This window comes from Oryx dammah, unplaced genomic scaffold (assembly GCF_014754425.2).
Source record: "Oryx dammah isolate SB20612 unplaced genomic scaffold, SCBI_Odam_1.1 HiC_scaffold_16, whole genome shotgun sequence".
NCBI lineage: Eukaryota > Metazoa > Chordata > Mammalia > Artiodactyla > Bovidae > Oryx > Oryx dammah.
In genome coordinates this window covers 11240303-11384157 of record NW_024070200.1, presented here as the reverse complement: position 1 = coordinate 11384157, position 143855 = coordinate 11240303, and the positions used below count along the sequence as shown (strand labels likewise).

General features: G+C 47.6%; 2 protein-coding genes across 2 annotated transcripts in view; one reads left to right on the top strand and one right to left on the bottom strand.

The window, feature by feature from the left end:
• UNC79 (unc-79 homolog, NALCN channel complex subunit) overlaps nt 1-36862 on the top strand; it is a 220807-nt gene extending 183945 nt beyond the window's left edge. Inside the window, exons 42-50 of the mRNA XM_040256595.1 lie at nt 963-1067; nt 9208-9285; nt 14582-14671; nt 17144-17319; nt 18495-18681; nt 20409-20606; nt 22439-22516; nt 33979-34020; nt 35660-36862. Coding sequence (XP_040112529.1) covers nt 963-1067; nt 9208-9285; nt 14582-14671; nt 17144-17319; nt 18495-18681; nt 20409-20606; nt 22439-22516; nt 33979-34020; nt 35660-35860 — 1155 coding nt within the window. The 3' untranslated portion in view covers nt 35861-36862. The remainder of the gene's footprint in view (nt 1-962; nt 1068-9207; nt 9286-14581; nt 14672-17143; nt 17320-18494; nt 18682-20408; nt 20607-22438; nt 22517-33978; nt 34021-35659) is intronic.
• Nucleotides 36863-49482: 12620 nt separating this feature from the next.
• On the bottom strand, nt 49483-115526 carry PRIMA1 (proline rich membrane anchor 1). Its single transcript, XM_040256594.1, has 4 exons — nt 115413-115526; nt 107833-107968; nt 66161-66290; nt 49483-52656 (listed from the first exon to the last, which is right to left on the bottom strand). The coding sequence occupies exons 1-4, from the start codon at nt 115503-115505 to the stop codon at nt 52554-52556; spliced, it is 462 nt and encodes a 153-aa protein (XP_040112528.1). The 5' UTR covers nt 115506-115526; the 3' UTR covers nt 49483-52553.
• Nucleotides 115527-143855: the final 28329 nt, after the last annotated feature.

Sequence of the window (143855 nt, the reverse complement as noted above, 5' to 3'; positions counted from 1 at the left end):
GATGATTTCATTTGTGTTCAATCTGTACTAATCCATCTGTTAGCTTATGTGTTATGTACTTTTCCATATGTGTGCTATATTTGACAATTTCTAAAGGCTTACAAAATTGAAAATATTATATCATTCCATTATTGAGGACAGATCAATGAATTTTGGTGTGTTCATACAATAAAATATCATTAAGCTATTTAGTTAAAAGAATGAGAATTATGTGTATCAATAGGGACTAATTTCAAAAATGTAATGTGGTAGAAAAATTGTAAGTTTCAGAAAGATGCACACTGTAGGAAATTTAAAAACATGCAAAAATAATATTAAACATTACAATGGTGGCATACATATGTGGTAAAGGTGTTAAAATATACAAGAAATAATAAGCACCAAATACAAAATAGTGGCTGTTTCAAGGAGGGAGAAAGAAAAGAGAGACCATTTCCTTCTCCAGTGTAGGTAGTAGCTTCAACTATTTCTGTGATGCTTATGATGAAAAATGTTAAAAGATGGATAATACGTACAAGATATATTCCATCTATTTTTCTGTATGCTTGAAATGGTCCACTTAAAAAGTAAGTTTCTTTAGAGAGGATATGAGACCTTTTCAACAGTGTTAAATGCTTCTAAATTATTTTCTATTGAAAAAATTCTTCTAGATTTTTTAGTTTCTACATTCTTGGACATATCCTCTATGAGTAAGAATCAAATCCTATAGTTTCAGTACTTAAGAGATAGCCAATCTTTTTTCTTATCCATTAAATTATGTGTTCTCAGTGCTTCACTAAACTCATTACAAACACAAAACTGCCTTTTTTCATTTTGAGTTTATTTCTTCAGGACAGTTTATTATGCATTTTTAAGCAGTGTTTTTTATTTCTGATCTGTGAATCTTTTGGAAGCTCTTTTGACATAGGTCTCTTCTAATTGAATTTTCAGAAGTCACTTACCTTCCTTTTTGTTTTATTTAGGAGCGGGATAAATTCTACTTGTCTCGTAGTGTTGTTCTAGAACTCCTGCAGGCCCTGAAGCTCAAATCTCCTTTACCAGATACAAACCTCCTTCTGCTTGTCCAGGTAGGCTTATGCCTCATTTATAATGCTTTGCATGAAATTCATTCAATGTTTAGAAAATTTAAGGAAGGTATGGGGCATATGCATAAATTAAATGTCTCTACCCAGAAATGAGAAATATCTTCTATGAGCCATGATCTATCTGTTACTGTGCACTTGGCACTTCCACTGGCTAACAAAAGACCCCAAAAAAGGGTATTTATTTTGTTCCTACTGTGGAACTAGTTCTGTGAGAGACATAAGAAGAAGAATGAAACAATAATCTGTCCTCGAGAAATTTATAGTTCAGAAGGTTGGAGGGATAGACCATTAATGGCTACTAGAGTTGAGGTGGGTCTAATGAAGCCAAAAATGGGAGAAGAGGCTAAGATCTGATTGCAGTGTAATATGAGTATGGGTGGGTCCCCAAATCTCTGTGAAGCAGAAGGGAAAGTGAGGGTGGGCCCAGCAAGATGTGGGCAAATAGCAGGACAGACTGAGTACAACCAGGGAGGGAGGTGGGTGTGAAGAACCAACACCCACAGGAACACTGAGGCAGGTTGTGGGGGGAGCTTGAACACATACCAGGCAGGCTTGAGAGAACTTGCAAAGATGAATGCTTTTGGTTGAGGGGCTCCAGCTCTCATCCTTGGCATCCTTAGCTCAGCGTCTTAGGTAAGACTATGATTAGTGCCATGAGTGAGAAAGAGAGGTAGGTAGTTAAAGTTCTAGGGGAAGTTGAGAGCAGGAGGCATCCTGTCTTGCTTTGTGTGAAATTAAGGAAGACTTCATGAAGAAAGCGGCATTTGGCAGTTGAACTGGGTCACAAAGGACTGGTAGATGCAGACAAAACTTTTTGCCTGGGGTTGGAGTTCAAAACCAGAGGCTGACTGTCTTCAAGCAATAAAGAGAGGCTTCAGCAGAAAGATGGTATAGATTTAGGAATAAGCACATAAGGATGGGATTGAGAAAAAGGCTGGCCAGGCCAGGGGTGCCAGTCCATGATCTGCCCCAGGTAACCTGAGGCCCTGTCTCTTACCCCAAAGGTTCAGGCTAGTTAAGGTCTTTATCATGAGCTACAGCTGGGGTCAGGGTCACATTCAGACTGCCTTTGTGCAAAGTCCCCAGGAACTGGGTCAGAGCTGTTTCAGTTCTCGCTGCTGGGCATTGTCACCAGCCCCTGAGTCTGAACCTACAAGGTTGAAGTTAAATGACTGAAGGAAAATGGAGCTTGATATCAAGGAACTGGACAGATTTCCCTGAATCTTAGGTACCTTGGGTGCAATTTAGAAAGATGAGAGAAAAGGGAATATTAATGGAGCACCTATTATGTGCTAGACAATATGCTGGGCCTTTATATACCCCCCTCACTTAATCCTTACAACGATGTGAGGAATTGGTTTTGTATCACAGATGAGGAGACTGAGGCTCAGAGATCACACAAGATCACCCAGCTGGCATAAATAGCGTAAACATCTGACCACAGGTTCTATTCAGCAATTAATAATCTAGTAGTCACATATGGATGTGAGAGTTGGACCATAAAGAAGGCTGAGCACTGAAGAATTAATGCTTTCAAATTGTGGTGCTGGAGAAGACTCTTGAGAGTCCCTTGGACAGCAAGGAGATCAAACCAGTCAATCCTAGAGGAAGTCAACCCTGAATATTCATTGGAAGGTGTGATGCTGAAGCTGAAGCACCAGTAACTTTGGCCACCTGATGCTAATTGCTGACTCATTGGAAAAGACCTTGATACTGGGAAAGATTGAAGCCAGGAGAAAAAGGAGACAGAGGATGAGATGGTTGGATGGCATCACCAACACAATGGACATGAGTTTGAGCAAACTCTGGGAGATAGTGAAGGACAGGGAAGCCTGGCCTCCTGCAGTCCATGGGGTCACAAAGAGTTCAACATGAGTTAGCAACTGAACAACAATGACAACAGGGTCTAACCAGAATAGAGCCCAGCCTAGTTAGGCTCTGTCCATCCCCTGCCTGGATTACCATAATGGCACTTAGCTTTTTTGCACTGTCTTCATTTCTCTCTATGTCAATCCAGTCTTCTAACCCATGGCTGCCTAGAGGAATTTTGCTAAAGCTCTGCTTTTCATCAGATCACTCTGTGCATTGAAAACCTCCAGTGACCCTGAAGTACCTGAATCATCAAGGTCTTCCGTCATCTGGCCATATTTGATTATTCAGCATTGTTTCCCATTACAGATGCTTATTGACCATCTGTCTTGGGCTAGGTTCTGGGGATATAGAGATAGAAAGGCATAGGCACTATCCAGGTGACATGCTAATCAATACACCGAAAGTCTGTACTGTGTACGAACTACTGCAGAGGAGGGAGTGGCCAGCTCAGAGTGGGAGGTGGAGGAAGGCTCACTAAGCCGTTATGAGCCCTGATCTGGCCCAGGGGCTGGAAAAACAGAGATGAATAAGTCATGGCCTCTTCTGGGAGTTTCCTGTCTGATAGGTGAAGTTGACATCTAAATGAAAACTCTCAACGTAGTGCAATGGGTACAGTAGCAGTTGTGTGTACTGAGTAAGGAAGTGGTGTAGGAAAGGGACTGTGTGTTTTTGAAGGATGTGCAGAAGTTTGGGGGTTTACCTGGGAGAAGAGGAGGAACACCCTTGGCATTAATCATTTAATATCCACTAACTGGTCCCTGCCCCCCACACACCCCCCACCTCATTCTGCTAATCCTTGGGACAAAAAATGAGTTTTTCTCAAAGGTTCGAAATGTAATAAAAATGTGGGTGTTCTTTGAGTGAAGAAGGGTCTTTAAAGAGCTTTCCCAGGCACTATGATGCTTTCAGAGAAGAGTGATGGTTGGAAACTGACAGCCGTGGATGCTGGTATGACATAGTCGGAGTGAAATGGCTCCATTGTACCAAGATGTTGGACAGCCCAAGAGGAGACAGAAGCTGCGCTCAACCAGGAAATGTGTGTTTCCCCAAGGAGAGACAAGCCTGAGTCTCTTCCAGTGGGTTGCCATTGGCAAGTCCTGCCTACTCTCTCATCAACAGCAACACCACTTTTGAGTACAAGCAACTTGGATGCAGACTGACCATAAAGGTTAATAGGATCAATACTGGTTTGGAGGAGAGGGCAGGTGAACCAGGCTTAGTGAAATAGCCCATGAGAGATTTAGGGCCAGCAGGGTGACAGTGTCTGGAAGTTACTTGCTTCTGATCGCGTTGAGGTTGGGCACCTGCCCCCTTAAAGCAGCCTCGGTTCCCAGGCCCTGGCGGTGAGATCCTGTGGGCGGCAGAGGCTGCTCTCCTGAGCACTCTCAGTGCGAAGCAGCGCAGATCTGTGTGGCTGATCTCGGGTGCTAGCACCTCACTCTGTGACTGCAGCTGGGACTGGGCTTTTCTGTGAAGTACGTTAGCTGGCCATAATAACCACTTGTCACAGATAGCAAAAGCAGACTGGCAGTTTAAATTGCTCAGTGCTTAAGGAAACCATGAAAACAGTGATTATTGCATCACAGCTAGGTGAGTAAATAACAAAAAACAAATTATCTTTAGGATGAAAGAAGGCAAGAAAAGTAAATTCTGTGTATTTTGGATTCTCTCATGCCATTTCAAATGTGTACATTTTCCTCTTTAAAAACAAATATATATTTGTCATTGAGTAATTACGTTAAATTTCAAAAATCAAATTGTAAAATTATTTAGATCAGAGAGATATCTAGGGAGATGTGTTGATATCACACCATGAGAAACAGCCTTGTGAATAATATCTCAGCCTTCTCCACCAAAAAGTATTAAACACCATGTCATTTTGAAGTAACGTATCCTTGTTATATAAACTCTCAGAATGAAAACCATTTTAATTACTGAGAGAATCAAAAGTGAGACATATCTTAAGCAAGAAAAAACAGAAATAGTTCCCTTTCTCCCCTGTGATTCCTGGCTAAATCATGGAGAAAATGCCTCCATGGAGCCACTCATGGAATGAGGGAGAAGCATCTTTTGTCTCTCTACAGGAAATGGTGCACCTTTCTGTAGGGTTTCCCTGTTCCTTTTTCTCTTGCCCTTGACAAATGTCCAAGTAGACAGCAGAGGTGACAGCCTGTTCTCTGGTGCTGCTGCTGCTGCTGCTAAGTTGCGTCAGTCGTGTCCGACTCTGTGCGACCCCATAGATGGCAGCCCACCAGGCTCCCCCGTCCCTGGGATTCTCCAGGCAAGAACACTGGAGTGGGTTGCCATTTCTTTCTCCAGTGCATGAAAGTGAAAAGTGAAAGTGAAGTCACTCAGTCGTGTCCGACTCTTTGCGACCCCATGGACTGCAGCCCCCCAGGCTCCTCCGTCCATGGGACTTTCCAGGCAAGAGTACCTGGAAAGTGGGTTGCCATTGTTCTCTGGTAGCTTCTCTTAAACCAGAGACTTTAGCATGGAGTCAGAGAGAAGCTTTCCCCTTTTCTGATCGGCAATGTCAGTTCCTGGCACCTGGAAGATCAGATTTACAGTACGGACAGAAAATGTGTCTGGGGCAGACAGTCTTTTCCTTCTTGGAAATCATGACCAGCATCTCAGGGCACTGGAGGTGACTTTGCTTAACTGAAAATGCAACTTGGAAAAAGAGAAGAAAGTAACAGTTGGAAGGAAAAAGTCCTCTGGTGGGGAGGGGGAAGGGGAGGAATACATTAGAAGTTTAGGATTGACATGTACACACTGCTAAATTTAAAATAGATAACCAACAAGGACCTACTGTATAACACAGGAAACTCCACTCAATATCCTGTTTAGTAACCTAAACAGGAAAAGAATTGGAAAAAGAATAGATAGAAAGTCACCTTGCTGTACACCTGAAACTAACATAAGATTGTTAATCCACTGTACTTCAATATAAATTTTTTATAAAAAGAATGATAAAGTCTTAAAGGTAAAGAAAAAGTCCACTGGTGATCCATCATGAGTGGCCTGTGTCCCATTAGTGAGAAGATTCAATTGGTCAAACCTTGAATTTATCGTTCATTCTTTAACCCTACAGGGAACCTCTGGGATAGTCCCTCTATTACTCCTCTGATTAATAATTTAGTAGATAGATAGGTTCACAGAGAGGGGGCTGTTTATAATTCTTTTCATGGGTAAACCATACTTTTGTTATTTACCAAACACTCCGGCAGTAAGAGTGTCCCTTTAAAGGATGGTGGAACACTTGCCCAAGGGATGCAAGGTTATTCAAGTTCTAAACATTTCAAGGCAGAGACAGGTACCAATCTCGTTTTCGATTTCTAGAACTTCTTCCTAGAAGCCTGACACCTTGGGAAATCTCCCAGCCTGCTATATTATGTGTGCCCAGCCATCACTTCCATTATTTGTTTTTTTTTGTTTGTTTGTTTGTTTTAAATTTGTTTATTTTTTATTTTGCTTTATAATTCTGTATTGGTTTTGCCATACATTGACATGAATAACTTGCATATAAAATCGTGCATATTCAGTCGCTTCAGTTGTGTCCGAGTTTTTGCAGCCCCACAGGCCGTAGCCCACCAGGCTCCTCTGTCCATGGGATTTTCTCAGCAAGAATACTGGATTCTTTACCACTGGGCCACCTGCAATGCAGGAGACATAGGAGATGCAGGTTGGATCTCTGGGTTGGGAAGATCCCCCCTGGAGGAGGAAATGGCAACCCACTCCACTATTCTTGCCAGGAAAATCCCATGGACTATGGTCCAAAGGGTCACAGAGTTGGATCCCTGGATTGGGAAGATCCCCTGCAGAAGGGAATGGCTACCCATTCCAATAGAATTGCCTGGAGAATTCCATGGACAGAGGAGCCTGGCAGGCTACAGTCCATGGGGGTCACACGACTGAGCAACTGTCACTTTCACTTAAATATTCAAGTGGATATTTTAAAAGAATTTATAAAAAAATCATGGAAACAGGAAAGAATTCTCCAAACAATCTTCTATGGTTGAACATCAGGGCAATGCTCTCCTTTTACACTTTGTACACATGCCCTGTCTTGTTTTAATTCAGATCTGTTGATGTTTTTGCTTTCACTTAGAACATTCTTTCTTCTGATGGTGTGCCATAGAAATTTTACATGGAATAGGATGTTATTATTGTTCTCAAGATGGATCTGAGTTTTCATAATAGAGTAACTCATTGAAAGCCACCATAAAATCTATATAAGCTCAAATTGAAAAGAATTTCCTCAGTTTTTATGTGTCAAGAGTAGATATTCTGCTGAAGTGCATGGAACACTCCCACAATGTGGGGCATACCTGCATATTCAAGCTGTGAGAAATCATGTGGGTGAAAGGTTTTCTTTTAAAGATAGCTTAGTTTATGGGCTGGAGGACAAAGAAACAGCAGAGGTATGGCTGTTGTTTTTAATTCCCAGTTACTACTTATGTGGGGTTATTAGTATTAGTTGAGTTAGTAATAATCTGATCACTCTCTGGGGTGAGAGGTGGTGATTTTAGTAATTACACTTAATGGGTATTGTGGGGTTTTTTTGTATTCTTTTGTATTCATTCAGGAGTGCGTTTTTCAATGGCATATTTGTCTTTAGGATAGAATTCTTCCTTCTATAGCCATCATCCTTTTCCCCTCTGATTTAAGTTACATCTTTATATTTTGAACCACTCTCTAAAATCATAATGGGGTTTTTCAGTTGGCAGCTATATAAAATGAAGACGGAAAGTTTATTAAGATTTTAGTTGTACATCTTATATAAAATTACACTGGATGAAAAGGCATTGATAAAAAATAATAGATGACTTTCAAGGCTTATATACTTTTATGCCTTTTAATACCCCAGACTCTCTGAGACACCTCTGTAATTTTAGAATTCTTTTTTTTATTAATCCTGACTTCTACAATTAGCTATTAGCTCTCGCAGATCAGATATTTGAATTTGGCCTCAAATATTTTAAAATTAATTTTTACTGGAGTCTAGCTGCTTTACCATGTCATATTAGTTTCTACTGTATATCAAAATGAGTCAGACATATGTACACATATATCCCCTCCCTTTTGGACTTCCTTTCCATTCAGGTCACCACAGTGCATTAAGTAGAATTCACTGTGCTATACGTAGATTCTCAATAATTATCTGTTTTATACATAATATGAATAGTGTATATGTGTCAATCCCAGTCTCCAAATTCCTCCCACCACCTCTTTTCTCAACAGAGGATGAGATGTTTGAATGGCATCACTGACTCAATGGACTTGAGTTTTAACAAACTCTGGGAGATGGTGAAGGACAGGGAAACCTGCTGTGCTGCAGTCCATGAGGTTGCAGAGTTGGACACAACTGAGCAGCTGAACAACAACAAAACCGTTAATAAATAGCTGGGCATTGCATTCACTGGGGAAACACTTGTAAAAATCTGTAATGAAGTATATTAAATTGTAATTTGGCAAATCCATCCTCGCCATGAACTTGAGTCATCCCTGATTAACCATTTCATTTCACAAACTCTATTTTTAAAAAATTAATTTATTGATTGCTGAACCCCTCCGAGGTGTCAGTCAGGAAGCATTAGCTGGAGGTGAAGTGCATCCAGTCTTTGGTCTCAAAGAGCTTGTAACCGGTTGAAAAATAGACGTGTAGATCATTGCAACCTGAGGTGATGACTGTGGCAATGGGAATGTGTGAAAGTTTTATGTGGGGGACGGAGCAGAAGTCAGGGGTCCTTATCAGCACAGAGGGCAGGTGTGAAGGAAGTGGGACGAGAAAGACCGGATACTGAGGGGTCTCGGAGGGCAATAAACAGGTATAATATTCACTCTGAGGTTGATTGTTTTTCTGTTTTATGATATGTAATATGACATAATGATAGAAGTCCGGAAAATCCACGAAAGTTCAAAACCTGTCAAAAGGTGCCAAAGAATAAATAACATGGCCTCAGGGTAAATCTGACTATGTTGATATCTTTCCTTCCTTCCTTGACTGAATGTGTACCATGTCAGTGTTACACAACTGTCTGGGTAAAATGAGAATCTCTGTGTTAATCCCAGTACTATGATTCTGAATTTTTGGTAGGAGTGAACTTTCATGACTAGCAAGTCCCATATATCCAGAGCAAATTGTCACTAAAGTAAAAACTAGTGAATCTAAGCCAAGTTAATAAAATTACAAATTACTATTACTGTCCAAGTGCTCTTAAAAATAATTATCCTTTCAATTTCTTATTAGTTTATTTGTGCAGATGCTGGAACCAAACTAGCTGAGTCCACAATCCTGAGCAAGCAGATGATCGCCTCTGTACCTGGAGTAAGTCCTGAATGAATTAATTATCTACATTTTCTATTTCTTCTCATTTCCTAATTTGGCAAAGAGGCATTTTTGGCCTGTGTCCTGGTTCACTTTTGATGGAACAAACGCTGTAAAAATTGAAAACATATTAGCATCTTGTTTAAAAGAGTACTGGTGAAAATTTAAATTAATCTCTGCCCCTGGAAACTTTTAATTCTAAGAAACAGGAATAAAATTGAAGCATCCAGTTAAGGAAAGAAATTATCAGACATACAAAATAGATTTCATTAAAGTTCAGTTTTTCCCAAGTCAATTTTCTTATACTCGCTCCTGTTAGCCAATTTGATTTAACTACTGCCGGAAAGAAATAAGCATTGTAATACTTTGTTTTCCTTTATAATATTTCCTCTGAAAATTTAAAAAACTTCTGTTATCATTAACTAGTGAACTATTTGGTGAAATATGTTAAGATTCTCATATATGGGACTGGATATCAGAAACCACAATAACTTATTAAAGCAAGGTTACTTCAACAAACTGAGAAACTACAGAGATTTAAATTGTTAGTGGAAAAAAGTCATTTAAATTTTCAACAAAAAAATTTTAATAAGATAAAGGGTCACATAATCTTCTGCCCTAAAATAAGAACTCCATTGTTTTGGGAAAATTTCCCATGTTTTGATCTACTTCAGTATCATAATTGTTGGATATTTATATATTGGATTGGCTGAAAAGTTCATTTGAGTTTTTCCATAAGATGTTATGGAAAAACCTGAATAAACTTTTTGGCCAACCCAATACTTTCTAGTTCTTTGCTAGTATAGAATTACATAGTATATAACATAGTATATAGCATATATACAAAGATCATCTTCACATTTATTTTGAGTGATATTCTTGGATAAATTCCTTCATCAGTGAGCAGGAATATCTTCATAGTACATGTTCACAAGAGGTTTTTATTAATTTATATTTGTAGGTATACTAGTTTTGCCCATAAAACACTAAACATTACTTCAATTCTTTTTTGATGTGGAGAAATATTATGAGAGGGGAAAAATAACAGTCATTCAACTCAGAGATAATTTTATTGCTAACATTAATTCTTTCTTCTTTTTCTGCATATACTTGTTTAAATATGGTTGAAACCATAGTTGAGATATAGACGCAGCTTTAGCTTCATATGTCTTAAGCATTTTCCCTAAAGTGATACCATCTCATACAAATGCACCATATAACAATAGTTGATAATATGGGTTTTGATTTGCAACAGAGTTTGAGAACTGACATTTACTAGCTGTGTGATCAAGAAAACTATTTAATCCATGATTCTTTGATTTATGTTATCTGTAGAATGGGCTTTCACAGGGCCTAAGATCTAGGTTGAGGATTGAATGAGATAATGCATGGAAAGCACATTGACAAGGTGACAAACATAACTAAGTGCTGTGTGAACATTAACTATTGAAAATAATATTAATGGAGGTGGGGGGACAGGACTGTCATGTTTAAGGGCACAAACTTATAATGAGCAGTAAATAAATCCTGGAGATATAATGCAAGTACAGTGAATATAGACTATAATATTGTATTATAATAATCAAACTTGCTAAAAAACTAAAAATTATTCCTACCAAATGGAAAAGATAATTAAGTAATGTGATACAGTGCTAATTATCACTACAAGGGCAATCATATTACTGTATGTAAGTGAATCAAATTGACATATTGTACACCTTAAATTTATACATAGTTATATGTCAAATATTTTTCAATAAAAAATAAAACACACGTAAAAGTTTAAAAAGCACTATTAATACGCACTACATATTATTGGATATTTTAGTTATTTTCAATATTCTACATTATAACTAATGTGTAATAAATATCTTTGTGCTTAAATCTTTGCTCATATTTTCGACTATTTTTTATAATAGATTTCTGGTAGTAGAATTAATAGACCTTGGGTTTTTTTTAAGGGTTCTTGATAATAGTTGGGGCAATGCAAGATGCTTGCATTAAGCAGAGATAAAATCCCAGTTCTTAGCGACTTAGCTCAAAAGAGTTTATTGTTTGCTCGTGTGAAGTTTAAAAGGGTGTCCTGGTTAGTAAGGGGAGGAGGACTTTCACGTGAATGCACAGAGGTCGGGTTTCTTCCGTCAGGTGCAGCCCCCTGTAATCAGCTGGTGGTTGGGGAAAGGGGAGAGCTTATAGTGCATGGAAGGTTTTCATGGATCAGGCCTAAAAGTGGTACACATTTTTCCTACTCATGTTTCATTGGCTAGAACTCAGTCACATGGCCACACCTGACTGCAAAGGAGGACGGGAAATGTGGTCTAGTGCATCCTAGGGAAGAAAAAAATGGTTCTGTGGGTAGCTGGCCAGTCTCTGCCCAGTAGTCACTGGTTTCCTTATTTACCTGTCTAAACTTCAATATTTGCTACCTATGTGGTAGCTAAAAAATAATATCCCTAATATAGAAAGATTTATTGAAATCAACAAGTAAAACTCAAATATTCCAAAGCAATAAAATAGCAAGTTATAGATCTACATATGGAACCCTTTCCAGTGACCAATAAGCCACTCACAGTAAATCGTTTCCCATGACTAGCAATCAGTGAACTGTAAATTAATGTAAAATATAAAATATTTAAAATATAAAAATTAAAACCATCTGGCATATCAACAAATTTTTCCTAACAATGAAACTCACTGATGATGAAGTAAAACAAGCATTCTTATAAGATCCTGGTGGTAGTCAGTCTTGCTGAAGAACACTGTGACAATCTATTTCTAGGTACATGTTTGAGAAAATAAATAGAGAATTATCTATAAGCACATAAACCAGCATTTAAAATAGCAAAAATATAGAAACAAAATTAATGTGCAACATTAGGATATTATTTAAATAAAATAAGGTACATCTTCCCTGTTTGCTCAGTAGTAAAGAATCTGCCTGCAATTCAGGAGACATGGGTTTGAATCCCTGGATTGGGAAGATCCCCTGGAGAAGGAAATAACAACCCACCTCAATATTCTTGCCTGGGAAATCCCGCAGAGGAGTCTGGAGGGCTGCAGTCCATGGGATTGCCAAAAAGTTGGACATGACTTAACAACTAAACAAAGTAACAGCCCATCTATAAGATGGACTATTATGTTGACCAAATCAAATTTAAGAATATTTCATTGGAAAACATTTATGATGGATTTAATTTAAAAGCAGATTAGGAAAAATAATCTCAATCTTATAAAAACTTTATATGTTTGTATGTTATATGCACTAAAAATACTTGGAAGGAATTATAGCAGTGGCAAAATTCAGAGGTAGAGAGCAGGAATTAGGATTATGGCGACTTTTCTTAATTTATATTTTCCAAGTTTTCTGCATTGAACACGTGTTATCTTTATAATTCAAGAAATGTAACTATTATGGCCATTTTTATTTTTCTTAATTTATATTTTCCAAGATTTCTGTATTGAACGCATGTTATCTTTATAATTCAAGAAATGTAACTTTAAAATCAGATACAAGTTTTGAGGAAAAATTGGATACGAATCATTTCAATTCATGTTTTTGAGATTAGAGTATGTTTTCAACTCATTTATCATCATCTTTCCCATTGAAATAAACGTAGGTCTTCTGAAACAAGCTGAGCTTGTCTCTATGTTTTTTATTTTTAAAATAATGTGTAAGATTATACCTATGTTTGCAAAGTAAAAAATTTATGTGGTTTATTTTATAACTGGTTCACTGAAGTTATCTTGGCTAGAAAGTGTATTGTAAGACTTTTATTAGATGTAGTTACTCTAGAGCAAAAATAACTGGCAATAGTAAATTCTTTCCTCTCACATTTTTGAAATTCAAAGGTAAAAGACAAATATCGAATAATGCTCCAAGTAATTATTTTCTGTGACATTTGCCTAGTTGAAATGGTATAAAATATTGCCTATGAAAGAAACAAATCCCTTTCAGGAAATTCAGGAGCAGAATATATGCTCTTATTTGCATGACATGTGAAAGGTCAGAGAAAATGGAATAAATCGAGGGGAGAAGTCCTTTCTTGCACTTAGGGATTAATATTGCCAAAGCAGGAGCACAATAACCTTTTATAACTCCTTCACTTGATTTAAATTAAAAGAAGAAAACCTTAGAATATATGAAATGCTTGGAAAACACTCTGGCAGAGCTGCCAATGACCTTATTTTACTGTTTGTTATCCTGTCAGAGGAACTGACAGGCGTAACATTCTAGAAGAGATAGAAGGTGATACAGTTCAGTGCTGTGCAGATTTACATGAATATGGGAAAATGAGAGCCACTGGGTGAGCTAGTTTAGTATATAATGTTTCAGATTTTCCTAAAGAGACTAAGAAAGGCCTTAGCATGGTATTCAGATGGCTTCAAAGAGGGCCTGCTTTTGATCCACATTATATCCAGTCTTATATATGGGTTCTCTGGTACAGCTTTGATGTAGCAGTCTGGCTGTCCATTTTCCTTTTCTGTGCGTGTAATCCTAAATTCACTGCCTTGCCCTGAGAGAGCAGGTTTATTCCATTTAATAACCTGAAACACAAGTATGTGCCCTGAGAGCAGGTTTATTCCGTTTAATAACCTGAAACAGTGGTTTTTTTTTTTTTTTCTTTAAGATTTCTCAAACATGCTGCTAGTAGTGGGGAAGATGACTAGTTTGTTTCTTTCTCTAATTTTCCCTAGGAAGAATTTAACAATAATACATTCATCTACTTAATAGTGTACCTACTATATATAAGAAGTTGTAAGTGCTTGAACATAAGAATTTTTGAGTCTTTCAGCAGACACAATATTTGTTTGTGCCCTTTTTTGCTTTTGACAGAGAAAGATATCCAAGATTATGGTGGTAGAATTTAGTGGTACATATTTTACATGTATCTGAGATTCCCTAGAGTGATTAGGTGTTACTGCTGTTTTATGGTGACTCGTGTCGTAGAGACTGATATTAGTGGCTTCACACAGGCCGTCTTTATATATCAGCCAGTTAACAAACAAGCAAACAAAAATCAGTTAAGTCACTCAGTGGGAAAAAAAAGCACATAAACCCTGTCTCCCATAGGCTACCCCTACTTCTTTGCTCTCCACCACAAATCTTTTAATTGTTGTCCAAAGTGGGGGCAGCCAGAGACTATGGCTGAGAGTAACAGAGTGAGTCAGAGATCCAGAAAGTGAAACAACTCATTAGTAGACAGCGGGAAATCAGAGTCAGGCAATCACTGCGGTCAGGACTACAGAGCTGGTGTGACTCGGGGCACGCGCCCAGCGGTGTCCTTGTGTGTTTCAGTGTGGGACGGCGGCCATGGAGTGCGTGCGGCAGTACATCAGCGACGTGCTGGACTTCATGGCAGACATGCACACGCTGACCAAGCTGAAGGTAGGAGGGCTGCATCCCCTCATCTCTCAGGGGAGCGAGAGGGGGAGGCATTCGTAGGGAACTGAAGCAGCCAGATGGAAATTTATCCTTACCTGGAGAGGTAGCAATGGCAGTGTTGAATGAGCCCATGTCCTGGGACTCTGAAGAACCAGGTTTGCCTCTGCAAAGAGGAGATGGAGAAAGGAAAGGAGATTTCCACAGTGGTGTCAGTTCTGTGCATACCTTTATTTTTGCCCCATTTATTCAATTCTTACCAGGCCCCATATTGTAAAATGTTCCCATTTTATGAATGTAGACACTGAGGCCTGGAGTGGTGCAGTCTTTTGCTCAAGGTCACACTTCTGATAACTGATGGAAACAGGGGTGACCTGAGACTGTGGGGACCTCCTCCAATCCAGCCTCTTTTCACTGAACCACCCAGTGTCGTTTAATTACCTTGAGCTTTAGTTTCCTCATTCGCAAAAGAAGTCCAATGAACCCACCTAAATAAACCTAGCTTTGTTGACCACTACACGATTTGGTGTGAAATAATGCATGTGTTCTTGCCTGGAGAATCCCAGGGACAGAGGAGCCTGGAGGGCTGCTGTCTATGGGGTCGCACAGAGTCGGACACGACTAAAGCGACTTAGCAGCAGCAGCAGGAGCAGCAGCAGCAGCAACGCATGCAAAGAGACTTCTGTAAACTTTAGTTTGTAGGAAATGTGTACACATTATACAAACATAAGCTGTTTATGGTTTTTATCTGTATCAAAGCTATCTCCTTCCAGAAAATAATTAAAGACAAAGCAACATTTAATTTGCATGGGGACAAAATCCTAGTGAGGTTGTTGAGGTTATTGATTGCTTTGCAGGGTGGAATGAATTGCTGATGCCAGTCAACGTCCTTGCTGTGAGTCAACTAGGCAGCTAAAAGACTGGTAGTCTGAGAGATTTGAGGAAGACCAAGGAAAAAGAGCAGAAGAAGATCCAAACATGGGCCAATGAGCAGCCAGGTTGCAGTCTAGCACTAAGTGTGGCTTTTTGAGAAATAGGAGCTTGTTGTCCCAGAAGTTTATCAGCTAAAACTACAGTCCTTTCAGCACCCAGCTCAGTTTCCAGACTGCTCAGATAATCCAAATGTTTCTTGGGTGTAGGGATAGGTGGAGACTGAAATAAAAATTTAAATTGACGATTTCTCATGATATCCAAATCCAGTCATTTCTGAGTAAGCGTCCCTAATGTTTGGTCATGCACGGGTTACTGATTGCTAAACCTGGCTGCTCACACTGAGACAGTTTTGATATCTAAAGAGGAAATATTATCTAAACAGCTTTATAGCCACCTTGAAAATACAGAGAAAAATATTAAGAAGGACCCAGGATGACCAAATGGTTGGGGACTTCTGACCTAATCCAACTCTCTGAAATTATATATTAGGGAAACAGATCAGAAAAGTCAAGTGGCAAGTGGCTTATCTAAAGTCATGTGAGTTTAGGACAGAACTGGGTCTAGAACTTACATCTCATCTCCCAGTTCAGTGCTCTTTCCACTAAGCCACACTGAGCAGTGAAATTTTTCTGAATTAATTAATTCACCAATATGTCTTGAGTAACATGCCTGACATCATTCTAGACATTTAAGAATGTGATAATGAGCCAAAACAGACAACAGTGGCTGCTCTCATTTAATTTATAGTCTGACAGGGATGGCCAGTTTTAATGAGAATTTCATACAAACTAAAGTGAAATTGTGACTTTCACAATTGCTATGAAAAAGGGGTAGACAATGGCATGAGAGCTTCTAATATGGTGAAATGGCCTAGCCAGGGAAGTTAGAAGGGCTCATAGAGGAGGTCAGGTTTCCTAAATGGCTCAGTAGCAAAGAATCCGCCCGCCAATACAAGAGATGCAGGAGACGTGAGTTCAGTCCCTGGGTTGGGAAGATCCCCTGGAGGAGGAAATGGCTGTCCACTCCAGTATCCTTCCCTGGAGAATCCCATGGACAGAGGAGCCTGGCAGGATATAGAGTCCATGGGATCGCAAAGAGTCAGACATGACTGAGCGAGTGAGCACGCACGCATACAGAGGAGGTCAAGGAAGGCTTCCTTGAGGAGGTGACATCAGAGTTAAAATCTGAGTAATGAATAAGGTTAACTAGGTAAAGAGAGGCACAAACAATATTTCAGGCAGAGAAAACAGCATGAGTGAAGGCCGTTGATGGCGGGGGGAGCATGGAGAGCCAGTGAAGCTGGACCACAAGGATGAAGGGATAAGGTGCAGAGGTCTGTAGTGTCTAGACTATCTCAGGTTATTTAGGCCATGATAAGAATTTTTTCCCTCTTCGTCACGAAACCCCTAAAGAAGTTCAAATCAGTCGTAGCTTGGGAGTGGTGATAGAAGGTATGGATACGACAACCTGATCTTTTGTAAAGAGTGTCCTGAAATGTCCCCGGGTACTTTGCCAAAGTCACAAAAACACCACTTGGTTTTGTAGAGCCACATGAAGACATGTTCCCAGCCTCTGCATGAAGATACCTTCGGTGGACATCTCAAAGTTGGGCTGGCTCAGATTGCAGCCATGGAAATCTCCCGGGGCAACCACAGAGACAACAAAGCTGTGATCCGCTATCTGCCTTGGCTCTATCATCCCCCTTCTGCAATGCAGCAAGGGTAAGACCCTTATTATTCTGGCAACGAGGCAGGAAACACTCCTGAGCTTCCTGGGGCTCAGTAAGAGCTGCTGAATGCACTGAAGATCTAGAGGATAAATATGATTGGTTAGAAAGATGGGATTTGAAACCAATTTCCATACTTATTTGATGACCCAACAGCATTTTTTGAACACAAGTACTTCATGACATATGGGCTTCCCGGGTGGCTCAGGGATGAAGAATCTGCCTGCCAGTGCAGGAGACACAGGAAACTCAGGTTAGATCCCTGGATCAAGAAGATCACCTAGAGAAAAGAAATGGCAGCCTGCTCCAGTATTCTTGCCTGGGAAATTCCACAGACAGGGGAGCCTGGAGGACTACAAGTCCACTGGGTTGTACTGAGCACATTGACATGCTGCCAATAAAACTTGTGCTTGTACAAAAGCCTCAGTCCTTTTGATGGGTGTTGAAAACTTGGAGCTTAGAACTACCACTTCAACTCATAATTTCCACTAGTTAAGTACATTGATAAGTATTTATTTTAGTGCTTACATTGCCTCTGCCTTCAATGAGCTTAGATTGTAGCTGGAACAGAATCTACAGCAGAGATGAAATAGAGTGCAAGGAAGTGTGAGCACCCAACCCTGCCCGAAGGGAGGCCGAGAAGAGAGAGGTGCCCATGGACTAGTTCATTTGAGAACTCAGAGCAGGCTTGGCCTGCCATCTTGCATGAGCAGCTTCTGGGCTAGAGGAGAGGTTTGAAGGTGGGATGGAGGGAGGGGGAGGGGGATGGAGGGGGAGGAGGCTGGAGGAGGGGGAGAACAGGAAAATGGGTGGCTGTGTGTTTTAGCTCCTCTTCTATTCCTCCCCTTCTGGTGGATATATCAAGAACTCTCTAATGAGAAGAAAGGAAAGAATTTAGAAAGAGAAACTAATCAGAAAGGCAGCCAGATTTTTAATATTTAATCCTGTGTCACTGAAGGCTGCTCTTTGCTTGAGAAGCTGAGCTCCAGGATTAGAGTGGGAAACAAGAAAAAAACATTTATCACTTTATTGGCACTTTGTTGCTTTGGTGTTTTATTTTATGTAATTGCCTATAAGGCCACACTTTTACACCCCTCCATCCGTGTTTGTTGAGCAGCCAATGAAACAGAAAGCCCAAAACAACTCTAACACTTCCTTCCTCCCTAATAGACCGAAAGAATTCATCGAGTGTGTCTCCCACATCCGGCTCTTGTCCTGGCTGCTTCTGGGTGCCCTTACCCATAATGCGGTGTGTCCCAATGCCTCCTCTCCCTGCCTACCCATACCTCTGGATGCAGGTTCCCATATTGCAGACCATCTTATTGTTATCCTGATTGGATTTCCAGAGCAATCAAAGGTAAGTGATTTCTGCAAGATTAAAGCCATACGCATCAAGATTGCTAATGGAAACCCTTATCGGCCAATTACATTTCTTCTGAGAAGGAAATGCACCTTATCATTTGCCCTCCTGTGGATGCTCAGAAAGCAACTTTGTGCTAATGCCTTATTTAAAGTTGTTTAAATTCCCAGACTATCTTCTCTTCCCCCTAAGTTGTTTTTCGGTTTACTTTTATGAAGATAAGTTATAGAGGCAAGCAAGAGTTAGCTTCCTAGGCATTGCTGTCTCAAAATAATGAAGAGAAATAAAAGGCTCGAAATATAATAAAACTTCCGTGATCAGTTTTTATAAACAAATATGAAGTGGAGGGAAATTTATTCTCTAATTTTTTATGCACTGTCTTTTCAACTCAAATCTCTAGAGATATATGAAGATACAAAATGAAAATAAGGCCAGTTGGGAACTCACTAAATTATATATGGGAATCACTTATACAGAGGAACTTATAAATTGTAGAGACGGGTGGTGTGCTTAAGGGAATAAAGTAAATCCAAGGCTTAGCATCAATCATGAGCCTGTACAAGCAAACCAGACAACTAGTACTGCTCAGCTGTGAGGAGCCTAAGTCCCCTCACAGAGCCTAGGCCAGTTCTAGGAGCTCATGGTGGTTTTGGGAACAGCTGGGATTTAGGCTAGCTAGGGCAAGCTTCACCAGCAATAGATTTTTTTTTTAAAATTCTGCAATAAAATAGAGCACCCATCCAAATTACCTGAATGATGTTTACAAAAGGAAGTAGGTAGTCGGTTCCTAATATTTCAACCCCATCTGTGTTTGATTCCTAATGATGGTACTTTGTAATTCTGTGACACTGAAAAGTTACTTACCTTGTCTGAGCTCCAGGTTTTCAGCTGTAAAATAGATGAGGTGGTGTGAGAATTATGAAGGTAAACTGTGAATCTTTAGCACAGTGTTTGGGATGTTGCAGTTGCTCACTCAGTCAGTACTTACTACTAGTTAGGAATCCTGTCTCTACTGCTGCTGCTCCTGCTGCCATTACCGGTGGTGTAATTCTTACGCGATGGATAGTGCATCATTACATATTACCTCATTTACTCCAAGCTACAGCTCTCTGAGGGGGGTACCATTACCTCCATTTCACAAAGGGGCAGACATCCTAAAATGGTGGAATGATTGTTCTTGCTAATCTAGTTTAGGGATAGGAATGTCACTTTCATTAAAGGGCAAGGGGGTGGGAGTGGGGGTTTCCCTGGTGGCCCAGTGGTAAAGAATCTGCCTGCAATGCAGGAGATACAAGTTTGATCCCTGGTTCAGAAAGATCCCCTGGAGAAGGAAATGGCAACCCAGTCCAGTATTCTTGCCTGGAGAAGACACAGGAGCCTGGTGGGGCCATGGGGTCGTGAGAGTTGGACACAACTGAGTGACTAAACCACCACCACCACCACCACCAAGGAGGTGGGCAGATTTATTCTGCAAACCAAGGTGCCTTCTGTCTGAAAAGATATTTGGTCTCTAAGTGCCCTCCCACTGACTGAGTGAAGAGCAGACTATTTGAAGGTGATGAATCATGAGTTTGTATCTTGGAGACAGCTCCGCCAGCCTTGGATTGCTCGAATCGCATGTACTTTGGCTGTGCCCTTTCAAAGGCCAAAGTCACGTGGGGAGAGCTCCGTGGAGTGCCACAGCCCACTAGAGCGTAACGGTTCCCTGTTTGCTTCCTCTGCAGACCTCCGTGCTGCACATGTGCTCTCTTTTCCACGCATTTATCTTTGCTCAGCTCTGGACCGTATATTGTGAACAAAGTGCCGTAGCTACGAATGTCCAAAGTCAGAATGAATTCAGCTTCACAGCGATCCTGACAGCGCTAGAATTCTGGAGTAGGGTGACCCCCAGCATCCTTCAGCTGATGGCCCATAACAAAGTGGTGAGTTCACAGATGGGTTTCCCCTCTTGGATAGAATCTCAAAACGTGTAAGCCACTCTTAGTCCTCACAATATGTGCTTTTTAAAGACCTCAGTTGTAATAATATGTAAATGGATTGGTGAATTTCTATGTGAAAAACAGAATATTCTACATGCATAATAATTTTGATGAAAAACAAAGCAAACAAGTAAATTCAGTTAAAACAGTGTTTGTTTTCTCTGCCTAGTGGCAAAGGAAACGTGTGTGAAACTTCTACCTTTACAAGGTGTCTTGTTCTATAAAGTCAGAGAGTTAGGAAGGGGTTTTATATTATTTTTGGACTCTAAGGCAGTTTGGGGAAACTGGTCAATTAAGAGCAGACTGACTGTATGGGTTAATTCCACTTAGGGCAAAAAATCTGAAGAGAGTTTCACCTTTTTGAGTTGCCCTCCAAGGACCTAGGCTCCTTAGTCTTCAAACCCAGTTGCATTTTAATGCAGATGGTTTACCTTGTTGGAAAAGATCTGTGGTATGGCTAGCATGGGTCCATATCTTTGAACAAGCTTGGCTTAGTCCAGTAGAGTTAAGATTGGAGGGTATATGGGAGGAATTTCCAAAGGAGTCCTCTAGTTCAGTGTGCTGCTTCGGAGGAGGATTCTCAGCTGGGAAGGCAACATCCAGTGTCTTGGTTATGGGGCGCTTCATCAGCAGAATTCTTACCTGTGAAGGGCAAAGGGCCTGGAAGAACATCATAATGATGATCCCACTGTGCCCAGAAACCCAACAGTTCACTGTCCACAAAGGCATTCTGGAATGGTTTTTGATTGATTGAATAATTAGTCTCAGAAACATTATCTTTTAGTTATCATTGGAAAGGGGAATATCTTTTACTTTCAGTGAAGCACTTTCTTTAGAGAAGCAGATATCATTAAGCAGTTGTGTATGGAGGGAGGTGTTTTAATTCAGCTTAAAGGAAATTTATGTGAAAACCTTAGGGTGTGCAAACAGTTCTGACTACCACATAGATAATTACGTTTATTAGATGGCAGAGTTTGGGACTGAAGAAGCACGTGGAGGTCAAGTTTTCTGTTTTGTGATTTTATAGACAATGAAACTGAGACCTTAAATTTAAACTAGAGATTCAGGGTTTCCTTCTATTGTCACTAGGTTTTTTTTGGTATCGTTAATACCTCTCCTCTAAATCTCTTTTAATATTCAAATGCAGGAAATGGATGTGTTACAGGTGAATCTTGTATAAATCATGTTACAAATGAATTTGAATTAATTTTAAAGTCCAAAAATTTGGTTAAACCATATAAGCCAGTCTGGTAGAATCTCCCCTGGAGTGTTTAAAATCTAGCCATAGGGTTCTCTAATGAGGGATAATCATTTCTATTGTATTTTTGAACTGTTGTAAATATGGCTACCTTGTTCCGTGGAGAACAAAGCCTCAAACACAGATGGTGCAATAAATCAAACAACCTCTCCAAGTGGCAAAACTGTGGTGAAAGCATCAAGATGGAGAAAAGGACTTATGCCCAAGAGTTCTGCAGTTGGAAATGAAGGAAGCAGAAGCTGTTTATCCTCTGGTGTGAATCGCAGCGTGGTACAGATTAGTGAGGTCAATACCTGAATTCTGTTGGCAGCCTGAGTTAGATGAGCAAGGCATGACAATTGCAAAACCTCTGCAGCTTATAAAATCCAGATTCTGGCTGAAGTTTTAGAGATGAATAAATACCATTCCTTGTGATCCTCTCTGGTTGTTGCACAGAAAGTCCTCATGGGCACAGGGCATGGGTTTTTCTGTGGCTGCAGACAGGGAGTGGAATTGATTTTCATATTTGTTGTTTCAGATGGTAGAAATGGTGTGTCTCCATGTGATTAGTTTAATGGAGGCATTGCAAGAATGCAATTCGACAATTTTTGTCAAGGTAGGAAATTCTTCTGATTTTTATAGACCTTTACTTGCTTCTAAAACTGAGATTAAAAATCGCTGTTCTTGTAAGCTGTCCAGTTTGTGATAATTTATTATAGAGCCCTAGGAAACTAAGACCCTAACTCTGCTTCATTGAACTTCCCTTTTCAAACAAGATGCATGAGCAGCGCATTTTTAGGGAAAACTTGACTGTTACCAGAAAACTGCAAGGCAGCTGGTTCAAATGGAATAGATAGGGCTTATCTAGCTTAACAATAGCAAATGTCAACATTATAAGAGAAACTATATGACTGACACTTGAGTGATCATACCTGATTTTAGTTTTTACAGCTTTATTAAAGTATAATTTATAGACTGAACAGTATACACATTTAAAACGTACAATTTATTATCTTTGTATCACATATGTGATGCCCATGAAACCGTCACCAAGTATACAAGGTAATGAATGTAGTCCTCACTCTCTAACGTTTTCTCTTACACATTTATTAGTCTCTGTTCCGCCACTTCCTATACCCCTGCCTCCTCATCCCCAGGCACCTTCTAATCTGCTTTCTGTCATAATAGCTTAGTTTCATATTCTAGAATTTCATATAAATAGATTTATACGGTAGTTAAGCTTCTTTCTCCTTCTTTCATGCAGAATAATTATATTGTGATTAATCCATGTTACATGTATCAGTAGATTATTTATTTTACGTCTGAGTAGTATCCATTATATGGATATAACACATTTCATTTATCCATTTATCAGTTAATGGACATCTGAGCTGTTTCCTAAAGTTTGAGGCTATTAAAAATAAAGCTTGCTCATGTACGTAAGTCTTTGTGTAGCCATAGGCTTTCGTGTGTGTTGGATAAATACTGAGGAGTTGAATTTCTGGGCCATATGATATGTGTATAACTTTTAAAGAAATTGGCAGACTGTTTTTCCAAAGTGATTGTACCCTGTTACATTCACACCAGCAGTATGTATCCAGTGCCTGTACATCTTCATCAACACTTAATGTAGTTAATCTTTAATTTTAGTCATTCTGAGAACTGTGTAGTGGTGCCTGATCATGGTTTTAAATTGCATTTTCCTATTGGCAAATTATCCTTGACATCTTTTTGTGTTCTTATTTGCTATCCATACATCTGCATGGTAAAATATCTTTTAAAATTATTTGCCCATTTAAAAAAAATCAAGTTGTTATTTTTTCTCCTTATTATTGTTCGGATATAAGTCCTTTATCAGATATGTCATTTGGAATGATATTTTTCTGTGTTTGTCTTTTCATTGTCTTCACAGTGACTTTTGAAGAGCAGAAGGTCCTAATTTTGATGAAGTACCATTTATCAAATTTTTCTTTTATTAATTATGCTTTTGGTGGTGTATTTAAGAAAACCTTTGCCTAATCAAAGATAGAGTTTTGTTTGTGTTTTCTCCTAGGTATTATATATGTTTTCTTCTAGGTGTAAGTTTATATTTATGATCCATTTTGAGTTAACTTTTGTATGTGTGTGGTTTGGATTGAGGTACTTTTTATGTGTGTAGATATCCAGTTATTTCAAGATTGTTAAAAATTCTATCCATTGAATTACATTTGCACTTTTGTCAAAAATCAATTGACCATTTATATGTATGGTTCTATTTCCAAATACTCAGTTCAGTTCTATTGATCTGTTTGTCCTCCTTTGACCACACTGTCTAGGTTACTATAGCTTTCTAATGTGCCTTGAAATCATGTAGTGTTAGTCCTCTAAATTTCTACATCTATTTCAAAGTTGTTTTGCCTATTCTAGGTCTGTTGCATTTCTAGATACATTTTAAAATCACTTGTCAATTATTACACAAAGCCTCCTGGGAATGTGGGTTGCATTGAATGTATAGATCACTTGAAGGAGAATTGAGATATTAGCAAATTGAGTTTTCCAGTCTATGAACACAGTATATCACTCTATTTATGTAGGCATTGACTTTTCTCAGCAATATTTTATAATTTTACATATATGGATCTAGAGTATTTTGTTGAATTTATCCCTAAGTGTATTATCCCTAGTAGTTCAGATAGTAAAGCATCTGCCTGCCATGCAGGACACCTGGGTTCAATCCTTGGGTTGGGAAGATCCCCTGGAGAAGGAAATGGCAACCCACTCCAGTGTTCTTGCCTGGAGAATCCCATGCACAGAAGAGCCTGGTGAGCTACAATGCACAGGGTCACGAAGAGTCAGACACAAGTGTGTAATAGTTTTATAGTCTTATAAATAATGTTTTTTGCATTTAAATTTTTATTTTATTGTTACTATTTAGAAATATAACTGATTTATACCTTATATCCTGCAACCTATTAAACTTATCTATTAGTTCTGATAAACTCATTTATTAGTTTTCTTGCAGATTTCATCAGATTTTCTATTTAGACAATTATGTCATGTGCAAATAGAAGCAGTTTTTTTTTATTCTTTTGGATTTTTGTAGTTTTAATTTCTTTTTCTTTTCCTTCTGCCCTGGCTAAATCCTCTAGTAAAAGTTGCAATAGAAGCCATGATAGTTGAAAACCTTGTCTTGTTCCTAATCTTAGGAAGAAAGCATTCATTAAATATAAATGTTAGCTGTTAGTTCTTCATAGATACCTTTGTCAGATTGAACAAGTGTCTCTTCTCTTCCTAGCCTGCTCAGAACTTTTATCAGGAATAGATGTAGGCTTTGTCAAATGCTTTCTCTATGTTTATTGAGATGGTCGTTAAATTTTTCTTTTTTGACTGTTTCAGGGATTGAGGTTTTGAATGTTAAACCAACCTTATATTCCTGGGACAAACCATTTGGTCTTGATGTATTGTTCTCTTATATATTGCTGGATTCTATTTGCTAACTCCTTAAAATAATTTTTTGCATCAGTATTTATGAGGGATCAGTTCCCGGAGTTCACTCAGACTCACGTCCATTGAGTCTGTGATGCCATCCAGCCATCTCATCCTGGGTCGTCCCCTTCTCCTCCTGCCCCCAGTCTCTCCCAGCATCAGAGTCTTTTCCAATGAGTCAACTCTTCGCATGAGGTGGCCAAAGTACTGGAGCTTCAGCTTTAGCATCATTCCTTCCAAAGAAATCCCAGGGTTGATCTCCTTCAGAATGGACTGGTTGGATCTCCTTGCAGTCCAAGGGACTCTCAAGAGTCTTCTCCAACACCACAGTTCAAAAGCATCAATTCTTCGGTGCTCAGCCTTCTTCACAGTCCAACTCTCACATCCATACATGACCACAGGAAAAACCATAGCCTTGACTAGATGGACCTTAGTTGGCAAAGTAATGTCTCTGCTTTTGAATATACTATCTAGGTTGGTCATAACTTTTCTTCCAAGGAGTAAGCGTCTTTTAATTTCATGGCTGCAGTCACCATCTGCAGTGATTTTGGAGCGCCCCCCAAAAAATTTATGAGGGATACTAGACTGTAATTTTCTTTCCTTGTAATAACTATATTTTGGTTTTGGTATCAGAGTAATGATGGCCTTATAGCATAAATTGGAAAGTATTCCTTTTCTGTTTTCTGGAAAAGTTTGTATAGGTTTGGTATTATTTTTTTCCCTTAAGTATTTGGCCATATTCACCAATGGAACTGCTTGGGCTTGGAACTGTCTTTACAGGAGGGTGTTAAACTTCAATTTCTTTAACACATATAGGGCTGTTTAAGTTATCTGCTTATTTGTGAGTGATCTTTGACATTATGTACCTATCAAAGAATTTGTCCATTTCATCACAGTAGTTGATGTTATTGGCATGAACTTATTCAGAGTATTCTCTTATTATACTTTTAATATTTGTAGGATCTTTTGTTATGCCACCTCTTTCATTTCTTGGTAATGGTGATTTGTGATCTCACTTTTTTTTTTTTTTTCTAGTTAGTCTGAATAAAGGTTCATCAATTTTAGTGAGCTTTTGATTTAAAACAGTGACAACAGTAATCAGCTTTTGGTTAGTTTTCACTGATATTCTCTATAATTTTTGTTTCATGGATTTCTGTTTTTATCAATTTCTTTCTTCTATTAGCTTTAAATTTCACTTACCCTTCTTTTTCTTATCTCTTAAGGTAGTAGTGGAATTCACTGATTTGAGATTTTTATTCTTTAATAGCAAGAGATTGCTGCTATGAATTTCCATCTAGGTTGGTTCAACGACATCCTACAATTTGGTAGTTGTGCTCTCATTTTTGTTCAGTTCCAAATACTTTCTATCTTCCCTTTTGCTTTCTTTTTGGATCCATTGCTTATTTAGAAGTATATAATTTAGTTTTTAAATAATTAACGCTTTTCTAGAGATTTTCTGTTCTGGAGTTTTTTAGTTTAATCACACTGTGGTCAGGGAACATAGCTTGTATAATTTGACTCATTTTAAGCTCTTTGAGGCTTGTTTTGTGGCCCAGGATGTTGTCTATCTCGGTAGGTGCTTTGTGTTCACTAGAAAAGAATGTCTTCTGCTGCTGTTGAACAGTTTCTTTGCCAGTTGGTTCAAGCTTCTTGAGAGTGCTGTTCATTGATTTGTTCCTGTCCTTTGCTCTTTTTCTATCTGCTTAGTCTATCGATTATTGAGAAAGGGGTATTGAAATATCTCCCTAATTTATGTTTTCAAATCTACCAGTTTCTGTTTCCCATATTACACAGCTATTATTAGGTGCATAAATGTTTAAGATTGTTTTATTTTAGTCAGTTGAATTTATGAAATAGTTGCCTTTATCTTAGTAATATCTTTGGTAATAATAGAGGCCAGTTTTCTTTTGATGAGTGTTAGGATAGTATACTTTTTTCTATCCTTTAATCTATTTGTGTCTTTATAGTTAAAGTATGTTTCTTATAGGCAGCATAGGGTGTTGCACTTTTAAAAAATCCAATCTGACAATCTCTTTTAATTAGGTCTTTTTAAACCATCTTTACTTAATGTGTTCTGTGATATTATTTGGCTTAAAATATCTTGTTATTTGTTTTCTATATTTCCCATGTGTTCTTTGTCCTTTATTCCCTCTTATTCTACCTTCTTTTTGACTGATTTTTTAGCGATTAAATTTTGGATGTAATTTCCTCTTTTTGGTCTAGTTTCTTAAGGGGAAAGTGAGGTCACTGATTTGAGTACCTTTTTCTATCCGGTGGTCAGTGTCTAGTGCTGTAAGTCTCCTAAGTACTGCTTTAGCTGCTTTCCTCTGAATTTTTATATATTCTCCTCTTCATTCAGTTCAAAATAATTTCTAATTTCCCTTTTGACATCTTTGATCCATGGGTTATTTAAGTGTGTTTTTCAGTTATCTTATTACTTATCTGTCTTAGTTGCTGTTGTTTGAGTGGTTGACTTAGAGTTAATAGTCTACATTTTTAACAACCCAATCTACCTTCAAATAATAATATACCACTTCATATATATAATGAGAATGTACAACAGTACAGTTCCATTTTCAGTCTTTGTGCTGTTATTGTCACCCATTGTACTCCTACATATGTTATAAAGCAAACCACAATTGTTTGTTGTTTGAAACAGTTACCTCTTAAAGCAATTTAAAATTTGTTTTATATTTATTTATATCTGCGATAATTGTCATATTTGTACTTTTCAGTTTTATTTATTCCTTTCTATAGAATTAAACTTCCATCTTCCTTCTGCCCAAATGACTTTCTTTACTACTTGTGTAGTTCTGCTGAAGCTTAATTCGTCCAACTTTTCTATATCTGAGTAAGTCTTTACTTTGCCTTCATTTTTGAAAGTATTTTCACTGGCTCTTGAGTTTAGGTTAAAGTTTTTTTTCCTAGTATTTTAAAGATGCTATTCATCTACTGTCTTCTTGCTTCCATTATTTCTGAAAAGAAATCTTTGTCATTCTTATATATTTTTTTCTATATATAATATGTCTTTTTTCTTGGGCTGCTTTTAAGATTTTTTTTTCCCTTTACCATTGTTGCTAAGCAACTTGAAGATGATATGCCTCGGTGTAGATTTCTTCATGTTTCTTGAGCTTGCGTTTGTTCAGTTTGAAAAAGTATCAGCTATTGTGTCTGTAAGATTTTCTTCTAAACCTCTATTCAACATGCTCAAGTATTTCCTCTACCTTCTTGACTGTATTGAATATAGTTATGATAACTGTTTTAATGTCTTTATTTGCCAGTTCTGTTATCTGTGTCACTTGGGGGTCTTTTCCAGTTGCCTGAGTTTTCTTCTCATTGTGGGACCCATTTCCCTGCTTCTTAGTATGTCTGGTAATTTCTTATTAGATTCTTGACATTTCAAATTTGACTTTTGGGGTGCTATTTTTTATTTCTATAAGTATTTTTTTAAATTCCTATAAGTATTCTTGAGTATATTCTATGATATAGTTAAATTACTTGGAAAGAGTTCTATCCCTTTGAGACTTGATGTTAAGCTTTGTTTAGTGGGATTGGGGCAGCAGTTTGTATAGCGTTACCATTTATTCACTGTTCAGGTAATATCCTTTTGAGTACTTGGTGTTCTAATGATTTGTAAAAACAGAAATCTAATGATTTCCACTTGCAAATGGAAATCATTCCACTCTAACTAGTGGAAACACAAACTATTGCTATGTGATTACAGGCATTTTTCCCTCTAATCTTTTTAGGTTATTTTTTCTTCAGCCTTGAATAGTTTTCTCACATGTGTATACTGGTCAGTATTCAGCTGAAGACTCAAGGGAAACCCTTCACAGATCTTCAGAGAATTAGTTTGTGTGCTCTCTCTTTGTCTTTCTCTCTCTCTCTCTCTCTGAACAACTCTCTCCTTTCCACCGCTCTGTCTTACGAACTTTAGCTCCCTTGGCCTTCCTAGTCTCCGAGCTCCATTTTCTCACCTCAGGAAGACTGCCAGACTGCCTAGGGTCCTCCTCCTTGTGCTACTGCCTGAAAATACTTTCTAGGCAGTGAGTTAGGATAATTGCAGGGCTCTCCTTGTTTGTCTACTCTCCCTCAGTGATCACTATCCTGCATTGTTGACAATTAATGTCTGAAAACCATTGTTTCATATCCTTCACCTGGAATTTTAATTTTGTTTTAGGTGGGAGTGTAAATCTGGTCTTTGTTACTCCATCTTGGCTGAAAGCGGAAGTTACATGACTAATTTTATTTTGAGGACTGGAACAAGCATGGAATGAAATGAATATAATCCAATTTATAATTCTATAATCCAGAATTAGAAATCTTCAATGAATCCCATAGCATAAACTAAGATAAGAGGAAGACTATTACTTTTATTTTGGTGAAAAACAACCTGTTTTTTTAAAACGTCCTTTGGTTTTCCGGATATTGTTTCTGGAGAACAACAACAACAACAACAACAACAAAACCCAACCGATTTTATTATAACATTACAGAGCCCAGAATAAATTATATCTAATTCTAACTGACAGCTTTGTAGGAGCCACTAGCAAAAGGGTACTGAAATGAATCTTATTCAATAAAGTCAATTAGCATTCCTGAAATAGGATGACTGCTGTGTTGTATAATGTTGTCCTTCACAATGAACTTTAACCTGATGCTTTCAGTCAGGCGATTCATAAATAACAGATCTGAAGGCACTGTGCAAGTATGTTTAGAATCTTATGGTCACATGTTACATCAATGGGGAAATAAGAGAGACACTTCTAAAATCAGCCTCAGTGTCCCCCTTGACTCCCTCATACACACTCTTAGCCCCAGGGGCAGCCCTGAGAAAGACATCCACCCAGCAGCAGAGAACTCAGTGTACCCTGGTCCTTAGTCCCTCGGGATTCTTAGCAAGAGAGGTTAGTTCAGGTATTCCCCACATATCAAGAGGCATGCGAGCTTGCTTCCATATTAAATGGGTCAAAAGACAATAAAAGTCTATAGGCATTAGGGCCCTCAGGGCTTGTTTTTGCCCTGCAGATATTAGGGAGGAGGCGATTAGACTTATTTATTCCTGTTTAGGATGTCGACGTGAGCCAGTCCTCTTATATGCCAGAGAGCACAGCCTTATCTGGCAACAACCTTCGTAATCCCACAATTTTATTATGAGGATTGAGGGCAGGGGAGACAAGCGAGTGTGTTATTTTCTGAAAGTTTGATCACAGCTATCAGAAGTCCAATCATAACTTCTGAGACACACCATACTTCATTTCTAAACACAGTAGTTACAGTATAGACAGAGACTTAAATGGCTGCAATATAAACACTGTGTTTAGGAATAAACATCAGTGAAGTCAAATTAGCAAGTTGTATGTATCTATAGAAGGTTGAAGGCTTCCCTGTGGCTCAGATGGTAAATAATCTGCCTGCAATGCGGGGGACCCAGGTTCAATCCCTGGATCAGGAAGATCCCTGGAGAAGGGAATGGCAACCCACTCCAGTATTCTTGCCTGGAGAATCCCTTGGACAGAGAAGCCTGGCAGTCCATGGTGTTGTGAAGAGTTGGACATGACTGGGTGAGTGACACTCTGCTTTCATAGAAGGTTGAAAGCAGAAAAACAGCCAGATTCAGCCTTAGGTAAAGAAGCACAGAGGGGAAACATGATTTATCACTCCGCCAAGTGTATTTTTTAATGATTTGATGAATTAGATGAGACTAGCAACTATAGCCACGACTAGTGAACAGAGAGGGCATTTAAGTGCTATCCCCCATCCCAGCAGGCTCTCCTCTTGGTTCTCTTGTTTTCTTCATTGCCTTGCTGTTCTCTACTTGGCCCAGGCTAACTTTTAACTTCGTCCTCAATACAAAGAGCAAACTAGTCCTCAGACCCTCACAGGTTGTCCCTGCGGACAGCATCCTTCTCCATCCCAGAAGCCACACAGGTCTTACCTGGACCATGGGGGCTGCCTTCACACTGGGCCCTGGGCTCCATTCTCCATGTCTTTCCTCTGGTTTCTAGACTGGTCTCTAGACTGCTGCCACAGTGAGCTTGTTAGAGCACAGTTCTTCTCGTGGTGAACGAGGCTTTCTTCATCAGAAATTGTATTGAGTTTGAAATAAGATCCAAACCTCCTTATGTGGCATCCTAGATCATCTGTGGGTGGATGTTGAGAGGCCCCATCTTGCTCTTCTAAACGTCTTTTTCATGGCTATCTCCTAAGAACTTCACTCTTCAGCGTCTCGTGAACCCCACTGCCTCCTCACCGCTTGGCGTTCTCCTGCCTCTGGGCTTTGCTTCCCTCGTATCAGTTTGCTAGGCTGCTGGGTACTACAGATTGGATGAGTTAAGTAACAGAAATATACTGTCTCATGGTTCTGGAGACAAGAAGTTGTGAGATCAAGGTGATGCCAAGGCTAATTCCTTCTGAGGCTGTGAGGGAGCATCTGTCCCGGCCTCTCCCCTGGCTCGTGGGAATTCGCTAGCCATCTTTCCTTGGCTTGTAGATCTCTGCTTCATCTTCACATGGCATTCTCCCTGTGTCCTTGTCCAGATTTCCCCCTTTCTATAAGAATCCTAGTCATAATCAGAAAAGGAGAAATATTGTATGACGTTCCTTATATGTGGAATCTTAAAAGAAACTATGCAAATGAACTTACATCCAAACCAAAAAGAGACTCACAGATTTAGAGAATGAACTTATGGTTGCTCAGGGAATGGGTGGGACAGAGGGATAGTTAGGGTGTTTGGGATGGACACGTACACACTGCTATATTTTAAATGGATAACCAACAAGTATCTATGGTAGAGCACAGGGAACTCTGCTCAGTGTTATGTGGCAGCCTCGATGGGAGGGGAGTTTGGGGGAGAATGAATGAATCTATGTATGGGTGAGTCCCTTTGCTGTTCACCTGAAACTATCACAACATTGTTAATCGGCTATGCCCGATACAAAATAAAAAGTTTAAAAAAAATGAGATGCATAAAAAAGAATACTAGTCATATTGAATTAGTATTCACCCCTACTCCAGAATGACCTCATTTTAACTCACAGCATCTTCAATGACCCCGTTTCCAAATAAGGTCACATTGGAGGCTGTACGGGCTAAGACTACAACAGCTTCACAAGAGGACACAATTCAGTCCACATCAAATCTGCTCTATTGGAGGAGGGTCAGAAGAAGCATGGAGTGGAATGATATGATGCATTTGAGCTCATTTCAAGATCTGAGCAGTGCTGAAATAAACTAGTATTTCCAAATTTATTAGATCATTGCCTTCTTTCCCCACTGAACTAGAGTTCTGTGGAACACGCTTTGGGAAACATTATGTCCTGTCTCTGACTTCAGGATTTATGAAGCCACCAATGTTGACTTGTGTTCAGAAGAGCTGAAGTATGGTGAGAGACCAAAGCAGAGGAGAGTTGCTACTGGAGGCACTCGGGCGGGGCACCTGTGACCTAGGAAGGGCCTCAGGGCAAATCAGAGACAGCGGAGGGTTTGAGAGTCTCACTCTCGGCCAGAGCAGGGGCCTACTGCTCGCCTGCCAAAGAACCCACACTGTTGAAACCCCTGCCCCAGCTCATCCTTGCTGTGTTTCACAAGTCACAGCCAGGCAACCTCAGGGCTTGTCTTTTTCTATCACTAAAGCATTTTAACTGCTTCTCAGTGATATTTTTTATTTTTGGAATATAATTGCTTTACAATGCTGTGTTAGTTTCTGCTGTACAATAAAGTGAATCAGCTATAAGTATCCATATATCCCCTCCCTCTTGAGCCTACTTCCCATCCCCTGCACTTCTAGGTCATCACAGAGCACCGAGCTGAGCTTTCTATGCTATACAGCAGCTTAACACTAGCCATCTATTTTACACATGGTAGTGTATGGAAGGATTTCCCTGGTGGCACAGTAGTAAGAAATCCACCTGCCAAGCAGAGGACCCACGGTTCCATCCCTGGGTCGGGAAGATCCCCTGGAGAAGGAAACGGCAACCCAATCCAGTATTCTTGCCTAGGCAATCCCATGGACAGAGGAGCCTGGCAGAGGAGTCCATGGTGTCACAAACAGTCAGACATGACTTAGCAACTGGGCACGAGTAAATGAAAACAGAAATGTAGATCCATGGAACCAGATAGAAAGCCCAGAGGGAAACCCACGCACCTATGGTCACCTTATCTTTGACAAACGAGGCAGGAATACACAATGGTGTGAAGTAAGCCAGTGATATTTTCTTAACAACCACAGGCAGACAGCATCACCGTGCTACTTGTAGACACAGTTCTAAAGATCCCATGGAGGAAATGCTATTTCAAGAAAGTGAGGATTTAATTAAATAAATATACATTTAATTTCCCATGCTTGGTAGCTTTCAAGAGACAATCAGTCATTTGCTCTAAAGTGTGTGGTTCAGGCACTCATGGGGTGCTTATTAACCTCCAAATGCCACCAGCTCAGCGGGATTTGGCCTCAGAGACAGTTGTCTGATAGCAGTAACTCTGCAGCTGGGGCCCACATCCTTTTGTCATGTTAAAGGGATTCTGTGTGCTCGCTCTTCCTCTCAGTAAGCACGGCTTATGTGGGAGAATGCAGAACAGTCATAACGGACCTTCTGTGTCTCTCCATACAGCTCATACCTATGTGGTTGCCAATGATTCAGTCAAATATCAAGGTAAGTCACCCCTGGGTGGCCTGGAAGCTAGCTCACTTCCCTCCAAAGAGGCTCATTACATTCGTAGGGCTCCACCATGCTCCACTCACTACCTGTTTGTGGTCCCTGGGGGCCAGTAATGCTGGAGACCCTGTGGACCAGGTAAGGGCCATGTGGCCGAGGTGATGATGAGAGCCGATAGCCTACTGCTCATTGCTGATGAAGGGAGAGGGGGCGGATCCCAGAGCTGGATGAGGCTCTGTTACTGACTAGATAGAATACAGCTGAGAAGCGACTCTGCCTTCAGAGGATACCCTTGGGATCTGGTCCCAGGCATGTCCAGTGCTATCTCCTGGCCGCCAAGTTTGACTTATGTGATGGGAAGAATTATATTAAGAAAAGATAGCACTGAGTGAATGATAGAATTGAACAAGAGGAGACTTGCTCACACCTCTGCTATTTTACATAAGAGGAAACATAGGATCAGAAAGAAAAGTAATTTGGACAGGGCTGCCAGCCAGGAAGCAGAAGACTGAATGTATTTCTCACTGTCAGGCCTCACCTTGAGTGACTCATTGTCACTGTGGGGCCAGACATACTCCGTGGCTGGGAATGTAGTTACTGGGGCCTAGCATTAAGATGGTGGCACTAACCACCCACCCCATCCAAAACTGGGTCCTGTCTAACAGGCACTAGGAGTGTCACAGGAGAAGATGGAAGTCTTTTTGCTGGATCTTCTCTCAGAGTTGGGATGGGATGCTCATGGAAGCAAAGGAAATGACTTCAGGGGGCCCAGACCCCAAGGGAGAAACATAGCTGCCAGCAGTAACCACAGGCTTTGAGTCCTGGTTCATGGCATTGCTGCTGTTGGTGGCCACCGGTAAGCCCAGTGGCTTTGCCGAAACCTCATTGGAACACTAGCTTCTATTGTGAAAACTGCTTAGACTTCCACCCCGAGGCATTCTGCACTGCCCTCCTCCCTGCATGGTGGTCATCTATGGCAATTTGACGTGGCACGGAGTGCTGAGAGGAGGCCAACAGAACTTGATGAAAGGCTAGGAAAGAGAAGAAAAGCTTACAACCCAGCTCCTTCCAGTGCACAAACTTGAGAACAGAAAGACTATAATTGTGATTAAAATGTCCCAAGCACTTACTGTGTACCAAGTTCTGTTCTGATCCCTGTTAACTCATTTATCCTTACAAAAACCCCATCAGGTGAGTGTTACGACCCCTACTTTGTCCATGAGCAAATCCAAACACAGATCCTAAACTTCATTCCCCAAGTTGTTTACAGAGGAGGAGCCAGGATTTGAATCCAGGGAGCCTGGGAGCAAAGCCTGAATGACAGGTGCTCATATGAACAGCTCCTGGGGTCACGTCTAAGTGTCAGCCTGTATGCTGAGGTTGCAGTGCATGAGTCTAGATGGGAAAGGCATCATTTGGGTAGATTTGGGCCAGGTGGGTTCTAAGGACATGGTACCAGCCCACATCCCTTGCCCTGAGCACTGCCACGGTTGAGGGCCGGCCTTCTTCAGGCCAGTCAGTCCCCATGCCACGTATAAGTTCCACCTGCAGAAGTCCAGGCCAGCACTCCCTGGGCGGACAGGGAACCTTAGGAGGGAAGAAACTAAACTGCCCGTTCTTGCCCCTTTCTTGGCAGCACCTATCCGCCGGACTCCAGCTTCGCCTCCAGGCCATTCAGAACAACGTGAACCACCACAGCCTCAGGACGCTGCCGGGCTCCGCCCAGAGCAGCGCCGGCCTGGCCGCCCTGCGGAAGTGGCTGCAGTGCACCCAGTTCAAAATGGCGCAGGTGGAGATCCAGTCCTCAGAAGCGGCCTCTCAGTTTTATCCTCTATGAGCGGACTCCACGGCTCCCAGTGTCAACACTCTGGTTTAGCAATAATGGGTTTCAAAACAAAACAATTCGATCCAAGCAGGTTGGGGAACATATTGGTACTGTACATTCTCTTTCTAGTTTAGTAAAAAGACGTGCAAAGGCCGGAGAGGGCCACAGTGACGCTTTCTTGCTACACATTTCTGATGACTCCTTGGGCTATCTGATTAAGTGTTTCCTTACATTATTTTTTAAAAAACCAAATCATTTTTCTTTAACTAACTTCTATTTTTTTTAAGAAAAAAAAAATAGACTGGTGGGTACTCACAGAAAAGTTGTATAAGTCCCCCTGTTGCTATTTTTGATGATAGAGAATAAATAGGGTTTTTGAAACCTTTGTAGTGTTTTTTCTTAAAATCCACTCTTGGCAATGCAATAAAAAAAAAAAAAAAAAAGAAAAAAAAAACCCGTCACCATAAGCCAGTGACACTTGACTGAAGCTTTTTTGTCATTATCCTGGGAAAAGTGGCAGCTTGCAAGGACCATTACAAAGTGCACTTAGAAATTAGGTGGTTAAACTGTGCCAATTGTTTTCTTTGTTTTCTAATGTCATTTTCCAGGACTGTCCAGTACATTTTGATTATTTTTAAAACTAGGTTTTTCAGCTCATTCGTTCTAGGCTGTACTTTCTTGTATGCTTTATGATGACCACTTTAGTTTTGTGAATAATAAATTTTATTCTTTTGTTAATACTTGTATACAATTCGATTTAAAACTGTAGACTGCATACTGGACCATACAACTCCCCACGCTGGCACAGAACACTGCACCTGGAGCTACATTTCATAAAACAGAATTTTAATAGTGTAAGAGCACCAAGATTTATTAGCACTTATACTTAGCATCTGACTGTGCATTCACAAATGATATTTCTCTTCTCTATCCCTGTAATGCACTGACTAAAAGAAGACTTAATATACATTTAAGCTGTATATTGACATGCTATTAAATGCATTTTTTATTATCTTTGTGAGCCTGGGGTTTTTTAAAATCAGTTTATAGAGCTAGGGTTTAGTTCCTGACAACCATTTCTTCTAAACTTTTAAAATGTATAACTTCTCTCAACAGTAAGTACAATTTTAAGAGGAGAAGACTTTCTTTAACATCATTTGGTGAGAGGAATACCCAATTTATTTGAAGTCCCTTCTCTTGGAGGAACTTTGAGGGCTTGAAACTTTTTTTTTACATTGGTTATGAAGAAGTTTCTCTTTTCTTCTGGGAAGTCTGATGTCTTAATGCTTCTTAGTGGGAAACAAGTCCTCAAATATTTAAGTATTTTGCAGGAGTTCTGGAAAGATAGGGTGTTAGATCTCCATTCTTATGAAAACTTATGGGGAACAAACTTATGGGGAACTTATTCCCTAGAATAAGTGTATAGAAATGATTATTCTTCATATTTTGCTAATGAACTCTTGGAAAAGGCCTTTTCGAGTCAGAATTCTCCTCTGTCCCAGTCGTGCTTGGTTATGCTTCTGTGCACAGTATGTCTTGTATTATGAAAAGTCGTGCATGTACTTATCCTATGTGTGAACTGTGACAGCTTTGAGAATGTGTCCTGTCTATATCCCTAGGGTTTGGCATGTAGTAAGTATTTAATTAATGTCTAGTGAATTGAATGGATTTGATTAAGCAGCAGGTCTTTCTTGAGCTACCCAGTGGGCTCAGCAAGGGCTAAATTGTGATTTTCTAATTTTTATGCAAGGATTCCTAGAGGGGGTTACAGAAACAGGCCAGAGCAGGAGGCCCTGGCTGCTTTCCCTGGGGTTTAACTGACTTCCTATCTGGGCTCAGCTGTAGACCCAGCTCTTTAGGAGTCCTGAGCCCATGCTGCCACAGGCAGCCAGGATCTTGGTGGCCCAGTCCTCCCAGAGTCATCCATGGCTACTTCTCCAACTCCATTTCCTTGAATGAACTGCCTTGATTTCCCTTATATTTGCACCCCGCTAGAGGGCTGGGGATGACTGCTTAACTCAGCCCTCTTAACTGGGTCCCTTCTAATGCTTCCTGCTCTCCAGACCTATTTCCTTCACACCAGTTACAACCTGGTGACTTGGTCCCACTTTGGCAGGTCTCCTTCCTGGCCCCTCAGAACTGTGTGACTCACCCGAATACAGTCTCTGCTGGGTCCCTGCTGCTTCTCCAGCTGATAGAGACCAGCAAGTTTCTCTCGCTTACACTCCTTCCTTCCCACTTCATTACCTAGAATCCCCATCTTTTTTTGTTATGTCATTGTGTTGATCTCTCCAGCAAGTGGGGCTCAGGTACTTGGAAGAAAAAAGCCAGGAAAACAAAGGACAGATGGAAGTTTAGCAGGATTGGGTCCTTGCAAGGAGAAGGAGAAGCCGTTCACCTAGGTCAGGAGTCAGACAACCACAGCTCATACCTGTTGTTGTAAAAAATCTAATGAAACACAACCACACCAGCCATTTGCGTATTATCTATGGCTGTGTTTGTGCTAGTACAACAGCAGAACTGAAGGATCGTGACAGAGACTCTATGGTCCTGAAAGCCCAAAATATTTACCGTCTGACCCCTTTACAGAAAGTCCCCTGATCCCTGGCCTAGGTGAAGGCCACTGAGGAGCACTGAGTTGAACCCTTGCATGGGCGTATTTTCCCTAAAGCCTCAGGGTTTTTGAAATTGTATTATTAGTGTTTCCTCATCTGTGAAATGTGGACAATGATACATTCTACCTCATGGGGTTGTTGAGATGATGAAATAAAAGGATGCAAGGAGAAAGCTTAGAGCAATGCCTGGCACATGGTAAGCACTCAATGAAAAGTTATGTGTTATTGTTTTCTATTCTCATGTTAAAGCCTGGAGAAGTAAGCCTACTTGTCCAAGGTCTTACCACTAGTAAGAGGCAGAACTAGAACTTGACCCCAGGTTGCCAGAACTCAAGGATTGTGCTCTCAACATCTGCCCATATTGAGTCCTGCGACCCCACACTCCAGCCCAGGGTGACGCCTCTGACAGCAGCAGAGACGTCAGAGAGCCTCCAATCCCAATTTGGTCAGTGCTGAATATTGGCTTGGAGAAGGGACGGAAGTCGATTGTTTCCCTTCCCTCACTGAATCCTACTCATTCCAAAGTGTGAGCAGCACACTCTGAGATTCCCAAGGGTGGAATGGGCCAATATCTGCAAATGCATAGATTCTATGATTGTTTGCCGTGGGCATGCCTCTTACTAGTTGGGTGACCTTGGATGAGTTACTAAGCCCCTCTGGACCTCTGTTTTGCTTTATTTGTAAAATGGAGCCGTCTACCATGGAAAATGCAAATGATTAGAGGACTGAGGTGGTGGTTGGGAGATTGTACCAAACTCTACGGACCTCCAAGAAGACCTGTGCCACCTTATGAAGACCATACGAGGGGACAGCTCACAGCTGTAGGCTCATCTGGGTTTTCCTTCAGCCAGTCCTTCAGAATCTAGACCTACAAGACCCACAGGAGCTGAAATGCGCTCATTAACCAAGGATGTCCAGTCTTCATTGTATGCCATCTTTACAACCATGTCGTTTTGCCTGCAATGGGATATTTTCAACAACTCTCTTCCCCAAGCGTCTCATCTGAGGCCAAGGGATTGCAGCATCTTCTTCATTTCCAAGCAACAACAGGCCAATCAGATTGGATTGACTTGGAGATGTGTTATGCACCAGACTCTCGTGAGCTTGGACTCAAGGGCTTCTGGCATTAATTGGACAATGTAGATCATTTAATATACCTCTTTAATAGAATTAATGTGCAAATATGTTTTTGGGGCATATTGGGTGTTTTAACAGTAATGATCTTAAGGAGCATGAAGGGAGCAATTGGAACACAGTGAAATAGAACCAAACTATGTTTTTATGAGACTTGAACCTTTTGGGAGAAAAAGGGTTACTAGAAAGAGGCTGGTCAGTCAGTTCCTTTCACTGATAGCAGTGAGCCTCTTGTGAAGGGAATTCCAGAGAAACCACAAAAGTTACCATTTATTGAGCATCAGCCAGGTCCTAAGCACTTCACATACATTATTTTTACTCCTCTTAGCCCTTTCCTTCCCATGAGATAGGTGTTGTTATTATTCCCAGTTTGCAGGTAAGGCAATGGAGGCCCAGAACTTAAATAAGTCACCCAAGTCATACTACATACATACTACATAATCAAGTCATGCTGCAGACGCACTGCATACATCAAGTCATGCTACTGCAGCTGGCAGTAGTCACATAAGGACCAAAATGCCAGCTGACTTCAAGTCAGAACTTCATTCAGTAAATGTTTTCTCTTTCCGCCTCCCCACCTCCCACCCTTTTTATGGTTCTGGGCTCTTTTGGCTAAAATGTGCCTAGAGCATGGGGAATACAAATCTGAGGGCTTTTTCTGAGGCAGCTCAGTCTTGTTAGTGTCTCTGTTTATTATTAATCATATATAATAAATTTCTATCAAGCCCGTGTCACTTCATCTGACAAGGCATTTTCTCCTTCACTTTGGGAATTCATTTGAAAGAATTGAAGCTCACAAATTAAGTCACAGTTTCCCACTTAACAGAATAGTTTTATGACAAAGAATAAAATTTTATGAATTACAGATTATCATGATTAGATTAGGGGTCTGTTAAGCGTTTACTCAGCCCTATGGAGACGTGCCCCTGATTCAAATAATCATAGGGACCCTCTGTGAGGGCTTACTACATGTTAGACCATTTAGATACAGTAATTCTCATTTAGTCTCCTCAACAATGGCATAAGGCAGGCACTTCTATTATTACGTATTACAGACGAGGAAACTGAGGTCTGGAAAGACAATATTTGTGGGAGTCACTCAGTAAAAGGGAGAGCAAAATTTGAAGCCAGATATACTTGCCTCCAAAAATGTGGCTCTTTCTACTACATAATCCTGGTAGGTAAATGATAGGTAGATCCTTTGCTATTCACCAAGTTAACCTAGAACTATATAGACCAGAATTCACCAGCCTGCTGGTTAAACTTGGCCCACAGCATATTTTCTTCGATGAGCTTGAACTTGCATTTCTCCTTTTGGTTTGAATACTTCTAATAGAGCATGCAGGCTCTGCTTTTGTACTTTTCCCACTCTGGACCTCTGCCTCCCAAGCAGGAAGACCCCACAGCCTCTCAGCCAAAACCCTGTAGCCTCTGGCTGGGGGCCTCACTCATTCATCTGCTCCACCCTGCAGGCCTGTGAGTTGCCTAGACTCTCATTTCATGGGGGTGGGATTGCCACAGTGTCACTCAGCAAGGCAGTGGCCAAGCAGGACTTGAGGCTATGCTTTCAGCCCCTCAGGGGCCCACCTCTCCCTAGCCTCAGTGCCCCCACCTACATGACTATGGCCTGCCACCCTGCCTCTACACACCCCCACCTGTCAGTTCGACCTCATTTCAGGTCAGGGCTGGTCTCTCCAAGGTGAGCCCCCTGGCAGCAGCTCATCTCTGAAGGGTGCGCGGGACATTGGCGGAAGGCATGGATTTGGTGGAACAAAGAACTGGCTTTTTAATCATGCAGTCCAGACAGGCCCCCGCCTGCCGGCCAGTGGAGAGGGAGCCTCCTGGGGCTGCCTGGCAGACGCCCTGATTTCCACTCCTTCAAGTGGCCACTTGGAAAAGAAAGGAACCAGCAAGTAATCAGGCATGAAGGAGAGAAACCCTCCAGGTGAGGACAATCCCGCTGCTCAGGTGGGGGTGCGGTAGGGATGATGGCTGGGGGAGGGCTCCAAAAGAGGCAGATCGGGCCAAGTTCAGACTGCAGGCTGTGTGCCCAGGGCCTTCAGCTCAGAGAGCTCACTGCCGTGGGGTTAAGGGCTGGGGGGCGGATGGTGGGGAACACAGGCTCTGCAGCCAGGTCAGTCAGGGATGTTCCCGACCACTGGCTCTCTGACCACCAGTGAGTCATTCCATCTCACTAAGACTCCATTTCATCAGCTCAAAATGCAGATGGTAATGATGTCTGTTAAGTACTTAGTACAGAGAGGGAATCATAGAACAGGAAGAAGTGCTAAGCTTAAAGGCCAGGATCCTAGGAATGCCAGGCTCTGGGCTAAGCAGCTGACACTCAGGCAGCCATTTCTTCCAATTTCAATGTTGTGTGACAGCTGGTGTTTTGCTGAAATGAAATCACAGCTTGCAATGGGCATTTGGCTCCCTTCTTTGGGATGTGTCATTCCTACGGTGCTCGGTTGCATGTGTGACTCAAGGCTTCCCCACGTTTCTCTGAATGAGCAACTGGGAAATCCTCGCCCAGATGGTGCATTGCCTCATCATTTGGACTTCGCATGGTGCGAACACATCCTTGTGTTTGTCAGGGGGATAATATTTTGAAAATAATAAATGGATATGTCTTTTGTTCTTCTCCAGGAAACCATGTTCCCCAGCCTAGCTCTGGGGCTGGCACGGGGTGGGAGGAGGTTCAGACCACACAGCTTGAGGGAACGAAGAGTCTGCCTCTTCTGGACCCTAGTGGACTGTTGGCCGAAGGCAAAGGGAGACAGATGTAACACAGGGCTGAGAGGCCAGGTGGGCTTGTCTGCAGCCTCCCTCTTTGGGGTGAGAATGGTGCACCCAGACAGAAATGTACCCGGGAGCCCATGGAGAAGAGCCTCCAGGAGAAGAGCCTGCAGCCCTGGGGTGGGGGTGGGGTACTGTGAATAGAAGCCTGCACCCCACCTCCAGCAGCCTCTCTCAGCTTGCCTGGGAGTGCAGATTCCAGAGTTCCAGTGGCTAGGCTGAGAGTGCAGAAAGATGGGCAGAGCTGCGGTTGGGAGAAGGAACCTGCCGCAGTGTGGACAGTGGCCACCCTCAGAGATCGGAAGGGCCCAGGCATGGCCCTGCAGTCACCTCTCCTGGAAGCAGCCTGGGCCAGCCACAAGACCTGCCAGGACCCCGAAGATACCACATGGTCTGAACCTGACTCTTCCTGTACCAGAGACCACAGACCCCCACTCAGAGCCCACCTGGGTGCCTACTGGAGGGGACCAGGCCTGAGGAGACAGTTCTCAGTCTGAGTACGTACACCAAAGAGACAGAGTCATCCAAAAGAGACCAGTTAGACTGGAGGAGGCCCAAATACCAACAGTTTGCAAATTCAGGTTTTCCTATTCCCTCAACCGCTCCCCTCCATATTCAATGAGGTGGGGTCTCTGAACAGTTATGTGGAATAAAATTCTATATTCTCTTCTTGATGCTACGTGTACAGTGTTAAATGTGTAACCCATAATTAAATAATCAGTTAATTCTACAAATATTTCTGGTGCCAATCACCTCGGGAGTCTGGAGACTTGGCAATGACTAAGACCCTAAAGGGCTTCCCTGGTGGCTCAGCTGGTAAAGAATCTGTCTGCAATGCGGAAGACCTGGGTTCAATCCCTGGGTTGGGAGGATCCCCTGGAGAAGGGAAAGGCTACCCACTCCAGTATTCTGGCCTGGAAAATTCCATGGACTGTATAGTCCATGGGGTCGCAAGGAGTCAAACATGACTGAGTGACTTTGATTTCCACTTTTCCACTTTAACTTTTAAGACCCAAAAGTAGAGTAGGCCCCTGTCCTCATACACCTTACTTTGTATGGGAGAGGAAAGACAGGAGATGCATACACTTATCAACAAGTGTCCTTAGCTGGTGAGAAAAGTGAAAGTGAGAATCGCTCAGTCGTGTTCAACTCTGCACCATATTGAAAATAAACTAAGGCGACATTTAGAGAGGACTAGGGGTGGTTGAAGAGAGCCACAGCTGATAATCGGAGAGGGAGTGACTGCAAAGACCTCAAATGGCGAGGGGCTGGCATATGTGAGTGGCTCAGAGAGGACAGGGTGACCAAGGGGACGGAGGGCCTGGGAGAAAGGGTGACAGGGGTGTGGGTACAGGAGAAGCAGAGGCTTTGTGAGCCAGTGTAAGGGGTGTGGCTTTTAAGTGTGGAAAATGTCAAGGGCAGGATTTTAACTCATGTATGATCTGATGTATGTTTTGTGCTCCCTTTTGGCTTTTGTGGGAAGGGTCCTGGGGGTGGCAGTGTAGAAGCAGAGCACCCCGGCAGGGGTTTTCTTTGTGGTCCAGGCGGGAAGTGATGGTGGCTTGGATGGGGGCGGTGGGGAGACAGATTAGGGAGACAGTTGCTGCTGCTGCTAAGTCGTTCAGTCGTGTCCGACTCTGTGCGACCCCAGAGATGGCAGGCTTCCCCATCCCTGGGATTCTCCAGGCAAGAATACTGGAGTGGGTTGCCATTTCCTTCCTCAATGCATGAAAGTGAAAAGTGAAAGTGAAGTCGCTCAGTCATTTCCGACTCTTAGCGACCCCATGGACTGCAGCCTACAAGGCTCCTCCCTCCATGGGATTTCCCAGGCGAGAGTACTGGAGTGGGGTGCCATTGCCTTCTCCGAGGCAGACAGATAGGCAGACAGATTTAAGTGTTTTGGAGATCAAGTTGATAGGACTTGCTGGCTTGTTGTGTGCGTGCATGCGTGCTAAGTCACTTCAGTCATGTTTGACTCTTTGCAACCCTATGGACAGGGGCCCTCCAGGCTCCTCTGTCTGTGGGATTCTCCAGGCAAGAATACTGGAGTGGGCTGCCATTCCTCCTCCAGGGCGTCTTCCCGGCCCAGGGATCTAACCCGTGTCTCTTACATCTCCTGCACTGGCAGGTGGGTTCTTTACCATTAGCGGCACCTGGGAAGCCCTGCGGCTTATGGGCCACGGGCAGATGTTTATCCCTGGGAACATGTCCCATTTGAAAGGCAAGGAGGAATAAAGGCTGATTGTCAGGGTTTGGGCAGAGAAACAGCGGTGGTGGAAGAGGCCAGGTGTGGAGGTGAGGACGAGGGGGTGGAAAGAGGTCACGGGCGAGAGTCAGAAATCCTTCTGGGCCTGACAAGATGCGCCAGGACAGCAGGTGTGCAGGCGGGTGCGCTCAGGTCTGGGGATGATGGGGGCATGGTACGCATTTGAGGGGAGGTGAAGGCGGGACGGGATGAGCTCCCTGAGAGGGTGTGCCAGACAGACGAGAGGGATTCCGCAGAGAGGCCCGGCTGGGGGGAGGCAAGCCAGCCATGGCGCCTGGCCAGCTTCTTTTCTCATCACCCTCGACAACTAAAATGGTGCTGTTTGCCATCGCTGGGCGGTGAACATGACTGTGGGCCTGAAATCTCATGCACTCATTCCAGGGACCCACACATGCTCATTATACTTATTTTTAGTTTGACATAAAAATGAAATAGAAGATTAAGTTCTCACAGAGAATACATGAACCCCTGATAATATATCCCACTTGAAAGGCTGAGGGCAAAGCTCCAGGCAAAAAGTCAGTGGCGAGAAGCCAGCCCCCTGGAATTCCACGGGACAGGGGCCCCCTACTCGTCAGCCCTTCTCCTTGAGGACAGGTTCAGAGCGGCCTCACTGGAGATCGTCCGTGTGGTGGGCTCTGTTGTCACCATCCTCTGGACCCCTTGTCTTCCTGGGTAGATACTGGGCTGGGCTTGCGTCAAGGGGGCGGTGCCCTGTACTCTGACATCGCCCGAACTGCCTGCCCACCATCAGAGTGCCTCTTTCTTTGCAGGGAAGGGAGTGGGGGGTTGCCCGACTCCCTTTTAATAATTGGGTTATTTTCATGTATTGGTGAGTCTGAAAAGGAGGACATTTTTGAAAAAACTAAGGGTTGTCGGGAGGGGACAGGAAGAGCAGCAAACCAAATTTTGTGCTTGCTTCTGATTTCTAGTGGTGGAGACAGCAAGTCACTTTGCTCTGGGAGGGTTTCCTGGCGGCCCCTCTTAGCTGGCAGGAAGTGCACTACCTTTGAGAAGGGTGGCCTGTGCTTGCCTTGGCCAAAAGCAAAGGAGCACGCTTGCCCTCAGCAAGCTCCGAAGAGAAGAGGGATTAAGCCTGGACCCCCTCCCTTTTGGGGTTCACCGTTCTCTGTTGGCCCCAGATGGCCCTGGCTGTGGTTAGCCAATAGGAAACGACCCCCTACCCCCTGAGGAATCCTCCTGGAAGAAATAAGGGTGTGGCATGAGTGCAGGAGCACTGGGCTGAGGTCAAAGGTCAAAGGCTTCTGTCAAGGGAATGACTGAATGAGCACCTTGCAGCCTCGTCAGTGGTGAGCATGCCCACCAGAGGGCTATAGGATGAGAGCCCACTGCAAGCTCTCGGGGGCAGAGTTCTGCTTCCTGTCCCGGAGCAGCCATCCCAGGAAGACCCTCTTGATGCCTCCCAGTCATCCACGGAGAGCCATCAGGCGTGAGGTCCACAGTCAGGCACTTGAGCTCCAAGGGCACCTCGGGCCACAGCTGCCCACAGTGAGCGCTGGCACGGCCCTGGCGGGGAGGAGCAGGCTACATGCTTCGGGCCACGGGGAGGCGGGAGGCCCTGGGTTGCCATTCGCGTTGTTCTGGGAAGCCCTGCAGGCCCCTCTGTTTTCCAGGAGCCCTCGCTACTCCCGGGGGTGCCTAGTAAGGATGGCTCGCCTTTGGCAGAGGGGCTTCCCAAGTCTGTGGCCCGCATGACTGAGGCGAGACCTCCTTGAAGGGTGAGAGAGGCGGGACCAACTGTGTATCAGGCCCATCTCTGGGTCCTTCTCTGGGGTTGAGGGCATCCTTAGAGCCCAGGTGCCAGTATTAAATGGCAGAAAGTGGAGCGGAACTAAAGAGCTTCTTGATGAGGGTAAATGAGGAGAGTGAAAAAACTGGCTTAAAACTCAACATTCAGAGAATGAAGATCATGGCATCCGGTCCCACCACTTCAAGCAGATAGAAGGGAAAAGAGTGGAAGCAGTGACAGGTTTTCTTTGCTTGGGCTCCAACATCACTGTGGTGGTGACTGTAGCCATGAAATTAAGACACTTGCTCCTTGGGAGGAAAGTTAGGACAGACCTAGTGAAAGTGAAGGTGTTAATCACTCAGTTGTGTCCGACTCTGTACAACCCGCCAGGCTCCTCTGTCCATGAGTTCTCCAGGCAAGAACACTGGAGTGAATAGTCATTTCCTTCTCCAAGGGATCTCCTCAACCCAGGGATGGAACCTGAGTGTTCAGTATTGCAGGCAGATTCTTTACCGCAAATGTAGACCACATATTAAAAGCAAAGACATCACTTTGCTGACAAAGGTCCGTACAGTCAAAGCTATGGTTTTTCCAGTAGTCATGTATGGATGTGAGAGATGGACCATAAAGAAGACTTAGCACCGAAGTATTGACGCTTTTTGGGTTGTGGTGTTGGAGAAGACTCTTGAGAGTCCCTTGGACAGCAAGGAGATCCAAACAGTCAACCCTGGAAGAAATCAGCCCTGAATATTCATTCGAAGGACTGATGCTGAAGCTGAAGCTCCAATATTTTGGCCACCTGATATGAAGAGCTGACTTATTTTAAAAGACCCTGATGCTGGGAAAGATTGAAGGCAAAAGGAGAAGGGGGCAGCAGAGGATGAGATGGTTAGACAGCATCACCCACTCAATGGACATGGGAGTCTGAGCAAACTTGGAGACAGTGAAGGACAGGAAGCCTGGCGTGCTGCAGTCCATGGGGTTGCAAAGAGTCAAACACGTCTTAGTGTCTGAACAACAACAGCAACAAACTGGGGGCAAGGGATAGGGGAACTCGAAGGCATTTAGGGCCTGGGTGGGGATGGGGGGGCAGGGGAGAGTGGAGGAGGAAAGTGAGTGTCTGGTGGGGCTGGTCACTAGTCGGGCGGAGTGGGTGTGTGCGCCCCAAGATGAGGCCTTAGAGAGGCCACCACCTGGAATTAAGCGCCACTGCTTGCTCCCACTCACCGAACCACCTTCTGAGATGCCGCACTCGGTGTGTCTCAGTGCGGTGTTGCCGAGAAGGAAGAACAGCCACCCTGCCTCGGTCAGGGGCAGTCATTCCAGCATGCCTCCGGGGGGCTCCCCAGGGGACCTGTGGATCTCACTGTGTCTCACACCGGGGTGGCAGCAGCAGGACCCGAGCAGGAGGTGGGAGGCTCATGGGTGGGCATCAAGCCGGCAGGTGGGCAGAGCATACGCTGCTGTTTGCCGTATTGGTCTCTGGAGCTGGAATCTTGGCAAAAAGCCCCAGAGATACAAGTGGAGATGGGACGAGGCAGGGGACCCTGTCTCTCTGTGCTGATGGCTCCCCAGCCCCAGTCCTCGGCCCCTCCCCGCCCCCTCTCCCAGGCCGGCCCTGCTTCCTGCTGCCACTCCCACGCCCCACTCCCCGCCCGGGCACCTGCAGGAGTCGGCAGCGCCTCGCACACAGGCCTGGTGTCGCCTGCCTCCTGCCTGGTTGGCCTCGGGGTTTCCTACCATGAGTTTAACCAGTCTGGAGCGCAGGACCACCGGGATGAGGCCCGAAGTGTTCCACTGAATCTCCACCGGGGGACCCGAGTGGGCCGCCAGTGGATAGAAGAGCTCTTGCTGTGGCCCAGATGGCAGCTTATTAATGACAGCAGTGATGGCCACTGTCCACTGCTGGCCCACTGTATGCCAGGACCTGTGTTGAGTTTCAACAAATGACAGCTTGTGGAATTCCAGGGGGTACCACTGAGATGACAACCTCCTGGCTCTCAGTGGGGACCTCTGTGGATTCCCCCCTCTGCCCTGATCCCAGGTGCCTGAGACATGAGCCCTTTCCTCCTGAGACCCTGTGCTGAGCCGACATCCCCCCGAGCTGTCAGGTTGGAGACCACTCTGACCCCCCAACTCTGGGCACACAGAGAGCCCTCCCGATTGCCTCCGTGGAGCTGACTCTGAAGCCGCGGGGACACACGTAGAGGTGATGGGGCCCTGCGGCGCCCCACCTGTGGGGAGATAGTCTGGGCTGGGGTCCCCTCAGTCATGTCCGGTGCTGTGTGCTGAAGACACTCACGTCTGCATGCAAACCCCGGCCCCACCCACTGTCTGTGTCTGCGTGACCTTGGCTGTCTCCAAACTGTTGCCTCAATCCTCAGATAAAGCTGATGAGGCTGCAGGACAGCTGCTTTCTCTCTCCATCTCGCCCTGCCAATCAGAGAGGAACCCCTTCCCTCCAAAAGTCTGGGGAAACAGGACAGCTCCTGCAGGGTTGGGACCCGTCTGCTTAGGGGTGCAGGGCCAGCCACCACAGTGCTCTGAGCAGCTGGGTGAGGGGGCGCTGCAGACCAACATGGGGGCCAAGGTCTGGACTGGAGAAGGACATAGCAGGGGCCCAGCCACTGTCCACAGCTCTAGCCATCTCCCCTCCAGCGTGGCCCATGGGATCTTGCCCCCCATTACTCCCACGAGAACTTGTCAAATGAGAGTGACTGGTTCGTCCAATCTGCCTGGCACTTTTCCAGTTTCAGCACCGAAGGTTCGACATTTTAGGAAAACCTCCCAGTCCCAGGCAAACTAGGATGGTAGACCAGCTTCCTCTCGATTGAGTCAAGGATCAAGGTGGCTGGATCGGGGGTGAGGGAAAAGCTGAGTACCTAGGAATCCCCATAAATGCCAACCTTGGGGAATTACGAGGAAACCATATAGAAACCAGGCAGGCAAGGGATCACGACCAGCCAGGCGTCCCAGGGCCTCAAGGGAGGACCACACCTGTGTGCTGTCTGCTTGCTCCTTCCCACTTTGCCCAGGGCCAAGCCCCTACCACAAATGACAACAGACAGCCATCTTCATAAGTATATTTTTATTGAAAATAAAAAGGCATGGTGCTTTCTTCCTCGTAAGCAGCATGTAGCCCACCCCCCATGCTGCCTGTCCTGCTTCCTGCACATCTCAGCACAGAGTCGACATCAGAGGCTCGGTGGTGGACAGGAGGGCACTGATGTGTGTATTGGTCCTTTGGGACAGAACTGGGAACAGGAGCCATCTTCCCATGCACTCTTAGCAACCGTGAGGAAGGCAGATCTCAGGGTATTTACATTCATGCATTAGATATCGCACACTACCTGGGCTGTTGAAATCATACTTTGTACAGATTCAGAGAGTATAGTAATTATATATGTATATAGATAGATATCTCTTTAAATATATATAACTGTATATAATATATATGTCTATTTTTACAGCTATTAGTCTTTCTTCCAAAACTTGCTTTAGAAGCATCTAAGCAACACCTGAAACCTCTGGAAGATCCTATATGCCATTCTAAAGCTGGGCTTGACAGGAGACGGTCGAAAAATATCTATTTGAGAAAATGCAGAAAAGGAATGTGACTTTCGCTCTCGAAAGTTCAGACTAGCCTGAGGATTGGTCTGTGTTGAGGGGCTGAAGATACATTCCTGAAATTTAAGTTTAAGCTCAAATAGCAGGCTGGGTGGTTTTAGGGATCTTCTGTTGCTTAAGCTGAAAATCCATGGGGGCTTTCTCCCTGCACCCGTGAGGGCTGTCTTCCAAATGGCCGGTTCTGGGTTTGTTCGCAAGTGAATTTTCTTTTTAAACTGGGGCCTTTTCTTAGTAAAGAAGAAAAGACTGGGTGAGAGGAGATTTGACAAACTCAATTTGGGGGAATTTATGTGCAAATGTTAGCTTTGCACGGAGCCCGGGCTGTGTGTCCCCAGGGAAGCGTATACTGGCTCCAGAGTGAAGGACTGATGGTTTTCTGGGGATCCTGATGGGGAGCCTGGCTGGGGCTGGAGGATTAAGTTAATTGCAAAATCTGAGCCACTCAGGTTTAAGCTCAGGTTGGGGAAGGTGGGATCAGTGGGCTTTTGCAAAAGCTGGGGGTGTGCCCAGCCTCCCTCGATGTCCCCCCTGGACTGACTGCCCAGGACTCCACGACCGCTTAGCCAGGATTCTTCCCTCTGGCCAAAGATGCTCTCCCATCACTTCTGGACCCAGGAAAGTGTGTGCATCAGGCTGGGATCCTGCCTGGGTGTCTGCTCAGGGAACAGGCAGGGGACTCAGGGGAGCTGCAGGAAGTGAGGAAAGTACGCTGGGGTGGGGTCTGTCCTGCTGAGGGCCCACAGCCTCTGGCCTGCTTATCACTCAGCTCTGCATCTTTGGCAAGTGGAGGGCACGAACCAGAGTACCGTCAAGTACCCACTGAGGGGGGCAGGGAGTGGCCCTGTGCTAAGGCGCACAGGGGGCGCACACGGAGAGCAAAAGCCAGTCCAGAACCAAACCCAGTCCTCACACGGGGAACACTGAAAAGAAGGGAAGACCGTTTCTGGGAGGCTCTGCCCTGTGCCTGTCCTCAGCCTGCACCCACTGACCTGGCGACAGGGCCTGGGCCAAGGCCACGCGCATTCACCTTCTCCCCTGCTCTCGGCACACAGACACCGCTGTGGGCACCAGGGCTCCCGGACGATGGATGTTTCAATGTTCAGCCCAAACGGGGACTGGTTTTCAGACTGTCTCCCCTCGATGTGAAAGTCTCACCTGTGGCCCAAACACCCTCCAGAGAACAACTGACATTTGTGGTCTGGGAGGCAGACAGGGTCCCCGGCTCGGACCCTACATAGCCAGAGAGTGGAGCCACTGGCTGTGACGGGTTCCTCTCAGCAGGTGCGTGGAGGGTGAGGGAACCAAGGGGCCAGGAGTGTTCTTGCAACCCTCTGGGAGTGCAAAAGCACAGGGCTGCTGTTTCCGGGGGCCCAGTGACGTGTCCACAGGGTGACTGGCCGCCGGCGAAACAGGCTGGCAGGTGGGGGTCACTCGGCCAGTAGACGGGGGTCGCCAGGCCTGGAGGGTCCCTCTCCTCCCATCTCCTTTCCTTCCCTTCATCCACCAACCACTCCAGAGGGCTCAGCACTTTCAGAACACAAGGGACTTTGAAGCACACTGGCTCCCTCGGGATGACGCAGGCCTGGGGGTTCTCAGGGGAGGGTCTGAGCACCAGGCCTCAGGGAGCGTCGGGGGCCCAGCGCCAGGCCGGGGGGCCCAGGCAGGCGTGCCAGTGGTGGGTTTGGCACGGGGGTGGCCTCCGCCAGGGGAAGGCAGGGCCTGGCTCACAGGGAAGCGTCGGTTCCTCTGAGGGTCAGGTGTGGGAGTGAGTCTGAGGATGGGGGTAGTGGCTCTGGGGCCATCCTTCCGGGGCTCCGGGCCTGGGGTTCAGGGTGTTGTTTTACCCTGGATGGTCAGACCCCACCCGGGGGTGTGACAGGCTTCTCGGCTCAGTCTGGACTCTGCAGGCGGGGTGCACAGCCCCCCGTGGCGGGGAGTCAGGAGCCAGCGGCCTGTGATGGAGGTGGGAGGGAGAAGGTAGGCCCTGAAGACTGAGATGGTGATGGGGCGGTAGGAAGATGGGTGGGAGCACCTTTGAACGGGGACGTCTCGTGGCTGTGCCCATGGCTTCTGTCAGGAACGGTGTGGTCAGGGAAGAAGCAGGGGGGCTTCCTGGTGGGGAGGGGAGGTTTCCTTTAGGCGACAGGGGCGGGGGTGCCTCTTCGCCCCAGCAGACGGGCTCCCGGCCTTCTCGGGGTGTGTGCTTTGGGCACCCGCCGGGGGACAGTCCGCGGATCAGACACAAGATGAGGAAGAGACACGGGGCCTTGGATGGCGGTGCTACCCCAGAGGCTGCCTGCCGGTGAGCCTGGCTCAGCCTGGTGTCCGCGGCGTCCGTGCTGTGGGCTGACCAAGGGGCGAGGCTGGGCAAAGGAGGCTTTCTCCTTTCGGAGGCTTGAAGCCTGCAAGGCGATGAAGTCCTGGACAAGCCCAGTGTCAGCTCGTGTCCACCTGCTTTCTCGCGTCCACCAGTGCCACCAAGGCGTCCCTCTGGCCAGCAGTCCAGGGCCTACAGACTCACACAACGGCGCTGTTTGCGTCCACCCCTTTGCTGCTCTGCGAGGAAGTCATAGGGTACTCAGCAACGCCAGTGCCGTTCTCCTCTTTTCTCAGGGGTTTCCTGGGGGCAGGTGGAGGAGTGGGGAAGGCAAAGGAAGGGGAGGCAGGGACATCCATTAGTTATCAGCGGCTGGTGGGGGCGTATCTTACCCTCCCAGTGACCCCACCAGGCTCTGGTCCAGGTTAGCATCCTTGGGGTGCTAGTCCTTGTGGTCTTATGTTATAAGGTAACCATATGCTGTGTCAGTCATATGGGCATAGTGAATAACAAAGCAGGTAAAATAGGTGTGACTTGGAACTGTTCTGGACAAACCACGATGTGTGCTCAGCTTGGTATGAACTCAGGTCAGCCTTCGGTTGATCTCTTTGATATGAGCAAATCGACATGAAGATGAGTGTTTGGGGTGCAGAGGGTTAAAAGAGGTGAGGTGCTTGTGGTTGGGCTTTGTAGTCTTATCTCTGGGTAGTCACAGGCAAGAGGAAAATGTGGTGGTGGTAGGGCTGTTGCTGGTCATGGCGGTGGAGGTGGGGATGGTGATGATGGGGGGCGGCACCGATGGTAAAGGCCGTGGTGATGGTGAGCGGAGACGGTGGAGGTGGTCATGGAGGCGGTGGGGCTGACGCTGACGGTAATGCCGGTGGTGGAGCGGACAGTGGTGCTGACAGTGCCGGGAATGGTGGTGGATGGCAGTGATCGTAATGGTGATGGTGAATGTCCAGACTAAATCAGTGCACACCCGTGGTTCTCAAACACTTTCTGTTGTACCACTGGAAGCTCATTTCAAAGGCCCTTTAATCCCAGGAGCCATTCCTCCTAGGCACGCCGGGCATGGGGAAGGCTGGGAGGGAAGCTTTGAGAAGGCTTGTGCTCACTTGCTGAGACTGAATTCGCAGCATTGCCTTCCGGCCTGGCTCGGATTCCACCTCCTCTCTTTTGGGGTTCTGAAGGGCTTTAGCTCCTGGCCCCAGGCCTGAGTGCCCACAGCCTCCTGATGGGTCCACACCTTACATGCTGTGTAGCCCGACCCCGTGGCACAATCTTGCTGTCTCTTGGGTGGACCTGAGGCCCAAGAGGTAGCAGCTCGGTCACCTCGTGTATCCCCCAAAACGCTGAGGCTGAGCCTGAACTGGCCTTCATTGTGTGTTGACTAAACTGAATGTTTACGGTCATCATTGAAAGCCTAGGGATTGATTGCTTCTGCCTTCTCAAATGTCCCTAGCGCCTCCCCAAACCCAGCGGGAGGACTGGTAGGCAGTGACAGTTTGATGCCTGTGGGATCAGGCTGTTGGCGATTAGTTTAGGGGAGGGAGGGTCTGTGCGGTGGTTATCAGTAGTTTCAGGGGAATGGGACAATCAGGCCTGTTCAGAGGCGACACGATGAGCAGCCACAGGTTGTCTTGTCCCCTCTCACAATGGTCCCCTGAAGAAGCCAGGCCTGAAGTTGCGAGATTCATTTCATGGGGAAGCTGAGGCTTTGGGAGAGCTGTGACTTGCCCGATGACCCCCCACCAGTTTGTGGTGAGGCTTGGAGCACGACTCACTCCTACCATGTCTTGACCCAGACATCTTTCTACTGAATCACCATTCTGCTGCTACTGACGATAAAGCGGGCCTTCCCTACTCTCCATCCCCAAATGGGTCCTGTGGTCCAATCACCTTGGGAAGGCCCTCCACCACCCTCCTCTTGGAGATTCCCCAAAGTTCTCAAGACCCCGCTCCCAGAAGCCTGTGTCATCTTGCTTTAATCCAGCACATGCTGCGTTCCAGGGTCTTCAAAACCCCATTTCTATAGATGCTCACAGACACTTTCTGGAACTCAGAAAAGGCTCCGACGAGTTGCCTTGTTTGTGATGGGCTCCTGGAAATGAGACTCTGAGTCTCCCTCTCCCAGGGGCCTTTCTCCCTCTATTTCTCTTACTCTTCCTCCCTCCCAACCACCCCTTTCCAGGGGCCTCAAGCAGTTCTGACCTTGCTGTGTGGGCTTGATTTCTGACTCAGTGAGGTCTACCTGACTTGGAAAATTGGGGGTGGGGGGTGCATTTTCTTACAGTGAGATCCTGTGTGGCCCCCAACATGAGGCCCTGCGGGGACTTAACTGACATTCCTAAATTTATCATCAATATAGAAGGATTTCGTCAGAATCAGAATTCCAGAAAATAAAGACAAAAATCTCTGGGCCCAAAGATTTTTCTGCTTTTCTCCCTAATAAATATTCAGTCTTGGGCTAGGCTCTGAGAAGTCAACTGAAACAGGTAAGGACAGGGGTGATGAGGCTTAAGGGCCTTTGAGGGTAGATAACGCCAAGATGAAGGAATCCTAGAACTTACAGGGAGATGGGTAGAGCCCGGCGGGTACGGAGTTCCAGCCCTTTTTAGGGAGAGGGTAGGAAATGAGCAGGATTCCTTCTGCCAGGAGGAGAGGAGACATTTCTAAAGCCAGGCTGTTGGCTGTGAGACCCCCATTCCTGGGGCTTGGGTGGAGAGGATGGTGGCTGGAGGGGCACTGGGGTCAGGACCAGGAGAGAATCCCAGGGGGATTCTCAATGCCTTCTCAATGGCTCAGCCAGCTTCTCAGGTGGGAAAGGGGGTCTCAGTGGGGGCTCCATCCAGCAAAGAGGGCAACTTTTGGCTAGCGCAGCACCTCTCAGGAGCAGTCCAAGAGCCTGGGCGTGGCGAGGGGAGAATGAGCTTTCCCAAGGGCTCTCCTGAGAAGTGCACTTGGTCTGCTCCCCGCCCCCATGGAGCTGAGCTGTCAGCCACTCTGCTCCCTGGGCCGCTGCCCCAGCCCGTTCCTGAAGCCCTTCTGCGATTCACTGGGGCCTGGTGGACACTGGAATTTTACCTACAGCAGGACAATGCTCTGCCTTGAACACCCACCCTCATCCCCATCCTCTCTCTCAGCACAGCACTTTAGGGTGATGCTGCGGAAGGGCTGGGAAGCAGATGTCTGGCTCACTAAACCCAGCTCTCCCACTTTCTGGCTGTGTAACCTTGGACAAGTCACTTAACCTCACCATGCCTCAGTTTCCTGGTCTATAAAATGGGCACAACAACGGAGTCCATTTCATAGTCCTATGGGGAGGATTAAAAAATAGGTTAATGCATGTCAAGCCCTTCAAGGAGCATTTGGCATACAGGAAGTGCTCCATAAGTGCCTGTTAGTTCTCAGGACGATGCAGTGGGAAAGGGGTCAGTGCAGAGCTGATCCTGTTGCCAGGGGTCTCCAGTCTGCAGTGACTTCCTACCTAATGTGCGCCCCGTGGGGCTCCTGAGTGATAGGAGGGCTGGTGGGACCCAGCCCGGCCCCCTGTGAGCCACCTGGGGGTTCCCGCTAAACCAGAGAAAGGCCCCTCTGCCTGGGGGCGGGAAAAGCTGGGCACACATGGCTGCCTACATGGCCTGGTTCCTAAAACCAAGAAAAAGGAAAGTGAGATTTTCCTTGGCTCCATGTCTGATTCCCAAATGTCGCCGTGCGGCTGGGGGGCGCTTCCACCTCGAGAAAACTCCCACCCTGGGCTCCCCATGTTCTCTGCTTGGAGGGCGGCCCTGGCGGCTCACCGCCAGCAGAATGCCTGGGCAGGGAGAGCCAGGACCCCCTTGCAGTTCCTGCTGATAGCGCTGTGATGGGTTCCCCCCTCAGCCTCCCGCTCTGTGGGGGTTGGGGGGAGCTGGAGGCAAAGAACAGCTCTGAGAGCCTGAGAGTGGAGGCTGCTGGCTCTGTTCTTAGTGACGTGAGGTTAAAGGTCTCAGACTCCCTCTTCCAAAGGTACTTATCCTCCCCACGGCCTACCCCCAACACACACACCCACCACATCACAGCACACACACATCCATGCCCATATGCACACTCGATAACACACATCCCCACACACATGCACATATACACCCATACATGCCTATCCACACACGCATACATTCGCACTGTACACACACACACATCTGTGCACGCTCACATACACAGAGTTCCACCAGGAGACACCTCTGTACACCGAAGACTTCTCCAAAGCTGGGTCAAGAAGCCAAAAAAAAAAAAATAGCCTTTCTGGGCCTCTGAGGGTGTCCCCTGACGATGAGAAGCAGCACCCCATTTCTCACCCCGAATCCCCTACCATCACCAGGGAAGGTGAGCCAGGCATGTGGCTGATGAACAGCCTCGCTCAGTCCAGCCCCCTGTGTTCACTGCCCCTATCCCCACCCCCTGCCCAGGGCTTCCGTGTTCAGCCATGTCTGCTGAGCCAGCTGAAAGATGGTGCTGCAGACATTCTGGGACTCGGGTCCCAAGGCCTCTGGATCTTATTCTGAGTGCCGTGGGAGCCATTGAGGACTCCTTGTATGAGGAATTGCTATCCCCTTACCCTGTCCCATGACCTTGACCCAGTGTATCTGGAGAGCTGAGTTCCAAGAGAATGGAGTTTCTTGGGGATAGAAAGGTCTAAGCAGCAGGGACTTGTCTGAGTCTCCCATCTGCCAGCCCTGGGCTCCACGGCCCCACTGGGTCCCAGGCACACAGAGCAGCTGGCCCCTAAGCCTGCCTCCTACTGTCAGGAGGGGATTTCATCACCTACCACAGCACACAGGCCCCTTAGAGAGGGGTGTTAGTTGCTCAATTGTGTCCGACTCTTGCGACCCCATGGACTATAGCCTGCCAGGGTCCTCTGTCCGTGGGAGTCTCCAGGCAAGAATATTGAAGTGGGTTGCCATTTCCTTCTCCAGGGAATTTTCCAGACCCAGGGACAGAACCTGGATCTCCTGCATTGCAGGTGGATTCTTTACCATGAGTCAGTTTTAAAGGTGGAATTTCTCAAATCTACACAAACAAGCTTCCATTCATGACACGGAAAGTCATGGAAGAGTTACTACCTGCCAGGCACATGCCAGGCGCTGTAGGGGAGACAACATAGGTGAGACAGGATGACAGCTTCCCTCTCTAATGTGTGTGTGTGTGCACACAGTCACTCACACACTTGTGCACAAGCAAATGTGCAAACACCAACAGTTTTTAACTGACCTAGAGCAGAAAGCAGAAATGCAAATCAAGGGAGAGCTACAACTCAAAGAACCTGGCAAGAAAGAAAGGCCCACCCCAGCCCAGGGCATCATGACTGAGGAGGTGTGTTTGAGCTGGGTCTTGAGTGAGCAGTAAGGACTCAGCTGGAAGCCAGGAGGGCAGCTCCCTGAGTCCTCAAAGAATGTGAGAGGAAGGCTGGAAATCTCTGTGACCTGAGCTACAGCTTCCTCCTATGACCACGGAGGCGTATTCGGGCTCATACAACACAGGGATCTCTCTTGCCCTCCTCCACAGTCTCCCAGCTGCCCGGGGAACCACGACTTCTCAACTTGCCACACACTCAGTAAGAGCTAACCCTCTGCTGGGGCACCCCAAAGCTCCCAAAATAATGTAAATCCTAAAAAGAACACTAACTTCACTGACTGATTTGCTACTGAGTCTATGATTCAGGAAAGACTTTGGAAAAATCTTCTATGATGGAGTCAAGCCAAAGAAACGAAGAACTGGAGTGGGAGATGGAGAGGGAGAGAGCTGAGTGTGGCAGGTTCCCAGAGGAGAGGCTTGGAAAGCTGCTGAAGACAACGAGAGCCCAATGGCTGCACGCCAAGCCCAGAGAGCTACCGTTTACCTGGAGAGGAGGACGGAATCTCTAAGACAGACACGGAACTGACAAATTGATCACCTGATGTATCTGAACGTATTGGGAGAAGGCACTGCTAACTCCAGAGAAGGAAACTGATCATAGTACACTACATGACTCAGCCGTGAACAATATTTATACACTGTCATACGGAGGGGACCTTGGGTAGTCATTGATCCCCTCATTGGAGGTACCTCGAGGCAGCAGTTGGGAAGAGGGCATGTGTTTTGTAATGTACATTTCAGAGTAGTGTTAGGTTTCTAAATCTTGTACCTTCTATAGTGAAAAATCAGTGGATAATGTTTAAAATCAACAGAAAATGTAGAGTATCCATATCACTTAGAACATGGAGGGAAATACCAGAAGAAACAACTCACACTCAAAAGTGGTTGCCTTTGGGACTTCCCTGGTGGTGCAGTGGTTAAGAATTCACCTTGCAATGCAGGGGACATGGATATAATTCCTGATCAGGAAACTAAGACCCCACCTGCCACGGAGCAGTTAAGCCTGGGCCGCACCAGGAGAGACCATGCGCCACAACTGAGCCCTGACACCGCCAAATAAAAAGTAAATTAATATTTTTTAAAAAGTGGTTGCCTCTTACAGATGAGATTTAGGGGAGAAAGAGGGACAATCAGGGGGCTGCTGGTTTTCTGAATAGGCTGAGGCTCATTTTACTTTTTTAATTACTTGCATGTATTGCTTTAGTAAAATAAAAATTGAATTAAAAAGTGATAGTGAGCATTCAGAGCCCTAACCATACTTTCCAACCATAAAGCCCCCTCAAGGGGCAAGCCTGACACTCCCGACACTTGGGATGGAGGAAGCAACCTCGCTTTCCCCCCCTTCTCTTCCTCCCCCTCATTACCCTGAGGTTCATTTTTTTCCCTCTTCATAGCATTCATAGTCTTTTAGAACAGTTCATTTATTAATCTGCTGGTGTGTATGTATGTTTGATCTGCTTCCCCCAGTTGGAGGAGGTAAACAGACACCCAGTCTTGTTTATCACTACATCCCCAACGCCTAGTCTAGGCCCCAGCACACAGTAGGTGCTGAATAAATATGTGTGAGCAGTCTGTGGCAGTCAGTGGGTCCTAAGGCCCGTCAAGAAGACCTGGGTGTTCAAAAGTGCCTGTTCTACTGGAAGCAACTTGACCACAAAAAGCTGACACGCGTGCCCGGGAACGCTCGGGCACGCGCACACACTGCCGCTTGCTCCCAGGAGCTGCAGGCTTGCTCGTTCGTTGTCTGCAATTAGCGGCCTGCAGGGTCTGCCCAACTGTCCACAGCCTTTTATTGGTCTTTCAGCCAATACCCTGTAAATTAGAAGGAAATGGCTGTCAAGTGACTTAATGGCTAATCGATGGCAGTGGGTGCAGGACCCACGCTGTGCGCGGCCAAAGGAGGTGGGGATGACTCCAGGGAGGGGCCTGGGAGGGGCCTGGGAGGGGTGGGGCCATGTCTCCGCCACACAGGTCTCTTCTCCGGATGAAGGGTGGAGGCCACAAACCCACCTAGGACAGCGGCCACAGTTCTGGGAGTCCTCATGCCTGTGGGGTGCTCCCTGGCCCTCCTACCTGGGCAGTGGACACCGTGCACCTTGGAGCTTGTCCTTGTCTCACCGTGCACAAGGTTCCTCCTCCCTGCTCAGACACGACAAGGTTCCTCTTCCCTCCAGACACGACTCTCCCATTGTAATAATATTACTTTGCCAACAAAGATCCGTCTCATCAAGGCTATGGTTTTTCCAGTAGTCATGTATGGATGTGACAGTTGGACTATAAAGAAAGCTGAGCGCCAAAGAATTGATGCTTTTGAACTGTGGTGTTGGAGAAGACTCTTGAGAGTCCCTTGGACTGCAAGGAGATCCAGCCAGTCCATTCTGAAGGAGATCAGTCCTGGGTGTTCACTGGAAGGACTGATGTTGAAGCTGAAACTCCAATACTTTGGCCACCTGATGCGAAGAGCTGACTCATTTGAAAAGACCCTGATGCTGGGAAAGATTGAAGGCGGGAGGAGAAGGGCACGACAGAGGATGAGATGGTTGGATGGCATCACCGACTCAATGGGCATGAGTTTGAGTAAACTCTGGGAGTTGGTGATGGACAGGGAGGCCTGGCGTGCTGCAGTCCATGGGGTCGCGAAGGGTCGGACATGACTGAGTGACTGAACTGAACTGTTGGGGCGGTGGGTGGGGTGGGTATGATTAACACACAGGTATCCTTGGAGAAGTGTGGGCAGTGAGGCCAGGGGCTGTGCTGGAAGTGCCCACTACCAGAGTGCCCAGCTAAGCACAGCCCTAGCACCTGGCCCAGTATTTACACGTCTGGCAGCAGAAGGACCTGGTGGCATCAGTCCCCCAACATCCCAGGGCTGGGAAACAAAAGCTTAGGGAGCTGGGTAGAGACTAGGAGGGCTCCCCCACATTACAGATGAGGGCAGTGATACCCACTGAACTGGGCTGGGGCTGGGAACGGAATGCAGGGCTCTGGATACCCAGTCCTGGGTTCTTTAAACAGCTCCAGGCCATCCTGCGGTCTGATGACAGGTACATGCCAGGCCCTGGGTGGGGAGGAGGCCTGGATGGAGCACGACATCCAGAACACCCAAGAGCTCTGGGGCCTGACCATCCTGTGCCTGCGGATAAAGAAGTTGTTCACATCAATGCCAGGGCAATGAGCCACTGAAATGCAAACTGTGTGGGCCTCCCATGGTGGGGAAATCTCCAGAATTGGGGTTGACAGGGGACTTGGGGGCCACTGCATGTGTTACTCCCACTGGTTTACACATGGGATGCCCATCCTCGTCCAAAAAAACTTCTCAGCGGCCCTGGTCTGGGTGAGGTCCCCTTCCTCTGGGCTCCCCCAACCTGGATACCCCCTGAGCACCTTATCACCCAGCAGAGCTGGGACACTGGGAATGTTTGTTGAGTCACAAGATGAAATTTGATCCACTGAGTGTGTGTGTGTGTGTGTGCTAAGTCACTTCAGTCGTGTCTGACTCTGCGACCCCATGGACTGTAGCCCGCCAGGCTCCTCTGCTCATGGGATTCTCCAGGCAAGAATACTGGAGTGGGTGGCCATTTCCTCCTCCAGGAGATCTTCCCGACCTAGGGGTCAAACTGGTGTCTCTTATGTCTCCTGCACTGGCGGGTGGGTTCTTTCCCTACTAGCGCCACCTGGGAAGCGGGGTCTGTATGTAGAAAGTGCTGACCAGCCCCCACCTTGCTGCTATCAAGGTCAATGACTAGTGAGGGCATGGAGGGCGTGCTCTGTCTGCATCTGCTCCCCAGTGTCCTCCCCTCCCCAAGGCCACACCCCACGCGCCACGCCAAGCTGGCACCTGCAGAATCACCTCCTTTCCCTCCCAATTGATTCTAGAACCATCCTTTCAGCAATCTGGCTCCATAAGGCTGTGTTGCGGCCATTCACAAAGATCTCTAGGAAGTCCTCCGCTAGGACTCCAGGCTGTGAGAGGGTTTTTTTTTTTTTTTTTTTTAAGAAAGCAGGGTTTATCACTGAATTTCCCTTCTAATGGTTTCACAGCGACATGCAATGCTTTTGTTTCCTGAGAGAAAAGGCATGTTTCAGATGAATTATTAACCAAAGAGAATTGACTGTGAGGAAGAAATACTCCATTTACTCTGGAGAGAAATGCACACAGACAGCTGCTTGGCCAGGCTGTCTCATACAGAGGTCAGCGGCGGGAGCAGGGAGGGGGCGTTTGCTGTCCTGCCTGGGTGTAACTTCTGCTGCCTCCTCGTTCCGCAGCCCACAAGGGGCTGATCCATTCCCCAGGTCAAGCTACCTTCCAGGAGGGTCCTGGGAGAACCAGACTCTATTGTTGCCTCCACTGGCCGCGAGTAGCACCCACTCCTGACACCGATGATCCGTCTTAGGACGCCAGGGACGCCCTCTCTGGACCGTGAGGATCTGGACCGGCAGAGGCCTGGGTCTTGCCCCAGAAGAGGGTGCAGATTTTGGCGCCAAGACAGAAAAGGACTCCGCTCCATTTACTACCTGGGCCGGGGTGCTGACACCTTTGCAGGTGTCCTGGGCTGCCCTGTTTCAGCCAATGTGAGCCACCTCAGGATATCTGGGAGCTGGAGAAAGGTTGGGGAGTTTTCTCCCCGCACTTGTTTTTTAGGGCTGCATCTCCAGCAGTTCCAACCACAGGTCCTGCTGATTTTAGCCCCTCTTTTGAGTCTCCAGGCCCTGTAGATTTCCCTGGTACTGCGTCCCTCCTCTGTCCTGGGGGTGCTAACAGCTCGCACCTCTGTTATTCGTGAAATACTTCAGAAATTCTATTGTGTACTCAGGACTTGCCCAAGCCCCTGGAGGGAGCTCCGCCCATTACGTTGGGTGGAGCCCCGCCCACACGGTAGGGGAAGCCCCGCCCACACCCCGGAAGGCGTCCGGTCCACGCCTTGGAAGCGACCCACTGAGCCGTCTGAAGTGAGTTACCTGTTTTTCCAGGCGGCTGACAAGCTTGGGAACCAAGACCCAGAGCCGGTGGAAGGAGACAAGGGAGGCTCCTCTGGTGCTCTGACGGGAGGTGGGGTGGTGCCTCCCCTCGCCTTCCCAGGAGTCCCCCCGCTCCGCGGAAACAAATCCCGCAGGACAGACACGGCGGACAAAGCACAGAGCGGAGCCGTGCAAGTGAGCTGCTTCTCCTGTTGGGTTCGCCCAGCCCTCCTGCTGTTGGAGCAGGTAGCCCGTTTCTTCAGGAGAGTTTTGGAGCAGAAAGGAGGCAGAAGCATATCTTTTGGAAGAGCCTCCGTTTATTAAGAAGATGATGCATTTTGAAACCATAATTCGAAAAGATGCATGCCTCATCTTTTTAATAAGTTTGTGCTCAGTGGCTTAAGTCGTGTCTGACACTTCTCAAGCCCATGGACTGTAGCCCGCCAGGCTCCTCTGTCCATAGGATTTTCCAGGCAAGAGTACTGGAGTGTGTTGCCATTTCCTTCTCCAGGGGATCTTCCTGACCCAGGGATGGAACCCGCATCTCTTGCATTGGCCGGTGGATTCTTTACCACTGAGCCACCAGGGAAACCCACCAGGGGGTGGGTTGGAGTGATAAACTGGAAGACAGGGATCGACATATACACACTTCTATAGATAAAATATTAATCAATAACTAATAAGGACCTACAGAGCTTCGCAGGTGGCGATAGTGGTAAAGAACCCACATGCCAACGCAGGAGATGTAAGAGACGTGGGTTTGATCCCTGGGTCAGGAAGATCCCCTGGAGGAGGGCATGGCAACCCATTCCAGTATTCTTGCCTGGAGAATTCCATGGACAGAGGAGCCTGGCAGGCCATAACCCATAGGGTGGCAAAGAGTTGGATACAAGTAAAGCAATTTAGCATGCAGGGACCTACTGTATAGCACAGGGACCTCTACTCAGTACTCTGTAATGGTCTATATAGGAAAGAAAAGAATCTTAAAAAAAAGAAAAAAAGGATGATGCAGCCTGTCTCTGAGAGGCGGTCCTTGAGGGGACTAGTGCCCCCACTCTCTGGCAGTGCTCCAGGTGGATCTTGAACACTTTCCCTAAAACCTTCAATGGCTCCCTGTGTCTGCTGAATCATGGGCCAGCAGCTACACCTGGTGGGACAACCACATCCCCGTCGGGCTTGGGGCTTCCTCTAGCCTCCCTCTACCGTCATCTCCAACCGCCCCCCCCCGCAACACGCCCCATCTCCCCATCCCCACCCCCATCACGAGGGCTTCCTGATGCTTGGTGCTTTTGAATGCCTGCCCCGCTCTGCTCCTTAAAACCCTCCTCCAGCTGCAGCGGGCTCTCAGCTGAAATGACTTTTCATCCACATCAGGGTCCACAGGAGTCCTGTCTCCTGCCTGGTGCCGGCTGTTGGCCTGATGAGGCCTTTCGCCCTGGGTGCCTGACCATATGCAGGTTTTAAGACTTTCAACTTGATGTTTACTCTTTCTGCTTTTGAATTATTAAAGTGAAATCACATAGAACAACTGATTAAATGGGTAAAGTTTAAATAACTTTGGTCTTATGATTGCTCAATAGAGATCCTCTAACTTTGGGCCTTAGGGAATTAAAAAAAAAACTTTCTTAAAAACATATTAACAAATCCTCTGGTGTTTTGCAAGCAACATTATTGTTCCTCTTTTGATTATATTGTCCCCTAACGTCCCCCAAATCCTGGTGTGCTGCAGTCCATGGGGTCACAAAGAGTCAGACACACTGAGCCACTGAACTGACTGACTGAATGTCCCCCAAGGCCAGGGAGGCCATTTTTTGGGAGGAGGCTAAGAACTGGAAATCTAGGGGTGGGGCCAGAGCTACTGTGTTGTAACACCTCTGCCTCAGGCCTCAACAATAACAATGTTGAGCTTCAGACCCCAACTCAACAAGGTGCCTGATAACCTTGTTTGAAAGGCAAAGTGAGATGGTGTTGTTCAGTCACTCAGTCATGTCCAACTCTTTGCGACCCCATGGACTACAGCACACCAGGCTTCCCTGTCCTTTGCCATCTCCCAGAGTTTGCTCAAACCCATGTCCATTGCATCAGTAATGCCATCCAATCATCTTATCCTCTGTCATCCCCTTCTCCTCCTGCCTTCAGTCTTTCCCAGCATCAGGGTCTTTTCAAATGAGTCAGTTCTTCTCATCAGGTGGCCAAAGTATTGGAGCTTCAGCTTCAGCATCAGTCCTTCCAATGAATATTCAGGATTGATTTTCTTTAGGATTGACTGGTTTGATCCCCCTGATGTCCAAGGGACTCTCAAGAGTCTTCTCCAACACCACAGTTCAAAAGCATCAAAGCGAGATGGTAGTTAAGAGAAATAACAGCAAGTGTTACTGAAAGATAATATGCTATTTGGTTCATTCATGACCCTTTGGGAGCACTCCTATTTATCCTTCAAAACCCAGCCTTGTTGTTGTTCAGTCACTAACTGTCTCTGACTTTGGGACCCCACGAACTGCAGCATGCCAGGCTTCCCTGTTCTTTAGTATCTCCTGGAGTTTGCTCAAACTCGTGTCCATTGAGTCAGTGATGGTATCTAACCATCTCCTCCTCTACCGCCCCCTTCTCCTCCTGCCCTCAATCTTTCCCAGCATCCGAGTCTTTTTCCGGTCAGTCAGCTCTTTGCATCAGCTGGCCAAAGCATTCACAGAAGACCTTCTCCAAGGCATCTCTATTTCTCCTCCCAAGAGAACCTCGCTCCTCTCTCTCATCCTTTTTCCATCTTCCACTATGGAAACAGTGAAAGCTGGTGCAGCTCTTGGTGAGCACACACTTATACCAGGCACTGCTGACCATGTAGCACTGCCACATATTGTGCAGACCATTCACAGAGGGCATCTCACCACTCCCTGGGGGCAAGATTCTTTACCCCCATTTTACTGGTAGGGAAACTGAGGGCCAGAAAGCACACAGCTTGAACTGGAGTCTGAATTTTGATCAGATTCTAAAACCCATTTCCAGCTCCAAACCAGCATGGTGCCCCCTCCAGGGGATTTGTCACCCACCCTGCAAGAATTATTTCCATCCTCCCAGGCCTGGAGTGAGGCCCTGGCAGCGGGGCCTGCCACTTACAGGTAGAGGAGCTTTATCCTGCCTCCAGCCTGACATATAATCGGTGCTCATCAAATGCTCGTAGAACCCTCTAAAATGATGGGGGGTGGGGGATAATATCTGAGATCAACTTTAATATACTTCAGCAAAAAAAAAGATACAAGAAACAGTAAGTATTAGCCAGATCTTGATAACTGTTGAATTGGGGTGAAGGTAGGTGGGTGTTCTTTGTACATTCTTTCTGCTTCTTAAATGCTTAACAATTTTTATTATTAAAAAAACAAAAATGAGTGGAGGTGGGTGGAGGAGCCCTGAGCCCAGTTCAAGTCCCCTCTGGCTCCAGAGCTGGGTGAACACTCACCTCTTGATGGCTTTGTAGCAAATGATGACAAGCACAGTGAGAAACACCAGGGAGGCACAGCATACGGCAATGACGATCACCAGCCCCGACCACCAGCTCTCCTCCGTGGGACACGAGGTAGTGTTGGGAGCTGAAAGAGACAGGAGCAGCCTGAGTGTCCCCTGGATGTGTGGGTCCAAGCCGGTGTCAGAGGTGAACCGTTGTAGGTGACACCAAGGCTGGCCTCGCCACCATCCATCACCCAGATGAAGCCTCTCCAACCTGTCCTGCCATCCCCACCCCCACCCAGGGGCAGGTGATGTCATGGTTGGCCCCCAGCCAGGTGACGTGCTCTGAGCTGGGGTTAAGCACTGCACCCTGGGCCATCCATCCTTCCTGGGCATGAGCTAACTGACAGCAGGGTCGGGTTTAATTTCCCATGAAAAATAACAGAACATCTTCTCTCAGTGTGGGTATTAAATCTGCTTCCTCTGAAGGTGGGAGTGAGGAGTCGGGCTCACAGAGCACACGGGGTGGGGGGCAGGGGTAGGGAGGAGAGAAATGGAGGCCTGTCAACATCAGTTTCTTAAGCTATTTTTTATTTGCAAGAGACAAGTTTTCTCTCTTCTTGGGTTTCATCCCTGTGGTGGGTACCGGTAGCAGTCTCAGCCTGCACAGTGGCCACAATTTGAAAAAGTCATTGACAGAGCATATGACAGGGGTTGCTGCAGGACCACCCTTGTCATTACTCAGTCCGTGGGGTCCTTGGGGAGAACTCGTCCTTCCCTTTGGCACAGGCTGGGTGAGGGGACCCACATACAGACAAAGCTTGCAACAAAGTCAGTTTGCTCTGCTCTGAGAAAAGCAGAGACATCATACAGCTTTACCCCAGAGGTTTTGGAGGACCTATACCCAACTGCAAAGAATTGCTTGGAATTGCAAAAGGAACAGAAGTGAGGGAAAGAGAAAAGGGGAGAGGGAGAGGGTGGAGGGACAAATAGACAGATATATAGACACTACTAGTTCAGGACGGTTCTTCAAGACGTGTGAATATGTGTAACAGAATCAAAACTATGCCCTAGACTTAATAATAGGCACCATGAAGACTGCAACAGTATATGGGGAATCAGTGAATGATTTCCCAAAGGATACCATGGGTGGCTTCATTATTATATTATTATTGATGATATTTGTTGTTGTTTGACTCATCAAGGTGTAATTTACATATAGTGGAATGCACCCATCTGAAGGGTACCATCTGATCAGTGTTGACAAATGCATACACCAGTGTAAACCACACCTCTGTCATGACACACAATATCACTATCACCCCAGAAAGCTTCCTTGTGCCTTCTAGTCTGTCCGGACCCCAGAAGCAACCACTATTCTGCTTTCTAAAATCACAGATTAGATTTGCTTGTTCTTGAAACTCACATAAATGGAATCATGCAGTGCCTGGGTTTTTTCTTTTTTTGCTTCCTTTATTTAGCGGTGTTTTTGTGATTCACCCACAATGTTGGATATTTAAATAGTTCCTTTCTTTTACAGCTGAACAGTATTCCATGATATGTATATACCAGTTTGTTTATCCTGTTTAACCGTTGATGAATACCTAAGCTGTTTGCAAGTTTTTACTTTTGTAAACAAAGCTGCTGTAAATATTCACAAATAGGGTATAGACATGCTTTCTTGGTATAGACATGTTCATATTTCTCTTGGTTAAATAACTAGAAGTGGGGTCACTGGGCCCTATGGTGTGTGTGTGATTAACTTTGTAAGGAATTGCTGTGTTATTTTCCCCAAGCCCTTGTACTCTTGTTCAGAACAAGGAAAGTTGCAGAGAAAGGAGTGATCTTGTGGCTTTGTTGCAGCTGGATTAGGAGATCTGGGAAGCCTTTATGTGCTTCTCAGGGACCAGGTGCTAAAGCCCCATGAACAGAAGCCAAGGTCACCAGAGGTGGAGCTGAGAGCCTCACTGAGACCAAGCAGATACAGAAATGTTTCCTAAGAAATGACTGGGACGAGGATGTCACTGAGCCACGTGACTCTGTCAGCCTGGGTAAAAACAGGCCTTTAGAAACCCTAACACTGAAAAGATAGAAAGGGACTTCCCTGGTGGTCCAGTGATTAAGAATCAGCCCTGCAATGCAGGGGATGTGGGTTCGATCCCTGGTTGGGGAGCTAAGATCCTGCATTGACGCGGGGCAACCAAGCCCGCCAGCTGCAACTAGAGAAGACTATGCGCCACACTGAAGAGCCCGCACGCTTCAACTAAGACCCAACGCTGCCAGGAAAAAGAACACAGAATTCAAAGGACAACCTGTAGAATGAGGGGGAGGTCATCCAAAAGCAGTCTCATTTTCCCCGTGATGAACTTCTTCAGTGCTTTTGCTATGAAATATCAAACACAATCCTTTCCCAAAATCGTTCATCGTGGGGTATCCCTGGCTTGGCTGAGTTTCCCCAGGGCACTGGGCACAGATCTTGCCCACAGCACTGGTCATTCCTGGAGAATCAAGAGAGCAGCCAGATACACAGGGTTCCAACCCCAAACGGTCTGCATTTTCACTGCAAAGGGAAGCAATTTTGGGTTTTGTCACTTCTACCTTGGGCTGTAACACCTCTGAGGCAATCTCCAGGGCCAGGCCTGCAGCCCGTGGGGATGCTCACATCAGTGGCCCATAGTTTACCCAACATTGCCAAGGCTGGGACATTTGTCTACCAGAGAGTGGGCTCAGTGGGGACAGCACCCCTCCCCAGGCAAAACTTGGAAATCTTTGATGGCGGAGGTGGGAGGGGCTGTTTTTGATCACCCAGCAGCTATAGATACATGGTAGGACTGTCTCTCCAAAAGCCCACCAGGGCTCCTGTTGAGAAATTCCATCCGCTGGAAACAGAAGGACAAGTTAATTCTAAACTTCAATTGGATTAGATGCTAAATTTCAGAGCGCCTCTCTTGATGTTCTTTTCTTTGCATTTGCTATTAATGAGGCGAGAATCTCCTTCTTGCTGACTGTTTTCAAACACAATTGATGCTGAAAGCAGGAAGGTTTGTTCCAGAGGTCCTTCTGCAGAGAGTTCCTTGCTAATATCCAGCAGTGTGAATATTACTCACCGCTTGCATGTGAGGAAACCACCCCAGGCAAAAATACTACCAGATATGAAAAGAGGGAGGTGTTCTGTGAAACAGTGCAAGACATAAATCTTGGATTTTGCCAGGAAAACAGCTATTGTGTTCAAAGAATGCATCCTTATTTATTCCTGCTTGACTCATTCTTTTTATATTAGAGAAGATCAGGGGATGCTGGAGTCAGAGGAAGGCTGCATGTGTGTGTGCTAAGTCGCTTCAGTCATGTCTGACTCTATGCGACTCTATGGACTGTAGCCCGCCAGGCTCCTCTGTCCATGGGATTCTCCAGGCAAGAATACTGGAATGGGTTGCCATGCCCTCCTCCAGGGGATCTTCGTGACCCAGGGATGGAACCCCTATCTCTTAACGTCTCTTGCATTGGCAGGTGGCTTCTTTACCACTGTTGCCACCTAAGAAGCCCCAGAGGGAGGCTAGGAGGTGTCACTTCAGAAAAGAAAATACTGAGTGAGGTGCAGGATCAAACAGCTTTTGCAGGGCCCAGGATGAAGAGACTGGATCTTTAGGCTGCAGACCAGGTCCACCCCTGCCTGAACTTCTCTCCCACTGGGCGTGGCCTCTCCTGCTTTCCATTCTGTCCAGATAAGACTCTTCACCCTGTGGGCAGACTGATGGTTCATATTCAAGAAGATAGAATCATGAAGGTTTTCATTCATTAATTCATTTGTTCATCCACCAAACATTTACTAATAAGCACCTTCTGTGCCTGGTAGCGTGCTGGGAGCTGGGAGTACAAGGATGAATTAGATGTCAACTGTGCCCCTTCCGGGTCTAATGCCAGTTGCCCAAAATCTGATCACCTCGCTCAAGGAGCCAGCAGTCTCCGAGAGGAGAAGAGACACAGAAGTGCTAACGTGCAAGGTCAAGGTCATTTGTGGCCAAGGAGAGGAAGCCACTCGGCGCCAGGGTTCAAGGGAGAGGGGTGATGCCTTGTGAGAGGCAAGTGGTCAGACGGAGGAGGATGAGGCCACCAGAGTGTGAATTCCCAGATACGAGGTTGCCAGAGCGTGGCCTCCTCTGTCACCCGCCACGCTCTCAGCCAAGATTCTGCAAACAAGACAGAAAGGCAGGAGCTGTCATGATATCTCAGGGGTCACGACACCCTCTCTCCTGGAACTCAATGAGGCTTTGTCTGCTGCATTCATTAAACACTCCTGATGCCTGTAAAGATAATGAGGCTGGCATCCAGAGAGCGATTTAGAACGACGGGGGCTGAGTTTCGCTTTATCAATGGAGTTGCTGTCTTTTCAGTCAAGAAATTGCATCATTAAAAGCTCATATTTGGGACTTCTGCTTCTGGCCAAGATGGGGTAATGAGGGTCAGACTTGGCACCATTATACTCACTCTGGGAAACATCTCAAAAATATACCAAAAATATAAAAATGGTTTTCAAAATAGTGGACCTCAAGGTAACAAAAGGCAGATCCTTGAGAGACAAGAAACAAAGGAGGTGAGAGTCCCCTGGTGGCCTTGTGAGTAGGGTCCCAAGCTGTCACTGCCATGGCCTGGGTTCAATCCCTGGTTGGGGAACTGAGATCCTGCAAGCCAAGTGGCACAGCCAAAAAACCTCTCCCCAAAACCCCAAAATCCAAAGGAGGTGAGCTCTATGGCTTCTCTAGCTTACTGCTGGGAGACAGGTCCCAAATATCAGTCCAGGAAGGGTGAGACCCGCCCCGCCCCGCCCCCGCCAGGTCCAGCCCACTCGGAACATCAGGGAAGTTTGGCTCGGAGGGAGCAAGACAGGTGAAAGTTCCCCAAGGGGACTTCCGGAAGAGCAGATGGAACCAACACAAGGAATTCCACCCACAAATAGATAATTACATGCTGAGGCGAGTGCTGGAAAGAAAGGGAGAAGAGGCCAAGATGCCCCCACAAGCGTCTGCAAAAGAGGCAGCTGGGATGGGGTCGCTTCAGATGTCCCCGTCTGATCAGGCATCACGGGCGCTGAGCAGACCAAGGCGGTTCCTGTCGGGGCGGGTGGGCCTGCCTGCAGTCTCGTGTCACGGGGGAACCGCATGAGGTCCCCTGCTCTCAGGGACAAGCGCCTCCCCTGCATTCCTCACCGGGTGTTTGTGGCTATCAAATGGGATGATGGAGACAGTGTTCTGGAGGGAACCAGGAGGAGCAGCAGCATTAGCTGAGCACCAACTCCGAGGCTGCTGGGCGGCCCCCTCTGCAGTGGGGACACAGCCAGGCAAACTCAGCACATGTTTGCCTTCGACTTGGGATGGGCCGCTTCCATATGGTCCTCAGAGAGCCGGTTGTGCATTGGAGATACCTGATTGGCAGGAAAGAACTGAATGGGGCACGAATGAATCAAAGGAAAAGCAAGTTGCGGGGAAACAACCTTAGTCCTCCAAGACATTTTTCTAGGATTTCTAGAAGGGAGTGAGAGCTGTGTTCTTTGTTTTAACCTGATGTTTCCATTGTGAGGTTGTGGTGGTTGTTCAGTTTCTCAGTCGTGTCCGACTCTTTGCAACCCCATGGACTGCAGCACACTAGGCTTCCTTGTCCTTTAACATCTCCTGGAGTTTGCTCAAGCTCATGTCCATTGAGTTGGCGATGAAACCATTGGGAGGTGGAGGCTGTGGTTTATCCATGTCTCGGCCTCTGGACCCACATGTGACCACCTGCAGAGGCCAGCCCCCTGCTCACCTGGCCCCCCATTTCTTGAGCGCAGCCTGAGTGCCAGGCCCTGCTGGTGACACCACAGGCATGCAGGGCATCCTTAAACATCTCTAACTTTCACAGTTTGGCGATTCATGGCCAGGCTGCCCAAGGGGCTTCCCGACTGATGCCCAGGAGCTGACCTTGGTCACGGCCAGGGGAGGAGATGCGACCTGCACAGAGAGCTGAGACTCAGCTTCCAGCCCACCAGGCAGATCACAGCCACTGAGCGCGGCTTGTCTAGGGTTCCCTGAGCTGCAGAGATTGGTCTCCTTTGAGGGGCTAAGGTCTGTGAACCTGCTTTTCAAACCACAGTGGACACACTCAGTCTTCGCCATGGAAACTGAGGTCAGCCTCACGACATAGCCAGGAACTCGCCAGCCTCAGGTCTCAGGGGCTGGGCTGGGCTGGGCTTTGGGAGTAGATGCCAAGGGGGCCACACAGCCTTGATCCAAGGGACAGTCTTGGCCCTCAGGGTGAGTGGGCTCCCTCTTGGTTCCACGCTCTCCTGCCCACCCGGAAGCCCTTGAGGACCCGTTCCATCACGTCTAGGAATCGTGCACATGCTGCAAGTTGATGGGATGTCTGAAGAGCATCTAAGAGGATGTGTTCTCTCGCTCTGCCTTGGTCTGCTCACCTAAACCCCTGTTGGTTTTATCTGGTTCACGAAGACAGCAAGGGGTCCAGGAACTTTGCTAATATGCTTGTGTGGTGGCAAAACCTGGTCCTCAGACCGTTCAGACAAAGGACGACACGAGGCTGGGGGTGGGGGGCAGACCTGGGCCTCAGGCCCCCCAGCCCTGCTTCATGCGCTGCCTCTACGGACCACGAAGGACCTGGGTTTGCAGTTCCTTCACTGCCCTGGGGCCCCCAGCACTATGATGGGCTGCTGGACACAGACTGTAAGTCCACTGGGGGGAAGGGGGGCGCAGGGCGGGGGGCCCCCCCTCTCATGCCCCGCCCCCACACAGAGCCCATTGTCTCTGAACACAAGGGACCAACTCAGGCCACTGCTCTCCATTCATGGGCACCCGGCCTCCATGGGGAGGCCTGTGCCAGGGGCGTCCAGCCGCCCGCCTGGGCCAGCTCAGAGTGGGGCCCTCGCTCGTTTCCTCCCCAAGGATGCCAGAGTGTGTGGACCAGCTTTAAACCACAGATACAGGCTCAGACCTTGGTGCTTTATACAAAAAACCCCGAAATCAGCCCCACTTCTACAGAGAAAGGAGGAGTCTCCTTTGAGTTGGTCCACATGAAAATAGTGATCCTTTGCACCTCAGCTCGGGGGGCCTTCCCCCCTCCTCTGCCAATGGCAATCTGGCTTTGGGTGCAGCACAGAGACCCCCCCTTTTCATGTCTCCCTCATGCCTCCCCCAGACCTGAGGTTCTCAGAGCAGGAAGCCCCCGGCTGCTCAGTAACAGCCAGCAGAAGGTCTCAATTCCTGGCTCCTGGGGGAGCCTCCGCACCCCGCCTTTTCCAGGACTCAGGGGCGCTCCTTCTCCACCCTGCAGGTTGGACACTGCAGCCTTGAACGTGGGTCCCGGCCTCCAGTCCAGGGCAGGGAGGAGGTGGTGTTCTTGGGAAGCAGGGCTGTACTGGGGCGGCTTGGGCAGGGGTCTGTCTCACCCATCACCCTGCCCACAGTCCTATTCCTGGTCTCCACTGCCTCCCAAATCTGGCCCAGGACCCCCTTCCTGTTCCTGCCAGCTGGGCTGTGGAGGCCACAGCTGAGCTTTCCGGGTTTCTATTCACTGTAGACTGAGATCACTGGTCTATGGAAACTCAGGAGGCCTTGGCCAGTTCTGGCCAGTGACACGAGGGGAACATCTGCTGGGCACTTCCACAGCTGTCTCCTTGCTGTTCAAGGAGAGGCATGGAAATAGGCAGGAAATAGGTATGGAAATAGGCGGGCTTCTTTCCCTCATGGACACAGCCACGTCCTCTTTACCCCCAAACAGAGCAGCTCTGGGGGCACCGGGGCACTGGGTAGATTACAGTATAAAGTAGAGCGACCTCCAGGGGCAACTTTTGAACAAAGACGGATTTGGTGAAGGTGTTCATCACACCAGTGCCTGAGGGAAGAGTCAGAGCAGAGGTCCTGAGGTCACTGCAGGCCTGGTGTGTCGTGGGCAAGGGGAGGACAAGAGGAGACGAGGTGGCTCAGGACTGAGGCTGTGAGAAGCGTTTGGGCTTTTACACGAACGAGGTGCCCAGGGGCTCTGGGGAGAGGGTGGTGAGGTCTGACTTAAGTGCTGGCTCAGTCGCTCTGTGTTTAGACTGTGGACTGTGTGCGTGTCTATGCATGTGTGTGTGTGTATGCGTGTGCGTGTGAGGATGGGGCGTGTGGGAAGCTGGGAGGATATTGCTGACAGCCCAGGAGAGAGATGACAGTGGCTCACGTGGGTGTCAGCTGTGGAGGTGGTGAAAAGGTAGATTGTGAGTATGTTTGGAAGTTTCAGTTCAGTTCAGTTCAGTTCAGTCGTTCAGTCGTGTCTGACTCTTTGCAACCCCATGAATCATAGCACGCCAGGCCTCCCTGTCCATCACCAACTCCCAGAATCCACCCAAACCCATGCCCATTGAGTTGGTGATGCCATCCAACCAGCTCATCCTCTGTCGTCCCCTTCTCCTCCTGCCCTCAATCTTTCCCAGCATCAGGGTCTTTTTAAATGAATCAACTCTTTGCATCAGGTGGTCAAAGTATTAGTTTCAGCTTTAGCATCATTCCTTCCAAAGAACACCCAGGACTGATCTCCTTCAGAATGGACTGGTTGGATCTCCTTGCAGTCCAAGGGACTCTTAAGAGTCTTCTCCAACACCACAGTTCAAAAGCATCAATTCTTCGGCACTCAGCTCTCTTTATAGTCCAACTCTCACATCCATACATGATCACTGGAAAAACCATAGCCTTGACTAGATGGACCTTTGTTGACAAAGTAATGTCTCTGCTTTTTAATATGCTGTCTAGGTTGGTCATAACTTTCCTTCCAAGGAGTAAGCATCTTTTAATTTCATGGCTGCAATCACCATCTGCAGTGATTTTGGAGCCCAGAAAAATAAAGTCAGCCACTGTGTCCACTGTTTCCCCATCTATTTGCCATGAAGTGATGGGACCAGATGCCATGATCTTAGTTTTCTGAATGTTGAGCTTTAAGCCAACTTTTTCACTCTCCTCTTTCACTTTCATCAAGAGGCTCTTTAGTTCTTCTTTACTTTCTGCCATAAGGGTGGTGTCATCTGCATATCTGAGGTTATTGACATAAAGCTTGGATGTAGGTGTGAGAGATACAGAAGAGTTAAGAATGACTCGAAGGATTTGGGGTTGAGCACGCAGAAGGATGGAGCTGCCATGAGGGATGCAAAAGGCTGGGGCAGAACGGGCTTGCTGGATATGGAGATCGGGGGTGAAGTCTAAAATTGCCATCACACATGCAAGGGAGAAGTCAACCCACAGTGGGATCTAGATTCTGAGTTGAGAAGCAAAAGCTCAGCTGAAGGAATAAACTTGGGGACTGTCAGCACAATTCCTGAGACGGTGTGAGATCATCAAGTGAGAAAGCATGGATAGAGCAGAGCAGACAGTCTAGACCTGAGGCCTGAGGGGCCCCACGTGAAGAGGCCAAGGGACAGAGGAGGAGGCAGCCAAGGAGGCTGGGAGGAGAGGCCAGCAGGGGTCCCAGCCTAGGCAAGGTGAGGTCTGTGGCCGAGGCAGGGAAGGACATCGAGGAGGAGGGGATGGTCAGCGCCCGTGTCCACTGTGGCTGAGGGACAAGCGCCATGAGTCTGAGAGCCAGCTGCTGGATGGAGCAACATGGTGGTCACCGTTGACCATCATAGAGGTGGTTTTGCGGGAGCAGTGGAAGAAGCTTGACTGGGGCCATATAGGAGAGAAGGTGCCGAGAGGAAAGGGAAGCAGCATGTGTGCACAGCTTGTTGGTGGAGTTTTGTTGCAAAAGGGCACAGCAACATGCAGCCATAGCTGGGGGAAGAAATGGTGGAAGAGAAGGAGTCTAAGAAGGGAGGTGGAGTGTACTTGTGCTGGTGGGTGTGACGCAAGGGAGGGTGGGCCCCAGCACAGGTGGGGAGAGCTGTGCTGTGGGGGAAAGGCGGGGAGGGGGTGGCTGACAGGTGGGAGTTGGTGGAAGCTGCCTTCAGATGGTGTCGGTCGTCTCAGCGAAGAGGGAGGCAGGTCAGCAGCTGAGAGAAGGACGAGGGACAGGTGATGGGTGTTCGAGGGGAGTAGAGGAGGTGTGATCTGCTTTCCCAGGAGGCCAGGTGAGTGACTGGCTGGGGAAGGGAGGAGCGTAAAGGACCAGGGATGTGAAATCGAGTCCAGGTCAAGGTTGGCCATTTTGCTCAGCTGCCCTCGGTTGACGAGGGGAAGCCAGGTCTGCCCAGCATGCATGATGACGTGAACGCAGGGCGAAGGGGTTGAGGGCACACCCGGGGGGTGAACACAGGACCAGAGGCAGGAACTGAGACACACAAAGTGATCACATGAAGGTGCCCAACTTCACCTGGGTGGGTGCTGGAGCTGGGGTTTGAACCCAGACATCTGGCTCCAGGGTGGACCCGTAGCTGCTACACAGATAAAAACCAAGTGAGCAAGTACACTCAGAGAGGACAAGGCCGGGTGTGGAAAGGAGAGGTGATGTCACCTAGGGCTTTGGGGAAGCCTCTTTGAGGAGGTGGCATTTTGGCTGAGTCTGCAGGGTTAAGGGGAGGGGACAGCCCTATAGAAAGGTCCTGTCTGGGTTGGCCTAGGTCGTGATGGAAGGGATGGGGAACAGGCAGCTGGTGCCCCAAGTCTCCGCTTCTCTGCTGGTGCTAGGAGGGGTGAAGCCCTGGAGAGGTGTGCCAGGCCCTTCCATCTGAGTCCCAGCAGGTTCCCCAAGCTCCATGGGATGTTCACTCTGATTTATTTCCGCCCGGCATCTCGGGCATGGAGCCCAGCATGGTGGCAGCATGGCTGCTTATCATAAAACCCACAGTTCTCAGGCTTGGCCCCTGAGGAGGGCACTAAATAAAACCTGATACATTATTAATAACTGTCTCCATCATTCCTGGGCCTAATTAGGAAAGGAAAATTATGAATTGGACTGAAGTCTCTATGGTGGGGGCAGCCTCGGCATTCCCCATGTCAGGGAGAGGTATGGGCGGAGGCCGGGCAGGAGCCAAGAACAGCCGGCCGCTGCCTGGGACCATTCATCCTGCCTCCGGCGGCGACTGCAGGACACGTCTCCCCTTGTTCTTGGCCCAAACAGTCCTCTTTGTGAGGCTCCTGAAGGCCGGGACTTGTCCTCGGCAGCCCTGCTGACTTTCAGGAGCTGTAGCCCACCCTTTGTCTGTGCCCTGCCCTGGGGACCCTCCCCAGACGTGTGAACCTCAGGCCCCTCCCAGCGCTACAGAGGCACCGCCACCCGGAGGGGCCACATTTGCCAGTTTAGAACAGCACAGAGCTGTCCAGAACTGATGAGACAGTGCCATGGGCGAAAGCTCTGGGGGACCACCCAAGCCCACCCTCATGGCCCCGACTCGTCATTCGAGGGCAAATCCATTCACTCACTCGATACCTATCCACTGAGAGTCTATACTGTGCTAGGTGCTGGAGAGATGAAGGTCAGCAGTCAGGGACCCTGCCCTTAGGATCCAGTCTGCTGGAGAAAGGACCCTAACTCAGTCACCACCAGCTACATGCATACTTGACTCCTGCCTCAGCCAGATAACTGTGCATGTGCCTCAGGTACGAACAGCAGGAGACGACAAAACAAAACAAAAAAGAATTCCCTGAACCCGAAGAGCCAGCATAGGTTGACTGAGAACAGTGGGCTCATCTCTGTGAGTGGCTCATCTCTGTGAGCGGCTCATGACTTTGGGATAGGAACATGCTCCCAGTGGTTTATGTTAAATGCCCAGCACCTAGCTGATACTCAATACATGTTGGATCACTTTCTCCCCTTCCAGAGGGCACTTAGATGATGGAGATCTCATAACTGCCTGGTCAGGTAGAATCTGCTTGGTCCAAACAGCTGTGTGAAGAGGGGTTCAGGTTCAACTCAGACCACTGGTTGACCAACTCTGGTCCACAGACCAAATCTGGCCCACCGCCTGCTTTTGTAAATAAAGTTTTATTGAAACACAGACACACCCATGTGTCTACATAATGTCATGGCTGCTTTCTTGCTGCATGGGCAGAGTTGAGTAGCTACAGCAGAAACTGTGGCCCACAAAGCCTAAGCTATTACTCTTTGGCCTTTTACAGAACAAGTGCACCCACCCGCTCCCTAACTTCCAGGGCTCTTCACCTGAGATTCTTAGGCAAGCTTAGAAAGTTGACCTGAGAGTCCCCTAAAATGATACCCCAAATTTGTATTTTACAGGTGAACAGTCCACTCCTTCCATTTTATATTTTAGAAGGTCCCTTTACTCCAAATGTCACACCAGTGCCCTGGCAGGAGGTGTCTAGATGTGTAGCTTGCGGCCTGTTCTGTCTGCGAGTTTTAACGGTGACCGCCTTTTTTCTTTTTAAATTGTTTTTTATTTCTGGCTGTGCTGGGTCTCTGTTGCCGCGCAGGCTTTTCTCTAGTCTCAGAGAGTGGGGGCTGCTCTCTAGTTGCGGCGCACGTGCTTCTCACGGCAGAGGCTTCTCTTGCGGAAGAGAAGGGGTGCTAGAGCACAGGCTCAGTAGCTGTGGCTCCCGGGTTTAGTTGCTCCATGGCATGTGGGGTCATCCCGGACCAGGGGTCAACCTGTGTCCCCTGCACTGGCAAGTGGATTCTTCACTTCTCAGCCACCAGGGAAGCCCAACAGTGACGGTCATGACTTGGCCACACCACACCTGCTAAGTGCTCGGCTCCCGGGTGGGGGTGGCACTCCTTGGAAGGTTGATAGCGGGCATCTACTGTGGTAATATGCCAAGTATCGTCCGGAGCCCTACTGTAGGGGTGAACAACCAAGGGCAGGGTTACCACCATAACACAGCTGATGGTTCTTCAATTCAGGTCTAGGGCCCGTGAGTAGAGGCAACAGGATCAGGGCAGAGTTAGGACTGACATCCCCAGGAGCTGCCTAAACTGTCCCTCAGTGGAGCAGGCTGAACCCTAAGGCTGGGACAGCCTGCTACTTTGGCATCAGGCTCCAAGACACTTCTGGCTCCGCTCTGATGAAAGGCTTAGCCTCTCAGCGGTGGCACAGGCGGCTCTGTTTCATTCCTCCTCTGACAGTTCTAAGCACTCAAGAGAACCTCTGGCCCTTCCTCCTTCCCAGAGGCCCCTAGGGTACATCTCAGGGTTTTTTTCTTTTTTTTTTAAAGTTTTTTTTATATGGACTATTTTTAAGGTCTTTATTGAATTTGTTATAATATCACTTCTGTTTTATGTTTTGGTTTTTTGGCACTGAAGCATATGGAATCTTAGCTCCCTGACCAGGAATTGAACCCCTCCATTGGAAGGTGAAGTCTTAACCACTGGGCCACCAGGTAAATTCCTCAGGGTCTTTTTCTTTGTTGGGCATTTGGACATCAGCTGTTGCAGCTGCCCCACCCTAGACTTCGTTCGCTGTGAAGGTATGTGAGGTAGGGTGGGAGCTGCTTGCTACCTGTGCTGGGGTGCAGGAGGTAGGCAGCTACCTTGACTTTCCTGGGCACCTGCATTTTCTTTAGAAGCCTGTCCCAGGCTGCTGGAGTGGCCAAGCAGAGGCAGACAGCCTGGGAATTTACTCCTTGGAAGCCCAGAGAGTCCTCAACCAGTGCCCGGTACGAGGTGGGGCAATCCAGCCTCCGCCACCAGCTGGGGACAACCATGAGGACTCAGTAACCCGCCGAGTCCCCGCAGGATCGGCCTCTGGCCTCCTGGACTCTCACTTGGCTTCATCCGCCTCCTTGTCCCCATCTTCCTTTTCCTTCTAGCCTCCCCTGGGAAAACCTCCTTTAAGAATCTGAAATGGCAACCCCCTCCAGTATTCATGGCTGGAAAATCCCATGGACCGAGGAGCATGATAGGCTACAGTCCATGGGGTTGCAAAGAGTCGGACACGACTGAGTGACCTCATGTGACAACCTAGAGGGATGGGATGAGGTGGAAGGTGGGCGGCAGGTTCAAGAGGGAGGGGACATATGTGTACCTATGGCAGACTCACATCAAGGTATGGCAGAAACTGATGCAAGACTGAGCGACTAATACTCATTCACACACACACATGTGCACATACACACACTACTGTAAAGTAATTACCCGCCATTTAAAATTTTTTTAAAAAAGAGAAAAAGACAATGCCATCAATAAACTAATGATTGCGCTCTGTGGTGACCTAAATGGGAAGGGAATCTAAAAACAGAGGGGATACATGTATACATGGGTTTCTCAGTGGTGCTAATGGTAAAGAACCCGCCTGCCAATGCAGGGGACATTAAGAGATGTGGGTTCACTTCCTGAGTCAGGAAGATCCCCTGGAGGAGGGCATGGCAACCCACTCCAGTGTTCTTGCCTGGAGAATTCCATGGACAGAGGATGGGGGGCTACAGTCCACAGGGTCGCAGAGTTGGACACAACTGAGGCGACTTAGCATGCACACATGCATACATCTGATTCACTTTGCTGCACAGCAGAAACTAGCACAACACTGTACAGCAACGAAACTCCAATAAAAACGGAAGGAAAAAAAGAATCCTTGTCTCTGTACACGTTGCTGTATTTAAAATGGATGACCAACAAGGTCCTACCCTGTAGCACAGGGAACTCTGCTCAATGTCACATGGCAGTCTGAATGGGAGGGGAGTCCGGGGGAGAATGGGTACATATGTGTGTGTGTGCGTGTGCGCTTAGTCGCTCAGTCGTGTCTGACTCTTTGTGACCCCACGGACTGTAGCCCGCCAGGCTCCTCTGTCCATAGGATTTTCCAGGCAAGAATACTGGAGCAGGTTGCTGTTCCCTTCTCCAGGGGACCTTCCCAACCCAGGGATGGAACCTGCATCTCCTAGGACTCTTGGATTAGCAGGCAAATTATTTACCACTGAGCTTCCTGGGAAGTCCAGGATATATGTATCAGTCAGTTCAGTCGCTCAGTCGTGTGTGACTCTTTGTGACCCCATGGACTGCAGCATGCCAGGCCTCCCTGTCCATCACCAACTCCCGGAGTTCACTCAGACTCATGTCCATTGAGTTGGTGATGTCATCCAACCATCTCATTCTCTGTCATCCCCTTCTCCTCCTGCCTTCAATCTTTCCCAGCTTCAGGTCTTTTCAAATGAGTCAGCTCTTCACATCAGGTGGCCAAAGTATTGGAGTTTCAGCTTCAACATCAGTCCTTCCAATGAACACCCAGTACTGATCTCCTTTAGGATGGACTGCTTAGATCTCCTTGCAGTCCAAGGGATTCTCAAGAGTCTTCTCAAATACCACAGTTCAAAAACATCAATTCCTTGGAGCTCAGCTTTCTTTATAGTCCAACTCTCACATCCATACATGACCACTGGAAAAATCATAGTATTGACTAGATGGACCTTTGTTGGCAAAGTAATGTCTCTGCTTTTTATATATGTATATGTATGGCTAAGTCCCTTTGCTGTCCACTTGAAACTATCACAGCATTGTTAATTTGCTATACTCTAGTATAAAACAAAAAGTTAAAAAAAAAAAAAAAAGAATCCTTGACCTAGCTCTGAGGACAGGTTCCATGTCAAGAGCCCCAGACATAAGGTCACCATGGTACAGACAATGATCGTGGTCTGCCTTTTAAGCATAACATAGATGAAATTACATCCCAAAGAGATTCATGTGCACTTTCTATGTTCTTGATGATTCCTTCCCAGAACGCCCCTTTGCTAGTTCTAAGTCCTATTTAAAAGGTCCTAGTTGAGTTAACCTAAAGATGAGTTTTGTCTAGGTTGCAACTTCAAAGGAACGGTGACACAGCTAGAAAAGATCACTGCTCTCGGTTGGTTTTTGTTTGAAAAGGAAGAAGCCTGCAGTGTCTGTGGCTTTGGGATAAAATCATAATATCGAGGAGAAAAGAAACTCATATAGATGGTCCATGGCTGAGCACCGCTAGAGAAGCCACTAGCCGCATGTGACTACCTTAGTTTAATTAAGTTAAAAATTCAGGTCCTCACTTGTACTAGCCATGTTTTAAGTGCTCAGTAGCCCCATGTAGCTAATGGCGACCATAGAGACAGCACAGATCCAGTTCATTCGCATCATCGCAGGAACGGTACCGCCTGGCGCTGGTCCAGGGTGACGTGAGGCGAGGTGTTCTACTTCCCTTTCCAAAAAGGCAGCCAAGAGTAGTTTTCATACCTCGTGGAAAACAAAATACGATAGCCCCATATATGGCGACAGTGCTATTTTCAAAGCATTTTTTTCTTCAGATTCTTTTATTTCATTCTCATTTCTCCTCCCCTGCAAATAAGGGCAAGGCAGGACTTATGAGCACCACCTTACAGGTAAAGAGACTGAGGGTTCCAAAGGACCAAAGACGCAACGCCACAGAGCTGCTGGTAGAGGGACAGAACAGGAGCTGCTGGGTCCTGGAGAAGGAAATGGCTACCTGCTCCAGTGTTCCTGCCTGGAGAACCCCGTGGACAGAGGAGCCTGATGGGCTACAGTCCATGGAGTTGCTAAGTCAGAGGCGACACTTAACATGTCATTGTCACCACTGCAGGGATATTCCACGATGATGGGAGCAGTGGGGAGGCCCAAGTCAGTTCTCTGATGTAAGTGTGTTGGGCACAGCCCAACACCCACGCTTGGTGGGCACCCTCAACAGCCACATGGCTTGGGGAGTGGAACACGTGTCCAGAAGGGTGGTCACTGTGTCTCTGAGATAACGAGGCAAAAGTCTGCCGAGCGGCTCTGCCCTCCGTGATGAGCAGTTGTGCAGAGTTTCCCTGCTGGGGAAGGGGCCCAGGCCCACGAGAACCCCACCACCACACTCTCCGTAGACAACTTCTGTGACGCTGGCCTGTCTGAAGGGTGGGGCGTGCTGACACTGGGTGGAGGATCTCAAGCTTGGCAACTGGCTCCTGCCTGGGAATTCTGTTCTCTTTCTGAACAAGCAGCTCATTCTAAAGATCAAGGCCACATAACCTGAAGGGGTTGCTTGGAAACCCCTGGAACTTTTGAAAGTCACTTCCTCAGTCTGGACTTCAAATGCCCATGTACCAGGCAGGAGTGGTGACATTGTCTGGAGCAGGGTACCTCAGTCTCAACACTACTGATATGTGGGGCTGGATCATTCTTGGCTGGGGGAGCTATCCCGTGCATTGGACACGCCAGATGCCAGCCTCTACCCACTAGATGCCACTAGCATCCCTCTCCCAACTATGATGACCAAATGTTCCTGGGGAACAAAGTCTCCCAGTTGAAAATCAGGGCCCTGGCTCCTCCACGGATGCCTCCAGGGTGGGCAGAGCCAACAGTGCAGCCCGGACCTGCCCCCCAGAGTGCACCACACCAATCCCAGCCAACGGAAGGAGTCAGAACCTGAGATTCCAGGCCAATGGCCTCCACGATGACCCCCAGCTGCTGAGAGGCTGTGCGGCGGAACTGCCCATAATATCGTCCAAGAAGAGGCGAAGGCATTATTTTCCAAAGCCTCCATAATTCTCTCTGCCAAGGCAGGAGACAATGTGCCTTTGCCACCCACAGTCCAGTGCATTCTAAATCAGAGAACAAGGAGCCCATTCTCTTTCGGGAGGAGCAGGGGCCAGGCCGACATCTATTCCAGGAAACGGTGGCCTTTGGCCTTCTCTGATTGCTAGCAAGGGTGACATAGCAATCGGGGAGCTGGGAATAGGCACTGCTCATACTGTCTTGTTTTTCTTTGGTGAAAGAAGGGGACATAAACCAATGGACATTCCTCCCTGACCCGCCAGGCAGAACTCTTGTCATCTTTCCTGGGGAAGAGGCCCAATAATGGTGGTTCTTCTAAAATGTCACCAGAGACCATCCCTCACTTAACTGGAGTGATGATGCCACCCTCTTTCAAACAGCACTCCCTTGATGGTGGAAGATACAGTGGAGCAGGGTTTCTCTGTCCTATTCCAGGCAGAGCAACTCAATGTCCCAGTGCAGGAGACAAGGCCCAGGATGCACTCAACCCCACAAGGTGAGCGAGGAACAACTTGCCTGTTGTACAAAGATGCTGCGATCGCTCTCTGCACAAAGTCATCGCCACTGTCATCTATGTTCACAAGCAACACCAGACCTCTAGACTGGGCCCCCCAAGCTCTTTCCGAGCCTTCACTTAACGTTTCTTGTTTGTCATCTGGCAGGTGAGCAAATGCCTAAGGTTTCAGAAGATTTTATGGAGGAATACCTTTATATCTGAAAAATATTTCAAGGAGCTTAATAAAAATATAACAGTAATAACACTCTCCACCCCCCACTCCCCGTCCCCCCGCTGTTTTGGTAATTGCTTGCTAAGTCAGATTATCTGATTGCAGTCTCTTGATCCATCAAGGCACGTGAGTGTTACTGTCCTCAGCTAGTCTCCAATTTCAGAAGCTCAGTAAGGAGAGGTCATGGGAGAAGCTACGATTCCAGCACCAACTGATGTCCGAGTCCATTTTCTTTCTACCATACATATCCTATTGCTAACCAAGCAAAGACCACTATCACTGGATTTTAGCAGCAGGGCACTTTGGCATGGCTGGAAGAACAGAGTAGAACATTGTCTCGGGGTGCCTGGACCTCAGACCTGTGGCTTCATTGAGGAATGTCCCTGGCCACACTCCCAGCCTCCACCAGCCCTTTACTTCTTCCTCTTAAGGGTGGAGGGCAGAGCTTATTCAACCAAAGGGTCTGTGTGACATGCTCAAGACTTAGGAACACAAAGCTTGCTTCATGCCCACCCTGAACCCCAGGAGCAATGCAAAAAGGAAATAAAATTCTCAGCAAAGGAGAGATTAGGGAGTAACTTTTCATATGACGTTCAGGATGAATTCTCCCCTCTTTAATTCCATATAGTCATTGTTTCCCTAGACACACTGTTCCAAAATCCAATGGCCATTAAACACTTCAAGAACCCAGACACTGTCACCTGTTCTTTATTTTTCCTGACAGCTGGCCACACGGGTCACCATAACCAACAGTCCCATCACCTGCCTTTGACAGGGACATCAGTGGGGCCTCGAGGTGACGGCTGCCTCATACAGACAGCGAGACACTTCAGGAACCAGCTGTGTCCACCTGCTTCAGAAACCCCAGGTACCACAAAGTCCACGGTCGCGAGACAGCATCCCATACACACGCTAGGGATGTTATCAGATAGAATATTTATTCCACTTATTATGTTCTGGCAATGCTTTCACATCAGTATGATCAGAGCTGCCTTTTTTTAAAAATTGCTGAATGGATGCTATGGTATGAAGGTACCACGGTTTAGCCAGTCAGTTCGGAAGAGGCTGTCCTTCAAATGCAGGACCTCAGCTCTCTGTCATTGGCTGCCAAAATCAGAGCTGTGGGGTTTGTGGTTCATCTCATTTAGTGTGAACATCCACACGTTTCACTGCAGAACTATTATCAAGTGCTAGACTGCCTGGGGGTGATACTTAATCCACATACTGTGGTACATATGGGACACTGCTTTTGTAAAATCGGAAGCATTCTGGTTTCTGAAACACAGCTAGTTCCAAGTTTCAGATAAGGGGTGTGGAGCGTTCCAGTACTTCTGTTAGGTAATGTGGTAAACTAGACGCAAGGAGTCCCTGTGGCCTTGGTTCCCGTCTCAAATCCATCCCGACACCAATTCAGCATCTCCCCGTCCCCAACCCCACCTCCAGGACCAACCTACAGGCAGTTATGACGAACAAGCATTTACCAAAGGTTTCCTAGAACAGGGGTCCCCAGCCCCCAGGCCACGGACTCGTACTGTCTGTGGCCTGTTCAGGAACCAGGCTGCACAGCAGGAGCTGAGCAGTGGGCGAGTGAGTGAAGCTTCTTCTGTATTTACAGCTGCTCCCCATCGCTTGCATTCCGAGCTCTGCCTCCTGTCAGATCAGCGGCGGCATTAGATTCTCAAAGCAGCTCCAACCCTGCTGTGAACTGTGCATGCAAGGGATCTAGGTGGTGTGCTCCGGTGAGAGTCTAAAGTCCGAGGATCTGATTCTGAGTTGTACAATTATTTCATTGTATATCACAAGGTAATAATAATAGAAATAAAGTGCACAATAAAAGTAATTCACTTTTACATGAATCATCCCCAAACCATCCTCCACCCCCTCTTCAGGGGAACATTGTCTTCCATGAAACCGGTCCCTGGTGCCAAAAGGTTGGGGACTGCTGCCCTAGAGAAGCAGGAAAGGACCACCATGCTTAGCAAAGGACACAGACTCCCTCCAGTCCCTCCAGTCTCCCCTGCCCCAGCAGAGTCCTTCCTGCCGCCTGCAGCCACCTTCTCTCTCCTTTCCTCCCCTCCCCAAGCCCACACTGCCTCAAACTCCCCTTGTCACCTTGAGGACTCCACTCTGAACCTTGGTTCACACTTCCCATTCAACAGCACAGGAAGATGCTGATTTTTAAAAGAACACAGAAATCGGGATTTTAAAAATGTGACGTATCTTTTATTCCCAGCACCTTGCCCAAGCTCCCGACTGAGCATCTCCACCTGGATAATCCACAGGTCATTTCAGACTGTCCGTGTCCCAAACCCAACTCCTTATTTTTCACCCTATAACCCCCTCCTCCCCCAATCACCTATTCACCCACCTGCTCATTTCAGAAACAACACTATTGTTTCTTTCTTTTTTTTAAACACTGGGTGTGGCCCGTGAGGCCCATCAGTGTGGCATCTGATACGCCTTCCGGTCCCATCCTTCTGGTAGGCAATGACCTGGGTGATGGCCTCGGTAACAGCTCAGCTTTAATCTACCTCTGGGAATAAAGGCGGGAAAGGAAGCTGTCATCTTGAAAAAGGGAAAGAAAGCGGCAGCAGCGTTCTTAGGTCCTGGGCTGCACGTGGCCTCTCCCTGGCCTGCCTCGGCTTCTTTCCTGTCTCTCTCCACACTCGCTCCCCAGAAGATGCACGTAGTCCCAGGCCTTCAAACACCAATCAGGTGCCAACCACTCCCATATTGACAGTTTTATTCCCAGCACCTTCCCCAAGCTCCTGACTGAGCATTTCCACCTGGATAATCCACAGGTCGTTTCAGACAATTTGTGTCCCAAAACCAACTCCTCACTTTTCACCTCACAACCCCCTCCTCCCCCAATCACCCATTCACCCAGCCGCTCATTTCATAAAGTTGGGCATCTTTCCTGCCATCCTCCCCCTCCACTGCTCCCTCCATTCAATCCAACAAAAGTCAGTTCTTACTTTGAACTTGGCCTCCAGTCCCTTCTGCCCTCACCTGCCCCCTTGACAGCAGCCTTCTAACTGGTCTCTCCGTTCCCTCATCCATCCTCCACACGGCTGCCAGAATCTTCCTTGCAAAATGTAAATCAGATGCTAAACTTTGGCCACGCAGGTTCAAATCCTAATAGGGAAGAATCTAGAAACTTTCCAGGCAGTGATGGAACTGCTAACGCCAGCACAGAGTGGGAAGACTTCCAAGCAGGGGGGATGGAGAAGTTGTGGGATGTGCGTTCAAAAAAAAAGGAAGCAAGAAAGGAATTAGCCATATTACTTAATGGCTATGCCTCGGAGACAGCAGCACTTAATAAACGTCAGCCGCCACCACCACTACCTCACGCTCACCCTCCTGGAGTGTCTCTTGGAATGAGGAGCAGTTTGGTGGAAATATCAGAGCCGGTAAATCCCACAGGGCTTTAAGGGGCCCACGGAAAGCATCTTAGAGTTGAGTACAGAGATGAACTGCTTTGCTGGTTATGAGCCCCAGAATGTTCTCAGAAATGAGACAAAAATCCTTTGTGTATTTCTGACTGTGAAGGAATGCAGGGTTCTGTCCTTGGGAGTGGGGCCTGGGGGGCGGGGCTTTCTGCTGCAAATCGGCCGTGGCTTAGGGCTGGGGTGAGCAGTCCCCCTCCATGTGCGGCCCTCCAAGCTCTCCAAGTCTCTGTGGTGAGCAGGGGTCTTCAGCACACTGGGCTCTGTCCTACTGGGAACAGGAGACCAGTGGAAAGGGAAGACAAGATGACTGAAAAGAGCAAAAGTGGGGAGATGCTGAGGGAAACACTGAAAATCTCGAAGATATTAAGACAAAATTGGGTAGGTCTCTATAGTGATAGATGCTGCCAGATTTGAACCAAGAAACTGAGAGCATGTTATGCGGCACCTAGCTTGATGGAGATGCTCCTGGCTTCTAAGAGGGATGAGGAGAGGCTGTTGGGATTCCCCCTGGATCACCAGGGCAGTCGGTGATTTGGAGTATAAAAGGTTGCCCCCTTGGGACTTTCCTGGTGGTCCAGTGGCTAAGACTCCACACTCCCATTGCAGGAGATCCACGTGCAATCCCTGGTCAAGGAACTGGATCCCACATACTGCAGCTAAAGATGCCACATGCTGCAATGAAAACTGAAGACACCATGTGCCGTAACTCAGACCCAACAGAGCGAGAGAAAAAAGGCTGGGGCCGCTCCCATCCCAAGCTCCTTATGGTTTCCCCTGAAGTCATACGCTTGATCGGCTCCTTCCCTCTCCAGTCCTGTTTCTCTCACTTCCCTCCTGCTTCCTCCTGAAAGCCCTCCTTCAGTGACGACACCTGAACCCAGCTCAGTCTCTGCCCCTAGGGCACCTGATATAAGACAAGATGACCAATGAAAGTCAAGAAAGACATGACGCCCATGAAGATATGACCTGACACAACACCTGACCGTGTAGGACCGTGTGTCCAAGCTCAACTTCATGTATCAGCACCGACAGCACAGGAAGAATGATAGCTCTGGTGATGGACACTGAGAGCCCTGCCCTCCAGCCGACCAGAATGCCAACAGCCACAATCAGCATCCTGGGGTCAGTACAACACGCCCAAAATCACTGAGTGTCTGGGAGCAGGGCGCTGTTTAGGGCTCTGTGGGGGTGGGCATGGGGATGAAGTGGACCCATCCTCTGCCTTCTAGGGGCCTGTGAGTTGGTGGGGTCCTCAAAGACCACTGGAGTCACTCAGCAATATAGCCACAAGCTCTCTAAGGACCTGGGCCAGGTCTTGCTTATTCGTCACGTCTCTGCTGTTGGCAAGGTGCTTTGTAAATGGTTGAGAAACGAATGTGAACTAGCCTCAAGCCATCATCCGAACTGAAACAGAATCATCAGAAGAGACAGGAACTGTCTTTCACGGTAGCGATGTGGGTCACTGAGTTTTCCAAAAATGGAAAGAATGAACTCTCCTCGGGACACTTGAAATCTGGCTGCATCAAAACAAGGCTTGGTGGCTATGCAGTTTCTCAGTAGGTCCCTATTAGTACTCCTCCTCCGAGGGACTTTGTTGTGTAAATTGTCCCCTGCAGGACACTTGTCATCCCTGGCCCCAATCATCAAATGTCACTTCCGCCCCCAAGTCATTGTGACAATAGAGACAGGAATCCCTGCATTTCTAAATGGACTCTAGGGGGGCTGTTTTTACACCTCTCACACCCCATTGAGAACCACAGGTGGGAGCAAAGTCAGCTCAGGGTGAGAGAGGGAAGGAGAGTGGAGGAGAGCGGGGTACTGCCTGTGTGTGTGGTAGGGTGGGGAAGAGAAGATTCATCAGAACTTGGAAAAGAGTGAACCTGGAGTAAAAGGGAAAGAACTTGAAAGGGAGGGGAAAGGAAAGAGAAGAAGTGCCTGTTACAAAGAATCAAGGGATTCTTGCACACAGTAGTAGACATAATGGTTATCTGAATTAAATTTGCCCATTTCAGTCCATTTTAGTCCACTGATTCCTAAGATGTTGATGTTCACTCTTGCCATCTGCATTTCCAGCACAATCAGAGTTTAGAATCTCTTGAGCTCAGCAATTCTCCTGGCCCAGTAAGAAAGGAAAAAAAAAAAAAACAAAACACCACAGCTCTGCGTCAGGTGGCTGCTGAAGCGACCCGTTTGTAATCCCAAACTCCAGACCTGGAGGAGGGGAGGACTTCCTGGAAGAGGAGTGACCAAGAAGAAGGACTTGCAGTCACCACCTGCTCTGGATGTGGGCAGAGGCCCCAGTGTAAACATCAAAGTCTGGAAGCTTCCCAGACAGACTGGTCCCAGACATCTTAAATCTTTACTGGGTTCCTTCTTCAGAGGACAAAGAGCAAAGGGCAGCATGGAGGCCAGGTCCCGGCCAGCCTGGATAAACTGAAGGAAGGCCCTCGCTGAAGGACTAACAGACACCATCCCCAGTTGCAGCCTGACCATATTTAGAGAGAGGAACGGGATGGAGAGGGAGCATAAATCAAGTCTCCGTGAACCGGGCTGTAACGGGGATCAAAACAAGGCCAACATCTTGGCACGATCTTAGACGCACCAATGTCCAGGGACTCGGCCTCCTTCCCATCTCTGTGAGATTAATCGTCTTCAAACACCACCGGATCGGCTTAACTCAGCTCAAAGCTTTCATTATTCTAAAATCACATCCCCAGTCCTCAGCTGGTCCATCCTGATACAGCTTTACTCTCCCATCACCCCCTCTACCTGCCTCCCCAGTATCCTACACTTCCAAGTGGGACCAAGCTGAGGCTTCCAACAGACCTTGGGACGCCTGACTCCCTATTTTTCTCATGCTGTTGTTTAACCTAGAGTGAAAATGTTTCACCTTCCAGCAGTGCCCATACCCTACTCTCCCACCGCCCTTGCCCCATCTGCTCTTCAAAGTCCTGGGGTCTCTGAGTCACGGCTCCATGCCACCTCCTCCGAGCAGTCATCCTTGATGGCTCAGAGCTCCCACCTCTGTGCTCAGCAGCACTTTGTATCCATTGTATGCCGCTTGATGACAGCTTTTTATACCCCGCCCCGCGCCACCCCACCCCCCACCCCCCAGCCAGTGACGGCAGGGAACAGTTCTGACTTATCTCTGTGTTTATCCCCCGCTCCTCTAGCCTCCTCCAGGGCAGGGAAGAGTTCTGACCTCCCTCTGTGTTGCCTGATTGAGCACCCAGTGGGTGCATAGGAGGTGTTACATACAAGTGAGCTGAGTAAATCAGTACCTTGCTCAGCAGATGGTTCCAGGGCCAACAAACTCTTGGCAGACACTGGTTGGCATCAACTTGTAGTCTTCCTATCTCCTCCCTTAGACTCTCTCTTTTCCTTCCTCATTTTCCTCCACCCCGTCCTGCTGGCTCTCTCTCCAACCTGCATCTGGGATCTGTCTGTCTACCTCTCCTTCCCCTTGGCCACTGCCCCCATCCAGGCAGTCATCTTCCTTCACCTGGACAAACAGCTGTAGCTTCCTGGCTGGTCTTCCCTACAACTCTTGTGCCCCTCCAGCCCACTCTCCACTCAGTCACCAATGATTGTCCTCAAAAGTAAAACTGTTAGTGCCACCTTCAGGGCCCAAACTTCTTTAATGGCTTCCCACGGCACTTTGGAAAAAACCCAGCTCTGTAGTCTGTAAACTGTGCTTCACAAGGCTCTGCGTGACTTGGCAGTAACATCTCTAACATCATTTTAAACCACTTTCCCCCTTGATCACCAGCACAACCAGTACAACCCTGACAGTTGTTCCCACACAGAGCCTTCATACATGCTGTTCCTCTGCCTGGAATGCTCTCCCTTAGTCTTCACAAGGCTAGTTCCTTCTTCTTCAAGTATCAGACAGCTCGGACAGACATACCCTGGCCACTCTGTCCGAGGTAAGGCTCTCTCCATAGTCTCCCATTTCTGCCCTGTAATCACTACTATATCCTCACATTCCCAGCTCCTGCCACAGCATCCAGCCCAGAGTAAGAGTTCAGCAGCTGTTTGCACACCTGCAACAATCTCCCCCTGGACACATAAACTCTAGTTTCATTTGGTTCTTGACTAACAAAGTTAGAAGGGTTTAGGGTTGTGAACTTGTTTTTAAAGCAAAAACCAAGAGTGGTTTATTGATGAATGTTTTTCGAAAAACTAAAAATAGAACTACCATATGACCCAGCAATTCCACTCCTGGGTATATATCCGCCCCCCAAACCCCACTAATTCGAAAAGATATATGCTTCCTAATGTTCACAGCAGGATTATTTACAATTGCCAAGTTATGGAAGCAACCTAAGTGTCTATCAACAGATGAATGGATAAAGAAGATACAGTATATATATGTAATAGAATGCTACCCAGCCATAAAGAAGAGTGAAATTTTATGATCAAAGGGTCAGTCCAAGAAGGCATAACAACTGTAAATATGTATGCACAGAACACAGGAGCACTTCAATATATAAGGCAAATGTTACAGACACAAAAGAAGAAACTGACAGTAATGCAATAATAGTGGGGGACTTTAACACCTCACTTATATCAGTGGACAGATCATCCAGACAGAAAATCAGTAAGTAAAAACAGGGCTTAAATAACACATTAGATCAGATGGATTTAATTCACATTTACAAAACATTCCATCTGAAAGCAGCAGAATACACATTCTTTTCAAGCGAACATGGAACATTCTCCAGGACAGACCACCTCCTGGGCCACAAAACAAGTCTCGGCAAATTTAAGAAAAATTTGAAATCATACCAGCATCTTTTCTGACCACAATGCTATGAGATTAGAAATCAAATACAAGGAAAAAACCCACAAGCACATGGAGGCTAGATAATATGTTACTGAATAACAAGTGGAACACTGAAAAAAAATCAATGGGTCATGGTGGAGAGTTCTGACAAAACACGGTCCACTGTAGGAGGGAATGGCAAACCACTTCAGCATTCTTGCCTTGAGAACCCCATGAACAGTATGAAAAGGCAAAAAGAAAAAATTGAAGAGGAGATCAAAAACTATCTAGAGACAAAGAAAAGTGAAAACATGGTGATCCAAAATCTGTGGCAAGCAGCAAAAGCAGTTCTAAGGGGTAAGTTTATAGTGATACAAGGTTATCTCAGAAAACAAGGAAAATCTCAAATCAACAACCTAATGTTACACCTAAAGCAGCAAAAAAGAAGCAGATTCACAGATATAGAAAGCAAACTAGTGGTTACCAGTGGGGAGAATGAAGTGGCAGGGGCAGGATAGGGGTGGGGGATTAAGAGTACAAACTATTATGTATAAAATAAGCTCAAAGATATATTGTGCAATACAAGGAATACAGCCAATATTTTATAATAATCAGGAATGGAGTATATCTTTAAAACTTGTGAGTCACTATATTGTACACCTATAACATATAATATTATATAACTTCAGTAATATATATATATAATAAATTCAGTACATTATATAATAACTTTAGTTTTTAAAAAAAGTAACTTCTTACTTCTGAGCATATTTAGCCTCTTTACTGTTATTTTCATTTGTCAACATTGATTCTCTTCAGAGACACTATCACTATGTTTCTTATAGAGTTCAACTCTCTTCCTGTATCCACAGCAATAACTTTCCAGGATGGTTCCTCCACAGCAGGCTTATGCTCTGGGCCAGGTCTGGGTACCGGGATGAAGACCCGAGAGGCAGCTTTGGGAATGTCAGTCTCAGGGTCCTGGTGGGTGCTGGTGGGGCAAACCTGGGCTGTGTGGCTGATCACAGAGCTATGACAGTGATGAAGGACTCGGATCTCACAACCAGAAGCACTGCGTGGTGGGAGTTCATCCATCACCCAGCAGAGGCATAACTCCTTTCCTCCTTCTAATTATACCAGTACCAGCCCACTTACAAAGTCCTTTATCAGAGCCTTGTATGAACTGGAGCATTCGTTGCAGGGCTGTCTGGGACCTGAAACCAAATGGCTGTGTCCTGGTTCCAGGACAGTCCCCCATCCAGCATCTCTGGAACAGGTTCCCAAGCATCATTGGTGCTGCTTGCCTTGGAGGAACTTCAGGGTCCAGCCACCCCTCACAGCTCCCTGTCCCGGTTGCCCAGGACACCGCTGTTGGAACCAAGCCTATTGAGAAGTGCAATGTGCCCTCATCCAGAGTCTCATTTTTCTCACCCCTCTGGTGCCACCTGTTTCTAGAGGTTCTCACCTCTCCCCTGGATTACTGCAGCAGCATACTAGCTCATCTCCCGGATTCTACCCTGACCCACCATCTGGTCTAGTCTCAACACGGCAGCCAGACTGATCCTATCAGGGGTGAGTCAGATCGTAACCTGAGCCCCACGGGGGCCCCCACTGGACAGTAATTACAGAAGATGCCCTCACAAGGGCCAGTCAGGCTCCACTCTGTCTGCCTCTTCACACTCTCATTTCCCATACAAACCCCAACTCCCCTCCAGCCCTGCTGGCCCCTGGTTGCTCCTCAGCCAACCCAGGCCTCAGCCTAGCTCTCCTTTCCACCAGAGACAGCCTCCCCAGGTATGACTGAGCTTTGCTCCCTCACCTTCATATATTTGCTCCATCTTCCCTCCAGCACCGTCTTCCCTCCACGTGGCCCAAGCTTGGCTTGCTCTAGTTCAATTTCTTCCCACAGCACTTACATTTCTAGCACACTCTACAGCCCACAGGTTTGCTGGATTTACAGTTTTCTCTCTCTCCTCTGCCAGAATGTCAGCTTTGCACCTACAAAGGTTCCATGGTGTAGCCCAAGCTCTTGGAATGTAGAATGGCTCAAGAAATATTTGAATGAATAAACGTCTGTGGGCCCTGCCATTGCTTCCCCCAGCCTCAGCTCCTGGCATCCTGGGGACTCTGCCTCTGAACCCCCATGAGAGTACTCACCTCCTCCCTGAAGCCTCCCTGGATTAGACTAAATTTATCACCACCTGACTTCCAACGGTCCCTAAGTGGGAGCCACACATTTGCTTCAGTTCTCCACTTCCTCCCTCTTCATTCTTCTCCACTCTTGAGGAGCAGATAAATGGATGCAAGAGGGTAGATACCAGCACCTGGTTACAAATCCCATGAACTCTCTCCAGCCCTTGGCCCCTCACCCCCTCCCAGCTCACCTCTCCTAGTTTTCCTCCTTCCTCTCTGGCTGCCTCTTTTTTGGGCTCCTCTTCCCCCAAACCCCAGATTCTGTCCTCCCCACACTCTCCCTAGGCGACTGATCTCCAGTGGTTTCGGTACCAAGCCCACTGGTGCTCCCAGTCCATCCAAAAAGACCTCTTCCCTCAACTCCAGACCCACCAGCTGACCATCTCCCCTGCTGTCCTGTGCCACCTCCAATGGCACGTGGCAAAGCCTGGAACTCTTGTGGCCATCTCTCTCCCTTTGTGTCCTATCTCCAAAGGTGGAATCTGATCAGACACTGTCATACAGAGTCTTCCCTTTCTCTCATCCTTGGTAGTGGCTGGTCGTTGAATCCTGAATGGACTCATCTGGGTCTGCCCACAGCCATTGCCTAGTACAGGCCACAGATTCCTCCCCATCCTCTGCATTTAGCCTCCTTCCTCTCTGTCCCCGGGCAGGGCTGAGTAAAGGCTGCTTAGGTGGCAGCCCTTCACTCAGACCCTCCAGGCCTCGGCACCTACAGGAGAGTGGGCCGGAGATTCCTGCACACTGTCAGGCTTTGCCATGGCCCTACTCCTCTCTCACCACGCCTCCCATTACTTCCAGTACTGGCATGGACTGGCTCTGTGTGGCTTCCCAACCTTTGCCCCTGCTGTTCCCTCTGCCAAGCACGCCCGGCCCTCACCTGGAGAATCAGCCACTCCCCTCAGCTCAGCCAGGGCCTCCTGCAGGACACCTGCTCTAGGACAGACCCTCTCCTCTCAGGGGACTAACCCCCTTTAGACTCTTGGTGGTCCATTGAACCTACAACTCCTGAGCATTCTGCCTCCCCTGGCTGTCCATTGGCATCCCAAAATCCACATGAGATAAAGCAGAACCCTGATTGTGCTCCACTGACTCTGCCCTGGGTTCACCCTCTCTTACCCACAGCATCCTCCTTAGTCTGTCACCTCAGCGGAGAGTACTCCATATATTTGTTGAATGAGTAAATGTATGTGAGTGATTTAGTACTCTTTAAATATATTAATTAGGTATCCTTATGAAAGGAGAACACTTGCTTGAACACAGATGAGCTCTCTTGGGTGCTAAAGAGAGAGGTGGACTGGGACCCATTGGGGTCTGACCAGGGTCAAGGTCACCTGTGGCAATCACGACGGAAGGAGGGGTCAGCCTGTAGCAGATGCTGTCCATGCCCTTCCTGGGCTTGCAACTGCCAGGGCTGCAGCTCTGCTTGAGGAAACAGACCTCACCTCCATCCAGCCCCAAATAAGACACAGTCCCAAGTGCTCCCTGGTAAATGGCAGACTCTTAAAAAAAAGTCAGTCCCTCCCTCTGCCCCCACCCCCCACCCCTGCTGTCCTGGACAGTTTCTCTTCTGTTTGTCTCACTTAGTCACACATGCATTCATATATTCAAACACTCCATGTGCACTTTCCACGTTAAGCTCTGAGCTGTCTCGACATAAAGGTAATCAACAGTCCCTGACCTCAGGGATTAGATCAGAAACCTAACAGGTCAGGCTGGCTGCTTTGACCAAGATACATGTGGGACATCCTAGATGAAATCTGTAATAACATTAAACAGCTAACTCTGACAGGGTGATCACCCTGTGCTGGCAGCGTTCTAAACACCGTCACCTTCAAGCTCATGCAACCCTCTCAATAGCCCAGAGGAAAACAAGGTCCACGCAGAGTCACAGGGTGTCAGAAACAGCCCTGCATCCCAGTGCAACAGGTGGGGCCCTTTAACCAGGATCAAACCCCCCTTCCCGAGCAGGATTCCCTTCCATTATCGGAGCCATGTTCTCCCTGCCCTGTGCCAGGCAGTGGGCAGACCCTACCCATGCCCTCTGAATTTCCTTACAATAACACTGAGGGAGGAGGCTTCATCCTCACTGGGAGATGAGGAAACTGAGGTTCAGAGTGCCCTAGAACACCCAGGTTTATGTGAAATGTCCGGAACAGCAAATCCATAGAGACAGGAAGTAGATGACTGTTTGCCAAGGACTGGGGGAGAGGGGGGGTGTATTGGGAGGTATAGGATTTCTTTCTGGGGTGATAAAAATGTTTCGGGACGAGATAGTAGCGATGGTTACACAACACTGTAAATAGACTACAAACCTTATGCTTTAGAAAACCATCATATACTTTTAAATGGTTAAAACGGTGAATCTGGAGTCCCCGGGAAGTGCATGTTGACCTGGATGTGCGCTCTTGCCAAGATGTGTGTTTTCCTATTTCCATCTCAGGGTTGAGTCTAGACTTCTCACAAGATTCTGAATTTCTGGGGGGTGGAGCCAGTTTGGCCCCAGTTCTGGGGTCATCACAGTGCCTGCAGCAGTACTGAGAGGTCACTCATGTGCAAGTCTCATCGGCCTTTTGGCCCCAATTCCATCGTACCTCACTTCTCTTTTTCAGCACAAATCCCTTCCTGCTTCAGGCCTCTGGTTACAGCTGAGAGTCTCAGCCTCAATTCATGCAAGAACGACCTCCTTTGAGGGTGGGCCCAGACATCAGTTGTTTCCCAGGGGATACTGACATGTAGCGGGGCTCAGGCATCCAGCCAGAGGCAGGTGAGGCCGTGCACAGTTCATCTCTGCAGCCCCAGAACCTATCTCTTGGCAAACGTTTGTTCAGTAAATCAATGAACATAGTTTTTTTATTTGTTTTTCTGCTGTGAAGCTTGCGGGATCTCTGTTCCTCCACCAGAGACTAAAACGATGTCCTTGGCAGTGAAACCTCGGGAGTCCTCACCACTGGACCACCAGGGAATTCCTTAAATATAGGTTTGTTGAGTAAATTAACATGAATGTGTAATCTTTTATTTGCTGGATACAAGCAAATACACAAAAGACAATTCCATGCACTAAATGGGAAAAATAAAATTCAGCATTTACAAAAATGAAATCAATAAAATAGATAACTAATAAGAACCTATTGTATAGCACAGGGAACTCTGCTCAATGCTCCTGGTGACAAAGAGGGGATATACGTACACATATAGCAGATTTGCTTTGCTCTATAGAAGAAACTAGCATGACATTGTATGACAACTGGACTTCGATAAACACAAACAAACTCTAAAAATCACTTTTAAAAAAGAGCAGGAAATGATGAAAGATATTACGTATATCAGACGCTCAATTTTAGGCACCAAAAGTCACATTACAGTTGTACTAATGGTAAAGAATCTGCCTGCCAAGGCGGGAGACACAAGAAATCCAGACTTGATCCCTGAATCGGGAAGATCCCCTGAAGGAGGAAACTGCAACCCACTCCAGTATTCTTGCTGCGTATTCCCCTCTGTCCCTCCATGGACAGAGGAGCCAGGTGGGCTGCAGTCCAGGGGGTTGCAAAGAGTCAGAAATGACTGAGCATACACTTGACGATCCGTGTTGAGGGAAACACAGGGCAGAGCAAGTCCTCTTTATGGAGGTGGGAGCTGAGAACTGTTTGGATAAGAGGTTTGACAAGAGTCTGTTTCCTGGGAGTGTGAATGCAGCAGGTACTGGGGTAGGCCCACATATTATTCATATTCCCACAAGCACCTTCAGAGGACCACATCCTGATTCCCCTTTTGCCGATGAGGAAACAGAATCTCAAGCTGAGTGAGTGCCAGAGCTGGGCCCGGCTTCCTGGTCCTTCTACTATTGGACCAGGCAACTGGCACAAAGATTGCAGGACAGATAACTTGCTTTCGGCAAATGATGAACATCCAACATCCCAAGGTCTGCATCAATGGCGACAGTGAAGACCAGCTTGGCACCAACACGGATGGTGAAACAAGAAACAATCCAAGTGACACGGCTTGTGTTTGATGCCTGGAGTCCCTCATCACACACTCAGCTTTCCTGGCACCACCTGAGTCTGCTTCATTATCCCACAGCTGAGGCCACAAGCATCCGAGAGCAGCCTGTTAGTGATGTCCCGAGGCGCATTCACTCCACAGAGCCTAACAGCATCCTTGCTTCCCCTCCCCCTACAACCACAGCCATCACCTCGCCTCCAACATCATCTTAAATCAGACTAGGGCTGGACCGCCTCTCCCCTCCCCGATCTGGGCCACCTCACTGGCTCCCCTACCACCAGCTGGACTGAAGTGACAGTCCCCTCACTGGGAGCCTGTCTCTGTAAAGTATAAATGAGGCCAGGCCACAGCCCTGCTCAAAACCCTCTAGAAGCTTCTGCTCACACTTAAGATAAAACCCGAACCCCTTCCCTGGCCCCCCAGGCCCTCCCTCTGGGCCTTGCTTCCTCCTGTGTTGCTTTGCCCAGCAGCCAGCAGCCACGCTGGTCTTTCACACACTCTAAGCACATGAGGAACTCGCACTGTTGTTCCCTCAGCCATAGAGAACCAGATCAGGGAATGGTGTGACCTCTGTGGAAGTCAGGGAAGGTTTTCCTGGAGAATACTTGAGCTCAGATCTGCCCAAGCTGAGGTTAACTACTTTGAGGGGAAGCCTGGCAGACATGAGGACTGATGTATACTCCTACAAAGGCGTTGTTCAGTCACTAAGCCATGTCGGACTCTTATTGACCCTGTGGACTGCAGCACTCCAGGCTCCCCTGTCCTTCACTGTCTCCCAGAGTCTGCCCAAATTCATGTCCATTGAGTCAGTGATGCTATCTAACCATCTCATCCTCTGTTGCCCCCTTCTTTTTTTGCCTTCAGTTTTTCCAAGTATCAGGGTCTTTTCCAACATGTCAGCTCTTCACATCAGGTGGCCAAAGTGTGGAGTTTCAGCAAGAGTCCTTCCAATGAATATTGAGGATTGATTTTCTTCAGGATTAACTGGTTTGAGCTCCTTGCAAATGAGTACGTGAGGATTAAACGAGACGAGTAGCACAGAGCTTCCGCCTCGAAATGGGAGAGCTGAGTACTGGTTCTTCCTAGTGTTCTGGGTGAGTAATAAAATCATTCTAGAACTTCCACAGTCCTGTTTGTTTCCCTCTTTTAAAACATGGCCCTCGGCACATAGTAGGGGAACCAAGTGACCCCATTCCTATCTCCACCACTGCTGTGCAATCTTGAGGGAGTCAACCTCTTTCTCTGGTTTCTCTCTCTCTCTCTTTTTAATGTGGGCTATCTTTGAAGTCTTTATTGAATTAGTTAAAATATTGTTTCTGTTCTATGTTTTGGTTTCTTGGCCACGAGGCATGTAGGATCTTATCTTCCTGATGGTGGGTTGAACCCACATCCCCTGCACTGGAAGGCAAAGTCTTAACCACTGGACCACCAGGGAAGTCCCTGGTTTTCCTAAAAATAAAATACACGCCAAAACCGAATCCATCTCAGTGCTTTGAGCTCCTTAAAGACAGGCACTATGGGAATGCAGGCTCACGCCTCTGTGCTGCCATAGCTATTTTTGGCCCCATCAGCCTCAGAAGCAGGTCTCGTGGAGGGGGTGTACGTGCTCTTCCTTGAGGGCTGGTACACATCTCCTTCCTTGGCTGCAGCATCTGAATCGCACACGGGGATGAGTGGGCCATCGCTGACATTTACAAAGCTGGCCGGGTCCTGAGACCTGGCGGCTGCTGTGGGCTTTTCAGTCGGGCCCTCGAGCATGTGTGTTCCTTTGCTTTGCCAGAGTTCACCCCTTGTCCCCGCCTTGCAGAAATACCTCCAGCCAGGGGCTCTGGGGATGACCCTGGGGATCGCAAGCCTAGTGATGGCTGCCCCTAATGGGGCATGAGTGGTACTCTGGATAAACCTTTTCTGTTGAATACCTAGGGGTGTCCACACCTCCTTAAGGCACCATTTCCTCCCCGAGTGTCTAAACAGATACTCTTTTCTCTGTTTTAAAATGGTGCCAGAACCATTTTTAAACAACTCCCAACCTGTAGGTCAGTGACCTAGTATTTATTATTACTAAATAGATATCATTTATTATTAGTTATCATTAATACTACTTATGAGCTGCCATTGAGTGAGTGTTAACTTGGGTTCCAGGTTCTGTGCTGTGTGAACTTTATACCATCAAATTCTCACAAGTGCCCATATGCAGTGGGTACTGTCATTAGCCTCATTCAGATGTGTGGAAATTGAGGCTCCAAGCAATAAAGGCTGTGTTGCCCAAACCACTTAGCTCATGAATAAGACTGGATCCCAGATCTAGACGGCAGGACAGCCAGGCTGAGCCACTGTGCTGTAACACCACTTTTAAGCATGTTGTCTTTGCAAAGTACAGGCTGTATAATTTCCAGTCGTCACTGGAATGCCTCCTCAGCTAAGTATCACTGGCTCCATTTTACAGATGAGGGAACTGAGGCTGAGAAGAATAAGACATGCCCAGTGTCACAGAGCTAAGAGTCTCTTGCCTTGATTGCCATCCTCTCGGATGCTGGTTCTCAAAGGGTGCACCCTGGCTGGGGTAGGGGTGAGGGCAGTGGGGAGTGGAATCAGTTTCACCTGAGAATGTTTTAGAAATGCAAAATCCTTGGTCCCACCCCCAAACCTACTGAATCAGGAATTCCGGCAATGGAATCTGGCGACCTGTGTTTAAACAAGCCCTCCAGGGGATTCTGACCATACTCTGCTTTAGAGAACTGCTGGTCTAGTGCCTCCCACAGTTTGCAAAATTTATAGTGCAAAGCGCTGTGGGCAGAGCTTGGAAAACAAAGCTCAGAAAGTGGAGATGCTGTTCAAGAATCTTCTGCATCAAAGAACACTTTTCAGGATCCTTCTCAACCATCAGGCAAGACAGGGCAGGGCTGTCTCCACAGACATCCAAGGTTGCTGGGAGTGGGAGCTGAGCTGGAAGCCCATCAGGTAAGCATGGGCTGAGCTGCCCTTATGATCAGCAAGTTCTAGTATGGAAGTGGGGTGGGGAGAGCAGCGCTCTTGAAAGTTTCACGGTGGAACAAGAACAAGCACAGCAAAAACAACAAGAAATAAACTGAAAAACTATGTTGCCTTTGCAAGAAGAAGGGTGGCCCAGTAATAGATGACCTACCATCCTGGCTTGCCCAGGATGACTAAAGAGTTTCTGGGTGAGAAATGGAGTATTTCCTGCCATGTCAGTAAACAAGGATGTCACAGTCATTAGCGACTGCTGCTGCTGCTGCTGCTAAGTAGCTTCAGTCGTGTCCGACTCTGTGTGACCCCAGAGACGGCAGCCCACCAGCCTCCCCCGTCCCTGGGATTGCAGCCTCCAAAGTGAGTTCCTAAGCCTTAAGGGCACTCAGGAAGGAGAAGAACACCTGGGATCTAGTAGCCATCAAGAATGGAGCCACTCCCTACAGTGAGCCCCGAGGGAGCTCAGGATGTGAAAAATAGGGGATTCTGGCCCAGGACAGCTGAGATGCATATGAAACGAATGACTGCAGACAGCCCAGACTCTTGCATCTTCCCATACAGAGAAAAGCACTAAATTTCTTAACTTGGGATATCTGGTTTCCTTTAAGTAACAATAATCTTTTGATGTTCAGACTACCTGTCCTTTGTTGCAAAACTTCTATATAACCCTCGCCTCCTTGGAACAGTTCTCCCAGGGTCACCTGCGATGCTGTCTCCCAGACCTGAAGTCCTAAAAATTCTCATCTAATAAAACATAACTCTCAACTTTTAGGTTGTGACTATTTTTTTAAGTTTACACTGGGATGCAGAGCTTCCAGGGCTAAAGCCAGGAGAGTCCCAGCTAACCCACGACATTCTGCTTGCCCTGAGCAGTAGGGCAGCAGCAGGTGCTGTTTGGATGAAAGGGGAGACCTGCCTGGCCCCGGGGACGATGCCCCACAATTCTGGCAAATATTTCTGATCCATCCTTACAGGAGTGTTTACCTGTCTGTGTGAGCAGGTGCAGAGGTTTCCTTTGTGTGCTCTTTCTCCCTCTACCCCAGACACACAGCCTGAAGCCCACACTCCTGAAAAAGGACATTCTACAGCAGGGCACCTCCTGTGTGATCCCGATGCTCCTAACTCAGGGCCTCTGCTTCAGCCACTCTAAGGACTGTCTGGCCTCCTCTGCTCCTGCCTATCCAAGGTCTACCTGGGAACTCTCCCATGTCATCCTGAATCCTCCTTTCCTGCTTTTTTCAGAATTAAATATCCTTCCCCAAAGCACAGTTTCCTCTCCCAAGTCTAACACTCAGAGGTAGCTCTTCATCAGAATGATTTTCATGAAACAGTTAGCAGCAATGGATACTAGTCCAGTGTCCACTGACATGAATCTTCCAGTCAACCCCATTGGTAGGTGAAAATCTTACACCTTAAACTCAAACTTAAGTTTACCAGCCCTTTCTGAACACTCCTACACTGTTAGTAGGAATGTACATTGGTGCAGCTACTATGGAGAACAGGGAGGTGCCTTAAAAAACTAAACATAGAGCTCCCATATGATCTGGCAATCCCACACCTAGGTATATATCTGGAGGAAATCATAACTCAAAAAGATACATGCCCGTCAGTGTTCATTGCAGCACTGTTTACAATAGCCAAGATATGGAAGCAACCTAAGTGTTCTTCCACAGATGAAGGGATAAAGAAGATGTGTTTTATATATATATATATATATATATATATATATTACTCAATCATAAAAAAGAATGAAATAATGTCATTTGCAGCAACATGGACGGACCTAGAGATTATCATAGTAAGTAAGCCAGACAGAGAAATATAAATGATACTGCTTATATGTGGAATCTTAAAAAGTGATGCAAATGAACTCATTTACAAAACAAATGGACTCAAAGACTTAGAAAACCAACTTACATTACCAAAGGAGAAAGGTGGGTGGGGGGAGGGATAAGTTAGGAGGTTAATATCAACATACACATCCTACCATACACAAAATACAAAATCAACAAGGACCTACTGTATAGCACAGAAAACTCTACTCAATACTCTGTAATAACCTATATGGGAAAAGAATCTGAGAAGAAATCGGTATTTGTATATGTATAACTGAATCACTGTGTTGTACACCTGAAACTAACACAACACTGTAAATCAACCATGCACCAATATAAAATTCAAAAAATCTTACCAGCCCTCTTAAAATCATGCAGAGGAAGTGGCAGTGCTAGCAACCAACCCAGGCTCAGGGCCTCGGCCCTCTTAAGCTGTGTTCTCAGTTTTTTTTCATTACTCAGGCCATGCGGGTGAGGACGAGTCCCCTTGGGCCTCCGGTGCACTCAAGACATGTCTGGATGCAGAGCAGACACTCAACAAACATTCAGCAGGTAAATCAGAAGCCCTTGTGAGTGGCCAGGATGCAGGCACCTCTGATGACCAAAGGATCAAAGCTCTGCATCCCGGGAAACTCTTTAGTCCTGGCCAAAGCAGGATGGCGGGTCACCTATTGCTGGAGCCAGCCAGATGCTCGGAGCCAGTGTATCCAGAAAGATGGCAGGAAGGATCCTCCCACGGACATCCTCTGCAGAAGATGGGCTGCTGGGCCATGAGCTCCCTGCGGACAGGAGCTGTCGCTCTCTTGCTCACCATTTACGTCCTAGCCCCTGGCATGTGCCAGTTCCTGAGGAGCTCTGTGCACGCTTGCTGAACAACCACACAGGCTTCACAGATTGAAGTCCTGTTCCCCCCGGGGGAGGCTAATTCCTCAAGGATTACAGAATGAACAGAAGTTGTGCAGGTAGCCATAGTTCTGTCTGACATTACTGGGCTGTACTTAAGGTGAGCTTCTGGGCTGAGCTCACTGAGGACCAAGAGGGTGTATAAGACACATTCTCCACCACTGGTCTAATCTACCAGGCATACCAAGGCTGTGGAGTTGCACCCCCTCCCCTCCTGCTCAGCATCTACATCTTCATCCTTGGGTTACAACCCCTCTACCTAGATTTTCCTTTCAGAAGCCACCATCCCCTTAACCCCTATCCATATACTTCAACTGTCCAGGGTGGTCACATGGCCCAGGCCTGGCCAATCAGGACATTCCATCTCACAGGCTACCATGATTGGTCCAAGGATGGACATGTGACTCAAGCTGGTCCAATGAAAGTTAGCCTCGGGGTTTTATGTGAATGGTTGAGAAAGAGAAGCTCTCGGAGTGAAGAGATGACTAACTGTAAGGCTGATGGAATCCTGGAAACTGGAGCCACAGGGACTGGGCCAGCTTGAGAGAAAAGGAGACCCGGGAGAAATCAGAACAGAGAGATGGAGACAGAAACCCAGTTCATCATATAAGACCTGTTGCTGGAATACTCCAACACACGAGCCAAAAACCAAACATCTCTCTCTAGCTTTCACATCACTCACACCACTTCAAGATGGGTTTCTGCCACTCCTAAGTGAAAAAGTTGCATCATAGAATCAAACACCACCTGCTGTTCTCTCACCCAGAAGTGCCCTCAGCCCCCAAGCTTACATGAGGTGTCTGGCACTCACACCTGGCACTCCTGCCCACTTCCCCTTCTCTACAGCCCCCCGCCTGGCTTCAGGCCTTCGTAGGTGATCTGGGGCTTGGAGTATCTCAAGGGTCCCCACTTGATCCCAGTCAGGCAGCTCACCCCAATCCACCCCCTGTGTTGTCAGGAAAGTTGACTTTCTGAAGCAGACGGTATGTCACTTCTTTGCTTAATACCTCCATGGGCCTGTGGCTACCCAGAGCAGGGTTTCCTAAAAGGAGGGGGTGCATGTCCCTGGAGGTAAGTGAGCTGGTCTTAGACAGCACATGGAGCCGGCACCCAGACACATGGAAACATAGAACAAGAAACTTAAGCTCCTTTTGATTCTCTTGCAAACCTTCTGCTTTCTTTCTAGAGAACACCTCTGCGAGTGTGGCCCTGACAGCTCTCTCCAGCTCCCTTTTTAGCAGAAAGAGAGAAGGCCTCGAGCTTAGACCCTTCCATGACAGGCCGGAACATTAAAACGCTGGTTTGTGTCCATCACCTTTGTTTTTACAGTTACCTTCTATTTACGTAAGTGATTCCGGTTTTGCTCTGAGAATAGTTACAGAAAGTTTCCTTTGGAGACTAATTTGTATAAACACAAAAGTGAATCTGTTTAAAGTAAAAAAAAAAAGAAAGAAAGAAAGAAGGCAAACCATAGGAGGCATTTGGATACGGTGAATGTTTGGCAAACAATGGTAAAACAGGATGAAATGTAACCTAGTGAGCCGGCACACAAGGCCCTTCACTGTCTACCCCTTGACATTCCTTCAAACCCTCGGAGGGGCTTGCCTCCCGAGACGACTTACAGAGTCACACCTCTAAGACTTTGCTCTTGCCGTTCCTCCTGCCCAGATGCCTTTCCCCATAACCTCCTCATCAGCCTAGAACAATTCCACTTACTATGAAGACCCAAGTCAATGTCACTGTTTCCTATGGTTGGAGTTTGATCCAACTACTGTAGGATTTTCAGTGGACCTAGAGAGCAATTTCTGTGCTCCCTTAGGTGACTTTGGGTGGGTTCCTTGAGGCCAAGAGATCCCAGAAACCAGAATGGTCTTTCAGGTCTGTGTCTGGCACTAGAGGCTCAGTTAGCACAAGATGAACTGAACAGACTCTAACTAGGGGATGTGGATCCATTAGGTACCAACACGCCTGGAGGCAGCGCAGACCTGGAGTCTGAATAGTGGAGGGAGAAGGAATTCTAAGGCAGGGAAGGGAGTGAGGGGCAGGGGCCTGAGGCTGGGCCCCATAGCTTTCCTTCAGGAGAGAGGAGAAAGGTGAGCATCTTGGGATAGTGGGATCCTGCGTGGTACTGCAGCAGAGGGCCTGGTAGGCTGAGGTTCTTGATTCTAACGTGCATCTGAATCCCCTCAGGACTTGTCAGGATGCCAGCTCCGAAGCTCCACCCCAAAGGCTCTGACTCGGTGGGTTACAGTAAGCCTGTGAAGCTCCACTTTAAAACGAATGCTTCAGGGCACGTTGAAGGCCACGCTCTGGAAAGCACTGAGCCACAAGTGCCAGGGAAGACTGGACTCAGGTAGGGACCCTAGGGCTTCCCTGCTGGCTAATGCGAGAAGACATGGGTTCGATCCCCGGGGAAGGGAATGGCAACCCACTCTAGTACTCTTGCCTGCAGAATTCCATGGACAGAGGAGCCTGGTGGGCTGTAGTCCATGGGTCACAAAGAGTTGGATGCAACTGAGATACTAGCCCTTTCACTTTTTTGGTGGGGGGGAACCTATAGACAAAATGCAGAAATACACATGAACTGCCAAAGGTCCCCAGCACACTGCATCCCGGCCTGGACACTGAGAGCCTGGAAACAGGGCTTACCAGAGAACAAACCTCATCAAGGTTATTTCAAATATGCCCCCAAATAACTCAACAGAGATATGTTTAATGAGGTGGATCCACGCATGAGCTCGCGCATTCTACAGGCTGCAACTTGGGTGATCCAATCAAAATACAGAATCTCTTGTTAGAGACCTTATCAACTGGTGATTGTAGACGCGGAACTTAACCCCTGCGGGTCAGGACTGAGGCTCTTTCTGGCTAAAGAAGCCGTCCTTTGTTTGCGATCAAATTGTTCAGAGATGAAATCCAGGCAAACAAGTCGGGGTTGGTGGGGGGTGAGGGCGGAGGTTAGCAGAATAGACTGCAAATAGCCGGGAGGCATCTGTGTAACTTTGTTCCCAGAGCCTCCACTTGGGTTCTATACTAATTGCTGTCTTACACGTCAACGAAAATCAGAAAACGCAACCGTGCTCACGGGAGGGGGATTTCAGGCCAGCTTCCGTGGCTGGCCCCTCTTCAAGGTCTGGCCTTCGGAACAATCCAGGCAGAGTCACTCATCAAATGGAGATTGACTTTTATCTGATTACCCGATGGAGAAACATCCTTCTCCATCTCACAGGAGCACGCTGTGGGAAAGGCGTTTTGCAGACTGCAGGGAAAAGTTGGGCCTTGGCTTCCCTCCTGCTCGGCCAGTGGAAAATTACAAAGAAAGCAAGGCTGCCCTCTGCTCTCCTCAGGGGTTCTTTCTGGGCCCCGGAAAACACAGAGAGAAACCGGAAACGGAGCGAGCCCGTGCTTACCTGGGGCGGAGAGGAGTCTGGGAGGCGGCGGGGGTGGGGGTGGCGGCGGCAGCGGGGGTGGGGGCCGGCACTGGCAGACGTGTTGGCAGCTGTCGGTCGCCTTGGAGCAGGACTTCTGGGGCTCACCGTGCGTCACCTGCAGAAATGGGCACAGGTGCCCAGGAGGAGCCAATGAGGCAAATGGGAGCCCGGATGCTCCCTCCACCGCTCCCCACAACACACCTCACCACCCCCGGCTGGGCAGGAAGGACAGAAGCTGGGCTGGCTCAAAGGAAACCACTCTATGGGAGGCTGGCCTGGCAGGACTGGAGGGCAAGGTTTCATTTCTAGCCCTGCCAGGAACCAGCCATGGGACCGGGGCAATAGGCTTGGGCACCTATTGAGAGGCAGACGAGTGCGCGAAGGTGAACTCCTAGAATCTCCCCATCGAACAAACGAGGAAACTGAGGCCCAGGCGGGAGAAGTGGCCGCCTGAGGCTCTCACACCCAGATGGTGACAGGACACTCATTCCGCCTCCTCAGTAACCTGACCCACTGCCTGCTTCTCCAGTCTTCCTTGCTACCCGGCAGGACCAAGCCCTGGCCTCCTCTCTGGCCACAGCTCTTGGTGGCCTTCCTGTGTCCACTCTGGGCCAAGGTCCCCTCATCTTGAAGGAGGCCTCTTACCCAGCCAGGCCTCTTCTTTGGTGGCTGTGTGACTAAGGGGACCGGAGCAACATTCCCAGTGGTATCCACGAGGCCCCGGAGTGGTCTTGTGGGAAACACCCTTGATCAAACTGCCTGCACTCAGCCCCCACCAACCCTGAATGCCTGTCCACAGCTCAGGGGATCCCGTGGCCACAGGCCCTGTGCGAGAAGGCAGCCCTCCCTTCATGCTCTGGCCCTCTGCTCAGCTCTCAAAGCCCTCTTTCCGGTCCTGGGCTCCTGGCTGTGCTCCCGCCTTTTGCACTGGCTGCTCCGATGGCCTGGAATTTTCTCCCACACCTTCCCCTCTGCTTTACCCGTTATTCAGCTCAGCTATCACCTCCTCAGGGAAGCATCTCTGACCACCCTGGCCAGGTCATCTCGTCATTACAAGCTCTCCTGGTACTGGATTTCACTCTACGGGACAGAAATCCACATCGGAGTGTTTACCTAGTTCATCCTCCTGTTTACTGGACTCTAAGGTCTGTGGGGTCAGGAGTCAGGCCTTTTTCCTCTTGCCATCATATCACCTAAGCAAATGCCTGAAATTCACCAGAATTTACACCTCTTGAATCCTGGGTTGCTGTTCTTTTGACTTTAGTCCCAGTCTCCCCATGTGTAAGCTACAAAGGGGAGCAAAATTGGGTGGGTGTTCACATAGGGGATGCCAGCTGCTTGCACGTTAGACTCTCCAGGCATCTTTAAAAGATACTCATGCCTGAGCCTCTCTCATGCCAGTCAAATCAGAATTTCTGCAGGTGGAGCTGGGCATGCGAATTTTGTTGAAGCATCCTGGGTTAAACTTCCAGTGCGTAGCCAGTGAGAGAATGGCTGGTTTAGACCCACTCCCAGCATCGCTCTCTAAGGCAGACAGCCATACATCTTTGAGCCTAGCATTTTCTGTCTGTCCTGGAGAACAGCTGATTTAAAGACATGGAGGAAGGAGTTGGTGGTCACCTGCTACCTCAGGGAGGGCCACAGTTCATTTCTCTGGCTGTCACCTCCCATGAGTAGAAACCCATGACCTCAGTTTCTCTGCAACTGGCCAGGGTAGGCCTGCCTTTGGAGGCCAGTGTAGACCTTTCTTTGGAGGCCAGTGTAGACTCTCTGCTGCACGTGTCTCGGGCTGGCAGAGACGGCCAGCAGGGCTCGGCTGCTCCCTTGACACACGGCAGATGTGAACAGGACAGGTAATGGCACCAGGAGGTGGACTGATTTACAGCCCTGACTGAATATCTACAAGGCCACGAAGCTCCTGCTCATCACCTTTTAGTGTTTTTAAAGGACCACTGACTGCATTTCAAACCCTGGAAGGCCATCTTATCTCGCAAGAACATATCCTCAGATGGTGAGCCTTTTCTCAGTTATCTGATGGAGCTGATGAACTCCGTAGATGTCACAGCCAAACCACTGGCTTCTCCCCTGGTGCAGTGGTCAGCCCTCTCATCACCCATCACGGAGACTCTTCTCTGGATTCCAACCTTCCAAGACCCTGGGGCCTGCTTGAAAGCTCCCTTCTCCCAACCGCTGGCCTCTGAGATCGCTTCTACACTGAACTCCACCAAGTCTGTGAACATCAAGCAATGCCGTTCCCAAAGCAATTACTTTCCCCTTCTCCAAGGTGCAGTTCACACGAGAAGGTTCACGACGAGCACGTTTGTTTAACCTGGCCCAACCCAGTGACCTATTTTTGTGAGAGGCTAGGAGGGCACAGATGGATCAGAGGTCTTCATGTGATGAAATTACAAGCGGAGAAACCAGCACGGAGTTTCAAGGCGGAAGGGGGCGGGGAAGTGAAGGCACACCCTACATCTTAAACATCTGGCCTCTGGTATCGCAGTCCCACTGAAAAGGGAGTGGGCACAGCTGCTTAACCAACCATGAGAACACACTAATATTGTCACCACCCTATTAGCCAGCCTGGGTGGGCTATCCTCCCGGAGGCGGGGGCCCACTTGGGTCCCTCACTGGTTTGTGTACCGGCCTGTGGCTGCTGCACCTCCTTTGATTGACAGCTGGTAACACAGGCCCTGCATCCACATCTGTACATCCTTCAGGCCCAGCTCTCACACGGTCTTCCCGGGCAAGCCATCCTGAAGCCCACAGCCCCCAGAATTAGACCCAGCTACCCAGTGCTGCCCCTTCACTTCATAAACCCTCCTCTCTGGGGCACTTTCCCCCTGTTACGTAATATCTGTCTCTGCACCACCCCCCTTAACCAGACACACACACACTAAGTTGTGAGCATCTTGGAACAGAAAGGCAGGTGGGTCTGTGCTTTATGAGTCCTGATGGAAAATGACTACCTGAGCCCTACTGTGTGTCAGTCATGGGACATAGGCGCTGATTTCACCACGAGAATAATCGAGAGATGGAGCTGGTATCATCCATACCTATAGAATGACAGGCTGGGCAAGGCTAAGTGATGGACCAGAGTTGCACCAGGCCCGACACTCAGCTGGTGCTCAGTGCAAACGTGTGCTGTGGAAGGTCTGCCTGGCAGTGGAGAAACATGGAACCTACCCCGGACCTCAGTTCCAGGACCATTAGTTCCGCAGATTGGCAGTGTTTTGTTTAGACCAGTAAAGAGGAATCCTCAATACCACACGCTTGTTTCAATCCCTGGCCTGGTTGGGTTACATCCTGGGAAGTCTCACAGGAGAGTAAACTTGCCCCTGAAGTCACCTGCTCTTAGCTGGACTTGACTGAGAAGGAGCAGACCCAGAGAGAGTCAATGACCCGCCTAAAGCCTGTACCGTGACTTCCTGTGACCGCGTTTTAGTCCAGTCTTACCATCACCCGCTTTCCTTTCCCTGCTCTGCAGTGTTCTCCTGAGGCCAGAATCCTGAGGTCCAGAGAGGCCCCGAGAGGCCCCGCAGTCACCTGTATTTGGTCCCCGGCACTGTGGTCTGGGGAACACGGGGCTCGTGGCAGCCTGTTCCCGCCCCTGGCCTCCTCAGGAGTCCCTGAATCCATCCACTTCTCCTCATTCCACGGCCACAGCCATAAACCAAGGCACCACCACGTCTTCACAGCTCCCTTGCCTCTCTCCAGGGCTGCCTGGTAAACTATAGGACACCCTGTAAAGTTTTAGGTAAACAATAAACACTTTTAAGTATAAATACGTTCCAAAGATTGTATGGAGTATACCTATGTTCAAGAATAATCCGTTGTCTATCTGAAAATTTAACTGAACAGTCTATATTCTTTTTAAAGATTTTTTGATGTGGACCTTTTTTTAAAGCCTGTATTGAATTTGTTATAATATCGCCTCTCTTTTATGTGTTGGGTTTTTGGCCACCAGGCATGTAGGATCTTAACTCTCCGACCAAGAACTAAAACCACACCCCCTGCGTTAGAAGGCAAAGTCTTAACCACTGATTCCCAACGGAAGTCCCCAGCTTGTATTTTTATTTGCTAAATTTGGCAACCTGACTCTCATCAACCCCTTGCCTCGATCCTTCCCTGAATCCTAATCTTCTGTTGAAGCTGGTTGGAGATTTCTAAAATGCTAATTTAAGACTGTGTCATCTCTTTCTTAGAAAAACTTTCCCTAGCCCCCAGAGTCTTCAGGATCAAGCCCAAACTGTAAGACACGACGTTAGTGGCTAACAACAGAGGCCTCACCTGGGGAACCCTCCCCGGGGTTCTTCCAGTGCCCTACCCTCTCCTCCCACCTGGGGGCTGTTCCCTCCACACTTCACTCAACTCACAGTTGCATCCTGACTCCTGACTTCTTGCTCCTGTCTCCGCTAAAGCACTGTACCTGCATTTTTCTCTGGATCTTCCACCAGCTCCCATCTCTAAGCTATTTGCTCCTACCAAGCGTACTTGCTACCATGACTTGTTTAACAATCTCTCCAAGGCTAGACTCTCAGTGCCATGAAGGCAGGGACCACTACATTTCCCTTGCCCTTAACACGGGGCCTGGCAAACAGTAGGTGCCGGATAAATGCAGCTAAATAAGTAAAGCTGTAATGGCTGTCCACAGGGGCGCGGGCGTGGCAATTGCTTGGGTCTGGGATGGTTCCGTGTTGCCGCTCAGAGACCCACAGGCCCGGATCTGAGCCTGTCTCTCCGACGACTGCTTTCGGAGGGCGCCCACAAAATGATGGCTCCTGGCATCTTTTACCGAGACAGGCCAGCACCACAGTAACTTGATGAGACACACTCCTGTCACACCTAATAAATTTGCCAGCCTGTCATCCTCTTCACTTGCAGAAAAAAAGGACTCATCTGGAAGTGAACTTAGAAGAACCCTAAATCACAGAAGCTCAGAATCTCAATTCCAGACACATGAAGGAAAAAAGAGAAAAGGCTTAACAGTGCCCCCACCAACCTTGCGGCTATTTAATGTCATCTGACTTTAATGATTAAGTTTCTTTTCATCTAGGAAGCAGCCAGAGGCTCTGGGGCTGATCTCAAGGTTGGAACCTGGTGCTTGGAGGGGCCACACAGAGCTCTGGCTTCATCAACCATCCTGTTAATTACAGGACTTGGTTGTGCTGGCTCACACTGCCAGATGTTTACAACTCCTCCAGCAAAAAGCTCATAAAAGCACAGACAGATTTTTTTTTCTATTCAAGAAACTCCGGTGACGTCACACATGATAATCTCTCCACTTAAAGGGAAACACATGGCTCTGTGCACTTCAACTTTTCTCCCCTCTCTTCTCCTGAATTCAGTTCTGTTGCTCAAAAACCAGACTGATTCATTCCAAAGTCCCCTTTCCCCTTGGCTTCTCAGCCCTTATCATTTGTAGATTATTTTTCCAGCGCCTCCAGGCAAGATTTTATCCATTCTGCTTGTCTGGAGGGTTTCTTTCTAATTGATTTTCACAAAAATTGATTTATATTGAGTAAGGACATCTGAAACACACACACACACACACATTTGCTGGTGGAAGTACTGCCTGGCTGAAGGACACTGCTTAAAAAAGGAGCTACTTTACAGAATTATTTCTCTTGGTGGTGGGGGTGTGTGGGGAGGTGGCAGGTCTACTGTCTCTATCCTGCTAGTTCCCACAGCAGAATTCCAGTTCTTGGAGATTAACAACATCACCATGTTGCTCTCATACTAGCTGCAAAAGTCTCAGAGAAGAGGGCAAACTGTAAACAAATGAATATAAGAAGGAAGTGAGCTGAACATCTGAGGTTCAGCTAAAAGTTGAATGAGAAGAACTGGTCCCAAACCACCCAAATGTTTAGAAGTGACAAAACTCTGAATCCCGAGAAGGCACAGCTGAGTTTAATAGCTGCCGTTTCACACATTAAACAAAACTGTCAATTCCTAAAGGAAAACAATTGTGAGTGAGACAGAGGCAAGCCAGAGAAGAGAGCAGAGGATGGGGCTGGTGCTGGCGAAGGGGGTGTATATGCCCCCCGCCCCAACTCAAGCAGACCCACTTTCTCAAGCTCTCCATGTAGATAGCTGGTTCCAGCATTAGGGACCCCAGTTATCTCCCAGTGGTCACCAGGGCTACCATCCAAACAGGACTGACCAAGTTCGTTCTCAGCGGGGCCCTGTCGCTTGGGACAGCTCATGAAACTTGGTGGCCTGGCAAACAGTGTTGCCCCATCCCTTCTCTGAACTGTCACCTCCTACTCAGGGCAACTATCTGAATAGTCCCCAGCCCCCAAAATGCCACCAGGAGGACATGAAGCTGCAAATATCCCAGAGTGGGCATTTCAGTGTCTGAACTGGTAAAAATATCCTCCAGACCCTGCAGAACCTCTAACAATTCAAGTGTTGCTGGGACTGTGTAGCGATCAACAGAGTACCTGGCTAGCCAGACAGATGAACGATGTTATCCTATTGGTGACTTCCTAACATCAATAATGGCAGAAACAACCTCCATTCAGTGTTTAGTATGGTTGAGGCACTGAGCTAAGCAATCTTTATCTCATCAGGTACTTATAATTGCACAGTGAGGAAGTAGAAACTAAGGTCCTGAGAGGTTAAGCACACTGTCTAAAGTTCCCCAGCTGGTAAGGGGCAGAGCTGGAGCTCAAAATTCACCATGCGTATGTGCTAAGTCGCTCTGGTCGTGTCCAACTCTTTGCAACCCCAAGGACCGCAGCTTGCAGGCTCCTCTGTCCATGGGATTCTCCAGGCAACAATACTGGAGGGGGTTGCCAAGCCCTCCTCCAGGGGATCTTCCCAACCCAGGGAGCTGGCAACAAATTTCACCTCTTCACCATTCCAATGGGCCACTGACTCTGTGTTCTGGGAATCACCAGGGACCATCCCATGTATCCATCTCTCTGACCCTAACACAGGTCACTGGGGTTGGTGGCTATTTGGTCTCTGTCCAGGAGGCATGGTGGGCCCAGGGTGAGGATTCCATCCTCAGGCAATCCTTAGAGATGGACAACACCTTCCTACATTCCCCCATCAATAGCCACTTTGCAAAATCTGTCCCACATCCTCAGCTCCACTGCCTTCCAGAAGCTCAGTCGCTTCTGTGTTGTAGTCCAGTTTAAGAAGGCTACTGTGAAGTTTTACTAAAGGCTCTGATAGGAAATCAAGAAGGTATATTCTTGGGATTATTTTTTCTTTCTAAGTTTGCCAAAGCTCTCAGGTTTCTTTCTCTGCATTTCTGCAATGGAATATTATCATCCAGAAGGCATTCCCTGTGACCTGTCTGTTCCAAGGCGCTGTCCTGTGGGCCTCACTCAGCAGGCCAGGACTGAAGTCCCCTTCAGGAGTTTCTTATCTTTCCATGGCCAGAGTACGGGGAGCCGGAGCATCTTTTCTTTCCCTAAACTCTTCCCGGGACCAATCGGACAGGCAACCGCAGAAAGCCAGGGTCGTGGGAGTGAAGGGACAACCCCCCCCCCGCTCCCCCGTCCTGCCCAGGAGGTCGTCCTGGGCGCGCAGCCCGCGCCGCCGCTCACCTGCACGAAGCCCCAGAGCGGGTGGAGCGCGCAGTGCAGCAGCAGTGACGGCCAGCAGCAACCTCGGCGCAGCACCAGATCCCGGAGGAGCATCTCGGCCCGCGGCTCCCGCTCCCGGGGCGAACTGTCAGGGGAGCAAAGCTCGAGTCAGCTGAGCTCCACGGGCACCATCCTGGTGGCGCACCCTCACCCGCAGCAGTCCGAACGCAGTGGACACTCCCCGCACCCTGGAGCACCCTCGTGACCCAAGCCTGGCCCTTCACTCCAGCTTGCACCCTCACCGACCCTTGGTGCACACTCACGGAGGCCGGCATTCCGGAACTCACACTCCGTCGTGGCGCACGCCCCCAAAATCCTGTGTGCGTACCTTGGCCCCCAAGCACACCTCCAGAAACAGCCAAGCGCTCTTCCCGAGCCCCGTGCACCTCCCCAGAAACAGTCGTGCACAACTCTCTCCCACTGTGAGCACACTTCAAACCCGGCGGGCGCCGCTCACCCTGTGTGCACACCCACAGAACCTGCCGCTCACACCCACCGACTCCTGCCGGCACACTCGCTGACCCCCGCATGTACGGCACCGTGAAATCACACGCCGCGGGCACCCTGTCTGCCCCTCCGGCCCTCACTGCGCACACTGCAACAGAGGCACCTCGGTGCGCTCCCCGCTAGCCCTCGCGCGCTCCGCCGAGCCCCGGCCTCCCGCCTCAGGGCGGGAGCTTCCCCCGCGTCTCCATCTCCGCCCGCACCCCTCCAGTGCCTCCCTCCAGTGCCTCACGCCACCTTGCCTGGCGGCGGCCCCCACCGATCCTCGGCGTGGGGAAGAGAGGTCCTCGCTCGCTCCCCCAGCCCGAGGCAGAATCTGATTGCGAGCCGCCGGACGGCCCCCATTTAAAGCCAGCCGCCTCCCCAGTCCCCCGCCCTCTAGGCGGGGCCTCGGTCCTCACCCTGGCGACTGCGCGGGCGCCGAGGGGCTTCACATGCCGGGGAGGAACGCCGGGCACTGGAGCAAAAGTTTGCGCGCGGCTTGGGCCTCCCGGGCGGCTGAGCCCGGGGCCCGGGCAGGGCGCGCTCGCACGGGGCGCAGGGCGCGGTGGCTCCGGGCTGCGCCTGGCCGCGCGCGGGCCGGGAGGGGCGGCACCCCGCTCCTAGGAACGGGGCGGGCTGCCGAGGCGGAGGCGGAGGGCGGGGAAAGTCTCCTCCAAGCCTCCCGGAGCCGGCGGCGCGTGCCCTCCCGGGTCCCCGCCCTTCGCGGTGGCGCCGCGCGGCTGCCCGGGGCGCGGGGGTGCCTGGCTCGCACCGCCCCTCACGCCGGCCCGCAAGAAGCAGCGGCTAAAGGCACTGGCCTGGAGCGCCCGCTCGGGCCGCAAGGCAGCGGGCGGAGGCGAAATAAATAATGCACGAAAAAGGAAAACAGACGTGAGCCGAGCCAGAGCTCGCCCGCCTCCCGCCTGGTGCTGCGCGCCCGCCCGCGCTCTCCGCCGCCGCCGCCGCCAGCGCCGCTGCAGTGATTCCTCGTCTCCATCTAGCGAGGCTATTGTGTATTGGGCGCTTAATAATTTATTTATCCACCCGCGAGGAAGAGGACTCCCAGCTCCCGAGGGGACTTGCTCCTTGCCTACTGTCCTCTTCCCCTCCCGCCCCCCTTACAAGTTTCTTTGAGGCGGCGAGGAGGGGGTAAGGACTGACTTGCGGAGACCCCTTCTTTTGCGCTCGATCCTTGCGGACTCCCTCCCCTCCCCCGCCCCATTCCGAAGGAGGCGAAAATGCCCGGGTGGCCCGGGCTCTAGGTGCAGGCCGCCCCTCCTGGGGCCGAGTGCTGTGTTCTCCCTTCTGTGGTCCTGGGCCTGAACACCGCTTCTGCTACTGCTACTGCTAAGTCACGTCAGTCGTGTCCGATTCTGTGTGACCCCACAGACGGAAGCCTACCAGGCTTCTCTGTCCCTGGGATTCTCCAGGCAAGAACACTGGAGTGGGTTGCCATTTCCTTCACCGCTTCGGCCACTACATATTGGAAAGAGTTGCCGACGGCCCCTGGGGAGGGCCTCTCCACCCTCCGCTGCTGCTTTTCTCAAACTCCTATTTGAGGCGAGATTGTCAACAAGTCGGTGGCGAAGTAGCCCGTTATATCTCTGAAACAAGCTGCCCCGGCCCGCCCCACCCCGCCGCCCCGGTCCGCACCGCAGATACGCATGGCCTCTGCTGATGGGGTGGAAGCACTTGACAAGCGCTTTGATTGTTTGAGTGGCCTTCCAGAGCACCCCACTCCGTCCTCCCGCAAGGCATGGACAATCCTATTTTTAGCTGGGGTCAGGACAGTGAGCGAGAGCCTGACATCATAGCTCATTCATCGAAGGAACACTTACTTAGTTTCTTTCCCCCATCTCTCCAGGCACCCTTGTCACCCCATATAAATACACACTCTTTGAGTATCAGCTGCTCTGCAAACCAGCTTTCAGACAAATTTCTTAGCGACCTGGTCTGTGCTGAGTGCTGACCCCAGGCACTTCTCCACATACTCTCTGTAGAGACAGACACATCTGACCCAGTGAGATGCTTGGACCCAAGGGAGAATGAGGCCCTGGCCCTTCCCTCTAACAGCCTGGGGTCTGATCTAGGAGACATCTAAATCCCTGGTGACTCAGAGGTAAAGAATCTGCCTGCCAATGCAGGAAATGCAGATGCGATCCCTGGGTCAGGAAGATCTCCTGGAGAAGGAAATAGCAACCCGCTCCAGTGTTCTTGCCTGCAGAATCCCAGGGACAGAGGAGCCTGGTGCGCTGCCGTATGTGGGGTCGCACAGAGTCGGACATGACTGAAGCGACTTAGCAGCAGCAGCAGCCAGTATTCTTGCTTGGAAAACCCCATGGACAGAGGAGCCTGTAGGGACTGCAGTTCATGGGGTCGCAAAGAGTCAGATATGACTGAGACTGAGCACACGTTAGGAGACAGATAATAAAAGCAGACAGTCCACTGTCCAAAGCCATTCCATGGTCCTAGCATTCTGGTGTCAGCTAAAATGTGACAAAACCACTATAAGTGGAGGGAAGAGCAATGAAGACTGGAGGCAGGGTCAGGAAAGCCTTGCAAGGTTGGGTAACCTGCCAGGAGTAGGGGAACATTGCAAACATTGGGAACCCTTGGGCAAAGATGTGGAGATACTTGTTCATTGGTTCATTCATTCCGTATATAGTGTCTGGGCATACCGACTAAGGATCAGATAGACCATTCTGTACTGGGTATACAACAGTGGACAAATCAGCTGTTGTTGCCTTGAAGGAACCCACCATCTAGGGAGGAGGGAAGATAGTTTTGGTGTAGTGAGGGAGGAGCTTCCTGGATGACTTTCTTTCACCAATGGTTTGAAGCAGGAGAATGAGGCATCAAATGAGCCCTATTGATCAGCTGAGGTTAAAATAACACTCCACACTCTATTACCTTCCCATTTAAGCTAGCCAGGGTATTTGGTTAAGTCTGTGACTTCAATCTTTTCATGTGACAGCAGCCCCTGAGGTTAATATGGAGCTCGGTGCTACTGAAAAATGTTCTTAAATCAGATTTTAATTCAATTCTTACATTTCCATGGGGTAAATGTGACTGCCCCATTTGACAGGTTCAGAGATAAGGCTTTCCAGAATCACCCAGTTGCTCACCTGAGATTCAGAAATCTGGCCCCAAACAGAAGACTGATACTTCAGGAGAACCTAGGTGAGTTACGCCTGCTGGAAAGCCTGAATAATCCATTCTTGTCTTCAGTATTCCTGTACTGAACCCTGTCTGTCCATTTGTTGAGTGTCACCTGGCTCCACCTTCTCACAACTCTCCTAACACTGTGAAATATGACTCCTCCCTGAGGGTGAAAACGAGGCTCTTTCGTGGAGCCACTCATGCCATGGCAGGACCCAGGGAGGCTTGACTCCTTTCATCCCTTCTGGACCCAGATGGAAACCCATACCTTGTCTGGGATGTCTGGGATCTGCCTACCCGGGCCAGGCATCTCTGCTCAGAAATTCAGGAAAGTGAAGCCTTGTAGCAAATTTTGACCAACAAAAGACAAGAGATGGGAAGGGCCTGGCACATGGATGGTAGCGGTTCCTTTGACCTGGCAGGAGATGTCCAGGAGACGTGATTGAGTAACTGGCAACATTTTCTTCCAAAGATGTGCAGCTCAGATAACATACAACCTCATAATTACTGCCCACCTTCCTTCAGTGGCTCAGTGGTATGCAGGAGCCCTGGGTTCAATCCCTGGGTCAGGAAGATCCCCTGGAGGAAGAAATGTCTACCCGCTCCAGTATTATTGCCTGGAGAATCCCAATGACAGAGTAGCCTGACAGGCTATATACAGTCCACAGGGTTACAAAAGAGTCAGACACGACTGAAGAGACTTAGAGGCAGCAGCAATTCCTTTCTCACTTCCTTTTTCCTTTTATCTTTCTTGTCCTAGGACTGTAGCCCTCAATAAAGTGTAAGTAAGTGATCATTGCTTCATGCTCTATCTCCTGAGAAACCAGGGACAGTGGATACCACAAGTGCTCCAGAAAGCAAGTCTTCAGGATGAGATGTTGGAGCTGCACTTTCCATGCATCTGGAAGCCACCGGGGCCCCATTACTGAGGGGAAGCAGATCATATCAGGCATGCAGTTGACATTACTATTTCTAAAGCTTTGCCACTGGCTTAGTGAAATGAGATGGAACAGAAAGCAAGGCTATGGGAGGTCTAGTGTCCACTGCAGTTGATCAATGCAAGGAAATGATAATCATAAGGATTGCGAGGTTAAATTGCTTCTTCTGACAGTCCTAGAGGTTTTGCAAAATGCAAGTGATAGGGAAGCTGTTTGCCAGATTAAAGCATGCTTTGTAAAGCTTTAAGGACACTTTCATCTCTTGACACCCACAAGGCACACTGTGCTGAGAAGTAGACTCAGGATCTGATCGTAAGAGTGGCCGAGCTGGAAAGCATACTACACGTGCAGCCATACAGGTGTTCACATCTGATAGGGAAGAAGCTGGACCTTGTGATATAGAATGGGAATACTGGGGTGAACAAGCCTGAAAATCTTGGGCCTGCAGGAGTAAGTGGTTCAACTAGTTGCTTACAGAAGGAACAATACTGAAAACTCAAGGGCATGGAGGTCAGTACACAGTCAATGGATGAACTCATGGGAGTGGACACAAAAGATGCAAGTTTCCTGCTTCATATTCATACTCACCAGGGAGCACTGATTGCCAGGGAGGCTCCCTGCAATCTGTTGGACAAGCACGACCCATCCTGTGGAAGCTAGCCAGCTGCTCTCTCTGGCCATCTGAGTGCTCCCCTGAATGACAGCCTGATTTGCTGAAGGCTGAGCTGTGGCCTCAGCTTGGAGACAACAACCTGTCAGGTTGGGCCGTTGTTCTCTTGGATGTAGTGTGAGTTGACAGGTGTGTCTCCAACAGTAAGAAGACACAAAATCTGGGAACCAAGAAGTGAGGTAGGATTGGCCTTTCTGAGCCCACCTTTCAGTGAGATTCCCTGCAGACCCTGTGCTTCTTGCTTCTGCAAATGTAGACTCTGAAGGGTTAGAGGTCCTGGCTCCTAGAAGTTGAAGCTTGCACCAGTGAACAGTAAGGGTTACACAAAACTGAAAGCTGTTAATTACCACCTGGGCACCTTGGGCTCCTCTTGCCGGTGAACCAGCAGACAGAGGAGTTGCAACAGTGATTCGGTGATCAGCCTTGATCACTGGGGATCTAGGATTGCTGTTACACAGCGTCTTGTCTTGTGCACATGCTCAGTCATGTCTGACTCTTTGTGACCCTTTGGACTGCAGCCCGCCAGGCTCCTTTGTCCATGGGATTTTTTCTGGCAAGAATAATGGAGTGGATTGCCATTTCCTCCTCCAGGGGATCTTCCCAACCAGGAATCTCCTGTGTCTTCTGTATTGCAGGCAGATTCTTTACCCACTGAGCTACTGGGGAGGCTTTGTTACACAGGGAGCATAGTGCATACCTGGCGCTATGAACTGAGTTATGTATACTGTCTTCTAATTTATATTTTGAAGCCATAATTCACCAGTGTGACTGTGTTTGGAGAAATGGTCTTTAGGTGGAAATGAAAGTTAAATGAGGTCCTAAGGGTAGGGCCCTAATCTGACAGGATTAATGCCCTTTCAAGAAGAGAAAGACAGATCAGAACTCACTTTCTCTCTCTCTCTCTGCATGTGCTCAGAGGAAAGGCCCTGCAAGTCAGAAAGAGAGCTTTCACCAGAAACGGACTCTGCTGGACCTTTATCTGGGACTTGCAGCCTCAAGAACTATGAGAAAATGAATTTCTATTGTTTATATCACCTGTGTTTACACAGCCTGTGGTATTTTGTTATGGCAGCTCAAGCTGATACTCTGGGATTCTCTGGAGCATCTCTGTTCAGAGATAATATGAATTGGCAGTTAAGACATCCAAAGACCCTCCAGGTAGGAACCCCAGATCAGCTGAAAAGCTGGCCATAGAAATCTAGAGTGGGAGGTGTGGGTGGGTGAAGATGAGGCAATCAGTTATGGCCCTGAGACCAGCAGCAGCAGCGGGACATAGCTTGGTTTGCTCATGCTTTTCTGTCTCGTTAGGAGGTTATAATCGACCACTTCAGAAATTGGACTTGCACCTTCATTCTTAAATTGATGGCATTTTCTTCTCAAGTTAGACACAGATAGCATAGATGTATGTGAACAGTTTTGAATAATGCAAGGGATGGACTGTATTTGACCCTATTTAGGCACCTGGATATTTGTTTGGCTCTATCTGCTATCACTTCATGGCAAACAGATGGGAAAACAATGAAAACAGTGACAGACTTTATTTTCTTGGGCTCCAAAATCACTGCAGATGGTGAGTGCAGCCATGAAATTGAAAGACAGTTGCTCCTCGGAAGAAAAGCTATTACAAACCTAGATGACAAGTTAAAAAGCAGAGACATTACTTTGCCAACAAAGGTCTGTCTAGTCAAAACTATGGTTTTTCCTGTAGTCATATATGGATGTGAGAGTTGGACCATAAAGAAGGCTGAATGGGAAGGAATTGATGCTTTTGAACTGTGATGTTGGAGAAGACTCTTGAAAGTCCCTTGGACTGCAAGGAGATCAAACCAGTCAATCCTAAAAGAAATCAATATTCATTAGAATTACTGAATATTCGTTAGAATTACTGATGCTAAAGCTCTAATACTTTGGCTACCTGAAGCAAAGAGCTGACTGACTGGAAAAGATCTTGATGCTGGGAAAGATTGAAGGCAGGAGGAGAAGGGATGACAGGATGAGATGGTTGGATGGCATTACTGACTCAATGGACATGAATTTGTGCAAACTCTGGGAGACAGTGGACAGGGGAGCCTGGAATGCTGTGGCCTATGAGGTTGCAAACAGTGGGACATGACTGAGTGACTGAATAACAATAAGTCTGCTTCCTCACTGTGCTCCATAGAGAAGACAACTGGCCCATCTCCTAACACTGTGGCTGTCTGAGCCTTCCCCAGGGCAGAGCTGAGCTTCACTGCGGCCTCCATCATGCCCACTTTGGGAGGGCCCCCAACAGCGATGGGGCCACGCCCAGCCTAAGCAGACTCACGGAGGTTTGGGCTTCTACCACCAATTCCGTACTCAGGTGGAGCCTCACACTGTGGTGGGTGGGATCTGACTTCCTAGCAGCTATCTGTAGAGGCCAAGGAATACGACTTCAAAGCGTAGAGAGGTAACTCCCTGTGATGTGAACTTTGATCAAGGAGAGATGAGGGTCTAGGAGGATCTGGTCAATCATCCATCTCCCTGTCTCCATCCATGGCTCCATCTGCCGTATTTAAGTCTATCCTGTGTGACTGAGCAGTTGGCCGTGTTTTCTGGCAGAACAGTGGCCAGACCACTGTTGTTGTTTAGTCGCTAAGTCGTGCCTGACTCTTTGGGACTGCATGGACTGTAGCCTGCCAGGCTCCTCTGTCCATGGGATTTCCCAGGCAAGAATACTGGGGTGGGTTGCCATTTCCTCCTCCAGGGGATCTTCCTGACCCAGAGATTGAACCTGCGTCTCCTGCATCGCCAGGTGGATTCTTTACCACTGAGCCACCTGGGAAGCCCATGGTCAGACGGTGAAGGCCCCACATTTCCTCTGCCTCCTTTCCTTCCCTGTCTTCCTGTCTATTTCCTCTCATTCTTTCTGACCTAAAAATGCACCTCCGCCCTCCCCCCATCAAATGTGTTATTACACCTGCTTTCCTTCCAGTTCCCATTCCTGGGGAGTTTAGGCTTAGACAAATTCTTCGAGGCTTTGTGGACCCTAGAGGGTGTGGGCAAGTGTCGAAGATGAAGTAGGATGCCACGGCAAAACTGGATATTTCATATCTGCAACTTCTGAAGAACTGTGGCAAATTCAAAGTCAATACTTAAATTCTTTAAGTATCTGAATGGTGCTCCTCAGGCCCCCACATCTGTGCCTCCAGGCAAATTCTAGCTGGGAAGACTTCATGCAGCTTGAGAACACCACCTCTTGAGCTAGACTACTTGAATCTCACAAGCTGTGGAACCTTTGGAGAGTTCCCTAAACTTAAAAGCTGGCCTCCTTTTCTTTGTCTATCAAGAATTATACAATACTTCAAGTTAGACTGCAGAATTCTTGGAAGGATTAACTGAGCTAACTCATATAAACACTTAGCCTGATCCATAGTAACTGTTTAAGGAAAGCATCTCTAATTATTTTGAAGGATAGATAAAAGGGCAAAAATGCTGCCCTTTTGCAGGAGTGCTAATTGGCATCAAGGATCTTTTTGACTAAAACACAAGGACACAAAGAAAGCGCTTTATGACCAACAAAAGATCGCTCATTGAGCCATGAAATTACGCAGTCTAATGATGTCTTGAAATGCTGCAAATAAACATACAATTATTGAAAAAGACACTGGTGGTGTCCAAATTGTTCATTACCTCTGCTTGAATTAAATATGTAACTGTCCATGAAATATTTTATAGGTCAGCTGTCACTCTGTCCAGAGAGGACATTTCCCTGATGGACCTCGTATGGGGGAGGGGGGACCCAAGTCTTTTCTAGCTATTGTTGTCCCAGACCTCAACTGGTCTTTCTAAGGTTGGTCCTACCCTCCAACCAGTAACCTAAGAGCTGACCTAGATTCATTATGAGGGTTCTGTGAGCAGATTTGCTTTGCCCCAAGCTCTGAGTTAGACCCTTCCCCAAGAACATCTTGGTCTGGATTTCTTGTAGTCAGACCTTTGGACATAGAGGAGAGTCAGGAAGAAACCCAGATTTTAAACTTTTGTTAAAACCACCTTGGTCATCCTTTCTTAAATCCTAAGAAAGATCAAAGCTTTGAGGAAAAGTGTCTGGACTGGGAATGTTTTGTGGCACAACCTGGCCCAGTGCCAGGGAGTGGCATGGGGGAGTCCAATCTTTGTCATGGGAGAGTCCAATCAGATATAATCGAAGAGAACACTGGGTTGGAACTGCTTGGTGGGCGACCTCTCTGGCCCGGCAGGCCAAATCTAAATGCCCACCCAGCTGGGAGAGCCCGCTTCATCTCTTCTCTTCCATGTGCTGAGCCAAGCAGGAGCCATCAAGGTGAAGGGGACAGATCCTCGCCTCCAAGACTGCACTTTCTAGTTGAGGGAGAAGAAATATCCAGGATCCTTACATTGCAAATAGGGCCACTTCTCTTCTCTGCTTTAAACTCTGCAAAAGACTCTCACACAGCACCCAAGCACCCCTGACCCTTGGCACCCTCCCCCTCACATCCACTCACCCCTTTGTATTTGATGTCTCAGCAATTCCTCCTGTTTCACATCTCCATGCCCTGTTCACCCTTTTTCCTGCACTGAGAATCCCCTCTCCTTTGCCAACTTGACTAATTCCTACGCAGTCATCCCTGATTCCCTTCTCCTGATCTTAAACTCCCCTCCATCATGGCCCTTTAATTATCAGGACATGGGCAGTCAGGGATAGGACAGGGCATGGATTTAATGGAAAGAATCGGATATTGGTGTTGCTTGAATGTAGGAGGAATATGGAAAGTTCCCTACACTTCTCTGAGTCTCACTTTTCCTGTCTGCAAAAGAAAGATGCTGCTACTCACTTTGCTGGGTTAAGCTCAGTTCAGTTCAGTTGCTCAGTCATGTCTGACTCTTTGTGACCCCATGGACTGCAGCTCGCCAGGCTTCCCTGTTCATCACCAACTCCTGGAGCTTGCTCAAACTCATGGCCATTGAGTCAGTGATGGCAGTCAATCATCTCATCCTCTGTCAGCCCCTTCTCCTTCTGCCTTCAGTCTTTCCGGGCATCAGGGTCTTTTCCAATCAGTCAGTTCTTTGCATCAGGTGGTCAAAGTATTGGAGCTTCAGCTTCAGCATCCAATGAATATTCAAGACTGATTTCCTTTAGGATTGACTGGTTTGATCTCTTTGCAGTCCAAGGGATTCTCAAGAGTTTTCTCAAACACCACAGTTCAAAAACATCAGTTCTTCAGTGCTCAGCTTTCTTTATGGTACAACTCTCACATCCATTCAGGACTACTGGAAAAACCATAGCTTTGACTAGACTGACATTTGTTGGCAAAGTAATGTCTCTGATTTATAACATGCTGTCTAGATTTCTCACAGCTTTTCTTCCAAGTTGTGAAAGAAAACGCTTGAGCAAGCGTCTTTTAATTTTATGGCTGCACTCACCATCTGCAGTGGTTTTGGAGCCCAAGAAAATAAAAAGTCTCTTACTGTTTCCATTGTTCCCCCATCTATTTGCCATGAAGGGATGGGACCAGATGCCACGATCTTAGTTTTCTGAATGTTGAGCTTTAAGCCAGCTTTTTCACTCTCCTCTTTTACTTTCACCAAGAGGCTTTTTAGTTCCTCTTCACTTTCTGCCATAAGGGTGGTGTCATCTGCATATCTGAGCTTATTGATATTTCTCTGGCAATCTTGATTCCAGCTTGTGCTTCATCCAGCCCAGCATTTCACATGATGTACTCTGCATATAAGTTAAATAAACAGGGTGACAATATACAGGCTTGACGTACTCTTTTCCCAATTTGGAACCAGTTCATTGTTCCATGTCAGGTTCCAACTGTTGCTTCTTGACCTGCATGCAGATTTCTCAAGAGGCAGGTAAGGTGGTCTGGTAATCCCATCTCTTTAAGAATTTTCCATTGTTTGTTGTGATCTACACAGTTGAAGGCTTTGGCATAGTCATTAAAGTGTGGCAAAACCAACACAGTATTGTAAAGTAAAATAAAGTAAAAATAAAATTTAAAAAAAAAAGACATCTTTTCTAAAGGAAAAATACATTCTTTAAATATACTCTATAAAAAAAATAAAGCAGAAGTAGATGTTTTTCTGGAATTATCTTGCTTTTTTTGTATTCCAGCAGATGTTGGTAATTTGATCTCTGGTTCTCTTCCTTTTCTAAATCCAGCTTGAACATCTGGAAGATCTCAGTTCACATACTGCTGAAGCCTGGCTTAGAGAATTTTGGCATTACTTTGCTGGCCTGTGAGATGAGTGCAATTGTGTGGTAGTTTGACTATTCTTTGGCATTGCCTTTCTTTGGGACTGGAATGAAATCTGACCTTTTCCAGCCCTGTGGCCACTGGTGAGTTTTCCAAATTTGTTGACATATTGAGTGCAACACTTTCACAGCATCATCTTTTAGGATTTGAAATAATTAGACTGGAATTCCATCACCTCCCCCTTGTTTTTAGTGATCCTTCCTAAGGCCCACTTGCCTTCACATTCTAGGATCTAGGTGAGTGGTCACACCATCATGCTTATCTGGGTCATGAAGATCTTTTTTGTGTGCTTCTTCTGTGTATTCTTGACACCTCTTCTTTATATCCTCTGCCTCTGTTAGGTCCATACATTTTCTGTCCTCTATTGTGCCCATCTTTTCATGAAATATTCTCTTGGTATCTCTAATTTTCTAGAAGTGATCTCTAGTCTTTCCCATTCTATTGTTTTCCTCTATTTCTTCACACTGATCACTAAAGAAGGCTTTCTTATCTCTCCTTGCTGTTCTTTAGAACTCTGCATTCAGATGGGTACATCTTTCCTTTTCTCCTTTGCCTTTAGCTTCTCCTCTTTTCTCAGCTATTTGTAAGTCCTCCTCAGACAACAATTTTGCCTTTTTGCATTTCTTTTTCTTGGTGATGGTCTTGATCACTGCCTCCTGTACAATGTCAGGAACCTCAGTCCATGGTTCTTCTGCCATTCTGTCCCTCAGACAGACTAATCCCTTAAGTCTATCGTCTCTTCCATTGTATAATGGACCACAGGCTTGTCTAACTCAATGAAACCATGAGCCATGCTGTGAGTGCCTCCTAAGATGGATGGGTCATAGTGTAGAGTTCTGATAAGACATGGTCCACTGGAGAAGGAAATGGCAAACCACTTCAGTATTTTTGCCTTGAGAACCCCATGAACAGTAGGAAAAGCCAAAAAAATATGACACTGAAAGATGAACTCCCCAGGTCGGTAGGTGCCCAGTATTCTACTGGAGAAGAGTGGAGAATTAACTCCAGAAAGAATAAAGAGACAGAACCAACATGAAAACAACGCCCAGGTGTGGATGTGGCTGGTGATGGAAGTGAAGTCCGATGCTGTGAAGAACAATACTGCATAGGAACATGGAAAGTTAGGTCTGTGAATCAAGGTAAATTGTAAGTGGTCAAACAGGAGATGGCAAGAGTGAACGTCAACATTTTAAGAATCAGTGAACTAAAATGGACTGGAATGGGTGATTTTAATTCAGATGACCATTATATCTACAACTGTGGGCAAGAATCCCTTAGAAGAAATGGAGTAGCCATCATAGTCAACAAAAAAGTCTGAAATGCAGTATTTGGATGCAGTCTCAAAAATGACAGAATGATCTCTGTTCGTTTCCAAGGCAAACCATTCAGTATCACAGTAATCCAAGTCTATGCCCCAACCAGTAATGCTGAGGAAGCTGAAGATGAATGGTTCTATGAAGACCTACAAGACCTTCTAGAGCTAACACCAAAAAAAGATGTCACTTTCATCTTAGGGGACTGGAATGCAAAGTAGGAAGTCAAGCGATACCTGGAGTAACATGCAAGTTTGGCCTTGGAGTACAAAATGAAGCAGTGCAAAGCTAATAGTTTTGCCAAGAGAATGCACTGGTCATAGCAAACACCTTCTTCCAACAACACAAGAGAAGACTCTACACATATACATAGCCAGTTGATCAATACTGAAATCAGATTGATTCTATTCTTTGCAGCCAAAGATGGAGAAGTTCTATACAGTCAGCAAAAACAAGGCTGGGAGCTGACTGTGGCTCAGATCATGAGATCCTTATTGCAAAATTCAGATTTAAATTGAAGAAAGTAGGGAAATTTTACTAGACCATTCAGGTATGACCTAAATCAAATCCCTTACAATTGCTGGGCTGAAGAGGGGAGTGTTAGAAGTGATGCATATAAAGCTTTGAGCGCAGTGACTTCATAGCGCAAGTCCGCAAGAAATCATGTCCATTGTATTTAGTTGCAAGCTTGTCTCCCCTCCTAATTTTTCAGTCCTTGGGGGCAGAGGTTCTGTTTTGTTTATCTTTGAGTGCAGGCACCCGGCATCTAACAGGAGCTCCATAAATATTTGAGAGTGACTGTAAATCCAGTGCCACTGGACCTCTGTAGAAGGGTCCCCTTCACTTTCCAACCTCCTTTCACACTGTTGCCTATTACCCCTTGCTCATCCTCCTTGCTATTTATACACTCAAGCCCAAGCCTGCTTCAAGGTCTTGGCCTGGCTGTTCCCTCTGCCTGGAACACCCTTCCCCCATTTCAGCAGGACCCAATCCTTCAAGTCTTTCAGGTCTTTGCTTACCTGTCATTCTTTGAACCACACCCATTCTGACCATCCTATTTAAATTGACAGCCCATGCCCACTGGCTCTCCTCATTCTCCTGCATTGTTTGATTTTTCTCAGTAATACATGTTCTTTTGTAATGCAAACTTTAAAAGCTTGTTTCCTGTGGTTAGTATGTTTCTCCTCTCACTCAGATGTAAGCTTCTTGAGGTCAGGGAGTTGCACAGCCCCAAGCAGACACTTCCTGCATCCTGCACCGCACGCCCTAAACCCACTTCTGGTTTCAGCACAGTCGTGATGGACAGCTCCTCTGCACACTGGGATTCTCCTGTCCCCAACTCCCTACTAAGCTGCTCATCTCTACTTTTCTGCCTGAGAGTCAAGGAAAGCAGGCAGAAACCCGAAGTGCAGGGGGTAAAGACTCCAGAAGGACTTGAACAGTGGAGTCACTGGAGTTTTGGACACATACCCTGGCCTGCCTTTCTTTCTTTATTCGTTCATTTATTAATGGCTGTGCTGGATCTTCACTGCTGTGTGCGGGCTTTCTCTGGTTGCGGGGAATGGGGTCGACTGTCTTGTTGAGGAGCTCGGGCTCCTCATTGTGGTGGCTTGTCTCGTTTCGAGCATGGGCTCTAGACATGCAGGCTTCAGTCACTGTGGCACACGGGCTTAGTAGCTTCTAAGAAGAGAAGACTCCTCTGAGGCTCATTCTTACAATTCCTTGGGGGACCCCAGTGGACTGAGGCCCTTTTGACTGTGGGGGTAACAGTCTCGAATACAGCCTTAAATGGATCCTCCCTCTTCCTTCCAGGCTCACCTCCCAAACTCATCACCTGCTTGAATACTGGTCTCGTCTCTGCTTTTGGGAGAACCCAAGAAAGACCACTACACTCCAAGCCTACAGCATACTTACCTATGTCAACAAACATCTGGTACACATTTGTTGAAGGAATGAACAGAAAGAGAGACAATTTACAGAATTTTACATTTTGCATCTTGCTTTATGATGAAATATATTTGGGTGACTTTTTTTTTCAGTCACCAAGAGAATTTGCTGAATCTTGTTTCTTCTTGTTTACACTGGGATTTTCACAGAATGAAACTTCTGCCTGGAAACCTGGTTTTGAACTTTGTAGATTTTTTTCAGGGAATGAATTTTTTTTTTTTTTCCTATTTACTTTAGTCAGAAATGTCAGAAGCATCCAGGAGCTTGAAGATCTCCTGCTAACACGTGCCTTGACCAGCCCAGCACTCAGCTATTTGTTATAACTTTTCAAAGAGCATGCCTATCTTGGAGTATGATGAGAAGGATCACTTTGGTGAGTTTGTCCCTGAAATAATTGAGCTAATCCGTGCCTATTTAGGCACTCAATCAGCATTTGTAGAACACAGATTGTGTGTCAGACTTGGGCAATGGGGATCAGAAATGCCTGAGACAGGGTCCCTGACAATCCTCCAGGAGCTCCTGGCTGGTAGGGGAGACAGAGAAGGGAGGAGATGATTATATATATGATATGAGGGGCTTCCCTTTTGGCTCAGTGGTAAAGAGCCCACCTGCTGATGCGGGAGACACAGGTTCCATCCCTGGTCTGGGAAGATTCCACGTGTTGCAGGGCAGCTAAGCCCATGTTCCACAACTACTGAGCCTGTGTTCTAGAGCCCAGGAACCACAGCTACTGAAGCCCGCATGTGCTAAGCCCGTGCTCCACAACAAGAGAAGCCTCTGCAATGAGAGACTGCGCACAGCAGTGAGAGAGCGGTCCCCACTCACCACGACTGGAGAAAGCCTGTGCACAGCACTGAAAGCCCAGCACTGCCAAAACCAAAATAGATATATAAAATAAAATGTAAAAACGTGATGTGAGAGGGGCTGTGATAGAGCTGAGCACAGGATGCAAACTTGAGGAAGAACGTGCTTTCAGGATCTCGGAGTAATTGTACTTTCTGCTTCAGATTAACCAAACTGTGATCTTCTGCACATATTTGCTATTTACAGCTCTCTACCTTTGCCTTTACAGTTTCCTCTGTCTGGAATGCTTTCCTCTCCATCTTCCTGGCAAAGTCCTGGTCATATTTCAAGTCCTAACATATCATTTCACCCAGGAAACAGTCCCTCTCCTATCCCAACACCCCACCTCATCCTGTCCTGTTCTGTGTGAAGCCTGCCCTTTATACTCTCTTGCATGAGTGATTAGTAATTGACAGTTGGTGGGGAGGGGCTCAGGATTCAGGAGAAAAACATATTGACTCTGATGTCAAAGAGCTAGGTCTGAGTCTCCTGCACTGTTTTTTCCCCGGCTGAAGGCGATGGCACCCACTGCAGTGCTCTTGCCTGGAAAATCCCATGGACGGAGGAGCCTGGTAGGCTGCAGTCCATGGGGTCGCTGAGAGTTGGACACGACTCAGTGACATCACTTTCACTTTTCACTTTCATGCATTGGGGAAGGAAATGGCAACCCACTCCAGTGTTCTTGCCTGGAGAATCCCAGGGACAGTGGAGCCTGATGGGCTGCCGCCTATGGGGTCGTACAGAGTCGGACACGACTGAAGCGACTTAGCAGCAGCAGCAGCAGCATAGGTTCCTGGGCATGGCTTGAGGAGAGTGTGAGAAATGAGAAAGTACAGGGAAAGAGGCTGTGGGAAGTAAAGTCTTGACCATGGTTAGCCTCATTAGCCATGCTAACACATTCAGAATTCATTTGGGGGGCAGTCGGGGCACACTAAACAGTTTTAAGCAAGAGAATAGCATCATACATTGTGATTTATTAAGACCATGTTGGTATCACAGGGAAGAGGGATATGGATGAAGGGATAAGCAGATGGAAGGCAGGCAAGCCAAGTGCTGGCTGACAGCTTGGACTTAGAGCCACACAGTCCAGGTTTGAATAGCAGCTTTTATCTAGTTGTGTCATCTGGGCAATCATTTATACTCTCTGAGCCTGTTTCCTTATCTATAAAATGGGGACAATTGTTTACTTTCTTTTCCCGGAAAAATCAGAAGAGAACATAAATGCAAATGGGTTTTGTAAACTCTAAAATACCAGGCAAATGCTAGACATGATCAGTAGTCAGCAGGGGCTTTAAACATGGTAATTTACTTCTGGTAGAAGGAAGCTTGGGTCTAGTATGGTCCTCCACAGAGTAGGGGTCAGGTTTTTTCTAGACTCTAGCATACATGTAAGTTTCTCAGCATATAGGTTGCTTTTTACCTTGTGGTCCAAGATGGCTGCTTGAACTCCAGCCATCAGATTCACATTCCAACCAACAGAGAAAAGGAAGAAAGAAAGAAAGATATGTTCCTCCCTTTAAGAACACTTTCTGGAAGTATCCAGTGACGTTTCTGTTTACATCCTGTGGACACGGGCACAATCTCATGACAACACCCATGCAAGAGGAGCTGGGAAAAACATTTCAGAGAAGCTATGTGCCCAGTTTAAAATCAGAAATGCCATTACTAATGAATAAGAGAGATACTAATATTGAGGGGCAGTCAGACAACTAGCAATTTCCTGATACACATTGTTCAGTTTCATGTGTTAGATTTCTTAAAAGTGAAATGTATGTCACCCATTGGACACTGAACAAGAAAGAGCAACCCCAGAGACAGTGTTGCAGGAGTAACGCCTGATTGTGTTATATAAGAGGTTCAAGGGTATCCCTTTTCCCCCAGTGATGGGGGCCTAAAGCAGAAGGTGACACCTACCTGCTTAGGGGTGGCTTGAGCAGACCCTTGAGTTGATGTAGGCTCATGATGATGAGCAAAGACAGAGGACAGCCTCATGGAACTCAGGTCCAAGAGGCAGGGGGCTGAGGGCCCCATGTTAGCAGCTGGCTGATGAACCATCAGGAGGGAGGCAGGCTTGAGATTTACAAGAGTGTAAGACAGGCTCTAAACCAGAGACAGCCAGCCTATATGGGCAACATGGGGCCACACAACCTGGAACAGGCGAGAACGTCTACCTGGAGGCTCAGATCCTCTCTCCCAGATTCTCTGCATCCTTGATGGGTGGAGCTGCAAGCTGAGACCAGACACCATCAGGCTTCCTCTGGAATCTATGTTCCACATTGAACTGAGTGTAGAGAAAGCTTTAAAAGAGCCCCAGAGTAAATCATTCTTTCCAGGTACTTTTATCTTTAAATTCTTAGCATACATATATTCTACCCAACTAATAGAATTAAGATTCTGGTACACAGAATTTGCTCCTTGGAAGAAAAGCTATGACCAACTTAGACAGCATATTAAAAAGCAGAGACATTACTTTGCCAACAAATAGTCAAAGCTGTGGTTTTCCCAGTAGTCACGTATGTATGTGAGAACTGGACCATAAAGAAAGCTGAGCACCAAAGAACTGATGCTTTTAAAATGTGGTGTTGGAGAAGAGTCTTCATCAGTCCTGAATATTCATCAGAAGAACTGATGCTGAAGCTGAAGCTCCAATACTTTGACTACTTGATTCGAAGAACTGACTGATTGGAAAAGACCCTGATGCTGGGAATGATTGAAGGCAGGAGGAGAAGGGGATGACACAGGATGAAATGGTTGGATGGTATCACTGACTTGATGGACATGAGTTTGAACAAGCTTTGGGAGTTGGTGGTGGATAGGGAAGCTTGGTGTGCTGCAGTCCATGGGGTTGCAACGAATCGGACATGATAGAGTGACTGAACTGAACCCAGAGTTAGGTGAACCAGGCAATAAGAGTGAGTAACATTTCTTGGCTGCTTACTGAGTGCCAGCGCTTCCCTGATGGCTCAGATGTTAAAGCGTCTGCCTGTAATGTGAGAGACCCGGGTTCAGTCCCTGGGTCGGGAAGATCCTCTGGAGAAGGAAATGGCAACCTACTCCAGTACTCTTGCCTAGAAAATTCCATGGATGGAGGAGCCCAGTAGGCTATAGTCCATGGGGTTGCAAAGTCGGACACACCTGAATGACTTCCCTTTACTAAGTGCCAGGCTCTGTTTCAAAAGTATTACAGTGTTAATTCCTTATATCCTCATAGCAACTTTATAAGAAGTTCTTGTACATTTTATAGGTAAGGAAAGTGGCAAAGATGGGTGAGCCTGTACCAGTGCAGATGAATGCCCCTTGTGGCATCCATCCTCGATGCCATGTGACTTGGTATTGTCCTCCCACTGACTCTGGGCCTCTGTGACCTACTTTGGACCAACTGGATGTTGGGAAGTGTAATGCAAGCAGAAGCTTGGAGGGTGCTATGTAACTGGGTTTTCTTCCCTTTTCTTCTCTGCTCAAGTCCGCATGATGCCCTGGCTAGCCTGCCAGAAGGTGAAGGACAGAATTGGGTTGCTCCCACCTGAGGCCACTCTAGATCAGCCAATAGTCAAGAGAATCTCAGACCTGTGGGTGACCCTAGTTAAGATCAGCAAAGCTTCTCAGCCAATTTGCAATTGATCAGCTGAGCCTACTGAGATCAAGGGGGCCCCACAGATCCAGGAGCTAAGTAGATATTTCTCATTGCACACCACTGAGTTTTAGCAGCATTATTGTGTCACTGGATAGCTTGTACAGAAGACTACGTAAATTCCTAGCCAGTCATTGATACAGCCAGGAGTTGAATCCAGGGAGCTTGCCTGCAGAGCCCACACTCTTAGATGCTTTTCTGTTCTATAGTGGTTGGCAAACTATGGTTTGCAGGCCAGATCTAGCCTACTACCTGCTTTTGTATAGCCCACTAGCTAAGAATGGTTATTATAGATGAATATTTTCAATTGGTTTGATAATAGGGAACAGTTACTTTGAACCTCAGCTGAACAAATACTATCCCACAAAAATGAATTCCATTCTTCTCATTGTGGACCCATTATACAGAATTTACACTTAATTATTATATATCTAATTTCATCAATAATTACTCATGGACATTTGTTCTTATTATGTAGATACCTATACAATATCCTTGATTTTGCCTCTTAGCTTGCAAAGCCCCAAATATCTACTCTCTGGCTCTTTACAGGACAAGCGTGTCCGCTCTTGTTCTATATGATAGTTTGACTGAGATGTTTCGTCTTTGAGTTTGGTCCTCAGGCCCAGAAATGAAAAGAATGTGATCGTTAAAAGAGTTTCTAATCAAAACTTAGAAACAGAATGAGACCCCAGGTCTCTGGTCTCCTGGCCCAGAGCTCTTCTTCTACTTTCTAGAGAAGCTAATAAATAGTAGTGTGGGTCCCCTACATACTAAGGAGTTCATTCTGAGAGCATCAGTTTTGTTCATAAGTCCAACAAATTTAGTTTAGATACCCAACTAACAATTGGCTATGTAGTACTGTAATAGGTAATACAATATTTTCACACAAATAATACATAAAAAACAAATATAAAAAATAAAGAAAATATTTTTAATCTTACAGTATGGTACCTTGAAAAGTATAGTCGTACAGTACAACAGCAGGCATATGGGGGCTGGCACTGAGCGAACAGGCAAGAGGAGGTACTGACTGAGGAGGGAGAGGAGGTGGGAGATGGTAGAGCTGAAAGACCGTCAGCAACAGGAGACGGAGGGCCAGCTGCAGCTTTCATTAATGCCTGGCCTGATGACACAGGCTCTGGTTTCCTTGTTGGAACCAAATACGCATTTGCGTCTTTGAAAATTTGCAATCTGAAGGCTGGTGTGTAGGGGACTTATTATAGCTGGATTTGTTTGTTATTGTTTTGTACCTAAGTAGTGTCTGACTCTTTACAACCCCATGGACTGTAGACCACCAGGCTTCTCTGCCCATGGGATTTCCAAGACAAGAATAGTGGAGTCGGTTGCCATTTCCTTCTCCAGGGGATCTTCCCAACCCAAGGACTGAACCCACGTTCCTGTGTCGGCAGGCGGCTTCTTCACCACTGAGCCACTTGGAGAGCCCAGTTGGATTTGTTTGCTGCTGCTACTGCTGCTAAGTCGCTTCAGTCATGTCCGACTCTGTGCGACCCTATAGACGGCAGCCCACCAGGCTCCTCCGACGCTGGGATTCTCCAGGCAAGAACACTGGAGTGGGTTGCCATTTCCTTCTCCAATGTGTGAAAGTGAGAAGTGAAAGTGAAGACGCTCAGTCCTGTCCAACTCTTAGCAACCCCCTGGACTGCAGCCTACCAGGCTCCTCCATCCAAGGGATTTTCCAGGCAAGAGTACTGGAGTGGGGTGCCATTGCCTTCTCCATGGATTTGTTTAAAGGCCTCCAAATCTCCAACTGGATTGTGCTTGGTACCCACAGGCCTCCTCCTCTCACCCTCTCGTCTGTGGGCTCGCACTCCCTCACGTGAGCATGGATGATTGACTGTTTTCTCGCCAGCTCTGCCCTGAGCCATCTCACATTAATTTGTGCCATGTGCCTCTGTGATAATTTAAAACTCTGAACATTTAAGAACAATCTTTCACTGGAGACAGTGGAGGAATTTTCTCCTGAAGAGTTTCCCAATCTGGCCTCATTAGAAAGAAGAAATGGAATGGGAGAATTAAAAAGAAAACTCATTTCGTCCCTGAGTGTGTTAATGAGCTAAGCCACAGGAGGCCGTGTGTAAGCTGGGCTGCAAGCAGCTGTAAATTAAATTTATTACGCGCCAAGGGATTCTAATAAACATTATTTAAAAATAGCAACAGACAGTCATTTGTATTATGTCATGTGACCTGGTTACGGCCACACGTTTGTGCCTCTGCTATTAATCAGAGTTACTTTGAGAGGCAGTTGGTAGATTCTTTTAGAGCTACTGACACCTTCCACTTAATTAAGATTGTTCTGGAAAAAAGCAGGGTGAGTCAAAAATAGTCATCATGTATAGCATTGCACCCTGGAGGCCCTCGGTGCTCATTAGGCGACGCTTGTTATGCTTTCCAAGAGGGATAGACCTGAAAGAAAATGCCACTTCCCTTAATAAAATCCCATGTCCTGGAAGGTTAGTGTTGCAGGGCATTCATTTTCTTAGGGTGAGGGCAAGGGTAGTGGGGGAGGGAATGGGCAGTGCTGAGATTTGCTGGGAGAAAGTCACCCCTTGGGAGGAGGATGGTGCCAATCAATGCTGCCATCCCCACTCCAGCCTCATGGGGGCGCTGCTTGCCCTTTACCCCTCTGGGCCCAGTATAGACAAAAACCATTCTCACTTTCCCTGGAACCCAGAAGATAATGATCTGACCATACTCAGAATTATCTTTGGAAAATACCAGACATAAGCTTGTCACTCCCTCCTTTATTTATTTATTTTTTAGTATTATTTGTCTGTGCGGAGTCTTAGGGATCGACACTTTCTGCATGTGGAATCTAGCTCCCTGGACAGAGATTGAACCCAGGCCCCCTGCATTGGGAGCATGGAATCTTAGCTTCTGGGCCACCAGGGAAGTCTCCACTCCCTCCTTTAAACTCAGAATTTGTGGCTGCGATCTAGCCCCCACCTCCTTTCCCAGCCCTGTTCTCACCGTCTCCACATGTACCACTGCCAAACAAGCGGGTGTATTCATAGGGCTAAGACTTTGCGACCTGAAATCAGGTTGACCTATGTTTGAATGATGGTTCTGCCCTTATTAGATGAGCCACCATGGGCAAATGACTGAACTCTTACCTCCAGTTTTCTCCTCTATAAAATGGCGACACTTGTGTCTAGCACATAAATTATCATGAGGATTACAAGAAAGAATCCATGAGAGGGCTGAGCACTTAGGAAAACTCTCCAGAACTATAAAACAACAACAAAGAACCTTATCAGTAGTTCCTTGGCAATGATGTTCCCTTTTATTTCTCCTGGCTCCAACCAACCTCACCCCGTGCTTTGCCTCATTAACAACTTTGCATCCTTTGAACCCTTCAGATCACTGTTGTTCAGTTGCTCAAGCATCATTTATATATTGAGAAGACATCTATATCCCTGTCTGATGAAGAGACCTTCCTCTGGGTTCCATTCACACATGGGCCCTCACCCTCATCAACTCTCTTTAATAGTCGGTGTTTCTGTCTGGGATTGCCACGGGCCACACTGAGGTCTTCCAGGACTGAGATCATGTCTGGTTCACCGTTGCATCTCCGTGTCTGGTGCAGATCAAGCGCTCAGAAAAGCATCTGCTGAATAAAAGCACCAGCAGAGAATATTACCAATGGAGGAAATGGGGCCCATAATGAATAAGAGGTGAAGCTGTCTTAGCTTTGGTTCCCCCCAAAGTAGAGTCTGGGGCAAGGAGTTGGGTAAAGGGAGTTTATTCTGAAGGGGAGAGGACAAGGAAGGAGAAGTAAGCAACGATAAGTGATTTTTGCACAGCTGTGGGCTTCTGGGGCTCAGTTCCACTGGGCCCTGCCAAGGAAATCTGTAGCACAAGCCTCATAATTATTCCTAGAAGGGAAGGGAGGAAGGGGTCTGTATCCACTTGACCCTCGTTCCTGTTGTTAGAGGGTTACTAATCCCTCTGCATTTCTGGGCTGGGCTGTGTTTGGGGGCCAAGTGAGCATCAGGCAGGGAAGCAAAATGTGTCTGGCATTGTGGGTGACACTCTGCAGGGCACCAGAGTTCTCCACCACAGCTACAGCTGGCATCAGAGGTGGCCGAGGTGGGGGGTACAGGGCAGGCACCGGAACATCAGTGACAATTACTCATTTCCAGTTTGGCTTTCACCCCGGGGTCCTTTTGTCTCCTCCTCAGTATTATTTCACATGGTGGACATATTGTGACACCCAGAGTTTAGGGGAGCATGGCTGGACGTTTCGACACCTCCGATTCCAGAACATAGGGGAGGAGGTGGCATCTTCTCTTTGGTTCCCAACTCCATTCCCGCTCATGAACCTGCTTCCTGCCTGGGAGTGATGTATATGGCAACAACCTCCAGGATGGTCTCAGTGATTACTGGCTTCTGGTATTCATGTGCCTGTGTGAACGCTTCCTACACAGAGTAATGGCTGGCCTGTGTCACTTACAGAATATGGTGAAAGTGAAAATGTGTGACTTCTAAGACTGAGTCAAGAGACCGTGCAGCTTCCATCCTGGCCTCTTGGATATCTCACTCTGGAGGAAGCCAGTTGCCATGTCGTGAGAGCCCTCAAGCCACATCAGAAAGAGACCAGTGTGGAGAGAAACCAAGGCTCCCTGCCAACTGCTGCTGCTAAGTCGCTTCAGTCGTGTCCGACTCTGTGCGACCCCATAGACGGCAGCCCACCAGGCTCTGCCGTCCCTGGGATTCTCCAGGCAAGAATACTGGAGTGGGCTGCCATTTCCTTCTCCAATGCATTAAAGTGAAGAGTGAAAGTGAAGTCGCTCAGTCGTGCCCGACTCTTAGTGACCCCATGGACTGCAGCCTACCAGGCTCCTTCGTCCATGGGATTTTCCAGGCAAGAGTACTGGAGTGGGGTGCCATTGCCTTCTCTGTCCCTGCCAACAGCTGGTGCCAACTTGTCAGCCATGTGATTGCCCTGGTCAAGCCTTCAGATGACTGCAGCCTCAGTCAGCATCAGACTTCACCTTCATTAGAGACCCCAAACAAGAACTGCCCAGCTGAACCCTTCCCAGATTCCTGAGCCACAGAATCCATGAGCATAAGAAAGGGCTGTTTGACACCACTATGCTTGATTCGCAGCTACAGTAACTGGAACACCAGCCTCTCCATGGGGGACCCTTTAACTTTGGTCTAAAATGGGATATATTTTTCTCTTAGAATTTTAGCAAGATAATCATGTCTCTACATGGACTTTTTCAATCTTAACAAGAGTCACACCCGTGATATTTTCATCCTGCCTTTTATAAAAGCTGAGAGGGTAGAAGGAGGAAAAAAAAATTGAGGCACAGCTCGAGATGGCAGCAGTCATCAAGTAGCTGTTCAGGTATTGGGTGCTCTTGATCACTGTGGGTGGTCAAGTGGAGAATTCATGTCCTAACCCAGGTGGGCTTGACCATGAGGCAGGCTGGGAACTCAGGCATGAGTTAGGGAAGGGGAGGAAGACAAAGCTGCACTGGCCTGCTGGCACACCCTGCAACCCACATCCGGGATCCAGGTCTCAGGAGGCTCCTGCACCTGATCTAGGCTATGCCAGTGCTCAAGGGAATTCAGCTTCATGGGTGAACCTGGGCATCAACAACCTCGGTTCTGGGAGGCAGGTTGGATGAGTTCCCAGGCGTCTGTCCATGATGGTTATGGTGTCTAGTGACCTGAGTGGGGGTCTCAGGGCCTCCACCAAGTGGGCCTGTTTTGTAGGACCAGGTCCTAGTTGTCCAAGGTAGTGTGGGGATCTGGTTATATGAAATGATGTTTACCTATATAATGTGTTCCAAACAGCGCTGACACAGAGTAAGCCCATGTAAGCCCTTAAAAAGAGTTAGCAATGATGGTGATGAGGAAGGTGAAGAGGAAACCTGGCCAATGAAAGGGGGCTGAGCGAATCCCAGCCCCCCTGGACTCCCAGGTGCCAAGGCACATGCCTGGGGCACACAATTCCTGCTTGGGCAAGAAAGGCAATCATAGCCCCCACCTGCTGGTGGGTCCGCTTCTGTCAGGACTGGTTGAGGATCTGGTGGTGCAGCTGTCTTTTATGAAAAAGTGAGCATTGGGGCTGTAGGAGCTGGAATTCCCTTGGGCTGCACTGACGGAGGTGGGGCATGCATCATTAGAGCAAATTGAACAAGGAGCAAAGGAGCCTGGAACTTGCATCTGAAGAAGAGTTGCCTCAGGATGATAGAGGTCGTGGGCATGGAGGATGGACAGAGAGTAGGGCCTGGGCCAAAATGAAGGTTTTGGCCCTCCCAGGGGAGGACAGCAAGAAGAGAGCGCTTGCTTAGATGACCAGTGAAGGCCAATTAACATGTCCAATCTTGAAACCCTGTTCTTTCAGAAGAGTCAGCATTCCATGTTGGAGAATTCCAAGAAAAATTGCAGAGCATTCCCTTCCCTCTGCTAGCCCTGCAGAGACAGAATTTGGACCCTCCATTCCCAAGGTGCTTTCGGCAGTGGTCTTCAGCATGGCCTCTCTGAGCTCTGCCGCAGAGACTTCTGCTCCCAAAGTGTGCACCTGCCTCTGCTGGTGGGTTAGGAGTGGGGGTGCTTCCAGGAGGTCAAGGCACATCAGCAGCAGATGGATGGGGGGTGGAGTGGGTGTGTGGGTTTCAGGGATAAGAGGAATCATATCCCTGGCTCTGTGAGTGACAGCTGTATGGGAGTCATTCATTTAATTTAACAGATGTTTAATGCCTGCGTGTGTACCTGGAATTATGGTAAGCAATGGGGACAATAAAAGTAACAGCACTGGGACTGCCCTGGTGGTCCAGTGGTTAAGACTTCACCTTCTAATGTGGGGTCTGCAGGTTCGATCCCTAGTTGGGGAACTAAGATCTCACATGCCTCACATCCAAAAACCCAAAACACAAAACAGAATATTGTAACAAATGCCATAAAGACTTTTAAAAGGGTCCATATTAAAAAAAAAATCTTAAAAAGAAGTAATAGCATTTGGAGACTGTGTCAGGTATTTTATATTTACTAATCCATTTAAACATATGGAGCCAAGTAACATGTGAGTTGCTCACAGTTTAGATTCCAGGGTAGAAATGAGTGAGGACAGTGCTGTGTGAAGCTCCATGATATGAGCTGAAGGGCAAGGCTGCTATGAGGCCAAGAGGACTCCAACCCAGACTAGGGGAGCCCCAGGCCAGGAAGGTGACTTCTCAGTTCAACCAAATGGTGGCCAAGGGTGAACCAGGCAGGGAAAGAGGCAGAGGATGGATCGAGGCCTGAAGAAAGGGGAGAGCAGGCCCACAGGGCAGCTGCAAGTTATTGAATCTCTCCAGGCCTCAGTTGCATCATCTGTGGAATAGGAATGATAGTTGCCCTGCAGGACTGTTGTGAGGAATGAGAGAGAATGTAAACCAGTCGCCCAGCATGTGCCTGGCTCCAGTGGGTCCTCTAGAAATGACGTCTGTCATTACGATTGTCGTGTGGACCAGCCCTCACCCTCTCCAGATCTCCCAGGTCACCTCACCCACCTTACTCGTCACAGGCACACCCCTTTTAAAAACAGCACTCTCCAGAGCTTTCAGAGCCATGGGCATCTTAATGTGACTGGTGGGACTGGGCAGAAGCACTTGTCCATGGAGTCAAGGGTTGCTGAGCACCAAGAACAGTCAGCAGAAAAGAGCACTGGGCAAGGAGTCAGAAAGACTGGACTTTCTCTTACCATGTGTGTGACCTTAGGCAAGTCATCATTTCCCTAAGCTTCCAGAGTCCTCCTGTTCTATGAGAGTAATGACACTCATTTCTCAGAGTTGGTAAGGATTAAATGGGATAACACACATACTGCCTGGAACATGGTAATCCCTCAGTCCATCAGCTTTAGTCTTTATGAACCTGTTTATAATTATCCACATCATCACCCATATCTGCCTTGCAAATTCACTGGAAAGAACAGCTGGACAGGAGTCAGGTATCTGCATTAGAGGAGGAGGGGTGATTGGGAACCTTTTCAGATACGAGAGTGTCACGTGGGGAGGAAAGTGTAATGCAGGTGCCAGATACTTATGGTCTCATGGCAGAAGCTGTACTTAATAATGAGACATTGTTGGTACAAATATGAAAGATCAGTAGCACATTAGAGGCAAAGAGCAACTGCACTGCCTCGAGGCCTAATACCAGCAATGCTTAGTGCAGTGTGAGCTTCAGTTATCGTTTTCAGGGCTGGAGGCACAGGGGACCCAGGTTTGCTAGTGCACAGGGAGTTCCCGAACCACTGCATCTCTCTACCATGTTACAGACTGTAGTAAACTCTGCTGCTTGTGAAACTGCTCCTGGCTTCTCAGAGACAGGTTGGGTGGAACAAATGTGCTTTGGGACCTACCGTGAGCCAGGGACACAGAGCTGACTACAACCTGTCCCTGTGTGTGTGCTCAGTCGCTTTAGTCGTGTCTGACTCTGTGTGACCCTATAGACCCTCTAGGCTCTTCCGTCCATGGGAGTCTCCAGGCAAGAACACTGGAGTGGGTTGTCATGCCCTCCTCCAGGGGATCTTCCCGACCCAGGGGTCAAACCCATGGTGGCTCCTGCCTCTTCTGCACTGCAGGTGGATTCTTTACTGTTGAGCCACCCAGGAAGCCTCACAGCCTGTCCCTACTTTGGAAGAATCACAGTCCAGCAGGAGAGATGGCAATGAGTAGATAGTATAATAAAGCGCCATTGAAAGGTAAGCCCAGGATATCAAGGGGCACAGAGAAGGGGCAGCTGAGACCAGATAGGGTTGTAGAAAGAGCTTCTTGTGGGAGAGATGTCTCATGAGCCTAACCTTGAAGGTCAATGAGAAACACATTACGTTAAATACCTACTGCGTGCTAGGCTCTTCACATATATTACTACATTTGAGGCTTTTGACAATCCTACAATGTAACTGCTATTATTCCTGGTAGATATAAGGGGAAGCACTCTAATAGATGCGAATCTGCCCAAGGTTACACATGTAAAAAGTTGAGGAGAGGGGATCTGAATCCCTGTGTGTCCAATAATTAAGAAAAAAGAACCGAATAGGAATAAATCTAGAGATGACCCCAATGCTGGAATTACAGGCAAGAACACTAAAGAAGCTGCTATAAATATTTAAAAGGACGTAAAGGAAAAGATGATCTGACTGAGTAAACAGATGAGGAATCTCAGC

Coding starts and splice junctions, on each gene's coding strand:
- PRIMA1 (XM_040256594.1), bottom strand. CDS start 115,505: ATGCTCCTCCGGGATCTGGTGCTGCGCCGAGGTTGCTGCTGGCCGTCA. Junction 107,969..115,412: donor CGCTCTGGGGCTTCGTGCAG/GTGAGCGGCGGC, acceptor CCATTTCTGCAG/GTGACGCACGGTGAGCCCCA. Junction 52,657..66,160: donor TGCTACAAAGCCATCAAGAG/GTGAGTGTTCAC, acceptor ACCTGCCCCCAG/GAAACCCCTGAGAAAAGAGG.